Source organism: Liolophura sinensis, chromosome 6 (genome assembly GCF_032854445.1).
Source record: "Liolophura sinensis isolate JHLJ2023 chromosome 6, CUHK_Ljap_v2, whole genome shotgun sequence".
NCBI lineage: Eukaryota > Metazoa > Mollusca > Polyplacophora > Chitonida > Chitonidae > Liolophura > Liolophura sinensis.
Window position 1 is genome coordinate 61,414,891 of NC_088300.1, and position 116,939 is coordinate 61,531,829.

Sequence of the window (116,939 nt, forward strand, 5' to 3'; positions counted from 1 at the left end):
CTTGGCCCATGAAACAACATGAAGTAGAGGAGACCGGGACATCATTAGCAAATCCAGAGTATGCGTCATGTGGCCAAGTGATGCAATATGCCTGGGTCTCTCTATGTGAAATGGAAGTACAAGTTGCCTAGTTTATTTTTTATATGTGAAGCCAAACTTTGCTGACTGTCAACTCTCCAATATGATGAAATAAAAAAAAAAGCATCTTTCACATCACAATATCACATTTTATTGCTCTTTTAAGGCATATACTGAAAGGATTATGTAAAATGCTTTCACGTATGTTATCCCTAAAACTCAAAAAAAAAAAAAAAAAAAAAAAAAATGATTAAAGATAAACAAAACATGCACTATCAAGATATTTTCATGTAGCACCTTTCTGATACAAGCAAATGCTTGTATTATATACAGCAAAGTTTTCATTGTACATCTACAGGATTCATAAATTTATGGGCACTTAGGGAGTAAAACAGGTTGGATGAAAAACAAGGGGATTTCAGAAGGTTTCCCTTGTTTTTTCTTATATATATTTACTAGCAGCCAATGAAATCAACATTTGTTAATGAAGAGCAACTTTCAGTGCAATTTATACACTTTTTCATTTGATTTTGTTGACAAAACCACATTGGTTGGGTTGGCCATTTTCAGGGCTTCACAAGAACTACAATTCTATCAGTCAACACATGCCTTCAAAATATGCTTGAATAAACACCTTGCAAACAGGTTAAAGAATCACACTATTACAGTTTGCTCCTATTTGTGGCGACGACGCAAAATGAATGTACAAACCTACATCCATTTTTGGAATTGTCATTTAAAACTAAATTATTTACACACTTTATAACATGCATAAATGAAGGCACACCTTCAAAAGAATTTGGAGTCTTCAGACAAATCTATTGTCATGAAAACCATCATATATCATGGAAGACAAAAAATGTAGCAAAAATACTTCATCCTATGACGTTTGAGAAACAGTGAGTTATGGCCATGACAAACAACCAAATAAGCATGCTGACAGATCCATGGATGAGTTATTTCCCTGTTAAGTAATTGTTCACATGTACATTAGCCTTATGGCTTATTGTGTAAACTGCTTCTGTTTGGTGATTTGCACTAGTGCAGAATTAACTTTCCTTTGTAAAGTTCCTTTGGATGCGCAGGTCTCCAGCTAATTTATGTGGATGTTTTGCTAAGCCCCGTCGACGTTAAGAATTCTTTATGGTTTGCGTTTTAATTCTGTAGTCCCTTTGCTTAGCTGTACTCTGTAGAGTCCATACGACTACTGCACCGCCAATTGCAATCCTAACTTACGAACTTGGGCAGGCCAACTGGGACAGCAACACAGTTGCCTCCTGTTACAGTGCCAAGCCATCAAGAGTGTTCATGTGTAAACAAATGAGGCTTGGTCAACACGTTTACAAAATGTTTTACTTTGCTTTTCCTTTGCCCTTGGCAGTGCTGGACTTTCCTAGCGGCCGTTTCTTTTTTGCAGGGGGTTCTGGCTCTGCTTCTGGAACCGGATCTTGGTTTTCCTCGTCACTAGCTTCATCCTGCTGGGGTTGTGTTGTAACCTGTGATAAAAGACAAGCAATTAGCCTTTCAGACAAACTCAATGCTTGCAGTATTCCTGTACTATCAAGGCACTAACGAACAGTACCAATGTACGTGTCCATACAAATGAAACAAAAAACAGATATCAGCCAGCCTACTCGCCTTGTGCAGAGGACAGTAGCCATCAGTCTACTCAACCCCAGCTGAAAAGCCTGCACATCTCGCATACGGTGACTCAAACGACTCTACTATCTCCTGGTGCGAAGTCTTGAACAGTAAATGACAGCTGACATGTGCAGACACCTCTATAATGCTCTATATACGACAATCATGCGATTCGATGGCCATGCCAAAGCAATAGCAAGATTATGTGGATTTCAAGGTTTACTGTAGACTTTGATTAGCACAGCTAGTATCCACAGTGAATAATGGTGTTGTGACAGCCCAAAGGCGTGATTTGACGGCGGAAAGTAAGACTTCTAAGGAGCTCCTGGACGCTTTCCACTTCGTCTTCCCGACATTGTTGTGGTAAAAGGAGAGGGCTATGTTTACATGCCATGTTCCAAGAGATTAAATAAATGAGAAAACGCTATACGGAAAGAGGAAATCTGCAAACAAGAGAGGGGAAATATTTGCTAGGATATTAAAGAGCAATGGGAAAGGAACTTGAATGGCTGTCAGAAGTCCATCTCCCCGCATTAAGAAGAGATTTAGAGCCATCGCTCCCACGGCGGAGAAAGAAAATGTTTCAATCACTTCTGCTCCAGTACTACAACCTGTTATTGTAAGTTACAGGAAGTTTTATCTGACACACAAGGGCTAGGCTTCTCTGCTCACTTCCTCACACTCGTGTTCTTCGGACAACGTCTTACTTTTGCCAGTTCTTGCTTGATGATGAATATTAATGAAGACACACCCTCACTTCAACCAATGAAAATTTGTAATCTTCTACAAAGGCTTCTTTCTTGTACAGAGCGTTCATTGACTAACACTGATTACATCACTGTCCACTTGCATACGAATGTGATAGGTATTTTGACAGTGAATACCGGTAGGTTAGGACAGTCTGGTTTAGAGAGACTACAGCCAGCCATAAATAGAAATGCACGTGAAGCATATGATGTACTTTCCCTATCCACAGAAGAGAATTTTGTACATCAAAATTAGTTAAAATTGCTTCTGCTAGCTGATCCCCATCTGCAAAACGATTAGTTATGGCCATTTTGGTCAAAGATTAGATACTTTGAAAATTCTGATCCCTCTTAAAATTAGCTGATAACTGAAATTTCTCATCCTTGTCTACCTCCTAACATCACTAGGTGCCACCGACTCAACCTGACTTAAATGATTTCATCTAACAAATACAGGCTTGATTTTCTTTAGCTCAGGTTTATGGTGAAGAATATACAGCACTACATGTACAAACATCAGAGTTACCTCCTCTTCCTCACTCTCTTCCTCATCACTAGAGGGCTCTAATGCCTGGTCCAGAGCAGCAACATTCAACCTGAAGTCTCGGGCTGTACTACGCTTGATGTGTTCCATCAGGTTCATCTAGATCAGACAAAGCAAAACATACAGCATATGTGTAGTGAAGTTACCCTAAGAATTCATCCCCAAAACAGCAATTTTTGAGGCAAAGAAAAGGCATAAAATATTATTTTTGGTGCTAAAACTTATAAAGATATAAATAACCCTTTCTGAGATCAATAAAACTCAGAATCAGGCAAAATGAATAAAAAAAAATTTAAAAAAAATCTGGGGAAATCTTAGTAGTCAAATTTAGTAGGGAAATTTTAGTAGGTCTTTCTTCAACCTTATTTACTTCCCAGTTTTATTGGTATCAAATGTCAGCTTTGATGTGAAAGCCTAAAAAAAGTATCACATTACTATTTCTGCTCTCTCTGACACCCGGACTTCTTTGCTTTGAAAATGATTGAATGACAAACTTTTTTTTTTGGACGCCAGGGTGCACACTGAATAGTCAGTTGTTTCCTATTTCTCATCACAACAGCATGAAGCTAGCATGAAGTAAAACTGTATAAGAGTATCTCAACTAACAGATCAGCCTATTATACACAAAGATTTCTGTAACACAGTTTAAATGTCTTATACATGTTTAATCACCAGGATGTTATGTCACAAGACAAGTGATTAAATTGTTACTCAATACAACCACAAGGATACTACATGTGATCCATTTCATCTCAGCTGTTCTGAAGTCTCCCAGCATCTTATTTCATAGTGTGTCTGCTTCATAAAAAAAGGCTTCACACCACTCAATCCACATTTATCCGTGCACAATGTTGTTTATGAACACAACGCACTGCTTGGGCCCCTCAAGAAGTTTTAATAGCCATTCTCTGATTACTTTCCATAAAGCAGTCTGAATTTCGTTATTCGCAGTAACTGCAGAATTCAAGAGCAATATGCAGCTAGATGCATGTCACATTATTATCTGAGCTCCAAATACATGTTCACAAAACGTAGAGCAAAGTGAAGCTATATGTCAGAAATGTTAGAACTAAAATTAGCTGATGTAATTCTGTCCGCTGAAAGTTCAGTCATCTCATATTCCCAAAAAACTGAATTGGTTATTTTAAACAACACTAATAACTGTTTTGCCTTATACCTACCTTGGATTTCTTGGTGAGCAGTATAAGGTAGTGCTCATATCGCTCAATGGCAAATATCAAGTTTGGCACATATCTGGCCTCCTTTTGAGCCTTAGACTGCAAAGAAAATTAATCTATTAATTTAATTTGAGGATACATGTACCATTAATTTAATCTGAGGTTAACATGTAACTAGTATACTTTATAAGTTACATGATTACTTAGAGAAATGTAAGGTGTCAGTAACCCTGACAATGGGCGAGGCATCAGTCATGTATAAAGAAATTTATCCCGCTAAAGACACATTAAATTCAGCTCAGAAGGCTAATGTACAGGTGAAATGCACCAGCCACCGCACTCTTTTCACACCCAAAAGAAGGGAGATAACCTAGTCAACAAACACATATGGCACTGGTTGCAATATACAAGAATATACATGTCCCCCACATGACGGTTGCTGTCCAGTGGAAATGGGAGAAATATGTGTGATGTGAGGCAATGATAAAACAACTCTGACATCTTGATCCATTGTACTGATATAACTTGTGAAACCATTACCAGCAATTCCACTGATGAGTTTGATATGATGAAACAAACGCCTCATTTTGGGTCATTACTTCATTATCTCACTCACCAGCTAGATTTGACTCATTATTTCATTTTACATTTTATCTCAATGGTAATAATAACACCAAAAATCTAGATTGACTTCGGTATGTGAGTGAATCCTACTGAGTATGATAAGCCAAGGAAAATGTCATTAAATACTTGGTGGCGTGGTAAATGTTCATAATGGATTCTGTTTTTTTTCTTATTTCAGAACATCTCTAAATGAAATATTTACAAGGCGTCCAGAGAATCCCATCAGCCCGTCTGCATTCAACTAAACAATGAATATCAGAATAAAGACAAAAGTGGTTAAGGGTTGTGTTGGTGAAGACGTCATTGTAGGGAATTTTGCGCACAAGATTGAGGCAGTGGTCTTCGATATATTGATATATACGTACATCAACCATGTGTCATAGGCTCCTAGTACTAATACAGACGTGGAAAGCTTTCTACATATTCTGTGTATACCAGATAAATTGGTATACACCAAGGTAAATTCTTACACTCTACAAATCTGGTTAAGTAGCTAGAGAGACAATCTGGATAAGTGATTGCATAAGAAACTGTAGCCCTACAAGAAAGGCTTGTAGAAATTTGTGTTTACAGGAAAACATAATGAAGTCAATCTAAATGTCAATCACAAAACAGGAAAATGGTGACAAATCTGGTAAAATTGCCAGAGGAACCCAATACTCTTCTTGTTCTTCGACATGTAGGTAGGCATGTGCATAAAAATTGTAGCCCTGCATGAAACTTTTCTTGATTACAAAAATGCTAATTCTGGCTAAGTCCATAAATCTCAAATAATAAAAGTCACAGAAACCCTGTATAGAAGAAATTGTTGCCCTGCATGGAAGTTTAATTTCTAGAGATCCTGTTCACTACAGAAAACAAACTGAAGTTTATATAACTGGTAAATTTTTGAACTGAAAGTCTATCATTCTATCATTAAGAAGAGATTTAAATCATTAAAAAACATTCACAATGCCTATACAACTAAACCAATAAAACAGTTCAACCTTCCATCAGAAGTCCCTCTGTAGATGTATACAGGGGAAAAGAAATATAAAAAAAAAACAAACAAAACATAACTTTCTTTTACTGTATGTTGGAGATCCACGTATGACTGCCATTATACAGGAGCTGAAAAAAGAAACTTAACCTACCATTTGAGAATGTGCACTTACACACTATACTTTAAACTAGGGAGCAATAAAAAAAATCCTACTCTTCAGCCCATGTATAATAGTCCAATATACAAGAGCTGAAAAAAAAGCTTAATCTTCAACCAATGAACAAGAGACCACTATACATTGTACAGGAGCTAAAAGAAAAAGCTTAACCTTCAATCTATGCACAAGGGCCCATTATACAATAGTAAAAAGCTTAACATTCAATCTATACATGTGGGCCCATTATACAATAGTAAAAAGCTTAACATTCAATCTATACATGTGGGCCCATTATACGAGAGTAAAAAGCTTAACAGGACACCAACACTGCACTTTTCTCCTCTTTCAGAATACCTTACCTTACTTCGTACATGCGAGCCAAAAATGACAATACATCTCTTTTAAAATTAAGACATTAAACTTGTAAACCTGTTGCACCATGCTATTTGGGTGCTGAGTACATCAGGTAAATGAAATAGGACAAGTTCAGTTGATAGGGACACCTTGTCTGGACAAAATCAGGGTGCAGAAAATATACACTACATTCACCACAACATTTGGGAAAAATAAAAAAGCACCGTAGATAATTTTTGGCCGGCTCCTCGGGACAACACCCACCTTGCTGGAGAGAGATGCTGCTGTTGACTTCCTCTTGTCCTTCCTCCCCTTGTCTGCTTTCTCTTGCTGATGTTCAATGGTTTTAGTCTGAGGACAGAAAACATATTAAATCATATTTCATCTACTTTTATGTCGTGTATATGCTCTTCACAGGCTCTGAGAGTATCATTCTCTGGTGATAAAATGTGGGTATAGCCAGATTTGAAATTTCAGTTTTCAGCCAAATGATTTGACTGCTTTCTTGTGCTTTGACATGTTTTATTCCATTATCTATACACTCTATATGTTATGCTGCTTTTTGGAAATGTCCTGCTAAATTGTCACGCATGAGACCAAAACAAATTGTACAGTGATTGCTGTTTGTGTATAAAGTCATCTTTAAGACAGTTGACATCAGTTACAGAGTATCTCACCCACTCACCTGTGCATGTGTTATATAAGCTCTCACCTATATGTGTGTTATATAAGCACTCACCTGTATGTGAGTTATATAAGCACTCATCTGTATGTGTGTTATACAAGGTCTCACCCATATGTGTTATATAAGCACTCACCTGTAGGTGTATTACATAAGCACCCTGTAGGTTTGCAATATAAACCCACCTGAATGTGTGCTATTCAAGCCTTCACCTGCATGTGTGTTATAAAAGCACGCACCTGCATGTGTATTATATAAACATACACCTGTACGTGTTATATAAGCATACACCTGTAGGTGTGTTATATTAGCTCTCATCTGTATGTGTGTTATATAAGCAACTCACATGTATGTTATACAAGCACTTAATTGTATGTGTGTTATACAAGCACTCACCTATATGTATGTCATATAAGCTCTCACCTGCATGTGTTATATAAGCACTCACCTTTGTGTGTTATATAAGCACTCTCTTGTGTGTGTGTTATATAGGCACTCACCTGTATGTGTGTTATATAAGCATACACCTGCTGTGTCAGATGGGTCCCTGATAACTTCACCAATTTCTCAAACTTTCCCGTCATGTGACCAGCTTTCCTGGTGTACAGCATGGCATACTGCATAAAAACAACACGCAGACAAAGATATATCAGAAATATCTCTAAGGAGCAGATTTTTCTTTTCTTTAAATCTTGAACATTAAAAAAAACAACAAATTAGGACAGGATATGCTCCTGCCACAAATGAAAGACACCAGAATCGCCCCTGTTTTACTGCCAGAGTAGTGACACTTGGTGTATCCTCCTATGCTGAACAACAAACAAGGCAGAACAGAGACTGTCAAGCAGATTGGACCTGACTTGGACTCTCTTCTTGTGCACTTGTGGTCTGCTTTAACAGTGCATTCAGATTCACCATGTTTTTTATATGGCTTTTTAGCAAATAATGAATATCATATCACATGCCATAAAGACTTCTCATTAAAGTCTTCAAAGCATCTCATTAAACTTTATTTCCTATAAAACACAATTTCTCAAAATGTCTGAAGACTCAATAACCAGTAAACCAGTGAGAATGTAAGGTGAGTCAGTATGAAGCTGACTTACAAACTTGGTGAAGGCTGACATGGCATTGTACAGCCTGGTGACCTGCTTGAGGGTGTTATCCACACAGAGCCCCATGGGGATGGCTGACTGGATGAGCTCATGGAACACTGTCAACAGGCTCCCGAGCCTGGTACAAACAGACTTCTCGTGGTGTTCTGTCTGGGTTGGGCCTGGCAACTCATCTCCTGAAATACAAAAGTATGTATGTCTAACATTGTACTTGCTGGTGTGGCTATAAAACTTGTTGTCATCTCTAAGGCAGACTATGTTTTCGATGACTGTATGGAGTTGTCTCCTGGTGTGGCTATAAAACTTGTTATCTCTTTTTGTTTTTGACGACTGTATGGAATTGTCTGCTGGTGTTGCTGACTTGTGGTCATCTCTAAGGCAGGCTATGTTTTTAATGACTGTATGGAATTGTCTGCAGTTGTGGCTGACTTGTGGTCATCTCTAAGGCAGACTATGTTTTTGACGACTGTATAGAATTGTCTGCTGGTGTGGCTGACTTTTGGTCATCTCTAAGGCAGACTATGTTTTTGATAACTGTATGGAATTCTCTACGGTTGTGGCTGACTTGTGATCATCTCTTAGGCAGACTATGTTTCTGACGACTGTACGGAATTGTCAGCTAGTGTGGCTGACTTGTGGTCATCTCCAGGACAGACAATGTTTTTGATGACTGCTGGTGTGGCTGACTTGTCATCTTTAACGTGGACTACGTTACTGATGAATGAGAAAGAGTTATCTGAAGTCAGCCGTGATGTAAATTGTTACTGATGACTTCAGATTTACCTGATGGAGAGAACCTGTAGTCATCCCTTAGGTGAACTTTTACTGATAACTACAGAATTGCCTACTGGAGAGGACCTGTAGTCTGCCCCGATATACACTGATACTGATGTCTACAGACATACCTGATGGGGAGGACCTGTAGTCAGTCAGTCCTGGTGTGAAGTGTCACTGATGACTACAATATTATCTCCTGGGGAGGACCTGTAGTTTGCCCTGATATAAACTGTTAGTGATGTCTACTGACATACCTGATTGGGAAGACCTGTAGTCAGCCCTGGTGTGAAATGTTACTGATGACTACAGAAGTACCTGCTGGAGAAGACCTCTACTCAGGCCTGACGGTAACTGTAACTAATGACTACATGCTTACCTGAGGGGGAGGACCTGTAGTCAGTCCTGACGGTAACTGTAACTGATGACTATATGCTTACCTGATGGGGAAGACCTGTAGTCCGTCCTGATGGGAACTGAAACTGATGACTACACGCTTACCTGATAGGGAGGACCTGTAGCCAGCCCTGATGTGAAGTGTTACTGATGACTACAGAATTACCTACTGGAGAGGACCTCCACTCAGCCTTGATGTGAACTGTAACTGATGACTACATGCTTACCTGATGGGGAGGACCTGTGCTCAGTCCTGATGGGGAGTGTTACTGATGACTACAGAATTACTTGCTGGATACAGCCTGTGGTACTAAACTAGGACTGATGACGACAGCATTACCTGCTGGAGTGGACCTGTAGTCCGCCCTGAAGTAAACTGTAACTGATGATTACAGACTTACCTGCTGTAGTAGACCTGTAGTCTGCCCTGACGTAAACTGTAACTGATGATTATAGACTTACCTGCTGGAGAGGACCTGTAGTCCGCTCTGATGCGTCCTATCACCCACTCTGTGTGGTCCAGCTCCTCCTCCACCTGCTGTAGCAGTAAGAGGACAAGGGTGGGTGCAGCAGATCGTGGAGTGACCAGGGAGAAGTGTGTCCGATCCTCTACATCCACCTCCTGTTAAACCACAAAACCATGCATTCCTTCCATTGGCTTTTCATCCCTTCCTCTAGATTATCTCAGTCCAATGATGACAGCCAGCTAGTATTTATTTATCTACTTATTTGATTGCTGGTTAACACCATACTCATTTTTTCACTCATACAATGGCCGCCATGGGTGGAGGAATCCAAGGCAATTCATCACTCATTGGCAAGTTACGGATGAACTTTCCTACATGTGACATACATGTATACACACACAACAGTGAGAGCAAGGGAGTATATACATTCCCTGTCCAAGGCCGGGTTTGAACCTGCACTTGTGTGTTCTAGCGATTGAAAGGCAAGCCCCTTAAACGTGGCTCGCAAGCTAGCCATTCATTAATTAAGTACAGGACTTCAAGCAGGCCCAGCAATGTTATGTACAAGCATGCAGTTCAAAGTTGTGCCAGACATGCCATCAGATATGGACTAGTGACTGATTCTACAGACCAGAATTTCTTTAATACCATGGTAAACCTACCGGGTCAATATCTCCTAAATGTGTGTGAATATCTTGAGCCAGATCCCTCATCAGGGGCAGACAGCTCTTGACCTGTTTACTCAAGGCTAGAAGGTGAGTAAACAGCAGCTTACACGCAGACAAGTTATCTAAAACAGAACCAAAAAAGTAAATTAGATAGGGTTGATAATTCCTCCAATAAAACAGCCCTTAAAGCTAAAGCATATGAATATCCCTGAAAAAATATGTACTTGCATATTCATCAATGAGGAAAAATATTCAAATGTGTTCAGGTGCCAAGTGTCAGGACTCACCTATCTCCTGATCCACGCACAGCCTGTGAACCCAGTCATACACCTGCTTGTACTGGTCTCCACCAGGGGGCAGCATCTTATACAGACAGCCAATGACAGACAAGAGGGAGGACACATCTTTGAGGAGACTATCACCTGTACTTGAGGTGAGAAAGGTCATCACAACTCCCTGAAAAAACAAAATGCACAAGTCTTTTGTCACAAATCTATTGTCCTGAAAAGCAGCAATTTCATTTGTTTTCAATTCATCCACATTTCCACTGAAACAATTTGTTCACTGATGTTTAATGTTTGAATTACAACTGCTGATTTTCTGATGTTTTAAGATATGCCCTAATTCCTAAATCTATTTGCATAATAAAGAGCAACTTTCAATGCAATTTATGCACATTTTAAATTTGATTGAATTCGGATACAAAATTACACTGGTTAGATTGGCCAAATTCAGAGATTCACAAAAAATATAATTTTAATAGTCTACAATGTGTTCAGAATATGATTGAATAACCACCTTGTAAACATCAGAAAAGAATTACAGTAACTACTGATTCACTGAATGTTTGAGCTGTAACTACTGATTCACCAAGGTGTTGAATTGCATTAATCAATGTTTTGAACTGTAACTTTTCATTCAAGCAGCTGTGTGTGCTGAATCACCAGTGTTTGAGCTGTACTAACGCACATTTTTTCTCTGCTATAACTATCACTTCATGGCCATGCTGTGACGTACAGATTTAGAGATGTTTTATGGTAAATGTTTTTGATCCACTGAAGCTTTGTACTATACAATATTGAATCCCTGATGATATATTATGTTACATATGACTTGCTAATGTCCTGGGAGTTTAACCGTTGCCTCATTTATTTGCTTTTCATAAAATTTACTGGCTTACTCATAAACAAAAAGCTTCATGATCTTTTTTTGTGGGCAATAGTGTGTTACTTCTCTTTTCTATTTCAATTTAAGACTTTTCTTTTGCATTTGTGTATCAACCACCTAACCTAGGTAACTTCTAATGGTCCTCCATATCAATATGTTAAACTCACAGAACAGAAATGAGTTGACAGCGCTCAATGTCTCTCCCCTTGTTACCTTGACAACAATCTCACCTGCAAACATTTAATCAGACTGGACACCTGATCTTCTAACTCTTTGTTTAGTGTATCTGATGTGGAGGAGTCTACAAACACAAAAGACATAGTTCATAAATCGTGTGACAGATGCTTTACATGTCACACTCCAGTGTGACATGTAACATTTCTAATCATTGATGTACAGTCAGTCAGGATTATGGGCTAAGGAAACTATTGTGTGTGCAGAGCATGGAGAAAACCAACACATCTTGCGACGCAGGAACTTGGCAAACACAGGGCCCAAGCAGAATTGACAATGGATGAATCTGAACTCACGACTTCCATGGCCATGGGCTACAGCTGTAATTCAAACACACAGCACCATCTGAAATGTTACAATCTCATATCACACTCAGATATGCTTCCAGATCTGTAAGCTTCAGAACAGTTTCTACAAATAGACCCCTGAACTGCACAGATGTGTCTACTTGATAAATTCCTGTATCACTTGTCTCATTTATAATCATGAACATTTAAAACAAAAGTTTTAAAAATTTTACCTTTTTGCTGAATTCTAGGTACCAAAATACAATGTAAACTACATGTACGGTACATATAAAAAATAGTATTTATTTAGGTTTTGCTCAACTTCATGAAACCATTTCCATGTAATAAGTGGTATGAAATGAGCCTTGTATTTGTCCATGAAAACCTACCAATGATCTGAAGAGCCTGGCTGAGTTTACTGCTGTACTGAGTACTGATGATCTGTAACACAAGCCCTATGCCCTCTAGACTGGCCGCAACCATTCCTGTACCACGTTCCTTCTTCTTGGCTTTGTGGTGCTCTAGATAATATTTGAGCAAATCTCTGAAATGGATGAAAGTCTGTTAAATAACCAGAAGATATGTATTATGCAGTGTTAAAAAATTATGATATTTTCATTTTTAAGGGTAAAGAAAAATGGAATGCTTGGTGTAACTGACCAACCTCTGGTGAACTTAAATGGATGTGTGACTCACATGTTTGCTTGTCGTATTGTTGGAACAATAGTTGTGATCTCACAAGTTATGAGCCTCACGATTGACAATTGCACACTTTATCATCAAGTTATTCCCACGCCATGGACAACAACATCACTCTCACACTAATTAATTTGATCAATCCCCTCTGGTTGAAAATACCAGTCTGCTTAGACTGCATTTTTACCAGCAATTTTGCTGAAGAATCATAAATGTAAACATCCACACAATAAGCATTATATACTTGATCTTAATCATAATTCTAAATTACTTGCAGAGAAAACCTTTCTGAAACAGAAACAACTTACACTTGCTTATGCATTCATGTTGTATTTATTTAATTTATTCATTTGATTAGTGTTTTAAACCATACTCAAGCATATTTCACTTATCTGACATAATGCAGCCAGCATTATGGTGGGAGGAAACCTGGCATAAGCCTATATGATACCCATTATTATCCGCAGGTTTGCTGGCAGTTAGAGTATATACAGCATATAATGGGGGTTATTACCTGCCAATATGACAAACAGAGGTAAACTGTTTGTTCTTATCTGTGTCCTCCAATCCCTTGGTAGAGCCTGTGTGTTGTATCTGCTGCAACATGTGGAGAATGGAGGTCATCACATACTGACAGAAATCTGTATGCTCTTGGAGAACCCGAACCCCAGCCTGGTGATCTGGTATCTGGTCACTGGAGGTCAGAGGTCAGCACAAACAGGTGTGAATGTCAGAATTATAAACAGGTCCGGGATTTGCTACTATTCAGCCTGGCCTAAGACCAAGGCGAGAGAAAGTCTTTTCCTTCATGCATAAAAAGTTTTTTTAAAGCAATGTCATAACAGCAAAATATACAAAAACTGAAGTCAGAAAAACTGAGAAAAGCATTAAGATCAACCTACATGTACATGTGCCAAGGGTTGAAGCATAGCATATACATATAAACATTTATTTATTTATTTGAAACCGGAAACCAGGCAGAGCGCAGAAGAAACCCATTACAATCCGTAGATTGCTGGCAGGCCGTCCCACGTACTGCCGGAGCGGAAGCAAGCATGAACTGTATCAAGGATTGAAGCATAGCACATACATATAAATAGGTATTATTGGTAAATGTGTAACTCAAGATTACAAAAATTAATGAATTTAAATGACATTTTACCTGTACAAAGACTTCAGCAGAGTCTGTAAGCAGTTTAGAGTAATGAGGTTCTGTGGGGGTTTATTTGCTCCGCCCCCACCCCCTTTCTTACTCCCTGCTGCCGAGGCCTTCTCCTTTAAGATGATATTCAGCTTATCGTAGTTTTCAAACAAACTCAGAACCGTCTCACAGCTCTCACGGCTGAAACAGTATTGGAATAGTTATTTTTGTACTGACAACTTGTTGACTTGGCATAATGAGCCAAGTGTTAAGAAAAACAAAAAACTGTTATTATTAACAACAATAAAAAAACAAATAATTCTAACAAAATGTATTCATCAAATTATGACTGTTAGGAAATGCAACCCTCCTCACCAAAAAAAAAAAAAATGAACAAAAACATTTTAATATTTTAACCATTAATATCTATACTTGAGGCCATTTCTAGTTTTGTTCCTATTTTGTCACCAGTACAAAGTAGTATGAATTTGGTTATATATTTGTTGTGGGTTTGTTGGTGAGAATTGCCAGAGGCCCATTATAGAGGCATGAAAAAATGTGAAGAAATTGCCAGAAGTAATTTTACCCGGAAGTATGACGTGTCGGTGTGCTTAACAAAATAGACTGTGTATTATGGTAAAATATTAGCTTCCCTTCGTGATGTTTTCTTCATTGTTTTGTTCCGATTTATATGTTACGATTATGCATTGAATAAAAGAATGTTTGAAGTCGTGCTTTCATTTATTATTCGTTTAGTTTTGTGTCACGAAAGTTTATCGAATGCGCTTGTACTATTTTGAGGATCGTGACGGTAAATGTCACATACCAGTCGGTACCTTGATTGCCTGTGTATGATAGCGTATGTATCAAAAAGATTTACACCATGTAAGGTAGCCTACGTTCATGTATTTAACAGCTCCTAATAATATTTAGTCCTACCTTATGGCATCGAGCGCTTTGTTAGTCACCAAAATGGTGAAAATAAAGAATGTGGAAGTTATCAGACAGGTATGCCATTTGACCTTGACCCTAGTGTTACAGATATGGGGCATGCAGGTGTAGATGGGCTACAAAATTACATGATATGCTTCCAAAATTAAAACAGAGCATACTGAATATGCATGACAATTTATGTCTGCACTTAAATTCCTGAAAGCTATAGTGTACATGAGAGATTTAAAGCAAACAGTCCTGTCAAAATGGAGAGTAGTTTACGTGTGTGATGCTCTCCACGACGTGTTAGCTTTCAGAAACTGAAGGTTACAGCAAAGGCTCATGTACCACTATCTGCAATCGAGGAGAATGGCTAATGTGAAATCTGTATTTGTGACATTCTCTATTGTTTGCCGTGAAGAAGACGTAGCAAGAGCTAAAAAAAAATGGTCATTTGGGTTACTGTACAGCAAGTTCTGCTACTGTACTACATTAATTCATCCTAATATCGCTCCCAATGTAGTTATAATTCTACACTGATCGTGAGTTATTTTTGCTATGTTTATAGTGTCATAGAGAGTCCAGCTTCCAGCGTGTAATGTATTGATGATTTCTGAGGAGAGAATCTAATGCTTTATAGTGTCATAGAGAGTCCAGCTTCCAGCGTGTACATGTATCGATGATTTCTGAGGAGAGAAGCTAATGCTTTATAGTGTCATAGAGAGTCCAGCTTCCAGCGTGTACATGTATCGATGATTTCTGAGGAGAGAAGCTAATGCTTTATTGTGTCATAGAGAGTCCAGCTTCCAGCGTGTACATGTATCGATGATTTCTGAGGAGAGAAGCTAATGCTTTATAGTGTCACAGAGAGTCCAGCTTCCAGCGTGTACATGTATCGATGATTTCTGAGGAGAGAAGCTAATGCTTTATAGTGTCATAGAGAGTCCAGCTTCCAGCGTGTACATGTATCGATGATTTCTGAGGACAGAAGCTAATGCAATGAAATACAACGATCATGAGAGCAGCTAGCGTTCAGAAACGCTTTAGATTTATACTATATACTGCCAATATATAAAGCACAAATAATAAATTTTTATCGTCTAATGTAGGCCTACATTTGGATTTAGCATAACAAGCGTATCATGTTTTGAACCCAAAACGGCGGTTGTTCCTGTAGGCCTATACAGAAATGTTTCGACACGTAAAAAAAAAAAATTACAAGCCGCATTAGGCAAGTTACCATAGAATGAAATAACACACTACAATTATTGCTATCAAAACAAAATGAAAAGGTAAATTTGTCAGTGAGTTACTGGAATAAACACCAGTGGGCCTACAGGATGTGATGTAATGAATTAATGTAGGCCTATGAGTGTCATTCAGATTCATTCCTTGTGAGGAAGAGCTGAAATAATTAATTTATTCTAGAATGTTATGGCAAGTTGTAATTCGATTTTCTCAACCCCCTTCACTCAATCCACTTCACACTTTCCACATGTATTGCTTGGGACTTAAAAAAGGGAAGTGTTGAGTATTTTCCAAAAATGTGTACTGCGGTAGGCTTACCCAGTAATCCCTCTCTTGGAAAAGTTACTGCTACTGCTGATCTTCCTAATTGCATGAATGCCAACAAACTTATTATACAAAGTTTTTCATGGTTCACTGAAGTTAAATTAAACTTAATTTTACAGTTAAACAAGTTATTTGTTTAATTGTGGAATGAGCGGTTAATTATGTTTGCTAAATGTGATGAACATTTGGATAGAATCCTAAAAAAATTGAAAAAAAAGGTTGACAGATTGTACATGTATTTTCTGTGTCCTTGTCATATTCGTACTGTTGAAATACAACTATATGGTGTAAGGACCAAAAAATGTATTGTATTACTAAGTTGCCTTGATTTGTTGCCACATACGGCAGTGGTACAAATAATGAAAATTTTCAAGCTCAAACTAACCGAACAAATAGAATGGTACTGACTTAGTTGTAAAAAACATTTCAGGAAAATGTCTACAATCTTACAGCATACCATAATATGATGTGCTGCTGCAATGCATTCTCTTTAAAGTCATGCTATAATGAGGTGGGGACGGGTCCTCGAATTACAGACAGAATAACTGATAGCTAGCCTTTGTGGGTGGAGAAGACCAATGAATTGTACTAGAAAGCAACTGGTCATTAGCTACAAGAAAAATAAACACAGAAGAAGAGCAACAGACCCATTTCACAGCCCTTGATCTTTTAACAAAACAATTACTGAGTCACATATACATACATGTACATGTAGGGCTACAAAATTAGTCATTTATAAATGCTCTTAGTAGTCAAAGATTCTTGTACAAAGTATTGAGAGAGTGAGGAGCACGCAAATATGGACTGACATGTACATATATATAACAGTGTACTGGCTCACCTATATCGTCCCTTCATGAAGTTATACTCCATTAAAGTCTCATAGATACCCATGACCAGAACGGCAAACATGCTGTTCTTCTTCCCAATGCTGTTTGACACACTAAAGTCAGCTGATTTGTCCTGTAAACATAACTACTTGTGTTGACAAAAGCATCACTGCTGAGATCGAAGGCAATGAAATTGAACCACAAGCTGTCACAGCAAACTGATACCATTTCAATCACAACAGTCCTCATGGGCTTTTTTTTTTTTTTATATACATGTATCCCCATAATTAAGCACAACCAGACCTGGAATTGAACCCCCACCCACTTACAATGGACCATGTTATATGTAATATTTATGTTTTATGACACAATCAAAATTGTTCAGAACATAAAAACTATTGCAATCTTCTAAATCCAGAAATATATCTCAATGGGAACCTAACAAATGCCCAGCAGCAGAACCTTGCCGTCATTTTATTGACGTCAAATATTCCTTTCCCAGCTCATCATAATGACGTCACAATCGAAATTGAAAGGCTGTAACATTGCAGACATTGTGCTACAGCCCGTTTTTGATGTACGGTACCAATGGTTCAAGGTCCTGCTTCACATTAGCTCTATCCCATGGGATTAAAAATTATACTGCCTCCCCATTACACACGGTATCTCTAGTCAACCCATGTTATGTAAAGATACAGGGAAACTGAATTTACAGCTGTAAAGGGTTTAGAGGTCATTATATTTAAGTGAAACCGACTGAATGAAACAAATGTAAAACGGTACAAACCAGCTCAAAATCATCCAGTTCACTCTTAATCATCCTGTCAGTGAGTGAAGTCATGATGTTTTCTAACTCCTCCTGGCTCTGACTGGATGCATCATCATCATGGTCACCCGAGGCATCTGGACCAATCGTTGAACATTTTAGTAAGCACAGGGAAACACAGCCAATCAGATGAGCCTGTAACAAAGCATAAGCATAAATTACACTAAAGGAACTGCATTCATTATTTATGGCCATTAATTAATATCGTACTCTGTATCGTCTATTAAACAGTGATGTTACAGACACTTTGCCTCTACGTCATCCATGATTTCCTCGACTGCCCTTTGCTGATCTTGTCAGAGCTGGCCATGTCCACAAGAGTAAATATTTATTATTTTATTTGATTGGAGTTTTACGCCATACTCACAAGTAAAAAATCACATTGGGGGTGGGGGGTGGTTAAATAATATAAGCTAAATTACTGCACAGATTGACGACATTTTTATTTCTGATGCTGCATTCCATGGCACATAATTGTGACGCCATGCACCATACCAGTGCTGACTGCAGTTGATATAGCTTGCATGATTTTTCTTAGGTCAGCTTTACATATACTTGAGAATGGCTTTCTGTTTGATAAATATTGTAGGGACAAAATCGTTAGGGACTAACATGGGGTCCAGACAGGTGCATCTGATCAGACAGCACAGTTTATACCAGGACAAACACAGGGTTCAGGCAGGTACACCTGATCAGACAGCACACTTTATACCAAGACAAACATGGGGTCCAGACAGCTACACCTGATCAGACAGCACACTTTATACCATGACAAACACGGGGTCCAGACAGCTACACCTGATCAGACAGCACAGTTTATACCATGACAAACATGGGGTCCAGACAGCTACACCTGATCAGACAGCACAGTTTATACCAAGACACACGGGGTCCAGATAGGTACATTGGATCAGATTGCAGATTATTTATACCAGGGCAAACACTTGGTCCAGACAGGTGCATCTAATCAGACAGCACAGTTTATACCAGGACAAACACTGGGTTCAGACAGGTACACCTGATTAGACAGCACAGTTTATACCAAGGTATACATACCATTTATACCAGGACTTACATTGGCTTCAGACAGTTACACCTGATCAGTTTATACCAGAACTTACACACAGTTAAGACAGGTGCACCTGATCAGACAGCACAGCTTATACAGGGACTTACAAGAGGTTTAGACAGCTACACCTGATCAGACAGTTACACATGATCTGACAGCACAGTTTATACAGGGACTTACGAGAGGTTCAGACAGGTATACCTGATCAAACAGTTACACATGATCTGACAGCACTGTTTATACAGGGACTCACAAGAGGTTCAGATAGGTACACATGATCAGACAGTTACACATGATCTAACAACACAGTTTATACAGGGACTTACAAGAGGTTCAGACAGCTACACCTGATCAGACAGTTACACATGATCTGACAGCACAGTTTATACAGGGATTTACAAGAGGTTCAGACAGCTACACCTGATCAGACAGTTACACGTGATCTGACAGCACAGTTTATACAGGGACTTACAAGAGGTTCAGACAGGTATACCTGATCAAACAGTTACACATGATCTGACAGCACTGTTTATACAGGGACTCACAAGAGGTTCAGATAGGTACACATGATCAGACAGTTACACATGATCTAACAAAACAGTTTATACAGGGACTTACAAGAGGTTCAGACAGCTACACCTGATCAGACAGTTACACATGATCTGACAGCACAGTTTATACAGGGATTTACAAGAGGTTCAGACAGCTACACCTGATCAGACAGTTACACATGATCTGACAGCACAGTTTATACAGGGACTTACAAGAGGTTCAGACAGCTACACCTGATCAGACAGTTACACATGATCTGACAGCACAGTTTATACAGGGACTTACAAGAGGTTCAGACAGCTACACCTGATCAGACAGTTACACATGATCTGACAGCACAGTTTATACAGGGACTTACAAGAGGTTCAGACAGCTACACCTGATCAAACAGTTACACATGATCTGACAGCACAGTTTATACAGGGACTTACAAGAGGTTCAGACAGCTACACCTGATCACACAGTTACACATGATCTGACAAAACAGTTTATGCAGGGACTTACAAGAGGTTCAGACAGCTACACCTGATCAGACAGTTACACATGATCTGACAGCACAGTTTATACAGGGACTTACAAGAGGTTCAGACAGCTACACCTGATCAGACAGTTACACATGATCTGACAGCACTGTTTATACAGGGACTTACAAGAGGTTCAGACAGGTACACCTGATCAGACAGTTACACATGATCTGACAGCACAGTTTATACAGGGACTTACAAGAGGTTCAGACAGGTACACCTGATCAGACAGTTACACATGATCTGACAGCACAGTTTATACAGGGACTTACAAGAGGTTCAGACAGCTACACCTGATCAGACAGTTAAACACGATCTGACAGCACAGTTTATACAGGGACTTACAAGAGGTTCAGACAGGTACACCTGGTCAGGCTGGGCAGCTACACAGGGTGCAAGTTTAACAGGAGGTAGGATCTCGGAATCCTCATCGTAGTATTTCATCAACTGGGAATAGAGGAAACAGAGCAGATCTTATTAGCCTGGCACTGTTTCTTATGAAAAACAACACCAATTGAAAATGAAAACAGGGCTATCATCAGAATTCATTATGGAGGCCTTACTTGGATTTTGCAAAATATTAGAATAAATAATTATGCTACATTGCCCTACTGATTTCAAGCAAGAAAAAAATATACAATTTATGAGTGAATGTGTTCTTAAAGAGGACATCATAGGAAACGAAAAATGGAAAGTTCATTTCAGTTCCATCACTATTATTTAAACCCTAATTTCCATTACGTAAGAGAAAATCACAAATGTCAAAAATCGTAGATGAAATACATAAATAAATATTCAGCAAAGAGAGTTGTGAGATTGGTCCACTGGGTATTTAATTAAGCTGTGCTCACCTGTCCCAACAACATGTCCAGTATTGTCTCATGCAATTGTGTATTCCTGCATAACACTCCATAAAGGCCCTGTCAAAAGACAAAGACAACACATAAAAGATGCACACAAAGTTCAGCACTTTGGAACTCAGCTCATATCCATGATACTTGTAATGATTGGGCAGTACACCACTTTTCAATATGCATAAATTGAATTTGGCCTATGATCACAGTCCTAAACCAAGGCAACATAGTTGTTTACAGTCTGTAAAAGTCAATTGTAGGGCTGTTTATGATAGAATTTAACTTTAATCCCTTGTGCCCACATGACTTGCAGGCTTGTACATATGAATTTATTCTAGCTGTTAATCTTAAATTTCCAGTGAGGGAAAGTTTGTCAGTACCTTTCCAAAGTTAGTGGTTTATGCCAAGGACTCTGGTTTCTTTAACTCTCAAAACTGACCACCATCATACTGGTCAAAATTCTGGAGTTTGAAGTTAAGAAAAAAAATGAACAGCTAAATACATTTTTTTCTTTTTCTTTTTTAAACAATATTTTATTCAAACAAATGACCTGGACTGAAAAAACAGGTGGAGCCTATGTAAATGTCTCTCCACAACTAATTTGACTGTGAAGTCCTGATCACTGTCAACGATTAGATATTTGTTAATCTCTGACTGCTATTAATCTTTAACTAATACATCATTACTTGTCTTATTGTCAACTGTCTGCCAACTAACCTGATAGAGTAAGGGTCTGACGTCCGCTTGCTGTGTAAAACACCGCCTGAGATTGCCCAGAATCTCCAGGCACAAGGCCTCATTCCCGGCTGAACTGCGGTGTGAGTGAACATCAACCATCACCTGTGCCCAACAACAAATATAAAACCTAATACCCTTTGTGCCGTGCTATATTTGTTGTAAAGCACATTAGAGTTTCTTGCCTATCCTGTAAAATGTCGGGTAATCCGATAAAAATATGTAACTTCTGGAATTTAATATACTTTTGCCTGTAACTTTCGGCATCATTGAGATATAATCCCAAAAAGTCGAAGTAAATTTTCTTTTTTAATACCAGCCTGTCAAAATGTAATGTATTCTATCATGCCAAAACAGCTGAACACTGCATCTCTTTCAAAGCATTTTCTTGAAATCAGTATTTGAATTTTCTTTTTTTGGGGGTGGCATTCGTTAGATTCAATGCTATGAACTCGTTATCTGCCAAAACTCTAACAAAATATTTCCTACTTCATGTTACCAGTAACAGAACTACCTTTGATAGCTTCAGTAAACTTTGTTACCTGCCTAGAGAAAGTCTTGGCTCTGGAGAGCTGACTGGAGGGAAGACCTCCGAAGACATGGAAATATTTTAATAGCATCAGGTATATACCAGGCTAGTGGAAGACTCAGAGTCTTGACTGCTAGAGAGCTGACTAGAGGGAGAACCTCTCAACACACGGAAATGTTTAATAGCATCAGGTATATACCAGGCTAGTGGAAGGCCCAGTCTTGGCTGCTGGAGACCTGACAGGAGGGAAGATCTCCCAACACACGGAAATGTTTTATTAGCATCAGGTACATACCTGACTAAAGGAAGACCCAGTCTTGGCTGCTGGAGACCTGACTGGAGGGAAGATCTCCCAACACACGGAAATGTTTTATTAGCATCAGGTACATACCTGACTAAAGGAAGACCCAGTCTTGGCTGCTGGAGACCTGACTGGAGGGAAGATCTCCCAACACACAGAAATGTTTTATTAGCATCAGGTACATACCTGACTAAAGGAAGACCCAATCTTGGCTGCTGGAGAGCTGACTGGAGGGAAGACCTCTTAACACACAGACATGTTTATAACAGCATCAAGTACATACCTGACTAAAGGAGGACACAGTCTTGGCTGCTAGAGAGCTGATTGGAGGGAAGATCTCCCAACACACGGAAATGTTTTATTAGCATCAGGTACATACCTGACTAAAGGAAGACCCAGTCTTGGCTGCTGGAGACCTGACTGGAGGGAAGATCTCCCAACACACAGACATGTTTTATTAGCATCAGGTACATACCTGACTAAAGGAAGACCCAATCTTGGCTGCTGGAGAGATGACTGGAGGGAAGACCTCTTAACACACAGACATGTTTGTAATAGCATCAAGTACATACCTGACTAAAGGAAGACCCAGTCTTGGCTGCTAGAGAGCTGATTGGAGGGAAGATCTCCCAACACACAGAAATGTTTTATTAGCATCAGGTACATACCTGACTAAAGGAAGACCCAGTCTTGACTGCTAGAGAGCTGACTGAAGGGAAGACCTCTCAACACACGGAAATGTTTTATTAGCATCAGGTACATACCTGACTAAAGGAAGACCCAGTCTTGGCTGCTGGAGAGATGACTGGAGGGAAGATCTCCCAACACACGGAAATGTTTTATTAGCATCAGGTACATACCTGACTAAAGGAAGACCCAGTCTTGGCTGCTGGAGAGATGATTGGAGGGAAGATCTCCCAACACACAGAAATGTTTTATTAGCATCAGGTACATACCTGACTAAAGGAAGACCCAGTCTTGACTGCTAGAGAGCTGACTGGAGGGAAGACCTCTCAACACACGGAAATGTTTTATTAGCATCAGGTACATACCTGACTAAAGGAAGACCCAGTCTTGGCTGCTGGAGAGATGACTGGAGGGAAGATCTCCCAACACACAGGAAAGTTTTATTAGCATCAGGTACATACCTGACTAAAGGAAGACCCAGTCTTGGCTGCTGGAGACCTGACAGGAGGGAAGATCTCCCAACACACAGAAATGTTTTATTAGCATCAAGTACATACCTGACTAAAGGAAGACCCAATCTTGACTGCTAGAGAGCTGACTAGGAGGGAAGACCTCTCAACACACGGAAATGTTTTATTAGCATCAGGTACATACCTGACTAAAGGAAGACCCAGTCTTGGCTGCCGGAGACCTGACTGGAGGGAAGATCTCCCAACACACAGAAATGTTTTACTAGCATCAGGTACATACCTGACTAAAGGAAGACCCAACCTTGGCTGCTGGAGAGCTGACTGGAGGGAAGACCTCTTAACACACAGAAATGTTTATAATAGCATCAAGTACATACCTGACTAAAGGAAGACCCAGTCTTGGCTGCTAGAGAGCTGATTGGAGGGAAGATCTTCCAACACACAGAAATGTTTTATTAGCATCAGGTACATACCTGACTAAAGGAAGACCCAGTCTTGGCTGCTGGAGAGCTGACAGGAGGGAAGATCTCCCAACACACAGAAATGTTTTATTAGCATCAGGTACATACCTGACTAAAGGAAGACCCAGTCTTGGCTGCTGGAGAGATGACTGGAGGGAAGACCTCTCAACACACGGAAACGTTTTATTAGCATCAGGTACATACCTGACTAAAGGAAGACCCAGTCTTGGCTGCTGGAGACCTGACTGGAGGGAAGACCTCTTAACACACAGACATGTTTATAATAGCATCAAGTACATACCTGACTAAAGGAAGACCCAGTCTTGGCTGCTGGAGACCTGACTGGAGGGAAGATCTCCCAACACACGGAAATGTTTTATTAGCATCAAGTACATACCTGACTAAAGGAAGACCCAGTCTTGGCTGCTGGAGAGATGACTGGAGAGAAGACCTCTTAACACACAGACATGTTTATAATAGCATCAAGTACATACCTGACTAAAGGAAGACCCAGTCTTGGCTGCTGGAGAGATGACTGGAGGGAAGACCTCTCAACACACAGAAATGTTTTATTAGCATCAGGTACATACCTGACTAAAGGAAGACCCAGTCTTGGCTGCTGGAGAGATGACTGGAGGGAAGACCTCTCAACACACAGAAATGTTTTATTAGCATCAGGTACATACCTGACTAAAGGAAGACCCAGTTTTGGCTGCTGGAGAGCTGACTGGAGGGAAGATCTCCCAACACACAGAAATGTTTTATTAGCATCAGGTACATACCTGACTAAAGGAAGACCCAGTCTTGGCTGCTGGAGAGATGACTGGAGGGAAGACCTCTTAACACACGGAAATGTTTTATTAGCATCAGGTACATACCTGACTAAAGGAAGACCCAGTCTTGGCTGCTGGAGAGATGACTGGAGGGAAGACCTCTCAACACAGGAAAATGTTTTAATAGCATCAGGTACATACCTGACTAGAGGAAGACCCAGTGTCCTGGCTGCTGGACAGTTGACTCAAGGGAAGACCTCCCAACACACGGAAATGTTTTAATAGCATCAGGAAACCTGTCACACCAATTTTCCTGGCATTCAACTCCCTGCACAACAAAAATCAGACAGGCTTTGAAAAGTCAAAATGCACTGGAGTATACATACTATATATACATCCATGTACTATGTACAGTGAGCTAAAAAAATGACGCTTTCTCAGGCTTAACATTTAACAATATCTTTGCACTCATGTTTTGTAAGAATGTTGCTAAAGCTGGACATGAACTCACATTACCTTGAAAACATGGCCTTTCTCAGCACTAGAATCAGAGCATCCTTCAACGTCATGCTCAGCTTTAAGAGAGGTTGGAGAGCCTGAAGCAAGCCCTCAGCTGAGCAGCAGGGGAGGTAAGTCAGGTAGTCTAGTGTCTCACGAACCTTGGGAACACAGTCCATCAGTATCTGGGGTGCAGGCTGAATTATCTTACTTAACAAATCTGAAAGGGATGTTTTACCAATGATTTGACTGAATACCAAAAATACATAACAGTCTAAATTTGCTCAGTAAATATGAAGAATAATACCTTCAAAATATGCTTGAATAAACACATTATAAACATGCAAAAAGGTTGAAGAATTACAGTGTATGAATAACATGACTTTTCTTCAATCAAATATCATGTAATATGAGGTTTTTGAGGTAAATTAACATTTAATTAAAACAAAACAATGACATCCAAATATGCCTTCACTTTGCTGTTTAATAGAAGGGTTCTCTTAAAACCTATCTTAGAGATTGTTAGACTATATGCTCACTAAAAAAGCTGATGCCAAAAATTATATATATAAATTATGTGACGCACAACACCAGTGACGAACATTACCTGTATTAGAAATCACTACCAGGTTTTTCCAATACTTTTTCATTTGATATGTAAAGAAAATTTCACTTTACCCAGGTAGTGTGTGACTGGTGATTTAGCCTTTGTGATTATCTGGTTAAAAATCCGATCCAAAATTTCACTCCTCACCAGTCCGTGGACCTAAAGAGCATTAAGGAAAGATTTTTCCATAAAAGTAAGATCATGGTTTTCAAAATATACTCTCATATTCTTAACTTTTTGACAGAATTTATGAAGAAAAGAAAAAAAAATTCCTGTTAAAAGAAGTATTTAAAAATTTCTTGCATCACCAGATGATTGAACTTTCGCACAAATCTAAGACGGTGCTTTTGTACAGAACATTTTCTAAGTAAGTCAGATACAGGTTGTCGTGAACAAAATATACACTCACCCTAAAGGTATTTTGCAATACCTTCGCCCCCAGCTGACAGGCGGAGTGGGCAGGCCCTGTGGCAGGCAGGGCGGAGCTCTCAACACGACCGAATGCTGCCTTAGGCCCAAAAGAGTCCATGAGGAGAAAACCTAGCTGGACCAGGCCCTGTGTCACATAGTCCCAACCATACTTACTGCAAGACACAGAAGACATAATCTTAAACTGACCAAGTCTCAAATTTTATAGTCCATTTTGTTTCATTTGAAGGCAACTGTCACACTTATACATTAGGACATGAAGAGAGAGCACATCAGCTGATGTTATCACAATATACAGGTCAAACTATAACACATTTCAATGAAAATCTCTGGCCCCAGGACCATAGTGCTATCTTTGATTAATGTCAGACCTAGTTTTAACTTGCGGTATTATTCCTTTATTTAGATGTGAATTTACATATTACCTCTTAGTATAAAAAAAATTCCTACAAAGGTAAGTCACAGTTTTAGTACAGTTGAGCGTTTTGAAGGTAGGGATATACGTGACAAGACTTAGGCAACTTCATGATCCCAAGGCCTGGGGTCGATTCCACACAGACAGTTCTGACTTACATGTATGTCAAAATTTAAAATAACATAACAATGATGAGGCAGTCAAAAGTTTTAATTTACAAAGCCCGTAAATTAACTCTAAAATTGCATGTCTAGTTTTTCACTTCAGTCAAAGCTGGCTTTGTGGATTAGCTAAACATGTGGGTGTAATGGTCATTTTGTGTCAGGTTAAATACCTGTTCTGAACAGTCTCTATCACCAGGTCCTGGACATCACAGCTTTCTGTCACCACATCTCGCACCCACTTGGACTGCTTCTGTCTCTCCACATTTTTGAAACTTTTTAATATTGTAGCTTTGAGAAAATCAAATACCTGCATGTATTGAAAAGAAAAAATAGCACAACTTTAACAATGGTAGATGTCACTCAATAATCAACAGCTGTTAAAATGGATTTGATTCATTAACAACAACAAAATCGTAATGGTCACTTTATTCATGAATAAGGATGTGATACATCAACATGGTAATGAATAAATTTTATGGATGATAAAATAAGCAATTTATACTGTGGATCCTGTAAAAACCATAATGACAAAAAATTTCTCTAATCAAAACTATTCCCCATTTCACACCATTCTCTGAGTGACACACTAAACTTTCACACAAGATAGTGTTAAAAAAATTTATGAAATGGTACTGGTATATAATGGAAAGTTATGCAAAAAAATCACCCTTGACGGTACTTGAAAGCTATTTTTACACACCAAGAAGAAGCGGAGAAACTTTTTGTACTTTTACATGTATATGTCAATACACATTCTAAACTGAATTTTTTAGAAATAAAAACCAAAAGTTCCATGTATTTTTTAACCACTCAAAATGCTTTCACCCAATTTACCTGATCTTCAAATATGTGTATTGTAGCCACTGATAAAGCTAAGGCCAGGATAAATGGTGCCAGGACTTTGGTTGGACAACTTTGTTGACAACTCTGAAGAAGAATTTATACACCATTTAAGAAACAAAAAAAACATAAAATTGAAAAATAATTTCAATTTTTATCGGCGGCAGTTCACAAAAAAATTCATCTGTTGCAGCGACAGGTAGACTCAATAAGTTTACAATCATGTAGAAGTCAATACCCATGCATGTCTGTGTTTGTGAAGTCTGCAGATTTACTTGGCGTCCTCATAATCAAATGCTGTTGCAAAACTTCGTCATGTTCAGCCCAAACAAGTGAAAACTGTTAGGCGGTCATCTAGTGGACAAGGCCTTCGTCAATGAACCTATCGTATTTACGCTTTCAATTCCGAGACCAAACATACCTTCAACGTTGAAGAACACACAAAAATGATGAGCAAAAATGCTTTCCCTAACACTTTTTTGCAAGGGTCCACATCTATGACAAAATAAACAACACCAGTCAGCCTGAAGTAGAGAACAGGCAATGCAGAGCAGTGAATCAATCAAAAACTGAGGTGTCATGCATGGTCTCTGACCACTGCATTTGTAGCTGGTCATATAAATGAAATCTTCTTGAGTACAGCGTGAAACACCGGCCAAATAAATAAATAAATAAATAATAAAATGTGAAGATAATATTTATTGTCCTGGCATCTTCCTACTGCCTAAAAGTGTACATTTTTTCTTGCTCCTGGTGTATAAAGGGGAGCAGCTCAAGACACGCATATAAATCTAAACGCATACAGATTTACTGATTTCCCTCGGTTGTTTCCCTTGACTGGGAAGCATATGCCTACACAAGTACAGACCGAACTCCCGCAAGTAAGTTTTGTTTAGATGACCTACGGTGCAGAAGTCATGCTCACAACAGAATATTAAAAAAAGAGGGAAATGCTACTGAAACCAAACACTTTGTAACATGGTCCACAGATATTGCTTCGCCAAGGTGGCGATGTTGATGGAAAATAATTTCGCCAAACTGAAATTATGTGCTTGGAAAATGTGACAACGCATGGCGATCAGTAGCGCTAGCACAGATTACAGACTTTCTAAAAGTCTGACTGATGGGGACAGGTAGATACCACTAGATGACGGATAAAAAAAAAAAAAATCTACCTCTCTCTGTGACAGGCAGTTCAAAAAAAAACATTTCTACCCCTGTGTTCCAGTTTTGTGAATGTAGCAATTCAGGGTTGTTAATCTGGAAGCTGATATGTGAGCATGGTCAACCGATCTCAAGAGCTATATGCCACTGCAATATTGTATGGATTGAATACAATCAGGATCAGTCCACTACCATTCTATAGGCAAACAACATGCTTGCTAATGGCCTGCTGCTGGAATGCCTGTGGAGAACTAGTGGACATGCTGGATCCCACAAATAATTCTAATATATTTAGGTATGACTGAAGGATGACATTTACAATACCAAACAATCGGTATTACAAGTGAAGTGAGCCAAGACTAATTCTAGGGGTTGGAAAATTAATAGAGTAAGCTTTCTTCAAATGGATTCATCACCAATGACCTCTCTAATGCCTCTCTAACTCTTGAGGTAAATCAAATGGGTAGGGCAACTAACGCATTTTGAAAAGCGGAGATAGTGGACTTGAGTTGAATGGGGCGATACAAATAACCAAAAAGAAGACATCAAGTGGATGTATTAAACAATATATAGGTGAAATCTTTCAGTTGTTTTGTTCTTCACAAGTTAATTTTAAGTTCACAGTTGTTGTTTCTGTAACAAAGGCCCCAGCAGTATTTATTAATTTCAATCGAGTTTTACGCCACATTCAAGAATATTGCTCTTATATGACAGCGGCCAGCTTCATGGTTGGAGGAAACCAGGCAAAACTTTGTGGCAACACAACTATCCGCATGTTGCTGGACGACCTTCCCATATACGATCAGAGAGGCAGCCAGCATAACCTGGACTAGAACTCTCCACTCCCCTTTGTCACCGTGGCGCCTCTGCACGCTAACCCCAGCAGTATTCAAATTCAGCAGTGTGTGTGTCTCCTCACTTTTAGGTACTTGACAAACTCTCTTCCCAAGTCCTGATCCTGTTTAATGGCATACATGATGTGAATGATAATGGTGCCCTCAGTGTGGCGTAGTGTATCAGGACTGAAGTTAGTCTCCATCAGGTCATCTTCACTGGAAAGCAGAGGGAAGAAGAGTTTATTAATGTTTTTTTGTTCAAGTTTCATTGCAGTTAGCTGAGTAATTTTGGAAATATAGTCAGTGGTTTAACTTAACTTTTTAGGGTGCTTGCTCTAAGGCAAGCTGACGATGAAAACTGCTTGCTCGCACTCATTTTCACTTGCCAAGCCATGATGCAACCATATGTTTTACAATTTATTGCAAACATTAATATGAAAATTGAATTAAAAACAACACCTGTTACAATCCACGTTCATGCATTTTATTCTATATGTTACTGCAGTGAAGTGATTAAAATAAAAATAACGTGACCATGTTGTGTTGTGTTGTGCCATTCATGCCTGTAACTTTTTGATGTATTGAATTATTAACATTACACTGTAGTCGCGTTCAAAGTGCGGGATTCCAACAAATGTACATTTTTTAAAACGTGTACTGGTACCAAACATATTTACTGAAAGAAGATTAAAAACAATTTGTCAGATGTAATTATTTTCTTTAATTATCACCCAGAATCAGCTTAAGTTCACACGTCCATGGATATTCTTCTTTCCAAGCCTCAACCAAACTGTCTCGACCGTTTAGCACTATAATACAGTTCATTTCTATTTCATGATTACAAAGATGTAGAAGGGCTACTGGGATTTGTTTTTGACCGGTAGTTAGTCAAAAAATGCTCCAATGAATCTTCTCCGTTGCCACGATGGCAAGGTAACCAACATGGTGACCAGCCTTCAATGAGCCTTCTTGGTGATGTGCGGAGAATGCTAGGCTTAAACACACTGCTGATTTTATAGCATGAAAACATCCATGTATGGGAGAGTATACGCTGTGAACTAGGCAAAAGCATCATTCTGATTTCATCCACCAGTCTAAAAGCTGTGCATGGCTGAAGTGATATTTGCAATTTTACATAAATATTTTACCAGTGCAGTTGAAAGATTCAAGTAAGCGAAGGATTGTCAACATGGGCAATTCAGAACATAGATTGCTTTTTTGATCACACACGTCATTTGCACTGGCGGGCAACCAAAAAAACATGATTTATGAACCACATGCCGATTTCACTTGCATTTGCCACACGAGCAAGTGTTAAGTTACACCACTGATAGTCTTGAATGTCAACAGTCAAATGTTAATTTAACTTCATTTATACATGTAGACCAAATCACGAAATCAAAATATACCACGTTACAAACTTGGAAATGTGGGCAGAACAAGGACAATGTCCTGTATCAAATAATATGTTTATGGCCAACTGATTGGTACAGGGCAGCCTGTACTGCCATGTAAGTAATATTGTCAGTTTTTTTAAGAATGTGAATAAGCTAAACCAGCATTTCGGAAGTCTCCACAGTTTAAGTGGAGACACAAAGGGGGCTCTCACAAACTAATGTGGCTAAAGAACGTGATTTTACAGTAACTGGTAATGGCACCTTTGAACAGACAAACCCAACTATGTATACTCAGTGTAGTAACTATCGTAAAATCACTGCTTTTACCTACGTTAGATTGCGAAAGTGCCCGACCTTGTGTCATCTCCAAATGCATGAACTTGTGAGTCTCCTGAAATACCAGTTGGGATTACTGCTGGAAAATTTGCCATAATGTCCTGTGCCAACTTCAGAATCATTACACAGACATTTGAAAAAAAAAACATAATGTTGACTAACCTATTAGCTTGGTCTTGAGACTGAATGGCCTTGTCCTGATCAACAAAGAAACCTGTGACACCTTCCAGTACCAGACTCTTGTGACCCTGACAGGGGAGACAACTCAAAATATATTTCACCCACTACTCAAGAATATTTTACGTATACCATGGCCGCCTGCACTATCTGCTTCAGGTGATGATCATTACCGCAGAGATTACGAAGAAAAATCCACATAAAGATTCGGAGTTTCAATTACCCAAGTTGACTGTGGTTGGTTTCCTCCAGCCATAACCCTGAACATGTACGTGATATATTATTCAGCACAGAAAAACACAAATCAAACAAATACTGATCCTAAATCATACCAAACTATATCTATATGTGTTCAGCTGAATTTTCCCCCTTGTTTAACAATAGTGATTACATCACATTTTCAGCTGCAGACTGATGGAACATATTTCGGGAGTGACATTAATTGTAATAAACATTAATAATTACTGTATTTCACCTGAAGTTTAGCATTTTTCAAGTTACACATTCTGCTTGATTCACTCATCTTAAAAAGAGGATTTTTTTTGGACGTTTCATTAATTTCTCATAAAAAAACTTACGTGTTCACATCAAGTGTGCCATTTAAAGGCCTTCATGTGCTTCTGAAAGTTTGTTTTTATATACTGAACATAATGAAGGGAAATACATCAGTTCAAGAACCAACCTTGTTGGCCAAAAGAAGCAGTTGGTAGACAAGGGCAGGTAAATCTTGGATATCAAGGTCTGTGAAAGCTCTCATTATTTTTTCGATGACAAATTTGAGTTCATCGGATGTTAAAGGCACATCTTTAAACATTGCAGCCAAGTGTACCACACTTTCACTACTCCATCTACAAAAAATCACAAAACATGATTGATCAGAATTAGAAATGTCAAAATGCTCAGACAACTTCACCATGGTATAAAATGAAAAGTTTTTCATGGTAAACTTGTAGAGGAGTTACAACAAGTGGGTATTTACATTCAATGCACTGGTTCATTTTGAAAAGTTCTGGAAAAAAGGTAAAGCTAAGTACTTTTTGCTTTTCAAAATCTCGAAAAATTAAGACACTAAGTAGACAGAAAAAGCCTAATTGTGTACACAGGGAAGATATTACAGTAAAGATGGCGTTGGTTACATACTTTCCCCCGCAGAGACTGTTGATGATGTGACTTTTGTACTCCTCTCCTTTCATTGTTGCATTTCCATACCTTACTCGTTCCTGGGAAGAGAGAGCTGCCAGGATCTTGGGGAATAACTCTAGAGCTCTGAACTCAAGAGTAAAAAACATGTACTAAATCATGTGCAAAAACATGTGATGTCTGGAGACAGGTACCAGCACACATAATGTTACGGTTACACTTTCATTAGATAGAAAGATATTGTTAGTCTCACAATGGTGTACAGTTGTACGTTCATTTTATAGTAAAGATAACTTTTAGGATAAGTAACAAAGACATACGCAAAAAAATTAAAACAATATTCAAGAGTGAGATTATAAAATTCTATACATCCTTATCCAGATATTTTAAAAGAAGGAAAAGAATTAAATTCAAAGGAAAGCCAACAAATGAAATAGCTACACACAAGTTGGAAACAGATTTAAATGGCCACAATCACTGATTTCTAATGTGCTAGGTAACTTTATACATCAACTTTTAATCTGGAATCCTTTTCTGGCCATGGCATATACACCAGATTAGGGTAACTGAAAACATGAATCACTCGCACCCTACCTCTCGTTTAGTTGTTTGAAACAGAGTGATGGCATGGCAGTGCTTTTGATTTCCTCTATGTGCAATTACTTTAAACTGTTGTATATCAGTTACATATCATCAATAAAATAAAAAGGTATACTTTTTAAATTCTGGGTCGGATATTCTATTGATACATACATGTATATACATTTGGCCTAGTGTCTTTTGTTTTAAAGATGAAGTTAATAATAAAGTGACAATAGAGACATAAATAAACGCGATCAGCCCCCAGCTGTGCAGTAATCCACAGTGAAGATCTGGCTGCTGGCCCTTGCCACATGGGGTAAACTTCCCAGGCATGGACTGAGAGAAGGGTGATTATACACTGACTCATTAAAACGTTGTTTGTTGTGTATAACAAGCCATTGTTCTCAAGGTTGGGTTGGTTGGTTGTCAAAAAAAATTTTTTTTTTTAACTTGTGAAATATGATCTAAAATTTCCCCCATTGGTTACTTCTGCACAGCCTGAATTTGAGAAGGCATGACACAGGAGACACCCCACTCACCATTACACTTTATGAAGGTTTAAGTTGTTAATCTGCACCAGGTTAACTGTGGGGTCAACTACAGTGCTTGTTGGTGAGGCTTACAGATTTCACAACCAGTCACACCATTGTGTTTACTCACAAATTAAAGTGTATAAAGTATCAAGTAACCTTTGTAACAAACCTGTACATTCCACAAATGTTCGTGATAAACATGCTACCTGACGTATTACTTCTCAGGTCAAAGGGCTAAATTTGCGGATTAGGACTACACTTGCTGGCGTCAATTATATGGGCGAATGCTTAATTGTTCAGGTTACGTGGAGGTCGCACGATGAAAGCTTTATCTGGGGAACGGTGTTGTCCCTTCACAGCCCCGAAAACAAATTTAACAACGTATTTCAGCAATATAGGTCTTATCATTCGTAAAATAGCAATTGAGTTTGCCACGTCTCACGCACGTACTATTTCATTACAATCGAAACTCGCCTCCCATTTCAGAAGAATTCCATTTTCCTGCCTTGTCACATCGGGTACCTTCAGCTCAACACAGAAAACCCATTTCAATAAAGGTTCAGAAACTAGATATACCGTGAGTTCTAACCTCGCTCTCGCATTGATGTGACAGCTGATTGCCATGCACTGGACTGAGAACTTTGAGTCAGGTGCGTGTAAATGTCTACAGGTAACTCACAGCTTACTGATTTCAACACTGGCCAATTAGATGCACTTATTTTCATTAACCCTCCCCTTTGAACATGAAATCTCCCGCCGAATCTAGACTAGCTGACGGAGGTCCATTAATTTACATACAGTCACGTGCCCAGTGAAATGCATGTACTGTAATTTTCATGAGACTGCTCTTGACTTTGATACTAAACCATTTAAGTCATGTATTTCATTGGTTTACACAACACACGTAACCCATTGACAGTGAGTAAAATTAAAAACAATTGCCAAAAAATCAGGTGGTCAGATCTGCTCTCTGCTGTCATTACAGGTCTCTCGAACAATGTTGAAACTTGTTGAAAGACTATACCTAGAGCTGTATGAAAGGAGAGGATTAGCTATGACATCAATACAACTCAGCCATTTATATCTGAATACTCAATAGGTTGTACATGTAGCTTGGCACCTGCTTCCCGCCAAATTTCCACGTAATGACATTGTTAGCTGGAAATGTGTGATCACAAGTTCTGATGAAAGTAAATTGCCTTAAAAGGGCACACCTGTAAAGCTGAACCTAACTAAGGTAAGTCGGAGCAGTGAAGTATTGTATTTATATTTGTAAATTAGTGTTTAAAACGCATGTGGGCACTTATATACTTCAGACAAGACACACATTCATCACTCGGCACACCATACGTGATATGTGCATTCTGACAGTAGCTGTGTAGTGATTCTACTAGACCTAACGGTTCCATGTACCGTGAAGCGTCAGAATGTTTACTGGTCTTTTCACAGGTAAGTACAATCTTGTGAACAAACTCTTCAGACCCCCACTGCCCCCCGGCTGTGTCCAATTACCAATAATCACACCTAGACCCAAGGAATCACCAGATACACTTTTTAAAATAATCGGCTAAACTCTATGTGATATACGGTAATATTCAGTTGAAACTGAGCAACATACTTGCCACCTTTCATAGTTCCATTTTTCACAGAATCCACAAACTTTGAAGCCAGCTGAGCCAAGCTAAATGCAGTAAAACTATCAGTCTAGAAATGCAAAAAAGAAATTATACATAATAAAGTCAGTACAGTCGGAAATGCCTTGAAAAAAATAATAATGATTAACTGATCAGAAAAAGTTATCAGGAATACTGTACAGCAAAGCCTTGTTAAATTATCTGGAGAAGGCCTGTTTGGCAGTGCAAGAAGCTTTCCTATCATGTATAAATATGGGGGCTCAACAAAAGCCTTCAAACATTCTGATTTAAATCTATTTCAAAAAAGTCCCATAATCTTGCCAAGTAAACACTTTAAACTTGGTATAGCAGAAAACAATATCAAATTTTCTTTTCACCACATATTGGATGTCACAAAACTCTAATCAGCTTCTTTCCAGACACATGCATAGGCAAAAAAGCTTGTTAATGCAGTAAGATGTGACGACTGGAATAATGTACGTACCTCCAGCATCAACAGCCCAACCAGCCTGGAGGCAGTTTTAGTGTCTAGGTCATTCTTCTGCAAGATGTCAATACAGTGGAAAAAAATGTGAAGCCTGCGATCCAGCGAGGCACGGTCGCCACCAGGTGAGCCTGTCAGGGTTTAAGAGGTAGATAGCTGAGTAATCATTGGCAAACTAATAACATTCAAAGAGAATTAATCAATTCTACAAAGTGGTCATAGGCTAAGTTGATTGTTAACTACCATGTCTACGCATGTAAAATTCATACGTTGTCACCATGGTAGTTACAATCAACTCAGCTTACAACTTCTTTCTGGAATGTACCCTAATGAATTAGACATTCATGCGTGATAATGATACCACGTCTAACAAACGTTCTTTCTCAGAACGCTCCTATCTGCACTTAGAACCTCTGTAGTGTTTAATACCGGACATTTTCTCCATCAGCAGTCTCAAGTTGTGGGGATTACAGTTTTGATGGTCCAAAATCTGCTTCTTTTCTGCTGAAATCTGTCATTTTGGAAGAAAACATAGCAAACATAGCTGCCTGTTCAAAATTTTGCCGGGTTTTCGATTTAAAATGACACATAATTTAAAAATGTCAGGTAGAAAACGCTATCGAAATGTGGATATAAAAATATCCAATTCTCTGTTAGATGCCGTATTGCTCATAGCATACAGTGTCTAATTCATTAGGCTATGTGGAATGTTGACGCCTGAGACAATAGTAGATACACCTAATTGTAGTACTAAATATAAAAGATTGAATCATAAAATTGATTTGCTTCTCACCGTTAAAAATAGCCCTCAGCAATGCTAAAGGGTCATCTCTGCCTCTTAAAAGCCGTTCATCTATCAACTCATCAAACTGCCAACAGAAGAGGAAAAAATTCTAGCTTAAGCCATGGGCGTGTTAATGAACATCTTTGACGTTCCCTTTACCAGAACCGTGTATGAATATTCTTAAGACTAAGTACAATTTACAAGGAGCCTCTCACCAATTCAATCGCTGTGAGTTCAAGTCCAGCTCATGCTGGCTTCCCCTCCAGTCATACGTGGGAAGGTCTTGCAGCAACTTGATCGTGGGATTCCCCTTGGCTCTGTTCTGCTTGCTCCCACCATAATGCTGATTGCCATAGTATACATGTAAGTGAAATGTTCTTGAGTACGGCATAAAATATCAATCACATAGTATTTTAATACATCTAGCTAACAAGAGTTTTATAAATACCAAGACAGACATAAAAACAAAGGCTCACACTAATCACACTACAAAAAAAAATTTTTTTCAGACAGGCTTGAAAAAAGTTGAAATCAGTCACCACAACAGATATATTGATTTTATGACGATAAGCACTGATAGATGACGGAACGCAAAATGTACCATAGCTGCAGAATGTTTCAGAACTAATTAAGATTGCATCATGGTGTTCAACACAGACCAACAAACTAAATGATAGACAAGCCAATATGAAGGAGGAAACAGAAAGAGCACATACTATCAATTAAAACGATCAAAGCATTTTACATATGTACCACCTCAAATAACACCATATATATCCATTCCTGCACTTAGGCAGTTCCTGACACCATGGATAAAGATTATGAGTGACACGGGCTCTGCAGGTTAAGGGAAAAATATTTGCCAAAGTATTATTATTACTTCCTGATTACAATAAAATTAGACACCCTTTTTAATAACCCATCAAAATCCATGACAGCTGGAGTTGCTAAATCTGTAAGGTTGTCTCTAAAACAATATGATAACCTTACAAACCTTGAGTGTACAAAAGTATTTGTCTAAGTGTGCATCACTACATACAATAAACATATAGTGGAACATTTGTTAACATAAATCTGGTTTATGAAAACAGTGCTAACTTGTTTTGGATAAAGCCATTTTCAATTGCCCAGCAAATTACCCATGTATCTTGTATCTTTCCTTTTATCCATCATACCAGTAATGCTGACTAGGGCAAAATAAAGAGCTACATGTAACCTACATGTAATTCTTCAACATTTCCACTCTTTGCAGGGTCTTTATTCAAGCATATTCTGAAGGCATTATTCTGTATAGAGTGATAAAAATTACATTTTTTGTGAAGCCTTGAACTGAAGTTGGCTAATCCAACCGATGTAGTTTTGTCTCCAAACTAAAATAAAAAATATGCATGAATTGACCTGAAGGTTGCTCTTTTATATGCGAAAAGGTTGAGAAATTGGGGTATCGCTGTTGTGTACTATACCTCACTGTTCTCTATGCTGTCTAATTTCTCTTTAAGGTTTTCCCATTGCTCTGTCTGAGCTAACTTCAAAATGGTGGTGTCCATCTTGTATGCAATTCATTCAATCTCACAATGCTCCTGACCTAAACAAGAAAAGATGAAGAACATTCATAAGTATAGATAAATAACTTTTCAACAAAATTTTTTAAAGTAACATGCAAAAACACTTCTAGGTTTGTAATGTCAACATGTACATGTATTTTTCATGACAAACATCTATCTAAACTGAAGCAATTTTACATATAGGAATAAGGTTGGAAACATCAAATAGAAAAAAAAAACTGTTTTCGGCAAATCTTCTTATTATTTATAAATTCTTCACATATAACTTAAATATTATTCATAGAATTATTTCGGTCACTTCAAAACAATGTCTCACTGAAACAACAGAAAGTCACCGTGTCCGACGGCCAGCACAGTTTTATGTAACACTGGTCACAAACAGTGAGTTACTTGGTATATCTGTTCCCTTTATGCTAAGCATCAATCTAGACAGTGTCCAGCCAGCCAAAGGGCTTGATACGACTCTGCTAGAGAAATGAGACTTATCCCAGATCTCCTGCCGATGCAAAACTGATAGTTTATTAGCCACTGCATACACGACTAGAAAAGCTGTAATGAGACTCTAGATTAAAAGTCCAAAAGTACTATTACAGAGAATGAATAATATTACACCATTATACAGTAGTATAGTTTGGCAATACAATAAAGCATGACCTACCTAACAGGGTTATTTTGTGCCTAGTGAAAACATTTTCCAAGTTTTGTCTGCTTGTGAAAGAAATGAAGACTTTTTATTGCTGAGATTTACTACTCGGTAACAGTGATTTATGACAAAAACTGCTGTGACCTGAATTTCCACACAAAACTAAAAGCTGGTAAAGAAAATATCTGGGTCGGGTCAACAGAACCTGTCCTATCAGTGAACATAGTCACTGGAGCTCCTCGTTAAGACTGGCTGTCCCTTACATCAACCCTAAAGTCTTTATAATGTTGTTCTTGGTCAACAAATTTTTGTGTGCAAGTGTAAACAATCATTAAATAAATCTTCTTTAGTATCTCTGAATACACTTATATGTAGAGTAGCTACCCAGTAGTCCAGTAACAGGACAGTTCCTGTGTCTCTCATATTATGTAATATATTTGTTCACAATCATGCATGGAGAAGACTGGGGTGCCTGAGGTAAACTACTGGCAACTTTCTCAGCTGTGATGTACAGATTTTGCACACCACACTGGTTGAAGACAAGTGGCCTTCAACAAGCGTTAGACTGTGTAAATGGTCTCACCAGCTTCACTGACGACACCCCAGGCAGTGAGAGTAGGAGAATTTAAAAATTTCCCATCCAAGGTCGGAGTTGTACATTTATATTATTAAAACGTTAGCCACAATTTACATAAATCATTGCTTATTTACTTATTTATTTATTTGATAGGTGTTTTACGCCGTACTCAAGAATATTTCACTTATACGACGGCGGCCAGCATTACGATGGGTGGAAACCGGGCAGAGCCCGGGGGAAACCCACGACCATCCGCAGGTTGCTGTCAGACTTTCCCACGTATGGCCGGAGAGAAAGCCAGCTTGAGCTGGACCATAAATCATTGCCAAAAACATTTTATCCCTGCCAGAAAAATTTAAAATTCAAGGACCTTTTTATTTATTTAATACGGGTTTTATCTGAAAGAGTTCTCGTGAGAAAAAGTTGGTGGAGTTACCATGAAGATATGAGCCCAAACCAAAATACCTGTACTGGTATCAAATTCGATCACACATCGGAAAAACAGGGCACAAACTGCATTAGAGAAATAGCAAACTACCCCTGGAATGCCATCCTTATTTTGGTTTTCAAGGGCATTCACAGAATATTCAAGATTTTACAGTTTTCAAAACTCAAGAGCACTTCAGGTTTTCAAGAGTTCAGAACAATGGCTGGATTTCTGTTAAAGGATAGCTTTATACTGATGCTGGTTTTGACATACATGTATCTAGGGTACTTCGTATTTAGGTACATTTGGTAACACTGAAACTGGCACTACGTCAGTAGTGTCCCAGCTACCTTTGGGATACCCCCACTGGAACAAATGATCCAGACTGAGTAATGAGTTGCTAAATTTTGATAATCACAATTAGTTAAAACATGCAGGCTATTTGTGTATGCATGTAAATTTTACCCATGGCTTTTTACGTATCAAGAAATGAACACAGTATGTTCAGTTAGTCATATACAACATGACTGTGAGTCAGAGAGTGAGTGCTGGGGTTTAACATCATACCTGACAATTTTTCGTCAAAATTGTCTTGTGACGATGAAGGAATCCTTAGAGTGCATGTAATGTGCCTGCTTGTTGCACGATGGATTTCCATCGCTCTTTTATCTAGTGCTGCTTTAATGAGATACCTTACTGGAGGCAAGTAAGCCGCCCCGCCGGAGCCATTATATTAATATGGGTCAACCAGAAGTTGTACTATCCCCTTCATCCTGAACAAGTTACAATTCCTCTTTTAAGGTCTTAAGTGTGACTCGACCCCGGGTTGACACTGGATCTACCAAAGTCGACAATCAACCAACTGTGCTATTGAAGCCAGTCAAAATGAAGGTGTTTCATAGTTCTGGCTTGACAATGAGTAATATCACTATGATATGTTATACCTGTTTAAAAAACACAGGCTATGGAGAGTAAATCATAAATGTTGCATAAGAGTTAATTATATATACGTCTGCCACCAAAACAATTAACAGATAATGCAGAGCTATACCCCTTCGTAAAAATTTAGTCAGTAGGGCGTAATTAGGAAGTAGTGAACACTTATGTTTTCTTGTGTCGATCAGCGCCGGGTGGTTTGGCGATTATTTACTGAAGGTCCCTAGTCGAGCTAGGGGTTGTAAAGTAAGACTACATGTAGTTGCATCCTCTTGTTAGTCAATGAACGCCTTCCCAGATATTCATTGTGAAAGCTCGTTTCTCAATGAATTGTCGTCGCTCTTCCACGTGACAGCAATCTCAGCTTTAACTTCTCACCGTCTGTGCAGTGGTAACGATGGGTGATCGAATCATGCAACAACATGTTGATATCCCTTACTGGCCGAGTAAATGGAGTGTAATTAAACATAATTTGCAGATATATTAACAGTTATTAACGATTTTGGCATATTGTATCTTTTCCTTTACCCTTGGCAAGACGGAAAGTGCTTCTTCAAACTTAAACAGCCCGTCAAATCGTAGTTCCATAAATCACCTGTTTCCCTAAAAATATCTTGTATCAAGCGCTAAACCTAAATTGACCTGCGGACATCATAGCGCCCCGGAGTCAACCAATCAGAGATACCGTTACAGTTTATCCTTTCTGTCATACGGATTTCCGGTTGTTCCACGAGATTCTGTTTTCAGACAGTGTTACGTTGGTAGGAGTCGGGGGAGGTTGTAATATCACATAGCGATGTGTAAATTCCTGAAATAATCGTCAGCTGATGTGTATATATTGTTAATTATTTATTTAAATTATTTACTATGAATTCACAGTCTACAAAGCGGAAAATGGATCAGTCATCGGCATCAGAAAATAAGCTAAAAAGACCAAAAGAGTTGAAAGAGACTTCAGGCTCCACATCAAAATCTGTAAAAGTAGTTGATAAACACAACCCATTAGCCTTTATGAAAGATATCCATGTTTACATTTTACCAGCCAGTATTGAAAAAGCGCGAATGGCAATTTTCAAAACACAACTTGGAAAGTATGGAGCAACTGTGTGTGAGGAGCTAAACAAAACTTGCACGCATTTAGTTGTGGACGATAAGATGGATGTAGATAGAATGATTCGAATATTGAAATTAGAAGCTCCCCCTACTGGTGTGTTTATTGTTAAATCGTCTTGGTTAAGCACATGTTTTAGGGGAAAGATAGTTGCTGAAGAGAGTGACCATGAATTAAACTTTACAGAATACCTCTCTGATAAGGTGAAGAAAGATGAAACAAGTGGCCAGGCTAGTGTTTCTGCGGAAAAAGCATCTAGTGCAAACATAGAGGTAGCGTCATCTGCAAGTATTGTTAGAACGAGTAATGTAGCAGTCACAAACAATTCCGAGGGTGCAAGTCCGTCAAAGAAAGACTTTATGAAAGTTGGTGTGATGTCTGGAGCATACAAACACGCTCACAGAGAACCTACTGAGGATGAAGAAGATTACGACAGTGATTATGTCCACAGTGATGGAGAAATCAGCGTAGGAAAGACAGAGGGCTATGACAGCTGCAGCAGTGAGGATGACTTTCTCACTGATACCACTGACAATACATCATCCAGCAGCTCTCCTAATGTGTCACCCAACAAACTACTACCAGTAAGTCAGAATTGATTGATACCTTTATACCCTGTAATCCTGAACTTATATCAGAATCAGAATAACATGAATTTTTAGCAAGATGTACTTATATATTGGCCCAGTCATCAATTATAATTGACCAGCTTCTGTCTATAGCCATAAGCTACAGCTCCTTCCCTTGTTTTTTTATTGGCTCAACAATAACTTGTATACAAATACGGGTACATATAAAATCTTCTTGAAAGCCATAGAAACAGGTTTAGTTACAGCTGTTCTGTTTTTCACCCTAATAATTGTTGACCCACGGATCATCAAACTGTCGGCTGGGGAGAGGGGAGTGGTGTCTTTTTTTCTATGTTCAGCAGATACCATTTTGATATGTATATACACATTGTAGTAGAATATCAATTTACTATTTCAAATGCAAAGCAGAGTAATTAACCTCATAGTTAAAAAAAGCTTCATCACTAAATATTGCTTATGCTTGTGTCTTTTAAACTTCAGTCAAAGAAAAGATCACATGGTTGATCTCACTAATGTTAGAATGGTACATATATATATTTTTTTTATTGTGAAAAACATACTAAATAATCTTATGAATGAAATTTGTGTGTTTAATGCTGTTGTATAAATAAACAAAGAGATGTATTTTACTGCTGTGATTCAATGATAGTCAGTGTGACATCATAACATGTTTACATAAATACATTGTTTTTTACAATACATTTTTCTTGACAGAGAGGACATTGGGTTTGTGCACAGTCATCCAAAACCATGAGACCAAACTACAACAAACATATAACTGACAAACTGGAGGTAAGATTTATAGGACTAATTGCAATTGTTGTTCTTTGCTGTTAAGAAACATACAGTCAGTAACATACAGTACATAGAATCTCAGATAATGTTTGAATCATGTTTGAGTGCAAACATGGACATGTAACTGTTTTCTACCCTTAAGTGTTTCGCATTATCATTATTAATTACTTAATTACATTATTACTTCTTATATTTTATCTTCTGCTTTGAGTAGAGTTATAAAATTTGTTCATTATTTTGTCTTCGCTACCAGATCAAAATCTCTGAAAATGAGTGACATCATTTTAAATACAGAGTAATGCCCCTTTTTGTTAAATGATGATTTTGTAATCTCAACACTGTATTTGCAGAGCTCCATCATTTAAGAGTTTGACACAAAATTGCCCTTTGTATTTTGATCATCAACATGAAGCCTTTGTGTGCTATTCACTCTGGGGGCCTACATGGCCTGGTGGTTAGCGTGCAAGTGTGGCACAATGACCCAGGAGCCTCTCACTAATTCGATCGCTGTGAGTTTCAAGTGCAGTTCACGTTGGCTCCCTCTCCGGTCATCTGCCAGGAGAGGCTTTTGCTTCCGGTGGGCTCTGCCTGGTTTCCTCCCACCACAATGCTGGCCACAGTTGTATAAATGAAATATTTTTGAGAATGGCATAAAACGCCAATCGAATAAATAAATAAAAAAATTATTCACTAATTATGCCATGAGGGGTGAACATGTATCTCAAGGTTCCCATACTTTTGTTTCTATGTAAATGTTAGCATTTTACTTCTGTATTGACATTGAATCAATATTTTATACAGATTTCCCAAAACTTACAGATTTTTAATAATGCATATAAGAATTATGTATTTCATTTTATTCAGGAAATGGTGAAAACATATCAAAGTACCAATGACAGGTGGAGGGCACTGGGTTATCAGAAAGCAATCCAAGCCATCAGGAAGCACCCAAAGCAGATATCTTCCTGGGAGGTACTTATGAATATGACTTTTTCACAAGTATGTCTGAATAGAGGATCCATGTCATGAGATCTACACCACGTACTATACAGATAGTGTACGTTGTGAGATAGGATATTTCCAATTTTCAGCTTGTTAAATGTTAACTTGAATGAGTGCTCTGCACAAGTTGAACATCACTGGTTGCTACCTGCTATATAAAGACACCAGCCTTGTATGGTGGAAATAAAATTGAAAGAGAAGTAAAAAAAAATTAAAGCAAAAAATGAAATGAAAAATTACTGATGTCACAATACCATCTACTTGTTGATGTGCAGCACAGACTTCCTACTGCCTGTTGTGATGCATTTTTAAGTTTTGTTTTTGTCTTATCTTTTATAACAGGAAGCCAAAGCTTTGCCAGGGGTTGGCTCTAGACTAGCTGATAAAGTGTGGGAAATAGCCGAAAGTGGAGAGCTGAGAAAACTGAATGAATTCCGGTCGAGTGAGGAGTTGCAAGTTATCTCCCTTTTCACAGATGTGTGGGGTGCTGGAGCACACACAGCCCGTACCTGGTATCAACAGGTCGATAGCCTCCTCTTAAATACTTAAAAAAAAAAAAAGACAAGACTGGACCAGATATCTATATGTGTCATACATAAGTTTAATAAGCACATTTTTTTATTTTTGTGATGTTGCATGACTGAGATATTGCGTGACAAAATAATCAGAATCTTGCACATGGAGAAAATCCAAAGCACAAGGATGTTATCCCATGTTTGGTATGTAAATACACTTTCAGAAGCACATAACAGCCCTAAACTTTAACTCATTTCACCAAAAATCTAAAAAAAAAAATCAGTGAAAAGATATTTATGTATAGTTTTAAGTGGCCTATTTAGTAATGCCTACTTCGAGTTTTAGAGGTCTTTACCTTTAAAACTTTACCAAACACGTTCTAATAAAATCGGAGGTCTTTTAGGTCTGTTTCCATCCACTCTCCCAAAATAACTAAGGTTACTGCAGAGCATATTGTATAACATACTGTATTACATTTTAGAGGTGACATGTATTGATGGATTCTGATTGATTCATTTGCCTTTGCCATTTTTTGTGTAATTAATTAGATTATAATTGTGTTGGCATTAATCATCATTTTAGGGCTGTTATGTGCTTCTGATTTACATACCAAACTTTGTGTGAAATACAGTATGTTGTTTCTTGTTTTACCTGTTATTAAGTGAGATTAGCCAGCAATGCTCATTTATACGTTCCTTTCTCTAGTGCTTACATGTACATAAACTTTCGGTCAGATATGTTTGATATATATATATATATATATATATATATATATAGGTACACTGGTTTCCTCCACATTTGTGTTCTCCACAGTGGTTTCCTCGCAAGTGGTTTCCTCACATTTGCTTCCTTTGAATTGGTTTTCTTTAGACTTTTCCTCTATCCATAAGTTGACAACGTTGACCACTCTCTAATAAGTGAAGTATCCCTCAATGTGGGATACAAAGACAGACGAAATGAATCAAATTTTTTTTTTTTTGCACCATTAGTTTCAGTGTTGGGGTTATCTATTAACTATGTATGAAAATTGTTTGTTGCTATGCTAATAATAATTGTTATATTTTTGTTTTGTTTCTTGTCTGCTGATTGAAAAAGCAGAAATTGATTTTCTCTCAGCATTGTTTTTTTTTATAACAAGCCTTTGTCAATTCAAATTCCCCAGGGTTTCAGAACATTGGACGACCTTAGAACAAAAGCTAACCTGACCAAACAGCAGAAGATTGGACTTTCACATTATGCAGATTTTCTTGATCGTATGCCACGTTCAGAAGTAGAGGAGATTCAGAAAACAGTGAGTACATGTTACTTTCCATTCCAAACCATAATACAGCAAAGTTATTGTATACTTGTAGCCCAGAAATCAGCTGCAAACTTTCAAAATTAGCCTGGGTATTGTAATATAAGGAATATAAATGGATGCCAAAATCTACTTGACATTTATAAAAAATCAGGTGAATAATATATAAAAAGCTGACCAAGTTAGTGTTATTCTCTTCAATGGCATATAACTTAGGGTAATTCAGAGATATCTCAGTTTTGTGCCAGAATGTTTTACATTCACATGTGTAAATAAATAAATGAATTGTTGTCTTGGGGTTTGCTAATGGTAGCACATGTACTGTGTGGATTGTTAGGGACATTCATGGTCAGTATTTGTGTGCATATCTGTCATTATTTTCCTTCCTTTTCAAGGCATTTGAAATCTATACTGCATCTATGTTCCACTGATATCAAGATGATGCTTGTCCTTCTCTCAATGTGTGCATTTTCTGTATAGTGTATACTTGTTAATTATGTACTTAGATATATAATTATAATATTTGGTAAATAGGCAACATCATTTTATTTTGTGTTTTACAGTGAAAAAAGTCAAAAATTAAATAAAAATGCATTTGAAAATCCTTCTCTTTTTCTTTTTTTTTGTCTGATCTTCATTTTAATTTTCCAGTTTAGCAATTCCAATCGTGCAAAAATGTCTCTAACAGGAACAGTTGCTGAGCCAAGCCACATTTCATCCAAATTAGTTGATTTTTCCTTTTTTTTTTTCCTCTTTTTTTTTTTTGCCTTCCTCTGACATTGAGAAAAGATTAATTCAGTTTGTAAAACAAAACTGTTACTTGGTGTGGCTTTCAGATATTATTTGTATGTGTTATGATATTATGGAGATGCCAGTCATTGTCTGTGTTGTTATTAGTTGTAACTCTTACCCACCTAGGTGCGAGATATAGCTGAGAATCTCGTCCCAGGCACCAGGTGTGAAGTATGTGGGTCTTACCGTCGGGGCAAGTCCACCTGTGGTGACATAGACATACTGATCACACATCCAGATGGCAAATCGCACCGTGGAATATTTGGTGTAATATTGAGCAGACTACGACAGGAGGGTGAGTTTATTTATAGCTCTTCATTAAAGGGACATACCACCAAAAGAAATTCAGAATTTTTGAGTTCGTTTAGCTAAATAACAAAAATGAGTTGGATTTGACTCATAACTAAACCTCCAGCATGGGCCAATATTTTCTGAGAAAATTCACTTAAAAGTCACAATAGGAAATCCTTCGCCAATCTAAAGTGTATGTCTGATCAGATAACAAGCAATGAGGCATGGCAAAGATTCACACAATACAACATTCACTCATGAATCATACATGTAAACAATATGACAGATTGAAAGCAAATTATAAGTCTAGTAAACTAAATATGATCTTTTGATTGATAAAGTATTCATAATTCCCAACAATCTATATGGCAGAACTGGAGATACATGGTATGTTTGTGAATGTTTGTCAAGTACATGTACCTGGAGATTTGTAGTGGTTTCAGCGGGGGGACTGCCAATTTCTTCCTCGACTATGGTGTAAAACACAGTAAACAAAACTTACTTAGTGTAACAAAAAAGCTTTACCCTAAATGACCATAATTTTCGCCCATGACTAACTTGCCCATTTTTCACGATTCTGAAAGTTTTATTGAATTTGGAAAGGTGTTTTGAGGTTTGCTTGAAACATAGGATGGGATTCTGTTGGAAAATTGTTTCAGCACCAAAAATAATATTGTGACATTTTTTTACTTCTAAAAATAGACTTTTTTGGGGTTAAACTTTAGGTCTTTTAGGGTGGGTGTCTCATAACAATCCTGAGCATTTTTTCAGCCATAAATTATTGAATTCATTCAGACTGTATTTTCTCTCAAATCAGTTGGCACCATGTAACCTGATAATAAAGAATGAAGAAGCGCTTTATATTTGTTTTTGATGTCTTAAAAAAGGTGAATTAACACGATGATGCGTTTATTTCATCACTATAGATACAACCTTAGTTATGTGGAGATGAGATTGCACTGTTTCCTGAATAAGTGCTTTTGAGTATTTTCATTGATGTGAATATTGTCTGACGTATACATTTTTGAATCAGACGTGAAATAATATTTGTCAGTGAAACTTTCTCTTTAATTGTCTCAGAAAAACCTACATAGGTAGGACAACTTGCAAACAAACAAACAAACAGTTGTAGGTAGAAGATAATAAATTCAGGGCAGACTGTCTAGGGTGACATCATTGTTGGCCAACCCAAGTCTAGCTGGCCTGAATAACCTGGGAATATATGTATCAAAACAATGTCATTTCAAGATCCATTCCTGGTACGCAGAAGCAAATATACTGCCGTATTTATTCACTATTCTGTCTCTCAGTCCACACCACAGTAACTATCATTCGATTTCCTGACATATTCTAAATTCATACCCATATGTGATGACACCTACCAGTACATCATATCGTTGGCATTATGAATAGTTTATGCCTATAGGGCCCTATAGTCGTGTACAATATAAATACATGTACAGTGTGGACCTCGGCATCAGCGTACAGAGATTTACTATTTGTGGAAATTCTGTTGTATCCTCTCGTAGTTTTCAGCTGTAAACTGACAAGAGCATACACAACTGTTTTTGGGTGTCGAAGCTCAGACAGCTTGTATTTGTGTGATGTAATTCAGCAGCGTGTTGGCGGAAAAAATGCATAAAACCAGCCTCATCATCTAGTCATTTTAAGTGTCATATTACACAGATTAATGTACTCTTTTTCAGTGTTTTTTACACTGAATTTAGCAGTGTATACATGGGTAGCTGATTGTGAACAAATAGTAAATTTGGACACTAATCCTTCAACCAGGTTTTTGTGCAGTATTTAGATAAACGTTTGGGTAATTTTGACAAAAGTAATTTAGAAAGGAAACTGTACATCGGTATTTAGGAAAGATGATCAACTTTTATGTGAAACAAAACAAACATTTTATTTCAGAATTTACTCAGAACCATTGCCATTTAATAACATAGAGATCATAAAAGTTTTGTTGCTTTAAAAGCAAAACAAAAAAAAAAAACAACAATTATTGAAACCTTTATTGTTATGTCAGAAGAGGTGGTAACAGATCGGCCTTAATATCCACAGCCACCAAAGATAAATGGTACTTGCTGTTGCCTCGCTTGGCGATCAGCACTGAGCAGTTAGGGCAAGAAAACATGACTGGTTTTCTGGCCCGGTGTAAGTATAATGTGACTGGGTGTGCTGTATTCTGCATGATACTGTAGTGCCGGCAGCACTTTGGCCACATGGCCTTGCCCGGCCACAGGAAGATAACATATATGTGCACATACCTAATGACTCCTTGCCTTCATATATCTGAAAAATTGTTAAGTACGACGTTAAGTCTCAAGTATATACACAGCCATGTTTGCTGATCAGCTTGGTAAATCCAGTTTAACTTTGGAGGCCATGGAAAGCACCATGTTAGAGGAGCCAGAACCACGATGTTGTGTCACTCGTACCCTATGGACATTTGGTTGAGAAGAAAAAAAACATGCGAGTTGACGTCAGCAGAACAGCTGTATTGTTGCGGTTTGAAAATAATTTGTGCTTAATTAGTTAAAACTGATCATTATTTGTAATGTGCACGTTTTAATATATTTTAAACTTTATATGCATATATACATTTGGTCTGATATTGTTTTTCTTTTAATTAACAGCTAATAACATATCCAAGAAAAGTGTTGTTGCAACAGATGTGAACACCTGCAGATAATAAAAAAAATTTATTTTAGCAAGAAAAATTGAATGAAAACAAATATATTGCTGCCTAGTTTATGACTCATCAAACTGTTGATGAGTAGAAACTTCTGCAGTGATTAGAAAGACATAAAAAGTAGCATAAAACCTTGTGTGCATCTGTGTGTGTCTGATTTCATCTTGAACTGGATCTTGAAACTGTTGGTGACATCGTGCAAAAAAAAAAACAAAAAATTTTCTAGAAAGTTTTCTTCGTGTTTATGGCCTCTAGGTTTTACTCTCTGAGAGCAGTTAATTTTTCCGTGAAATTGAAGCATACAACTGTTATGAAAAGCGATGCTAAAATTGATTTCTCTTTGTCACTAAAGATGCAAGCTTCATAAAGTTGTGCGAAAAAATCTCCCTGATAGTTGTCTCTGAATCTTTCAAAATATTGAAAAGGTTGAAGAATTAGGGTATATCAGTATGTGTGGGTTACCATATATCATACCATCATAGATTTATTGAAAATGTTTGAGTTAGATCAACAACTGGTAACAGGATATTAACAATATAACAAAAGGATTAAAGGCACTGATTAAAGGATTTAGCCCTGACGTGGCTTGCAATGCAGGAGTTGTAGTGGTGTGACGTCATCATGGTTAGGTTCTTTTGTGACGTGATGCCATGGCTTTATGACAGGAGAGGGCAAATCTCAAAATTTTTACACGAGTGGGTATTTACAGTAATGAAAATTATCCAACAAATAGCATGATAATGATCTTATTTGCCTTACAGATCCTCTAAAATATATATATGTGAGGTTATAAACTTCATTGATTATGAATAATATATAATTATTGTATATAGCGGCTCAGGTCAAAATGCATTGATTTCCCTCTCTATGCCATATGGTGTAAATGTTGCATCTCTGTATTGTCTAATATAAAAAATATATATTTATTTTTTTTATGTGATTGGTGTTTTATTCTGTACTCAAGAAATATTTCACTTATACAACTGGGGCCAGCTTTATGGTGGGAGAAACCCACGACCATCCACAGGTTGATGGGGAACCTGCCCATGTACGAGTCCATGTCGGCGTCACTGAACTATCATGCCAAAGAATGCAGAAATGAAAACTCACCCGGTCACATCACATGAACCCGGGGTCAACCAGTCACGTTTCCTTGCTCCAACTTCTATCCTTTCAGTGCTGAGCACCAGTGCTTCAGCTTGACTTTGTCATTAGCTGATCATGAAAATACAACAGACAGCTTGGATAGATGAGTTTGAGCATGATCTGCTTGAGCTGAAATCAAAACAACAACTTTATTGTATTAACTATAGGTTTTCCGGCATTCCGGCATTAACTGATGCAAGTTTTAGCTCAACTGTTTAAACTACCGGCAGAGAGAGCTAATATAAGAGGTCAGAAAGAAGCCCCACAGACAAAAACCACACTAGACAGAAGTCCCACCGGACAAAAGCCCTGCGATCAGTATTACTGTCATGTGATTTTAGGTGGATAAAGCCTTTGCTTGATTGAGAAAAATAAATATAATAAACTATGAATAGCAAAGACGTTCATTGTAATTTGTAGGTGAAACGATTTGATTAACATATGTATTTTCGACAGAATTCTTGTCGGCCTTCTTATGCATGTAGCAAGGTTCATGCGAATATTAGATTATGAGTGTATCACTGGTGACAGACCAGTTTGTATTTCTGCTTGTAAAATGCATTGTACAAACTCCATTGTACAAACTTCTGCTTGTAAAATGTATTGTACACTTTTCTTGACCATGTGACATACATGTATTGTTGTTTATATGTATATAAAAACAACACTCCTTACTTACATTAACACGATTTAGGCTGATTTGTCCCCCATCAGCAGTGTTGTGATGGGGAAGAGGTCTATGCTGATTTAAGTTTTGTAAATGTTGTGATTTTTTGTAATGGTACTATTGATTTAATTAGTTATTATGAAATTTTTATTGGCTTTTTTATTAATAAAATTTTTATTAATGCATACAAGGATTTTGATTTCAGTTGTTAAGTTAATATATGCCTTTGTAGAGTTTGCAGACTTATGCCGTTTAATAAAAAATAATATATTTGGGTATAGGCGAGTGCTCTTACATTTCGCGTACATGTAGCAGTGTGAACATTATAGGGACCTTCATGGATGAAGAAAGACATATTTGCTCAACATCATGTGGTAATGTCTCATTTTTGCTGGTGGTAAGACAAATGCACAGGTCCACATATGCTACCTGGCAATTTGCATACTGCTCGCACTTGGGCTTTAATTATGAGTGGAGGTCATCTTTACCTGGAGCTTATTTGCATACCTGTACATAATTAATGTCCCTGGAAAACTCAGCTTTTAATACATGTCTTAATATGTTATTCATCAGCATTAGTCGCACACAGATTGGGTACTGCCTGAAAGCTGTATGTTTGAGTGGAGTATGTGGACAAATAAAGAAATGTTCACCTGTGATCGAAATGTGTCTATATATATATATGTATATATATATATATATATATATATATATATACACACACATCAAATAATGCTAGGCTACCTTTCAGGGAATTCTGGTGTAGTTAACTACCATAAATTACCGTAAATTTCGTCCATGACTAACTTGCCCATTGTCCCTGATTGTGAGTTCTATTGATTTTGGGAAAGTGTTTTGAGAATACGTTGAACCTGGGATGATGTTCTACTGGAAAATTGTAGGTTTCGAAAATAATATTTGTGACATTTATTTTTCTCTGAAAATGTACTTTTGTGGGCCAAACTTTAAGTCATTTAGGGTTATTCAAGACAGTATAATTTCAACAACTGGTAACAACTCAAATGGTGAATTACGGGTATTGTTTTTTTTTTGGAAAATTTGCCAGCAAAATCCTGAGTGTAAGTTGTTAATTGTTCAGTTATATGGGAAGATATTTATGCATAATGATTATCCAGTGTATTTTAGTTGCCTGGCTTTTTCTTGGGCCGTACATGAAAAGGTCTGCCAGCAACCTGCGGAAATCCCTGAAAAGAAACACTTTTATATGATAGTTTCTCAGAGTAATCCTCGCCCCTTGACCACTTGCTCAAGCCATGTATGTACTTCCATGCTCAAGCCAACACTGACCTTTAGATGTGTTACAGGTTAGCACATGCTAATTTTCCCTTTTCAGTAATATGTTATTCATACACTGAGCCAGCTGTGTTTATAAATGCGCTAGTCCCAAGTGTGTAGGACTATTGTGGTGTTAATTATCAAAGTTCGTGATAACAGACTTATCACACTTCACCTGTTGATACATGTATCTGTGATGGCCTTGAGGGTTAAGATCAGTTCATACCCATGGCCACCATTTGGGAGTGAACTCAAGAAGAACTACTGGTTGAGTTGATTATAAGCAATACTGTTCTTATCCAATGGGCAACATGCATTTTACCGTAAACTAAGTATAAATAGGAAATTTGAATGCACTCATTGATAAATAATTGACTGTATGAAATCAATGTCATCTGCCTGACCTGTGTAATATGAACGCTTTTTATGGGGCTAAAAGTAACTTTCGCATTTCAGAATGCCACCAATTTTTGAACAGAGCGGGATATCGCATTACACCTGAGCTGCATGCTAATTTTCACTCAACAGCCTATGTTTTAACCTAGCGGCAGCCTATTTAAATCATTCTTAAATAGGCAGGTACCCACTGCCTCCGTTGTCTCGGTACCGTAGGATCACGTAGAAAGGCGCATGACCTCGAATGACATTAAATATATGTTTTATTGAAATTTTGTATCCCAATTCGTGTCCCCATTCGCCGGAAAAAAATTGCCTAAAGTAGTTGGGAGCGGCCTAAAAGACGACCGGCCTGATGACCTAATGACGGCCTGTCAATTTAGGCTATAAGAACGGGAAAAATCGATATAAAATCGTTTTCTGCGTGCGTAGATTGACTTAACCTGTCTATACACATCTTATGTGTTTAAATGGGATGATTATTTGCCGATAAATCGCCAAATTTCCAAATACGGCCGCCATGGGCGGCTCGCGGCCGGCGATTTATAGTAAAAGTAGGAACGGATCGTTCATGGAAACGGACTTAAACGGCCTCTACATATTAAGCACAACTAAAATGGTAATTACATACCTGATTTCAGGTATAATATTAAATGTTAGGTATGTATAGCGTGCAATACCCATCAAATAGTAAATTACGGTTATTGAATTAATTTATTATGAACGCTTCTTTAATTTCGCAATCAAAGTTTACTCATGTATATACCCATCAATAGTAATTACTGGCACGCTATTTCTGATCAGTCACATAAGTATGAAGATATTGAAAGACAAAAACAAAGACCAGGGATAGAGTTATTAAATAAATTTATTATGAGCGTTTCTTTATTTTCACGATCAGCTTTTTACTCTTTAATGTACCAAAATTAACATCAGGCGTTATCATTTGGCACATAAATATACTAAGCTGTCACTTTATGTTTTGAAAGTTTGTGAAATAAAATATGTAGGAAAATAGTTTTTGGACTGATTAGATGAATCATCTATGGGTCAGATCCTTGCTTATTCATTCAGACTAACTTCCAAACAGAAAATAAAAACATATTCAAGGAAAATCAGTTTCATTTAATTGAAATGGAAATTCCAAAAGTCTAAGCCCTTTAGTATATTATTTCATTGACAGGGAAGTAAAAATAATTTTTTTTGAGAGTTATGTTAAATCAGATTTGTGCTTAATGCTCATGGTACAGAAATAAACAAAACTTTGCGGAAAATAAATTAATCGGAAATTCCAAGTGTCATGTGTGCATATAAACACTACATCATTTACAGGTCTAGATAAAAGAGCGGTGGAAATCCGTCCTGCCACAAGGAGGCACACAACATACACCCTAAGGATTCCTTCTTCGTCATATGACTGAAAAATTGTTGAGTTCGAGGTTAAACCCCAAGCAGTCGCTCACTCACTCACTCATTTACAGGTCACTGAAATTGTGTGTAATAATTATGTTCATGGGTTTTCCCTGGGGGGAAGTTGACTGAATCATGTGTGGAATAATTGTTATAATAATGTAGGTAATTATATAATTGTTCTACGTAATACGTGATAGGTGTAATACCTGTAATGGCCAGTCATTGTGATATGAATTTGCTGAGTTTATTTATGAACACATAACAGTTTCATGGCTGAAAGTCCTGGGTCATGTAAACCTCCGGTAGTGGTAGTTGTATCTTGTCGTGTAGATATTTGGGCAGCCTGACATCAGCCATGACATCAGCTATCAACCTATGCCAGGGAGGACAGCTATACTACTCGTATTTGTATATGTTATCTTTTCTTCCTGGAAATCATAATTGTTACATTTTCTAGTCATGGTGAAACATGTACGAACAGTAAAATTCCACAGTAAGACAGTTATAGGAAATCACCGTAATATACAGACGTGTAAAACACTGTTGTATACTTTCTTAGCTGTAGGCCTACTTCTGAGCTCAGTCGACTTAGGCCACAGCTTTTTTGTTTTGTCTTTTAGGGGCGAGCCGACACAAAAAATCCGAAAATGGAATGAAAATAAATCTGAAATTTCTCCGTTTTATTTTGTCTGATCTTGATGTTGTTATGATTTTCCAGTTTTTCATGGGTTTCTGATGATGTAAATGTGTCTTTAACAGGAAAAATTGCTGGTATAATCCACATTTTCCACAGATTAGGCCCAAATGATTTTCTAGTTGGATTTTTATACCCTCTTCCGACACTGAGAAGATTTAGTCTGCCAGCTAAACTATAATTTAAATTGGCGCGGCCTTAGCTCAATTCTGAAGATATTTTCATTTTAGAACCATCCATGCATGCATGAGTCTCTGCATATTTTTATATCATATTTATAAACTGATAAATGTTTTATAAGCTTTCTGTCGTGACGTCAATAAACAGCGCTTTTGTTGTCTGCATCTCTTCCGTATGTGGGCTAACATGCTTTCTCGGTGTATATAACATAACCAAAAACTAGGCCAACCCAAATGGAGTAAAAAACCTGATACATTAGATCCTCACGTATAAGTGATTGTCAGCACAAAACAACTGTATGCCGAGACGTTCACGCTGTACACGCAGTCAGCGATGTAATAAATACATGTGAAAAAGTATTTGAAAATTGAATATCCCCCTCCCCCCCAATGGAATCCTGGGATGAAATGCGATATTAAACCTTGTGATTGTCTGTTTACGATATGTGACATACAACAGCACCCGGGTCGTCTCATTTGGTGGTTTATTTCGTGCATGGCTTAGAAAGTCTGAGAAGTCTTCCATTTGACTGCTCAAGACTGTGGTGTTAATTTGTCGATGTATTTTCCTCTAAATTACGATCTTATGGTGCTCATTTGGCTGCATCGATTCGTAGAATGGAGCAGGTCAAATGCCAGTTTTACATGCATGATTTTTTACCTTTCGATTGAACTAGAATTGCAAGGCCCCACTTTTCTATTTTGTTGAATTCTGAAGGTCAGTATATTACAGATGAATAATATCGAAGACTATATTTCTTACGACTTTAGACTATATATGCGTTTAGTTAGCTGAATTCTAACTGGGCTTAAAGCCGTGTTCACACGTTTCAATATGTCGAATTGACTTGTCCAATTCGAGTATATAGACAAACGAACATGGGACAAAAGTCTGTTTCTTAAACAACACCCATATGGTGCGAAATTCTACAAATTATGTGAATAGTGTTTGTCATTTTTTCGTATGTCAGATGTTTGCATGACGAATATGGCAAACTGAAGCATGTGAACGCGACTTAATTCAATGAATATGATAGCATAAGATGAGTTTTGTGAGTTTTGATGCACGTTTTGCATATTTCCAGTCAGCTTCTGTAATTGTCTTGGTTCCATGCTTTTTCTTTCTACATACGAGATAATCGATAAAATGGACGTCCCGAAGTCCTTTTCTCTGTATTATGCCAACCGCACCCTTGCTTCCCCATTAAATTTTATAGCATGTATATAGGCTATGCCTTTGAACGTTCTGATTGAACATACGTCGAATTCCCTTCAGAACTAATTTTAAATCATCGTTTGATATGCATTGAGCTCGTTTGAGATGTGTTGCCCAGCTAGCATTGCTGCGTCAACGTCTTTGGAATTTCAATTTTTGTACGCCACGTCTATTAAGATTCGGACCCTGGGTGGAACGAAGTGAACACGGAGGTATTCGAGAACAATTAACATTCGTAATAATTTGTCGCTCCAGTCAACTATACACACCTATAGTTTTGCTGAAGTAAATGCGAAAGTTGTAAATTGTGCATATACAGTTGTAATTTATTGATGCCGAAAGTTGAAATCTGGACTGGGCACAGGAAAAAGGTGATCAGAGATAGGAAGAATAAGGTAAAAGTATCTGTTGCCAATGTATAATGTGGACCACGCCTCCACCAGAGGAGTATACACAAGTGTCTTCAAAAATTGCCCTCGTTAAAACTAGAACTGTGAAAGGTATAAAACAGCTTACAGAGCCTTCCGTGACCGGTCCAATGCTAGAACCCACGTCACAGCCTATAATTAACCTGTGATTGCTCTAGTGATGTGTCCGATGATGGTGGAATAAAACATACTACTGATTCATGGCGTTATACTTTTTCAATTCTCACGCTAAAGACGCATTTCTCTTGACTGAATTCACAACGGTTGATCGTTTCGCCAAGACATGCGCATAGCGAGCCTTAATTGAGTACACTTTTATATGATGCTTGTAATGATGCCAAGATGTTTGTATTATAGGACGGGAAGGGGTAATCTAGCTCGTTTCAACATATAATTAAAACTAGGGAAATGAATGGCCTTCAAATTGAAGGTATAATGTGCATTTGTGTTCTTCTCTGTCTTTGGGACATTTTTGAAGTACATACTCAAACAACTTTTCTCTACTTCGTAGCATACGGAAATTGAAAATCCTTAACTCTGTTGAAAGTTGCGTCAATAATAGTCATGATTATGTTTTATGTTTGTAAATATGTTTTGAGAGCATTTTTGCGTTGAATAATACTTCAGCAGGTGACATTAAGAATATCAGTGTTTTCGCGTGTATGATGCTCATAACATTTCACTCCCATGGGATACAAGGTTAAAGTTCATGGACTCCGCTGTATGAATCTGTGTGGGCCCGTATTTATCAAGCATTTTAAGACTTAAGTCATAAATTACAAATCCTTAAACAGCCAAACTCAGAATGGGAAAGAGCTGAAATTGTGGTTATATTCTATTTCTTTCAGAGAGTCACCTATATTCAGCTGTCTGTAAAATCAGTCACACTCGCTACCAAAACGCGCATTTATAGCAGTCACACTCGCTACCAAAACGCGCATTTATAGCAAAGCAATTACAGTTAGAACACTTTTACTAATTCATAATATATTCAGCAGTCTTCTAATTCATAACCCGATAGCACAGTTGGTATAGGGCGTTCGCTTTGGGAGTGGTAGATCCAGGGTCAATCCTGGGTCGAGTCGTTTGGCGTTCAGCATGAAGGGGATAGTGCAACCCATAACCCCTTACTTGCCTTCGGTAAGGCGCTCTCGGTGAAGCAGCACTAGACAGAAGAGCAGTTGAAATCCGTCCTGCAACAAGGAGGCACATTACATGCACTCCAAGGATTCCTTCGTCGTCATATGACTGAAAAATTGCAAAGTACGACGTTAAAACCGAAGCACTCACTCACTCTGCTTCATAATGTTAACGTCCAAACATTCTGTTTCGACGACAGGAACCAATTGCATCGGGTGACGTCATAAAATTATTCAAAAACCAGTGGAATGCTGAATATTGGGCAGAGATCAACATGTTTTGAAGGAAGGTAACACCAGTTACCTGAACTGCTGTTGACTTTACTGTAAACCGGTGTTTTTGACATTGCCATTTTTGAAACTGTTTACTCGTTTTAGTATAATATAACCTTACCATACATGAATGTGAAAAAGTGAAATATTCTTGAGTACGGCGTGAAACACCAATCAAATAAATAAATAAACACATCCTTTCATCCACAAATGAAGGGGGCAACACAATCGCCCAGCAGTATAGTCAGCTCATTATTGGATTCCAAAAATGCATAAATCCCAACGTTAAGCTCACTTTTTTTGCGGCGTAAAGAAGCTGCACCATCAAACCTACTCTCTTAACAAAGACATTGCAAGAAGGAGAGTGATTTTGGAAAAAGGTTTGCTGTGCAATTGCAAAAATTCCAGACGTCAACTCGATGTGGATTCTTAAAAACTCCAGACGTCTCACTGGAGAAATAGACGCTTAAATACACGTACGGTATAAGGACATCACTACTTGTGATTTCTCTGTATATTTCTATTCGTCTTAAAAATTTCATTGGTAGAATGTTATAAGTGTATGTATCAGTGTTTAATAAAATTGGACATCGCTACATTAACGTCAAAGGTAACAAAGCTTTCTTCAGTTCCACTATACATTCAAAGGTTACCATTCATGGGATGTTTCGGTGTTCATCGAGTTGCTTGAATTTCTCATTAATAACATTTATCTGAAATTCGGGGAAACGATGTATCAACAGTGTATAGGTATTGTGCCCCGCTTTTGGCTGGGCAATAACTGTTCTTGTATGAATACGCCTATATGCAGAAAGTATTAAGGAATAATTCTCACCGGACTCTTTCTCATTCACTAAACGGTATATTGATGATTTGCTACACGCAGCTTTAAACAAACCATATGTAGCAAAGGCTGTGAAAGATCTATATCCACCTTCGTTGGATTTAAAGGAAACCGCAGACTCTACAGAGGGTACATCTTCTCAACTTATATTTGTACAAAGACCAAAAAGAGTTCCTCTCTCGCAGACATTACGACGCGAGGGATGGTTTTATCAACCAGCGATAGGCCCAAGGACACCTTGACATAGTAAAATACATGAATGTTCTATTATTCCTGTGTAAAATATCTTGATTTATCAGTGCTGGAAGTTATATCTACACTATCGATGAGGTTTTAGTGTTATTATATGGTTATTTCACGTAGTATGTTATTATATGGAGTCTGTTACCTTGAACTGTCCGGTCAAGCAACATACAAATTACTTTCAAGCACAGCCTATCACTTGCATGCCACAAATTAAAAGGGTTACCCCATTTCCCATGCAACTATAAACGCGTGTAGAATTACGTCTGGTTACTGGTAATGGAGCTGACTAAGGTTTAGCATGTAAAGACTTTGTCTGAACATAAGCACAAGTCGCTGTGCTTGTTTTATATGTATACATGCGGGGGTTTTACGTCGTACTTAACAATTTTTCAGTCATGTGACTCCGAGGTGTCATTATGTGTTCGATGTATACTGTGTCTTCTTATGGTAGGGCGAGTCCATGCCGCCAAAGCGCTGCCGCCACTGAAGTATTATGCCGTTAACCCCACCCAGTCACAGTATACAAGCAATGGGCCAAACAGTCCCTGTTTCCTTGCTTTAACCTCAGTGCTGAGTGCCCAGCGATGCAGCAACAAGTACCATTTTTAGCTCGCCTGTGCGGAGTAAGGAGATGTATTGTAAGAGAGGGGGAAAGTGATGATGTCGGTGTTGGTGTCCGATTAAGCTTTTATATAATGGGCTCTCATACATGGATTGAACGTTAACCTTTTGTTTTTTATTTCACTGGTTAATCATGTCTATGGTATGGTATGTAAATGTATATTCTAAGAAGGAAGGCTAAGCTTTATTTTTTACCCCCTGCACATTGGGCTCTTATACATTGATATCTTCTTTTAATACTTTTTTGGTTCATGTTTAAGGGATCATGGATAGTGTGTACATCTACATATGGCCTATTAATGGGAAGTTGAACATTTTTATTGGTTTAATGTTACTGTTTTTTTTTACTATATTTTTGCCATTTTGATTGATAGACTTTCAGTGTAAAAAATTTTCCTAAATATAATATTATATAAATTTCATTTTGTTTTCTGTTGTCAACACGTCTTCTAGAAAGCCTCCAACGGAAAAACTCTTGCATAACATAAATCTATGCGTCGAATCGGGCATTCATATACCAGCCTTCAACCAAGATGGACCTTCTAGGTCAATAATCGCAAGGACTATAGACCACAAGTTAATACTTTTGAAATGAGCTTTGCGATTCTGCCGTAAGTGGGAAGGTCTGTCAGCAACCTCCGGAGTTTTGCCTGGTTCCCTCCAGCCATAATGCCGTCTTCAAGTGAAATATTCTTGAGAACGGCGTAAAACACCAATCAAATAGATAAATAAATCAAATTTTATGATTCCGGTATTTGACGTCAAAACCATGCATGTTGGTATAACGTCAATGGAGTGATAAGCAGATATGGCATTATACCGTGTATTTATTAATTTATTTAAATGGTGTTTTACGCCGAACTCAAGAATATTTTGCTTATACTACCACGGCCAGAATAATGGTAGAAATCCAGGGCAGAGTCCGGGGTAAACACATGATTTTTGAACCGTGTAAACTAGTGGTTTTGGACCAAATATTTATTGAAGTATAATATTGTTTGTAAGTGCCTTGTGCGGTACTGAGTAAGGTAGTTAGCACTATGGCATGAAGAACTAAATACATGTACGTAGTAACAAACATAGAAAACGTCAGTTGCTTTCTTACAATATTTATGTTATAAATACGGACAAGGACAGCATCGTATAGAACGACAACAATATCTACATGTAGAGCTGGTCTGTAAAACCGCTTAGATTTTGGAAATTCAACATTCAGACAGCCTGTGGATGTTGGAATTGATGGAGGCAAACTATACATTTGACTGGCCAGTTTTGCATGGATTCTAGTTATTAAAAGAATGTATGTTTTATTACGAAAGCTGTTAATGTTATTGTATGTTAAATTGGTAGCTGTACGCCATTTTGAGTAATTATAGACGAGTTTTTACCTAATTCTGATTAAGCTAGGGGGCGTGTAAGTTGATACTATTGATTCATTTACATGAACAGTTAGAATTAAACATGAGGCGGCATTTCACCTGTTACGTGTGTCCATTTATCAGCTATTACACTGTCGTCGCTGCTATATTTTTTTTTACTCTCTATGTATTTAATTTTATGTATTTGTTGAGCTATATATATATATATATATATTGTGGACAGCGTACTCCCGACATTTGCGAAAGAAACTTTTCTATAAGAATTTTGAGATGTCACTAATATAATTTTGAGATTTCACTAATATAAGAAACGAGTTACCAGTTTAAATCGTAATATGCATAGTCGATAAAGTATTAAAATCATGAACGATTGTTTAATTATTTGTAAGGGTGAGTTGTACGTTTTAGGACAAAATGATGCCTATGGATTTAAAATTTGACAGCGTTGTTGAGCTATTGCTCCAGTGACGTTCAATTTTCGTGAGGAGAGTAAGGGATGATAAATGATAAATGTCGTAAACTTCGGTTCTTTTCTTGTAGCTTGCAATAGATTTATAGCTTATATAGACATACTCAGATTTGATGTGTGACCTAGTTATGCGCTATTTATAAAATCAGTGCTTATGACCAGGAGTCGTTGACTATGATTGGCCCAACTGTGTGTACACATTAGTGTGACACGGATACAGAGAATCCATTAAACGACACTGAACGAAGAGGGCAATCTTTTTTTCTCTTTTTTTTTGTTGCGATATCTGTTCTACTGAGCGTTGGCAGTTAACCAACCAACAGTGTTCGTTTCATTTGTTAAAAATCTCTGGCTTGATTCAGATTGGATGATTTGTAAGATAGCACGATTCCGTGGCTTCCGTGTTTAGAGCAGTCGTAGTAAAAAGTTGTAAAACCTGTTTTTTTGTTGACATTGTTCGTAGCACTCGTAGGAGAAAGTTTGTTTTCTTTGTGTTACAAGCACAGGGTCTAAAAATGTTTTACTTGCATATTCATGACATATTCATGTAGTTAACGCTGAAAGAATTCATTGGATACATTTTATTGCTCTGATACTGTTTTACATTACAGTGAAAATGTAATGACATATGCTGCTACTGTGAGCTCAAAGACCCATTCTCGGAGTACGAGTTGTTTTTAGTTATTAACTGATGCATTTATTCTTATTGTGCTGCGTGTTAACAGTCTTCACACTATTTCATCCGGACGGTAACAGGAGTATTTTGACACGCAACACCAGTTCATTTCTCTAGTCATGATTTTGTGATCATAATTTATCAATTTGCCAGAAGTAATGGTGATTATTGGACGTAAAGATGCTTTAACAGGGAATCAACTGCTCTACAGTCGATTTGATTGGGCTTTCAACAATATTTTGGCCATATATCACGATGATGTCCCCTTATGGCAGGTCTTACCCAATGCCATTGCACTTATAGTGGTGCTTTCATGCCAAAGACACCAGATGTGACGGCCCCTCACCCATTATCCTAACATCGGTGTGTTTAGGTTTATAACATTGAACCCCGGGGTCACAAAGTAGATAATTCCGACTACTAACAACATTCTCATCCTGCCAGTGTGCTGCATGGTTATGTATATATAAACCATGGAAACCACTTGGTTTCTACATGTTTTACCGCGGCTATCAAGATAATTGAACGGGATGTGTTCCCATTTATGGTTAAAGTCCTCGATCCGTCGTCCAGTAGACGTGATCTACTTTGGTGTCACCGATTTGTTTACACGAGTACTTGTAAGATATAAACGTGTAAGTATATATCACTGTATGAATTTACCGAAGGAAGTTATACTGAATAAAGAGCTGTTGTTAGGAACAATGCCATGAATCAGAATTTTGTAGTATTTGTATACTGAAATGCCAATGTTTTTGTCCACATTGGCTCTCACTGTCGATTGCTTGATATACTCCTTGTAAGAATCGTGAGTAATGTTGTCAGTATAGAACTTGGCCCCGTTTCATGAAAGTTTCAGTAAATTAAAACTATAAAAAGTGGGTATAGTTTTTGCCCAAGTCCAACACCAAGTGGAGCATTTCTCGAAAAAAATTTCAGTCAATAACTACATGAATTGCTTCAGCGTATTAAATATGTTACCTGAACAAAACACTTCTGCTGAAGCCAAAGAAATGTGCATTTATTATCTGAATTTATTCCTCGACGTGGGGAATTTTCGTATGGGAACTATATTGGGAGAGTTAAGACCTATATAAAGAATCGTAAAACGGTTATGCTTTGTTGCCATTGGCCGTTCTCTTCTTATATAAAGTGTTGTGTGCTTTACTGCAACTTCCCAAGGGTTAGCCTTGGTGGAGGACCACCCATTGGCTTGGCGCGTCTTCTATACGTCACTAGATATTGGTTGAGTGGTCGTTGACATATCTTGGTTAAGCCTTTGTTGACCCGAGTTATCCAGACGCCGTTAGTTATGAGATAAAGGTGTGCAGAAGGTCAAGTGAACAGCATTGCCTGCATGTGTAGCATAGTTTCAGCTCCAGGTTCGGCAAAAACCACATCCTTGATATGTGATAGCTGCATTGCTTTTATATGAATGGTGAATCTCAGGTATTTATTGCATTTTGTATACAACCATTCCATGGCATGTTATTTGGAAAGGTGTAATACAATCGCACTTCAAAGACAACTATTTATCTTTCATTTCATGCTGACACAAGTATTTACTCCAAATCATTTTGTTTCTTCTTTTTTTTCGGAGGTATAATATCTGGGGTATTGTAATAGTCCATGAAGGGCATTCAAGGTTAATGCTCGCAAGGCACATTCGTACAACGTTTGTAAACAACGATGAAATGGAACTTGCATAAATAAGTACATCAACAGAGGATGCTGTGTGAGTAGCCCTGGATTAGGCACTATGTATGCAAAGGCACGATAGCTGGCGAACTCTTGTCATATAACCTTGTTATGCAACCAGCCAGTTACTTGTTTGTTCACGTTGTGCAGACAATTTCGTGAGACCAGTGGTTCCAAGGTATACAAGGTTCCTATATGCTGGGTTGATAATCACCAGGTTGCTGCCTTACTAGTCCCTAATTAACAGGTCTCTTCCAACGCACCTGGCAGTATAAACTTAACACCACTTATTCGCCTGCTTCTTTTGTATATATTTGTTATCGTAATATATAATTGTAACCAGACTTCAACTTCCTAACCCTCGATGTTAGGAAGGGATTTCGTGTCTCCGTGACCTGTCCACCGTTAGCTCTGAAGTCGCTAGGCCATGTTCGCCGCTTATAGCTTCCACATTAACCGCTCTGAACCGTTACATTCACTAACCTGGAATTCGATCCTGTCATCTGTGCTGTCTACAAAGTACCAACGCTGTACGCCACAAAAAGAGGTGTCGCGTGATCTTAAAGTAATTCTGAATTCATATCACATACGCGGAAGGATCAAGTTCTAGTCTAGTAAATGGAAGAGTACAGATCTGTATTTTCTGAAAGCTAAGCTGGGAAGAATGAAACAGATCTCAGTTTTAGTCCACCCGTTTGCTTTTAAACATTTACCCCGCCGTTTGGATGGAATCCGTGTAAGTAGATATAAGCGATTTAGTGCTATTAAGCTGTTTTGCTTTTTTTACTCTTTGATTCAAACATACATTGGGAAAAAAGTCTGCGTATAAAAAAAACATATAATGCATATTTTTGGAGTAACCATTGTTAAGGGAAATGATCACAACTGCTGCTCGTTTATCTTTAATTCTGAACAGAGATCAGTTCAGGGCAGGTAGTGACCAAGTAAAGCTGTTGAGGGTGACAGCGAAGGTTCATGGCAGTTTACTATCTGATTTAAACGGCGTGTCACCTTGAGTAGTCTTAAACGTAGTAAAACGCGCTACTCCATGCTTTTGTGTTGCTGTCCTGTCGTACGTTACCCTGTGAACGCTCGCTATGCATGCTGTGTAAGCTAAATCGAGTCACCTGGGTCCATCCAGCCAGTTTGTTCACCCAGCCAGAGTGACGTCATCATACAGGTTCTTGACACGAATGAAACACTCGCTTGGACGTGACCTATTTTCAAAGCTTGTGTTTTTTTCTTCTTCATTACGTTTTTGATGTTGTGATATAAGTTATCAATAAATCATAATACCAATTCCCGTAATCGTTGGAAGTCGAATTACCGGTACATGAACCGAGATTCGTCCACTGATTCTCTAAGCTCCACGCGTCAGCAAATCAAAATTTCTGATCGAAAATCGGTAAATGTATTGGCTCAAAAACCAAGACATACTCGTGGCATTTATCTCAAGGGCTACTAAGGTTCGGATCATCTTGTTTTATATGATACCAGTGCAGTGTTGCACATTATATGTTTTTTTTGCTGAAATTTCACGAGTACGTTTGTTTTTGTTTATTGAATTATTGCTTTGTGTTTAACGATCAAGGGTGGGGCAATCTGGATGGCACATATGTAAACTGCCTACCTTAGGCAAGTATATGACAGCATATTTTGCCATATGTGGCAGTGAACGTGTCAGAGGTTGGCATTGAACCGTCATCTCCTGTTTGTGACCATTCAGAGACCAGCTGTATTTGGGAAAGTTTGTCAGTAACATGACAAACGTTGATGGTTTCCTCTAGGGGTAACGCAGTTTTTTCTATGAGTGAAAATGGCGTAAGGAACAATGGTTTCATGTACATATATTTATATGATTATTCCTTACGCCATAGTCAAGAATTACTTTCGCAACCACTGTCCTACCATGTCCTCCCCCAGGCTCGTCTCAAGCCGACCAAATTTACCTGGAATATATATATCCCAAGTAAATTTGGTCGAAACCTAGAATCTTAAAGGCCCCAAATCATAAACACACTGACCTATAACTTAAAAGTTGTTCCCCCGTTTGTCAGAACGAGAGTACATATAGAGTGATATTGACAGACATATTATAAACGAGAGGGCTGATTGGCTGATATATACACACATATATATGCCGTTACTGAAGTGTCGTGCCAAAGATACCAGACATGACACCCTACACAGTCACATACACTGACACCGGGCCAAGCACTCGTTTCTTTGCGCTAACCTCTCAATGCTGAGCGCCAAGAAAGGCAGCATTAAGCACCATTTTTTATAATCTTTGGTATGACCCGTCTTGAGAAATTTAGCTGGAGTGTGAAGAGAATAACGCGAGTAAATGAATAACAATGACGTCACATTAGTTTGCCATCATTCCAGCCACGAGAGAAATATATGTTTACCATATACCAGATTGTTGGATTTTAAGGAAATTAAATACGGGAGTGCGCCAAATGGTATTTTTTGTGTCTTTTGCACGAAAATCACAATGGAGCCCTTAGACGCGAGGGACATCATTCTTTCTCACATCGTCAATGGCCCATGTGTGGAGACTAGAATAGATATGATGTTTGCTTGCCTTAAGCTTATGTTACCATGTAGGCTTCTGTATATGTAGACAAGATCAACACGCAGGATTTTGGCTCAACTAAAGTTCCGATTATTAAAAATACGATTCCTCACTTGGAAAGGTTTCACTACAATCTCAGGATAAATATGGCAGCACAAACAAGTCAATAAATTTTCATACTGGTTATATTCAGTATATTAGTGGAACGCTAGACTTATTTACGTCGGCTTTTTATAGAATTGTCGTTTTATGCGTAGGTTGTTCTGCTTCCATCGCGCATGAACACCGTTCATTAGTTCGCCTGTACAAAGTAAGGAAAGGCATTGTGAGAGAGGGATCAGATCCTGTCAGTGGCGGTGTAGGTGTCCAGTTTGGTTGAAGTGTTTGGCTAATCATAGGGTTGCAGTGGCCACCCATAGTACACAGATAGGCAATCGTCGATAGCGATTAGCATATAAAAGAAGTTGTTTTGCAACGCGTTTTTACCATAGTACATGGACTGCCAAAAGCAGTTCGCGATTTGCTATCAAAGAACTCTGCGGTAAATTTGTCCACGGACTCCTCAGTTTGTCACAACAATAATTTACAACTCAATAACATAAGAAGTTATCGCTCTGCAATCCATACGCACACGATGAACAGTCGTAGTTATGACAGTATAATAACGTTGGCCTTTCTTGTTGATTTAATGGCAAGGTCTTAGCACTAACTAATAGAGAATAATATCTGTGTTGCAGTGTCAGTCATTCTATTTTATTTTGGTTTCGAGGTCCGTGTTTGAACGTATCACATGACTTAAACGTTTTAAAAACTCAATCAGGCGAGCTACCGGTATTCTCTGAATGCGTTGTTTTTAATGTTGCTGTGATTGGCGCATACGTTCCAAAATGCATACAAGAAATGGGTTTTTGGCGGGTGTAGCAGTTTTATTGATTTAGCGGTTGTCAGAGCAGCAACCAAAACTCGAGTGAGTGATTGATTATGGCTTTTTGCCGCGTCAGCAGTATTTCAGCCTCATCGTGTGAGAACGTGTTTCAGCCAGGAAATTTTATTTTCGACGTGAACCGAAACAAAAAATTGTGGTTAAACGACACAGGGTCATATGAAACGTCCTAGTTTTGGGCAGAATATTTGCCTACACTCTCCTGAACTTATGAATCCGAATACGCTCCTCTGGCGGCAGTTATTACCTATACAGTTCTTCCAGGTTAATCTGGAAGAATTTTATAAGTAATAATCGCTGCGAGGGGAGCGTAGAATCTGAATGGAAATATTAATATATTTGGAATGAAATTACATAGCCTGGATTAGCACTCTAGTGGTGTTGAGAAATTTCATCCAATGTTACTCATCTAAGGCCTTACGCATTTTTCTAAGTTTCACACTAGTTTACCACTGAATCATCATGGTGCAATTCTGTTTTCTAGCTTGTCAAGATTCTACATTGTTGTTATCCAACCAGTTCAGTCTTTCGTTCTCTCCAGGAATGCCTTTTCTACACCGCTGTATTCCGACGGCCGTTTGGACTTTCGTGCTCATGAGAGATAAATTATAGGGAAAATTTGGATATGAAGCTGAAATACAACCATATAGAAATTTTTTTTGACTCCGAAAACTACTCATCAGGAAATTCAACTTTTTACATATTTAATGTGGCATGCATCATAATTTGGCTTAAACCAGGCTTGGAGGTCAAAACATCACGGTTATTGCAGTTTAACTGAACTTCTACATTAATTTGTGTTATGTTTGGTTTTTATTACGAACATGCGAAACCATGTTCAGAAAGGCTGTCAAAAAGGATATATCATTTTAACACAATACATTATCGCCACGGTTTAGAAAGCGATAATGCGCGAACACACACACTGACACACATTGAAAACGCATAACATAGGAACTGATGATTTTTTTAATGTAATCCATGCAGAAGAGATATAGAAACAGACTTAACATTTGAAGGTGGTAAGGACGTATTCGGGCAATATTCTTCTTTGGTTTGTCGATTGATAAGCCTTTCAAGTCCACTGGTTATTTGTCAAGTATGCGTTATCAAAGTGTTTCATTGTGCTGTACAAAACTGCATCGTTTTATTATTCTCAAAATTTGGTGCTATAGCACATACGTGTTAAATGTACAAGCTGTGTATCCGTCTTGTGTATCGATCTGTGTGCATGCGATGGCCAACGTTTTTATATCCCAAATGTTACGATTGTTCTCTGTAGGCCATCATTCGAGAGGTCGTTGCCCAGTTAAGCACATGTGTTGTATTGTTGATCCGCCGAGAGATATAAGCTCTTTTAAAGTGTTTATGTACTGAACCTTTAGCTGACATATTTGCTTAAATCGTCTTAGATATATGATCTGAAGGTGGGTTTACCGTTTATCTCATTGCTTCACATATTTCATATTGTTCTCGGTGTCATGGACAGATGGCAAATTATGAAGAAGACGGTGACTTGTGGTGTCTCAGTTATCCTCTTTTAATCTTTCGTTAGCAGTGTATCAGTCGGATACAGATCTGGGATCAGGGCCTAAGATTTACTGATGCCACTTTTGTTTCTTTGTTTGCATTTATTGCTTATTCGTGCTTGCTTGTTTGCGTGTATTCGTTTGTTCGACCGTCCGTCCGTCCGTCCGTTTATTCGTTGGCTTCAAGGACCGAAGAAAAAGAGCATAAATTGTGCAAAGGTTGTAGATACATTTTTATAAATTAGACTGAAAATGAGCATTCCACTTGCTTAAAAATGCTCAAATATATTGCCTATTAACACCTCAGTAAAGGATTATCTCGGTTTTCATGAGTGTGAAGAGCAATGGTTTTAGCTCATGTCTAGTTCAGATCATTTTCGCAAAACTTTCGCACAAATTTTTTGTAACTTTTTTCGTAATTGCTGTCGCCATATGGCACTACAACCAATATAATGTCTTTTACGAAAAAAAATTACGAGAAATTTACTTTTTGAGGTTTGATACGGCCAGGCAGTGCTTGATAGTATGTATTCAAATTGACATCAGAAAGATCAGTGTCAGATATTACTTACATCTGTCATCTGACAGTTGCATGGGCTCACTCGTGGGGTATACTTGATATGATTATACTAAATGAAGAATTTTCATTGTGCACGAATTATTTTGATCCTCACCAAAAACCTGCCAAGCTGAGAAGTTCGCTATAGCTGTAAATTCTGATCATTAATTTTCTGCTTTGACAAGCCGTTTGTGAATCTGCATTATAAATAAATATTTATATTGCAGCATAAATGTCAGTGTCATGGAAGGTTTTATACTCAAGGGACCAATAACAACATTTCAAGTATAGGTACAATTTGTGCGTGACGTCACGCTCGATGTTTTCTTTCTGTCGGCCACATTAAAAGGCACTTGGTTACATTTTAACACCTGCTTAACTTGGCTGTAAACATGGCTAAGTCATGTCGAATTAATCAGGGTCATAATATTTTGATTGGTGTTTTACGCCGTACTCAAAAACAGTGTCATAATAAAACCAGCACGCTAAAGGAGAGACCCTTATTCGGGTTTCCGGGGCCGAGGTGGTTCGCTTGGGCGTCGCAATGATCCAGGAGTCTCTCAGCAATGCCGCCGCTGGGAGTTGAAATCCAGCTTATGCTGACTTCTTCTCCGGCAGCACGTCGAAAGATCTGCCAGCAACCTGCTTATGGTTGTGGGATTCCATCGGGCTCTGCCCGGTTTCCACCCACCATAATGCTGGCCGCCGTCAATTGGGAGAAATATTCTTGAGTATGGCGTAAAACACCAATCAAATAAATAAATTATTCAGGTTTCCTGATACAATATCATAAGATCACCATACCGATAAAATAGTTATCACCAAGGTAGCAACAAGGTTGTCAAAGAACGCATAACGCGATGATGTCAGAACCACGTCAGAGTTCGTTTGCGCAGCGGTCATTTGTAACTTTCTGAAACAATTATTTTAAAAATTTCCAGATAAAGATTCGTTAAAGAGGATATGCTGGAGATTTTTGACGAGAAATCAGTTTTTGCTAATCAAATCACTGTATTACCGTAGTTACCAAGAATGGCTCAAATTGTTGTCGTTTAGTATATATCAGACTCTTACCCGTATTACGTATGGCGTTAAAATGGTCCCAGGGTTGAAAAAGCTTTAATACGACCTACTTTATGAATTTTAGAATTTTCGGTACCAAGTTTGATCGGGTACACCTGCACAGAAGAGGCTGATATTTTGTGAAAAGCTATTGTTTGGGCTATTCACAAAATAATGGCAAAATTTCGATTGGTTTTGCGCTGATGACAATTTTTTTTATGAGTTCTTTGGTCAGTGAAGAAGATATCTTTATGCTTTTCTGTCATAAACGTTAGAAAGTATAACTTGATCGCGTCGCGCATTTGAGCTGGAAAAAAGTAAAACTTAAAAAGTTTTTGGAATACCAACTTCCAAATGACACGTCCGTTTATAAAAAAATTTTTTTAATTATTTTTGGGTAGTTTTAGGATGCTTATCTAGTAAATCTGTCATGCTTCTTCTTCAAGAAGGAATCCATCTTGATTTGTATGGGAAGTACATGTCTAAACCATCATGTAAAGGTAACTTTCTTACTTTAGCTAGCACATCCTCAAAATACTTCGGAAACGCTTAAATAGTAACAATTCCATATTCCCAGCTGTTATTACTCATGTTATTTGCCATGCAAATGACCTTACAACATGGCTGCCGCATAGATCTTGACCACACAGAATGCAAAGCGGTACATTTCTTGCAGGTCACCTGCAATATATATGACACGAATATTTTTCAGAATTGAAGTAACCTGTATATACTCATGTATATATCGCATTTGTTGCATTGAATTTGCTAATCATGCTACATATATTGCGGGCTGTCTTCGCTCAGAGAACGTGGGGCATAACTCAATTTTCTTTGTCGTGTGTTGAATTGAAATGATTTGTTAAAGTTCCAGCACTTGTGCTAAGCTCTGTTAAAGCCTGCTGACATCAGCGTTAAATTAAACCATAACCTACGGGTAAAAGATTGTGCAGTTCTCATGGCGTCAAACTCATTCGCCAGGGGATGTGTATAGCCCATTACGTTGGGTCGCCGATGTTTACATTGGGTCGGGAAATGGTAGCCCGTGTAAGTTGCTGTTTTCAAGAGATCCAAGCGGATAAAGTATCTCCGTAATTAGCTTCCATTGTTGTTTATGTTTTTCTGGATCTGATTGATATGTCAGTTTTACTAACTCTAATGTTTGTTGTCGAGGTAGTGCGTTCATTGATGTTTGTGTTTTTCAGACTGTACCTGATGTGTCATTTTCCTATCTGTCACGTTTGGTATCGAGGGGATGTTGACAAAAGATTAAGCTAGAATACGTACCCATGGAACAACACGACGTAATGACTATATCAATACAGGTCATAACGTTGTTTTGTTTTTGTTCTTAATTATTTCCGACTCGAAATAGGTAGAATTGTTCTGGGTTAATCGTACTTTATGTTAAATATGAACAAAACTTTCATTCTGTTCCTGTGGGATCGGGATAGTTTGGCAAGAATAGCGACGTGATATAAATTGTGATGAATATCTACCTTGATTGATTTCCCAATTAATCAGTCATCAAAAATACACATCACATATAACAACAATTCATCTGCGAAACAAGGTTTTGAAGTTGTTGACCATGTTGCATATAGTCTGGCTAAACATTCTATTGTTTTTACATACAACACACCAGAAAGTTCATCAGTATCTTAAAGTTTCCAGGGATTATTGTATTGTATTTATTCACCATAAGTATAATTGGAAAACATGTTTACCGAAAATAAAGCATGGCGTCAATAAAGTCACAAAGGGCTTGATCTATCCAGGGGAAGTACAAGTATGAGAATTTTACCGGTAAAATATTCAGAGATCTGAAGTTAGGGTCTATGTGCTCAAGTCCATTAGATAGGGTTACTGAACGCACTGCGCGTTTTTGTAACAGATTCAAAGGTCTGAGATGAGAGGGATAAGTGTTACAGCATAAAACACAAGCATAGTTCAGAAAAGATTGAAATTAAGGAGTTGTAAAGTATTAATAGAGTTGGTTTGTTTTTTTGTTTTTTTTTTTTGATTGGTGTTTTACGCCGTACTCAAGAATATTTCACTTATACGACGGCGGCCAGCATTATGGTGGGTGGAAACCGGGCAGAGCCCGGGGGAAACCCACGACCATCCGCAGGTTGCTGGCAGACCTTCTCACGTACGGCCGCCAGCATGAGCTGGACTTGAACTCACAGCGACCGCATTGGTGAGAGACTCCTGGGTCATTACGCTGCGCTAGCGCTTTAACCGACTGAGCCACGGAGGCCCCCGGTTTTAAAACGTTTAATATAGTTAATTATGGCAATGTTGCGAGATACCTTTTTGCAAATGTAACTGATATGGGATGTCCACGAAAGTTTGCTGTTAAACATTATACCCAAAAATTTAAATTTGGAAACATAATTTATAACTGACCTTGCATAGAAAGCCGAGGAGTGCCCTTGGGAGAAGAGGATACTGGTCCGATGGTCATACATTTTTGTTAATGTTTAAGGATAGCCTGTTTGAAGTCATCCAGTCACGACTCTTTCCGAGTTCAACAGACACCGTAGTGACTGCTTCGTTTATATTTCTGGTTGAGATACACACACTTGTGTCGTCGGCGGACAATACATATTTTAGTACAGTGTTGACATTAGTTATGTCGTTGATATAGCAAAGAAATGAGATGGGCACTAGGATGGATCCGTGTGGGACTCCACAGTCAACTTGGGCAAAAGAGGAAACTATGAATTCATATTGGACACTCTGAATTTGTCCAGCTGAATAACTTGACAGCCATAGGAGTGGTTTGGCATGAAAGCCGTAATGTTAAAGTTTAGTCAGGAGTATCTTGTGATTCATGGTATCAAATGCTTCACATAAATCTATTTATTTGATTGATTTTTTTGATTGGTGTTTTACGCCGTACTCAAGAATTGGTTTGGCATGAAAGCCGTAATATTTAAGTTTAGTCAGGAGTACCTTGTGATTCACGGTATCAAATGCTTTAGTTAAATTTATTTATTTTATTGGTGTTTTACGCCGTACTCAAGAATATTTCACTTATACGACGGCGGCCAGCATTATGGTGGGTGAAAACCGGGGGAAACCCACGACCATCTTCAGGTTGCTGACAGGCCTTTCCTCGTACGGCCGGAGAGGAAGCCAGCATGAGCTGGACTTGAACTCACAGCGACCGCTTTGGTGAGAGACTCCTGGGTCATTACGCTGCGCTAGAGCGCTAAACAACTGAGCCACGGAGGCAGCCTAGATAAATCTTAAAAAAAGTAACACGACAGTTTCGTTCTTTTCTCTAGCAGATACAGGAAAATCGTGTGAAGAGCCTGCTGCATGCATGTTGGAATGATTGGCACGAAAACCATATTTATCAGGCGATATGATATTATTTCCTTCGAGATAATTTGTAATATTGATTGCTGCAGAATTTTCAGATATTTTACTTATGGCTGGGAGGACATATATCGGTCGATAATTTTCGAGTAGGTTGAGTTCTCCTGACTTATGAGTGGGTGTAATTTCGGCAATCTTTAATGAGTCCGGAACGTGAACACTTTCGAAAGATAAGTTAATGATGTACCTAACGAAGTAAAAATATTCTCGGAAATTAGTTTGAGGTCGGACATATTGATACCGGCAGTTCCAGGTGTATTTGAAATTGGGTGGCCAAGGTATTGAGAAAAGTCGCATGTAGCATGCGATATTTTTGATTCAAGGTTAAATGCTATGGCAGAAAAATATTTTTAGAAACTGTCGGCTATATCTTCTTTGTTAGACAAATCAAGACTATAGTAAAAGTTTTTGGAAGCGAGTGCGATTTACCTCTGCCAAGTATTTTATTGAGAACTTTCCAAGTGGCCATTATGTCATTATTGCACTGTACAAATTTATTTTCGAAATATATTTTGCGAGAGGATTTAATCATAGTATTTAGATTATTTCTGTATTTCCTATATTTATTTCGAGCCTTTGGGGAGGGAAACTTAAGTTGCTCGCGGTACAGTTTGTTTTTTTCGTTAATTGACGTAATCCATGGTTTGTGTATTCTTTGACAGGGAGCGGCGACAGTCCGCTCAGGGAAAACTTCATCATAAACTTTTTTAAACTTTTCTACAAAAATTTCAAGAGCCTCATGAAACGGTTGTTTTTGTTATGACTTCATCCTAGTTAAGGTTTTTAATCCTTTCCTTGAACTGACATAACTGAACAGGTAATTTAGGTAGGTAAAACTTTGAGGCTGTTGTACAGAAATATGTTTTAAAAATATTGAACACAGGTAAATGATATATCAGTCAAGAGGATACCTGGAGTGTTGTCAGAATCGTGAAATTTTAGGAAAATATTGTCGATCAAGGTTGCTGACCGGGTTGTCACTCTAGTCGGTTTAGTTATTAGAGGGAAAAATATTATAGTACATTTTTTGGTGGGCGGAATGTTTCTGAGCGTTAAACTAAGACGCTCGTTAAATGTCCCTGTGTTTTTTTCTGTCATTTTTAGTCACTTAAAGGATACTTGAAAAGGAACTAAAACGAAAATTGCATGTGGGTTTAAAGGATTGTGGTTTAAACGGAAAGTTGCGCCAGAACATGGTATATATATATTTTTATTAAGAGGCATATTTTAAATTAACATTTAAACGCGAATTATATCAATATCAGTAAATATTTACAGATATTGATAAATATTTATAATGACTATTTATCGATAATTTAGTTTGCGATATCTCATACGTGCAAGCTACCTGCTGATCGTTGTGCGTTTCCGCCGGGCTCTGCCCAGTTTCCTCCCACCTTAATGCTGGCGGTGGCATAGCTGAAATACTCTTGACTAGGGCGTAAAACTCCAATGAAATACATGAATAAAATAAATTAAGCGATATCAATAAATGACTTGCAGATATCGGTATTTGATACAAGATGTAAAGTTTAAACCCTGAATGGACACATCATAAACTGCATGTTGTAGGAAATAAAAAAACGTTTGAGTTTCATGTATCCTTTAATTGTACGAAAATGTTTGAGGTGTAGAAAAAAATAGATGTATAGAAATATATACTTGCACACCCACACATATAAGTACGTATGTTCTCCTGAACATTTTCACAAAGCCCACAGGAAGCTCGAGTTATGAACACATAGAGTGCTGTTGACGTTGATATTTAGTCATCTTTACAATGATTTTGCTCGGTTTCTTCGTTCCGGTCTTCGCTAAGACTACGTATGGTCCGTGGGGCAGCTCCTGTAAATTGTATCTATCCGGGTGTATGTCACGTGTCAGGCTGTATATCCGGCGAATGTGTCATCTGTAACAGAGGTTTTACCTGTAGTGTACATGAGTGCATGCCAGGGCAACGTGGAAGTATATGTGTATGTGAGGGTTGTTACATGTAGATACGTATACGGCCTTTATCACGACAGCTTTGATCCAGTCATTGTGAAGACTCTGCCGGCTGTAGCGCGTCATCCGTTCTCACATCCGGGTCGCTACCACTTATAAGATTATTTATCCGACAGTCGAAGTTCTCATCTCTGAACAGAATGATTACTATATGATATTTGACACATAACCACTATCAGGGTATAGCGTATGCGTAAACCATGTTACAATGTTAGTGTATTATCACGTCTTTAACTATAGTTGAACAGAACATCTTAGGGTATTTCGCCGAAGACCTTTCAAAGTTTCAGAATTGAAACTTTTATATAAAGTCTGGAACCTGTGGATGGTCGTGGGTTTCCCCCGGACTCTGCCCGGTTTCCTCCCACCATAATGCTGGCCGCCGTCGTATAAGTGAAATATTCTTGAGTACGGCGTAAAACACCAATCAAATAAATACAATGTGCAAAAGGAGCAAAGGGATATTGTTCACGAAGTACTAATCTGCGTTTTGTAGAACTTGTAACTATTCTGGGAATAACAAGAAAACAATTATCTAATTTCCGGCAGGCTGTGGGCCTGAAATCCGGCTTTCATGATGGAATCAATCAACTTTTCCCGTAATCCTTCCATCATTTCTATTACTATTCTGTTAAAGCAGTTAACACTGGTTTTGAATACTTATGTATACTTGGGAACTTCTGTGAAAGCTTACACTGGAGTATAAAGTATTTTGTGTGTGCCAGGGCCAGGTATCAGGAAGCAAGTTTTTTTTTTTACTTAAGCAAAAGTGTTTTTGTTAAACATCTTTACTTTATTTGCAAGTGTTTATGAAGTGTTTGACTTTGTTTGATGTCATGTTGCATGAACTTGGGCAAAAAATTGTCTCTTTAAGTAATTTTATGAACTTTGAGATTTTATGAAACCGTTACAAATCAGTATATACTTTCCCTGTATACGATTAGGCCTAATTGTCATAACCCCATCAAATCCGGTATGGCGTAAGACTCGTATGTATACAAATAGGATATACACGAACATGTGTTGTATACATACACTCATAAAGAGAAACCCGGATTTTCCAAGATGTAAGCTCCATATCTGTGTTGTCCGAGAATTGTGAAATGTAAACCCTATACATGTCACGTAGCTATCATGAGAATACCGTATAGATATTTTGGCCTACATGTGGGCTGGATATAGGTCATCTGTAAGTTCATACACCATGTGATTTTCTGGAGTAATGACGCCACGGAACAAACTACAAGCTATAGTCTTTCTTTTAGAAAGTCGCCTATATTCAGCTGTCTGTAAAATCAGTCATACTCGCTACCAAAATTGCCTTAGTTTTGCCTTTACACATGAATATGTTAGAAGCCCATATTCTTGCAAAGAAAATCAAATAAGAACACTTTTTCTAATTCATAATGTTAAACTGCGTAAGACCACTTTCGACGCCAAGAACGCATTACCTCGGGTGACGTAATAATTATTCAAAAACAACTGGCATGCAGGGGAATGGGCGTGGAGAGTAATTTGTTTTACAATAAAGGCGCACCATCATGCGGTTAGAACAAATTCCACACAGTAACACAGTCTACACTACACTCTTAGCGAGTAGACTACCGTGTTTTTTTATAACAAAATTTCCTAACATCCAGCTTTAAAGCCATGCTACCGTGAGATCACATGCTACAACAGAGAAAATTAAATCCATTTGTTAATGTTATAGTATACTGATATGTGGAAACAATTTCAAATCTGGCCGTGTCAGAAAAACAGTAAAATCAGTAGCAGTTTAACTGGTGTCCTCCTCCGTCAAAACATGTTGAACTCGGCCCAATATCCAGCATGTCACTGGTTTTTGAATAATTACCACGTCATCCCAGGCAATGGGTTCTTGCTACCGAAATCGAGCTTATGAACTTTATGAATTAGAAAAAGTGTTCTCACTTTATTTTCCTTGTAGTAATGTGATCTGCAAACATATCAGTGTGTAGAGCATATGTTGTTACGTGTCACTGACTAAAGGCAATTTTGGAAGCGAGTGTGACTGACTTTACAGACAGCTCAATATAGGCGAACCTTTAAAAGAAATAGGTTATAGAGAGAAATCCTAGTTTCTGATTAATATATTGTCAAAATAGAACGTCAGGAGTCCGTTTCGAGAAATTGAGGCCTGATTGTGTTTATTTAGTGGCCCTTGTTATTTCACACATGCACCTCTGATTTGGGGATCGCATAAATTGTCGCTAGGGTGACAACAAAATACAAATAACGTTTCCGCCGGCAAGAAAATAAACTGGGCCAGGTTAGGTTTCATTGACAATTTGGGTGGAGGGAACATTATATGCGTAGCAACACTTTCTGTATAATATACAAGCAAAAGTTTGTGAATATGTCAAGAATAAATATAACCGTTTGAGGACTGAAATTTTGGGGATCGGCTTTGCGGGTGCTTTGCAAATTTTGTTGTAAATAGTAAAAATCAGAATGTAAAAAAGGAGAAACACGTGATATGAATGAAAGGGAATAGCCCTTGAAACTGAATCTTAACGGGTTTTCGGTGCCTCCGTGGCCGAGGTGTTTAGCATGCCAGCGCGGCACATTGACCCAGGAGCCTCTCACCAATGCCGTCGCTTTGAGTTCAAGTCCAGATCATGCTGGCTTCCTCTTCCACTGTACTTGGGAAGGTCTTCCAGCAATCCGCGAATGGTCGTAGGTTCCCGAGGGCTTTGCCAGGTTTCCTCCCACGATAGTGCTGACCGCTGTCGTTTTAGTGAAATATGTAACGTGTTCCAGGTAACCCAATTTTTGCAATGCAGCACCTCAAACCATAGGCAAACAGCACCGAACTGAGCAATTTTCGTGATTTACTCTGCAGCCGCATCAGAAAATTGTGGTTACTAATTGTGTCAAAAACAGTATTGGGTATCGGATTATTCACTATTCACACACACACACACACACACACACACACACACACACAAATATATATATATATATATATATATATATATATATATATATATATATGTATAAACATCCTAGAAACCTCATTGCGTGTAAACTGATTTACGGAGATGTCTTGCATAACACACCTGTTTCCTTGGAACTACAATTGCTAAAACCCGCTAATAATCAATATCTTAGGCTATGCGAGTTGAAGTGGAGCTCTTCATTAGAACATGCTTTACCAAACACTAAATTCGTTTAGATTGATTACCATCTGTTAGTTTTGCAAACACAGGGTTTGTTTTATCCATTCATTTGATTAAACACGTGCATGGTTCGTTTAGAATCAATTAATTTTATTACTCGCGTGATTCGTTTAGATTCATTAGAATCAATTGTGACTAGATTAATACGAACCAAGTAGTAAGTTTGATTAAACATGTGATTTATTTAGATGAGCAGATTCAAATCCTTTTATTGAACACATGCGTCGATTTTCCATGAAGGGAAAAGATAAGTGAGATTAAAAACAAGTTGATTATTGCTTTAACTAGTGAAACCTGACATATAGCTTTGCTTCATACTGTATACCAGATAAGATACTTTGCAATAATTTATTAATTCCACTTCACATTTTATGTCTAAATAAAATGAAAAACAAAATCAGTACACCCATGATGCATTTGCCTGTGTGTACTGATTTAGTATTGAGAAGTGGAGTTCAGTTCAGTTCAGTTCAGTACTGTACCTGCCCATTGTTATAGACCACTCCTGTCACCTGTGGAAATTTGCATATATAACGTTTATGGTAATTATTGCTTTGTATAACTTGATTATTGAGAGCTTTATCTTGTCGCTGGTCTGAAAATTTGTAATTCTGCCATGAGATTATTCCGTTGTCGCGTGTCATTGAAATTATTCAGGAAATGTGTACTACGTTTTGTGTCCATTTGGCGATCTCTACGGGCATACATAATCGACTAGGTAATTATAAGTGTTGAGCATCAGTGCAAGGGACCTCAGCATATTAAGAGAGACGGTTTTTATGATTGGCAGCATATAAACCATTTATCTGTAACTAGTACACATGGTGATTTAATCTCAGTAGAATCAGCAGTCAAGCAGATACTCGTGTCTCTTACATTAATTGATGCAGCATGTAATATTCATAAATATTTCAAACGACTGACAGACTGGAGGTGTGCGGGCGCTTATATACGACTGTATAGTATTTCGTTCTTGTAAGTATATATCAAAGTACGGCGTTAATTGTATGTACCTATAGGTATATGAGGAATGTACAGTGCGGTATTATACATATAACAGTAATGTCACAACATACGCAGTATACTACAAGCGTATGGTTTTGTTGTGAAGAGGAAATAATGAATTGCGCCTTGAGGACGTAGGCCCGTCGTACACAGCTGTGTTATTGGCATGTTCAATCATAAAGCTCCGTTTGAAAAGGGGTGTTTAGCCCTGTGGCAAAAATGACGTTGTTTGTTCTGAGGTATGTGTACAGTGGCCTAGTTAGCCTGAAATCTCGTTTCACAGTAGCTTTGGCTGATCGGAACAGTCACTGTGTTGTAAGTGATGGGGCGCTGTGTCAGATTAGCCTAGCTGGGGCTTCCCCACCTGATGACAGCTAACCACGGCTTTATTGGTTCGCAAGCCGCACGAACCCGCTATTCGCGGTACCGCCTCTACTCTTGACGTCACTGTATTCATTAGGGTCGTTTGTGCGTGACGCATCCATGCAGGCATTAAGCTCAGTGTTATTACCTGACAACGTATATAAACTGACGATCAAACCAGGAAGCTTCAGATCCTCCCGCGAGAAGCCAACGCTAAAGAGCATCATTCAGCTTGTTAAGCTTTAGTCAGCTGTGTTACCTGTTGCACTGATAACTGTACATTCACGCTAAATTCATAGCGAGGTGTCCCTCTTCACTCTCCTTGGAAAAGATGTCTTACGGATCGAACGTCGTGCCTGTCGACTGTCGTGTCGCCCCTACCTGCCCTCGTCCTCGCCGACGAAGAAACGCCATGGCTAACATCTTCAGCACCATCGATGCTGCCACACTCCAGAGAAACCAGTGGGGAGTTTACAGTCAGAGTGCCGAAGTTTCTGAGTGTGAAAAGCTGGAGTTTTCGGAAAGCGAGACTTGCATAGTGCCAGAAAGTTATTTACCTACCACGCGGCCATCTGAATCTGAGTCACGTGTATTGGAGGACGGAGGTCTTCTGGAGACCAGGTCCGACGAAGTTCCCAGCTCCGATGAAGTTCCCAGCTCCGATACCACAGAGTCGAGTTCACCGATACAAACTTACGACATACTTAAATATGGACTAGATAACATACTGAGAGATTTGTCTGAGGTGCAAAATGGTCGAAACAACAGAAAGTCTCTCAGGAAACGATGGTCTCGGGCTATTTCCCTGGACGAAGTCTGTGCTGTGTTTATGTCAGTAGACAACAGAAAACGCCGCAACGGCTCGCCTTACATCCTCGCCTCTATCACGCACAGCGAACTTCAAGCCTTGTCAGACATCTTCACCTCCACGGTTTGTGACCGATCGAGTCAGGTGTTTCCCTTCTCAGCCCACGTCCAAGTCCCGTAATGAAGAATTATAAGATTTAGGGGTTCCCATGCAGCCCCAGGGATCCAACTCATCGGAGTGGTGATGGAAGCTGATTCAGTCATACACGTGGTAAACGGGACAACACCGAACCTTTATGTCGAAGTCGCCCCATAGAGGTGAAGGTCGGGTCTTCCGCCGGACAAGCGCGAAGCTGAGCCCCGAACGAGCCTTGTGTCATGGCAACATCGTTTGTTCGAGAAAGGTAGGGTCAACTCGAAGCCCTCTTGCTTGCTATGCCTTATATACTGTGAAGTGAATGCCCTGAGTGGCAAGACTTTGTATGCAGGTGAATGCTCTGTTGCCCATACACGTCGTGGTCGGCTTAGATAAGGACATTCATCCTGTCACCAAGACAGCATGAGGTAAATGTCGGATGGGATAGGGTGTAAACGTGGCTGGTGAACAACCTCAAAAGACATTGACAGACACCCTATTTACCGCCTTGCCCAAACTTTACAGAACTCTGTTGCCAGAAGTTGCCAGTGAACAAGCTAAAAAAAAAAACATTGACGGACACGGCCTTGTCGCCTGCCTAATACCTTACATAAGTACTTTTTGTGTGTTCGTGCAGTGTGCTATACCCGATCTCAAAAAATAACCAACAAAAAAAAAACAATATCGTCCAGTTTAAAAACTGATTTGTGGTTAACTTATTACTTGGTTGTATTTGTTAAAAGCGGTTGAACTGTATGACAGTGGTTATATATTTTCATTCATAAATTATTTTTCGGTATTACATGAACAATATAAACTGTCTAAAAACTTGAAATACATGTTTTCATTTATTTTTATAATGTTTTCTGCTGCGTCTTTAAAAACTTTAATATATATATATATATATATATATATATATATATATATATATATATATATATATATATATATATATATATTTGATTGGTGTATTACGCCGTACTGAAGAATAATTCACTTACCCCATGGGGTCAGCATCGTGGTAGTACACTCTTCAATTCTGTATTTGACCCTCTTCAAACGTATGTATTTCCCGAGGAGACAATAGGGTGCCTACGCTAAACTGTGGAGATGTGTGCCTGGCCGAATTGTCCAACGTGATTAGGAAATATGGTGTATTTGTCTATCTTAACAGTATTTGCCCGTTGTGGACGTGTACATTTGCCTATTGGGCGCAGAGAAAGATCTGCACTTACTGGTACTTGAGTTACGGATTTTTATTTTACGGTGTTATCAAGATTATTTCACTTACTTACCAGGGTGAGACGTGTCGCTAACCATTTGAGTTCTGGCGACTTAGATGGCCAGAAGTTATTTGTGATCTGTAGCCCTTTCGGCTCACCTAGTTATAGAACTTCCAACATGGCTTACCGTAGGGGCAAATCACTCCTTTATGGTTTTTTGAACGTTTCCATGTACTGTGATTGGGCTTAAACACCATTTACGAGAATATGTTACATAGACGAAAGCGAACCTCGTTTTGGACGGTGAATTTGTAGAATATACCGCTTTCACTTTTCGTAGGTTCTGTATGTGTCAATAAACCGTATAACGCTCGTTGAAGACCGCGTGTCGTCCGTGGGAAAAATTCTTCGGTATAATTGCCAGTGGGCGTAGGTTTACTCCGGGTACTCCTGTTTCCTCCAACCATAAAACTGACCACTGTGCTGCGTACAAATGAAAAATAGTATTGCATTAAACAACAATGATAGTGAATACATAAATGTCCGAAAGTGACCAGTTTTATGGATGGAGGAAACTGGAGAGAGACCGGAGAACACCACCGCCCTTCGTAAGGTACATGTTAAACCTCCTGACTAAAAGTGGCCTAATCAGCGCTGGCTTGAATGGAGCATGTTTGAGCCAGAGAGCGATGGTAGTGCCAGGGACCTCCGCGTGCTTTTTTTTTTCAGTGTGAAATGGAAGTAGGAGTGTTTAAGTTAATAAGATGTAGTCGTAAACTTCGCTGTCCGTCCCTAAGTAGTAATAGCTCATCGTCTTATTTGACCTTTGCTACACAACCTATACATTGATAGAACAATGTCCTCATAGCAATGTTATCTTGCTCGACTTTGTCGGCAAGTATTGAAATATAGTATAGTGTCTGTCGTCAAGAGTTTTTGTGGCCCCTGTGTGATTTGGCCACTGTACTGACGAGGTTTGAAGACACGACTTCATCTAGTTGCATTTGAAAACAGCATGGATATATCAATTGATTTGAAACTCTGGGTGAACGGTTTTCTGAGAGTTGTGGGCAGGTAACATAGTGTACAATGGGCCTTTGATTCGATCTGACGTTGTCAATTGGATGTAACAGTATTGTAGGTTGTGCTCATTTCAGACATTTTTTGATGTTACAATTGATCGACCATCCTCATATGACGCTCGTATGGTGTGGTCTTACTTCGAATTCGTTGGAAGATGATTGGCTAGCCATGCGTGCAAATACGTATCCACTGTCATTTCTGTTGACACTGGAACACAGGTTGGAATTAGAAAAAGACTCTATAAGAAACAGTCAAGGCTGATGGGATAGCCATGCATGCGAATATGTATCCAACGTATATACAACAAGACAGAATAGATACTGTATTAATACATCGGTCGTTTACGTTCGGTTAATTAGTGGTTATATGTAGGCCCACTTGTTTCTACACACACTCGCAAGTTATGGAGATGAATGTTAATATTAAATAACGCTGACATGTACTTGGTCTTTGTCATACAGTGAGCATTAAAAGCTGTTTACAGTGATGTTGTGCATCGAAGTTTTTGTACTGCACATATCACAAAAGGTCGAGTTTGATATACATTTTTTGGGGAAAATGAACAAAATAGCCACAAATATGCAAACGAGTATTGCCGAGATTCAAGATCTTTTTTGTATTTTAGGGCATTTTAGCACCTTTGGCGGGGTCAGTCTGCTGTTAAAGGTAAATTTTAGTCAGTTTATATTAAAGCTGATTGTAAGTAATTATCAGTAAATCTTTCTTGATTTTCTCTCATTTGTGCAGGCAAACGGGATAGGATTCTGTATAAAACTCGAAGCAACAGACCAACGCATGACGAACCATTTGCACATATGTTCTGCTCTCCTCTAAATCGCAAATGAGCAGAAACTCAAAATGAATTCAAACTCAAAATCAGTTGAAATCAAAACTTTGTTATGAAATTCAATGCTCCGTCAGGTATTTAGAGCATATATCTGCAGCATATATCATTTAATGTGCCGTGTGATATTTAGTAAATGTTTTTGTCGCGCCTCGCTTTTCAGTTCATATCTGCCTACTTTACCTTCGGAAATACAAAGTAGTGTACCTTAACTCAGGTGAACAAATATAGTTATTGGATAATAAGTCCCACTTGTCCGCGACCTGCCTCCGGGCCGTGGTTCAGCAATTCTGCATGTGATATTATTAACACACACTTAGTCTTATGCCGTGACAGCACGTGGATGGAAAACCGCGTGACGAAGGCATCCTACACACATCTAAGCGTTTTCTTTCTGGGTGACCAAACAAACCTGTGGCGTGTAAGCTAAGAACTGTACTGAAACGAAGTTATATATTTGTACACGGGTATGTTTGAAAATAGAGATTGTTTTAATAGAAAGAGAAAACGCTTTAAGGGACGATGGTACATATAACATTGATGGGTGTCTGCCTGTTAGCCCGCCCGTCCGTCCATGGCGCAGCTCTTCAGTGGCTTTATACCACTACAGTTAACAACAGAAAGTTGAGAAACTGAAGAATTGTGAACATGTGCATAGCCTTTAGTTTTTTTAATATATTATTTTTTTTAGCTTATTTTACAGGCTTTGTAGTGTTTTTCGAAGGATTGTTATGGGGATAATCTTCAGAAGTCTATTATAGAAGCATCAGAAATGTGTTGAACTTTCTGAAAGCAGTTTCGTCCAATTATTCAGTGGAACTGTGCGTGAAGATGTAGATCTTGAGTTAATGGCAACAATTTGTTTTCTTGTTTGATGGGCTCAACTTTAATTTTGCTCAGTAATCATATCTATAGAAAATCTGTTCAAAATTTTGGAGATCGTCTATTTGATGTTGTTGAAATACCTCGTGAAGTTTTGATGATGTAGAAGGACAATGTTACTTACCGGTACCTAATAGGACGCTAAAGTTTTTTATAGACATATTAATGAAATTTAGTTGTCTTTTATATACCTAATCTCCCATATAGTGAATGCCTAATAAACATCTCCCATATACTGAATACCTAATAAACATCTCCCATATACTGAATACCTAATAAACATCTCCCATATACTGAATACCTAATAAACATCTCCCATATACTGAATATCTAATAAACATCTCCAGTATACTGAATACCTAATAAACATCTCCCATATACTGAATACCTAATAAACATCTCCCATATACTGAATGCCTAATAAACATCTCTCATATACTGAATACCTAATAAACATCTGTCGTATACTGAATACCTAATAAACATCTCCAGTATACTGAATACATCTCCCGTATACTGAATGCCTAATAAACATCTCCCATATACTGAATGCCTAATAAACATATCCCATATACTGAATGCCTAATAAACATCTCCCATATATTGAATACCTAATAAACATCTCCCATATACTGAATGCCTAATAAACATCTCCCATATACTGAATACCTAATAAACATCTCCCGTATACTGAATACCTAATAACATCTCCCATATACTAAATGCCTAATAAACATCTTCCATATACTGAATGCCTAATAAACATCTCCGATATACTGAATACCTAATAAGCATCTCCCATATGCTGAATACCTAATAAACATCTCCCATATACTGAATACCTAATAAACATCTCCCATATACTGAAAGCCTAGTAAACATCTCCCATATACTGAATACCTAATAAACATCTCCAGTATACTGAATACCTAATAAACATCTATATACCGACTAAACAACTACCAAACTCCTCCCAAATCGAATAGACGTCTGCGAAACAAGCAGCATCTTTCAAACCCAAGAACAGCGCTTGAACAACAACGACAAATATGTTACAGGATGAAGCAAACAAGGACGAGGGCCTGTTTTCTCTTGTCGAAGGTGTAGACAAGGATAACAGGATTTTACTAAACCTAACAGTGACAAATGAAGGGTATTCGCCACTCCTGTGATGCTCTGCGAAACTAACGTCAGTGAATTCGTCACTTCTGGGATAAACATTCCCACAACAACAGCAAAACGGATTGCGAAACACGGGTTGCCTTTCAGGACAGCAACATTCCATTAAGTAAATAAATAGTGGGAAATAGGCCTGGATAGGCGGACTTGGCTCATTATACTGGTTACTGTGCACTTGAAGAAAAAGGGTCCATATGTACACAAATTTTCACAAAGTTTATTTCCTCTGGCCAGTATTAATTATGCTTGCTGTACATATAGGGAGCATAAAGTTTGATGGCACAGTTTAATAGGGAGAGTGTTCTACTGCATCATTAAATAAGTATAGATTTGTCAGGTACCTGGCGAATGGCGGCGATTACTCGGGATACTTCGGTTTTGTCCAACCATACCAGTAAATGTGGACAGAGCGTCCAGAATTTCTGGCGCTCTGTTTCAGGATTGTGTCTAATTCCGTTTAACCCCGGGGCAGGGGACAGTTTATTCATTGTGTTGAATTAGATGGCCACGTTGCATACTATTATTTGAACAGTTGCAATCAAAGCGCAAATGATATAATATTTTGTTATAGAAAACTAATATTCTTGCATCAGTATTCACGATTTGAATACTAATTTCACTCAGTCGCATAGAGCATACCTTGCCTCTTTCCATCATCACTGAAAACTGTTGACTTCTTATCATTGCATGATTCCGTTCTATTTTCGTGCTTAATATATTTTCTTAGTTCTTTGGTGGGTTGTGGCGTCGTTTTGGGAGTTGGCCTTGCGATTATTGACCTGGACCGTCCTTATGGGTTGAAGGCTGGTATACGAATGTCTGTTTTGACGCATAGATTCAAACACTAATCAACTAAATAAGTAGCAGAGACAAGTTGAACCTGACACTGGCAGCAATAAATAGGGCTGGTTTGCGGCTCAGAGGTTGAACATGGTATTGGTGCAATCCCATGCACCCTCGGACAGGGGGTCCCAGCCTTTTCGACCGTTCTCAAGGCTTCAGAGAAATTAAGCCTCTAGCGGTAGATAGCGATCGCCTGTCTCATCAAGTCATTTTGAGATCACTTGCCTTTTATCACGAGAGCATATACACTCACCTCGCTATGCGTGGAAAATCTTTGCTTAGCTTTTGGCCGAAAGCTCTTCAAGTTATGTACTTGTCAAGGACTGGTAGTTTTATACTTCGCGTACTCCGGTTTCTTCTATGTATTATAATTTAAATATTCTCGAATGCGGTGCTTCACTCCGTCCAGTAAGTAAGTAAGTAACGTATGAAAACAGCGTCAGTCACTTTGATTATAACTATGGCTTATATTGTATAAGGGGGCCTTCGTGGCCTCCGTGTAAATATAAAGACCGCTTCGGTGGCCTAATAGTGAGCACGTCTTACTCGAAGTCAATATAATGTGACTGGATCAGGTGTCATGTCTGGTGTCTTAGGTATGATATTTCAATGGCGGTAGCACTTTGGTGCCATTTATTCGCCCTGCCTGAAGAAGACATGATATATGTACATACACCTCCTCATCGTCATATTGACTGAAAAATTGTCAAGTACTTCAGACCTCAAGCATACATACGTATATATTTATTATATAAGTGAATGGTTGAATTTTCTTTCTAGACTTAAGGTTGAAATATGGGTTGGTTGTGACATTACTTGCGCAATCAGAAAGACAAGTTATTGTTTTGTAAATAGTTTTGTGCCGAGAATGAGCTGTGAAAGTGATAATTGAGTGTGGGCATTTCTGTCACGTACAGCTGTCATAAGTTGCAGTCAGCTTTATCATGTGTGCTTGTTGCCTCTTCAAAACAAACAAACAAAAACATTTTCCCCCCTAAATCACTTGTGTGACATCCTTTTATCACAGAAATATTAATATCGGTTTACATCAAATTGTTTATGCTTATATTTCCTTATTCCGCACGACCCGTAGGCAACATTACGGCTTTGTTCATTCATTTTGCCTATATACCCTTTCGTTTTATATGTAATTATATATCGTATTACATTATTCAGAATTGTATTTTCAAATTAAATCCGGCTTCTCACACCGTGTACATGACTGGGAGCATCAATCTGTGTGGGTGCTTATGAATCTGGAATGATTAACAAGGGATTGGGGTTTTATCGGAGGCGGTAATTTCGAGACTCGGATTTTCGTAGATGGCCCGGCAGCTTATACTAGCTTTCACACCATGTGCATACCTAAAAATGGGGAGGTGGGGGCAGGAAGGGGGAAGGGGGTGTCGTCGTTAAAATTCTCATCTTATAGTTGTTACAACGCCAAAGATGATGTTGGTATTCCAGTCTGTTGCAAAGAAGTTTGAAGATTCCTATGCCACGATTCGGGACCTCATTGAACGTAGGGCTGTTTTGGCCCGAAGGATCATGAAGCTATCTTAGTCTTATGTCAGACTAAGTTTTAACTTCAAACCAGTTTACATCTCTAAAATTGTTACTTACACAAAAAACTTTTATTTTAATGCTTTATGAGTTATAAACTTTCATGGCAAAAATGAAAATTAGCGCTTTTCAGAAGTAAGTTCAGGAAAACTTAAGATTAAGTCGAACTGAAGTCTTTGACAACTGCGTGACCCTGGGGCCAAGTGGTCTAACACTAAAGTTCGTTGGAGATCTCAAGGCTCGTATTTATTAAGGTACTTAACACATAAAATGCAAGTGTTTGAAAAGACAAGCTAAGAACAGGAACAAGCTGAAATTGTGGTTAGTAGTTTATTAGGGGCACAGCTGTGACACTTAGTGCCATTTTATTGGTTAAACTTCAAACATTCATGGGTAAGGGATTAATTATTACTCAGAGAAATCGATTTGAATTTGTTTATTTCAAAACGTTGGGAACTGAATTTGAGCTCTTCTGTAAACGTAACCAACGTTAATAAATTGCTATTGTTCATAAGAAACCTGAAGTTGTTCGGGCAGATATCTAAATGTGATGCATCGGGTGATATCTCGTTACAGGCTATTTGACAGACGACTTGGTAACGGGCGAGGAAAACGGAAATCAAAAAAAGTATATGGGTGTGTTTAAACTCCATGGAGACAACAGGAAGGTCAGTTTCTCATATCGTGGAAGGCTGTATATTGCCAAACCATTCTGTTGTAAATCAGACATGTATTTAGTTATTTTCAATCCAACTGTAAATGAAGTGAGAGATGTTGAAATAATGAATACGTCTTAAAGCTTAGTCAGGTGAATATATCGTGTTCGGTTCGATTCGGTGAAGCCGTACCTATCTTTAATCTAACCATAAAGGAAGGAATCTCTGCATGTTTGTCCTTGGATTTTTTCCATAACCGTTCCTCTCTGATCGACTTCCCACTTGACGGTTGTATTGCTGAGAACCCATGGAAGTGCAGTGTCGGGTATTCCCGAAATCGCGTATTCCTTATGCATATGAAGCAATGATGTCGTCACAAGTCCTTTTCGTGCAAGCTTTTATTCCTGAGATGTGGAATGTATATTATCCGAATTCAATGCCTGTCATTTAAGCTGTATGACAGATTTCGATTGTTTTCAAAGTACATTGCACACTAGTAAGGTACAGCTGTGTGGCATCGAAGTCACTCACAATCATTTTAAACTAATTGGTCTTAATGATGAAGATTTCAATAATACTTACACACCTGTGGAAAAGTCATTAACAGAACATGGTTTCGTGCGAGTATGACTTTAACCATTAACCAGGTGCCTGTCATCAATGCGGTCTCTGTTAGCTCAAATCCCAAGTGCGTGGGAAGGTCTGTATGTTCTTGTGTTTCCCCCGCTTTCCTGCCACCATAATGCTGGCAGTCGTCGTATAAGGGAAATATTCTGTGGTATGACTCAAATAACCAATCTATTAAAAAAGGAAGTAAATAAATAAATAATTTTACAGTCACACTTGGGCTAAGAAATAAAAGATCTCTGGAATCTGGTCATCTTATTAGATGCATCAAAGCGTGAGTGTATCTCATTTAAGCCGTGGTTATGTCGACACGTCAAGATATGACGTCAAGATGCAGGTCTTAATGTAACAGGCAAATAGGTGAATAACGAGAAGGGCGGCTGCTGTAATGATACGTAAGCACAGGTGAGGAGCGAAGGGATAATGGTTAAGGCTTCGTCAAGTCGCAGAAATGGAGGTGCTAAACATGGTTTTTTGTAACAAAACCTTTGTTAACGTTTACTTGATCTTTGATTAGAAGTGGACTGCTGTTGATCACGGGCAGTCATATTCTTGAGTTGTTTTGGGTTAAGTTAGTCGTGAATTCACAAGATTTTAATCAGCCGAACATGAAACCGGCCTATGAAAAAAAGGCATCTGTCTTCGTCAGATATCGACAGTAATCCCCCTTTCTTTCCAAACTATCATTGTTTTCTACCAACGAGGATATTCATCTTTGTGACAGTGAGCACCCACATCTGTGTATAAATGTACCTTGTATATAAATGTAGCCCCAGTATATGTATCCTGTGTATAAATGTACCACCTATAAAAATATAACCCGTATATAAATAAACCATCATGATTTTGTGGCACGCGTCTGTACAATGAAATAAATAGTTAAATGTGCGACCGTAGTGACCAGAGTAAATTGTAGTGGCCAGAGTAAACCGTAGTGACCAGAGTAAATCACCGACTATGGCTATGCATGCGTGCATAAGTCCATGACCTAGAAACCTTGAAACACCTTGAAACCGAAACTCCGTATTTACAAACTACGAGTTTGCTAATCATTGGTGCTAGGCCGGTAAGAACTCACTGACTATTTTTACATTTCTAGGCAACTCTAAAACAATTACTACCAAAGACATTGATTTTCTTTTACAGAATTCTCCGTTGTCGTAATTTTTTAAAATCTGTTTCAACACAGTAGCGTTTGGAATATTTTTCCCACCATGCATCAGCCGTTTCTCAAACTTTTGCTGGGCAGAAGAGAGAAAAATATACATAGCTGCACAGATACGTCACATAATGTGTTAGAGATGGAAGAAAAGTGTACAGTGTCGTGGTGACAAGGTATAGGAAAGTTGCATACCTCTGGGTAATGAACTTGCATACTTCTAGGTAATGGACTTTTGATGCATGTTTGAAAAACCTCTCTTAATCCATGAGGGCGGGATTCGAGCTTACGGTTTGGTTGCTCAGAGTACAATCAACATTGGCGAGACCAACGTTTATAAGTGAATGAGGGAGCGAAGACTCTATATTCATGTTGTAACAAGCGGAAAGCGGCATGTAGGAAAATAAAATGCAGAATTTGTATTGGAAGGTGACTTTGAGGTGAAAAATAAACATTGTCATCAACAGATCTATGTGGAACTATATTGCAGTAATAATTATCGCTGGATTTAATCATTCATTTCATTGTTGTTTAACGCCATATTCAATAATTTTATTGATTTCACATGCGACCTGTACGACAAAAACAGGTGTGAGCATTATTGCCATCGGCATTTTCTGTATGGTCAGAGCGGTCATGGGGTTGTTGAATTGCTTCTCGTGGACCAGTGAGATTGTCGAAGACAATTCATGATGGTTTTCACACAGATTTGTCTTCACCCATAAAGCTGACCACGACCAAAAGGAAAAGATTCTGGCCCCGGGGTCACAAACCGATCTTGGACTTAAATCACAACTTCCGATCACTTTAAAATTGTCATTTCTTATGTGAAAATGTCAAAATTTTTCTTGGCAACGTAAATTCTGGAAAAGCTATTTTAAAACAAATTTTAGCTAAGATAACGGAAAGGAAAATACCAAGTTTAATCACTGAAAGTTTGACTTCATTGTAAGAGCCCTTCGTGATCCTGAAGAACAGCGTAAACACGTGCAATTGAGATAAATGAATTTCTAACATAGGTGGCTATTGTTTGTTTCAATTTTGCAATTATTGAAGACAGTTGTTGTTGAGTAAAATGATCAGAAACATAACATTGAGAACGGAACCAAATAAATTGCTAAGTAATGGCAAGGACGGATGTTTATTAGTTTTTCTTTCATTAAAGCTGTTTGTTTAAACACTTTGTGGTTGTAATACTTTAGCAGATCCTTGCCCCGGGTTAATCAGTTATAGATGTAGATAAAAGTGAGAGGACGTCAGAAAATATGGAGAGTCCTTCAGGGAAATGCAACAACAGTTTAATCAAACTGTCAGCGTCTTAAACACTTCGTATATGATTGCTGTGATTTGGATCCGATGTATACTAAACGACGTCTACCGTAGATCATATATACTAGGTCAAATACCTTATCCTACATAAGCCGTGTTTGTGAGAGACCGTTTAAGTTGCTACAATCTAAACATTTACATGAAAAGTTTGAATGTAACCCTAACTTTGGTAAATTGACAACTAGCCGGATTTCACTGATTTGGTGTGACAGTTTGCCAACCGTCAGACTGCTGTCGCTGCCCTGATTTTACTCTCTGTGGTGTAGCCTTTTATTTTGATAATGGCTGCGCGTATATGGCAACCATATTACTTCTGACGGACTGCTGTCAGTGGTTGTCATAGAGTTATCATTCATCCTCAGAGGTGTGATGATATTTTATTGTAGATATACATGGTATGATACTCTGGGCTATGCAATTATGCATGTATTTATATTCATATACAGATCAAAGCCACGGCCTCAAGTTACACATGGAACTTTCTTTGATTCTAGACTCGTGCACTCCCAAAAGTAAACACGCACTCTTTTTTACACATATGTTTGTGTAGCTCGCGATGTAAACAGTTAAGATACGGGTACCAGTGGTACACAGTTTAGTGCAAATTTTGTCACAGGTATAAAATGTGTTTGCAAGGTACACATGAATATGTCAGTGCACCAATTCTGTATTTGTTGTGTGCACATTTGTTATGTGCACTTTGTTTTGTGCACATTAGTTTTGTGCGCATTTGTTATAGAGACAAGGGCCGACAAACTGCTGCTTTTGAATACTACATACGATGATGAGTCCCCACGTTGATTTCGCTCTATACTTTCTGTTTTGCTGCAGCATCGCCGGATTGACATCATCGTAACGCCAGTAGAGGAGTACGCATGCTCCCTGGTGCACTTTACGGGCTCAGCTCACTTCAACCGTTCCATACGTCATCTGGCCAAGAAGATGGGCATGTCACTGTCAGAGCATGCGCTTAGAACAGGGGTGATTCGCAAAGTACGTCAGTCTTAATGTTTGCCGTAATGTGAACTGCACCGGCCAGGTAATCGATTTAGTCGGAGCTCCAAGAAAGAGAAAAAAAAAAAAACTTATGCTGCCGTGGCGTCCCTACATTTGTGATAATACCCCGGGTTTATATATCCGGTGATAGCATGACCTACAAAGCTTTCCAGAATCACGATGCAGGCGTGAGGAAGGCAAGGGCCATCTATAAAATCTATATATGTGCTTGCATTCGGAAAAATAATTTGTTAATTTTAACAAAAAGTCTCATGTCTGAGTTATGCTAGAATGTATTGTGACACAATATTCTGTAATATTCAACATAATATACTGTTCGTATAATTGATTATTTATGTTGAATTAATAGAATGTGTGTGTTACATTTAACAGAACGACCGCCCAGACAACAGACTTTCTTTTAAAATTAACATTAAGTTTTTGAGTGGTGGAATCGAGAATTATAAATTGCATGTGTGCGGAAAAATTTTTTGTTGTAATGTTTTGACAAAAATGGGTTGGGAATGAGATTTCACGTTTGGACACGCCGGGCTTATGTTTTCGTAATTAACACACATTATGTAAGACCTTTTATAAACAGACAAACAAAACTACTTTCCATATATGTACAGTCAGTAAACAGGAAGGTTCTTTGGCTATTTTCGCCAAACGATCGATCTTGAGAGATGTCTAGTAGCTGTTCGTGTACTGTATTACGGGTTTTAATGATAGCGCGATCAGGGAGATGTGTTATGTCACAGACAACGTCAAGCTTTCGCTAAAGACCCAATCCCCCCACCTACATCCCCCCCCCCCTTTTTCCTCAAGATCTCATGGAGACATTTTAATATCCCACACACTTCATCCAGATTTCTATATTTAGGCTAACGGCCACACCACCGTCCATATATAAAAAGAACACGAGGTATGGTGTCAAACACAATTCGGAGTTGACGCGTTGTTCCACCTACAGTGTCATGCCTACGGTTACTTCCACACTGGGAATGTATGTCAGTATTTTTGTTATTTATTCATTTGTTGCCTAATGCCATACTCAAGTAATGCTTGTTGATACGATGGAGATCAGTTTATGTTGGTGGAGAAAACCGGTGTTCCCGGTGTAAACCGGCAAGTTATTGACGAAATTTCCAACATGTGTCGGTACAGATATGTAGGTTAGAAATACAGAATGTTGAAAAATTGGCGTTGAAAAACCGTTCAAATGCGAAGGTTTACTGTATCTCATATGACACTCAATTTCAGTTTGTATATACATGTATAAAGAGGAACGCCGCGCATGGGATTTGGTCTGAACCTTCCCAGGGACAAAGACATTTGTCGTGTGCGTGCGCTGTGGGGTGGTTAGTTAGGAGAAACGTTGAGAGTGTGTCGATTTGTTGTATGAACCTGTGAAAATGTCTTCTTCACCTGCGAATTTTTCAGGCCATCAATAAAGCCCCAATATAATTCAATAAATCCCCCGTCATCAAACCAGGCGCAAATAGGCCAGTGTGCAAGCCAACAAGCCAGTGCTCCTTATACGCACAATCACGTATAAGCTTTTATAACCAATTTAGATTTTGGAAAATTCTGGAATACGTGGTTAAATAACAGTCAAAGAAAAGATCAAAGTCAAGCTGTCCGCACTGACGGGGTCCGCGCTATTACTGTATGACCCTTGTTGGCATCCATCCATTTCATGCAGTTTATGCTATGGTATTGCACGTTTGATTTCCTCATGTTAGTTTAGTAACCCACAGAAAGAATACATGGCTGCAAATTTGTTTTATGTTCACCTGCTCCACTGTAGTAAGTATCCCATGTGTTATATGATTGGGAGAGGACAGTATTTCAATTCTGGGTAAGACTTCTATCGTACAAGTGAAATGTTCATGAGTGCGGCGTAGAACATCAAATAAGTATATAAATCTATCCTACAAGTCAGAGTTTCCAGCATTCGAAAAACCGTAGAAAACAGAAATTACCGGAGCTCAAATCTGTTAGCATAACTATGATAGGCCAGATCACGGGTTACAGTTTGGTGCAGGTCCTATTATTCTGGCGTTTATAGTTTGCGTTCTACAGTGCAAAATCTGATTGCTTCAGAATGGCGGTTATCCGGAAATAAATTGGAAACTGTTTTTACAAACTAGGGAATTGCACCGTTGAAGCTGACATGGCGAATTACATATATTCTGTGTGAACATTTCTTCAGATTTCATTGGTTTTCGCGATTCCGGTAAAATATTGAAACTTCCGGGAAAAAGTATTTTGATTCAGCACAAAAAAAGCTGGAAAAAGTGAAAAATGAGTCACAGAAGCCAAATTTGCAAACGGAAATCAAAACTTCTCTGCGATTTAGGTAGGCCTACTCATGTAGTTCATGCATATTAAAATGCAGGCCGATGGGCTCATTTGTTTCTAATTCTACATGTAGATGAGCAATCAAAACTTACGGTTCAGTAAGGTTTTTCAGTGTATTGTTACTGCTAAGTTTGCTTCCGCTAGTATTATAGAAGATATAGAAACCATAAATGCAAAGACAGTGCAAAGAAAGTGAAAACTTATAACAATTTCGATAATGTCCCTCAAGAACGGCGTGGACACTTAATTAAGACATTCCATCCACATTAAATCAGTTAAGCATACATCGTATAGCTTTTGTTGCAAGCGCAGAAATTGAAGAGAGTGAAGATCGTATTCGTTGAGCCAGTCATAAGGTGTCTCCGGCAGATATGTATGGCTTTAAGTTTATACTTTCTGTTGCAACATTTTTCTAGATTAAAATGAAGGACTGTAAAGTGTATGTGTTTAAAGAAGTAATCGCTGTAGCAAAATGAAATGAATATCTGCTCTTTATTAGTACAGTGAACGTACGTGCGATATATGTGTTCATAAGAATCTGTGGCCATAATAATTTGATGGACCAACAATACCATGGCCGTTCAGCGACAATGTTAGTGGAATGGTGATCTATACTAATCTGTTAATTCCTGTCATTCTGCGTGCCGAGTGATGGTCAGTAGAAAACCTGAGCTAAGTGTTGCCTTCATTTATTAACATACACTCTATAATGACTTGCCTCTCTCACTGCTTGTGGGGTTCCTGATGACAATAAGCAGTAGACCACACTTATGTGGCCGTTTGCGCAAACGTTCTTTAAGATCTGTTGTCTCCCACCAGTATGGTGTGCATACGTACCTTCAGGTCACATGGGGGAGAGTTTGTCAATAGCTTGCCCAATGTCGGTGGTTTACGCTAAGCACTCCTATTTTCTCATAAAACCTCTTAAAGCAACACTCTGATGAACAAGAACTTGCTGTAGTTCCACGGCTTCCAAACTGTACCAAAACCAATGTCGTTCAGTTTGTGTTTCAGTATACACAAAACATACTTGTGTTGTATGAAGAAATATTTGTGTTCTTTCCAACAAAAGTATTGTGCCATATTTGAATGACTCTGCCTTGTGTTAATTTAACACAAGGTTTGTGTTTTATTTTTTTTGTAAAACAAACGTGTACTTCACATTTATTTTACACATGTTTGTGTTGGGCTAACACATGTTTGTGTTGGGGTAACACATTTCTGTGTTGGGGGTAACACACTTCCGTGTTGAATTAAACAACACAAGTAGTTGTGTTAGATTTCAACACAAGTGTTTTTGTGTGTACAGAAAAGTTTGCGACATGACAATGTTTGTAGCATGACAGTGTTTGCAACATGACAATGTTTGCAACGCGACAATGTTTGTAATATGACAATGTTTGCAACATGACAGTGCTTGTAGCGGTCGTCCAGTGACACAGCGGTGTTTATTAAGACACACCATCCGCTTTGAAAAGTCATGGGCAGTTAACTATGCAGTTCAAGAGCATACAACAGTCCACCCTCTATGACTAGGTTAAAATAGATGGATTGGGGGCCTCCGTGGCCGAGGGGGATTAGCACGCCAGCACGGAGCGATGACCCAGGTGCCTCTCTTTAATGCGGTTGCTATGAGTTCAAATCCACTGTAATGTTGGTCGCCGTAAGTGAAATATTCTTCAGCACGGCCTAAAACGCCAAATAGATAAATAAATTTGTATTTCTGAAAGAGAGTGATGCTAGTCATGCTTCTCGCGCGAAAACCAGTAATCGTAGGTCATTTATGTTCAGATAACACCGAAAGCGCATACAATGAGCTATAATTCGGTGCAAATTAAATTTTAGCTGTCATAGTTTTTGACTTACAGACTATTGAAAATTTGCCGCAATAGCAGAATTCATTCTAGCATCACTCAAACAAGACTTTCTGTTACAGTTAACAGATTAATTTTTCAGTGTAGCACTTAATGCAAAGATGCCATGGCCCTGGAATGTTACTGGTGCAGAGCTTTTGAAGTGGAAGAAGCGCCATAAGACTGCGAGAGAGCCGTGCTTGAGTCAAGTGTAACGATTTTTAATCTTGGCTACGGCTTTAGGTCAGGAGATGTGTCAAGCTGCTTGGCGATGCGGTCCTCATCCATAAGCCTGACCGCCATGCTAGAGAGTATAAAGCACAAGTCAAATAAATAAATAAATTTTCAAAAAAATCGTTGATTAAGTGTTTGATGTTTTTGTTTTTGTTCGCTAGGGAGGGGAGAAAATATTTGAAGGCACTGCGCTGCCTACACCGACTGAGGAATCCATATTCCGTCACATGGGGATTCCATATCGACCACCTGATGAACGGGACCATTAGTCTACTGAACTCATGTATATTAAATTAAATTTCATATATATATATATATAGATATGAATTTAATTTTTGAAATAACCTGTATTGTGATTATTTTCAACATGATTTCCTCTTCATTCTGCTGACGTACAGGTGTTGCACTTTAGTGTTGTCAAAAATCTAGTTGTTAGATGTATCTTTGAAGGTGCATGTTTCGGAAAATTCTTACATTTTGGTTGTTCATGAATTGGTTTTTACCCGTCTTCTACTACATCAGCACTCAGTAGTTGAAAATAACACAACTGTTCGTTTGAACTTTGCAAATTGAAGGCGTTTTTGGATCATTAAAGTTAGAAAAGATTAATTAAGGATTTTGTGACAGGTTGGTAAATACAATATCTCTTTACCGTACTTTAAAAATAACAAATACGCCCATACAAATACAAGAACCCTATTATTTTCCATTGACCTTGATCCTTTTTTCCAAGGTCGTTGGGTCTATGCCTCCATTACGTCGGAAACAGGCTATCCCTTACAACTGTACCTATGGGCAAGAAACATTTAGTACATTGTACAGTATTTTGTATTTTCACTTCATTCCAGCTCACATGGCAACCTTGACATATAAAATTTTATGTCAAGAACTGGACGTAAAGTTTTGGTGTAGAAAGATTTCATTAGGGTTGTTTATACCTTGGGTGTATTAATAAATATCAGTGGACATAACCCGATAACTTCATGAAACAGTCGCAAGTAAGCTCATGTCTTTTTGTTTCAGTTGGAACATGCTAGCATGTGTACTTGGTGGCAATATTAACCGAAGTTTAAGGCGTATATTTAATTACTTTTATGTAGGTTTTTATTTACCTTTATCTAGATTTTTATTTACCTGATTTTATGTGATATCTTATCTTATACAAAGTTAATATAATGAAATGTACATACTCCTCGAAATGAATATTTAACCCCTTATAATTGGAATATAGTATTGCTAAATGTGTCCCGAATTTTGCAAAAGTATTTAATAGAATTTAATTATCGCCAAACGGGTTTAGTAAATATGAATGTAGCACATACACGCATGATGTAAATTTTGAGTGCATAAAATTTATAGTTTTATACCAAAGATTAATTCTCTAATGTATTTAACATTCATGAATTAATGTACTTAAATGGTCACCGGCCATTGGACATTTTCAATAATTTATTAAGATTTTGTTTGATAGCTGTCTTAATGCCAATGTCTTAGTCACGATTTATGCAAAATAAATTCATTTTCTTTATAGACACGCGTCTCCTGCAGTCGCTGTTTGCGGTTTCTTTGACCGTGTATACGGACATGTTTAAAGCTTTGTCGATATTATCCACACCTACAAAATGTGGGCTTAATCCTCTGCCTTTATTCCACATACACGTGGTCGGATAAGCACGGGTATACTTAACGGCTACTTGACGTATCCACTAAATACAAACTGCGACAGCTTGAGAGAAATTTAGAGCAACACGACTTGTGCTTGGCAACAAAGAAATCTCATTGACATCATATATATCGTAGGTTTACACAGTATTGTAGAGATCAACAACGAAGTTTTTCACAAATCGATTTGGTCAATAGTTTCATGTATACTATAGACGTTTCATTTGTGAAATGCTCATTTTGCTACATACGTCGCGCAAACGTCTTTGCGGGACAAGTCTTAATTTAAAGGTGGAGAAAACATGAAAATTGCATAAAGCTCAGATGAAACAATGCGAAAAGTTAGTGGTAAATATGGTCTTAAATATTTGTTTAAATTTTTCTTTCAAGAGAAAAGGTTACTTGAAAATATTTTAGTATGGTAGGACTACATCTTATTATATACTGTCTTTGGGTAATAATGTTGTAAATGCAACACGGTAAATAAATGTATTTGCACTAGAATTTTGTCTTTTTCATCTAACATCTTTCGTCTTTTTGCGCTGTTTCATCTAAAGACTATATTTGGAAATACGTTTCCACGCTGTATCATCTCATTTTCACATCCTTGGTATGTTTTCTTCTCTTTGTAGGATATGCGTATTACGAGGTTACATGCATGTATTCTCAGTTACATTTATGGTACTTTTGTCTGAACCATTAATAGTTTGTCCTTCTATTAATTTACCTCGATATACGCAAGACTTTTAGTAGTGTAAAACATTGATCTGGCGCGCCGAGAATCATACTGTCACCAATACCGAAAGTTTTAATTAGGCAGCGTTGGTGTTTCCCCGACGAGACGCTGCGTATTATAACGATGTCAAATACTGGGCAGCAGGGTGTCAGTGTACCGTACTAAGATATCGGTAAATATATCTATACTGGGGACAAGTCATTCCAAGCGATGTAATCTTTTGTTTTTTCCCTCTGTAATACGTCAGTGATTTGTGTATAGTTGTGCTAAGAAAGCGGAGGTGGTTCTTGTAACGCTGCAGTGTATCACCAGACTAACGTGTTATTTACACAAGCTTGGAACTGACGTCTGTAGGCGAGAAGTGTTGAGCCAAGGTGCCTTTTAATGACGAAGGCGACCTCAATCACCATGTGCGAAAAACTTTGTCCTATAGAAGACATAAATCAATGAAGCTAACAAACCAACATCAAGGAAGCAGTCAGTCAATTAAAAATGTTATATATCGGTACCATTTCTCGCGCAGGAGCAGTCAGGGTCCAAGCAGGATTGACTATTATTCTTGTGTAATGCATGAGCACTACGTTAGTAGTTTGTTCATAAATCCTGAGCGCCAAAGCACGAATGCATAATATATACTACATTGCTTTGTTCCCAATTACATGAGGCGGAAAAGTGCCTCATTAGCTAGAAGCAGGTGTGTTCAGTTTATCTCAATCGATTAACTGACCTTTCCGTATAGATGTTTACGTGTGTCTGTTATTGTGTATTATATCGAAATGTTTTAGTTCTGTGCCTCTTGTTTCACACAATGCGAGCCCAAAGCGTCATGTGGCAGTATCTATTCCTGTAGACTACCTTAAGCCATTTATAGAATGGAGAATAAAGCCAGTTGTCTCAGCCAATCGTCCTTTGGCAAACCCCGGATGTATCTTTACTTGGAAGTCCGGGCCTGTTTTGGATGCCAAATTTACATAAACCCTCTCTCACCCACTTGCTCCTCAGATGTAGGCATTGGTTTCAGCGGTAAAGTGTCACACTGAATTGACCTGTATGAAAGCCTTTGTGGAAATGTACATGTCATATGTTGAGTTGACCCGCGAGACTCAAAACAAAGTTAAATAGGATTATTAATAATGCATGTATGCCAGCAGAATTTACCTAACGTGTAGCAGAAAATAGAAACTTTGGTATAACGAAGTCCCGGAATCACAGGCTCTAAGGTTTCTTGCTGCTCATGCTGTTATCTTTAACGTATAGATCACATTGTCTCTTACAATCTTCCCTGAACTGGTTCAGCGATTGAGCAATACCAGTACACACACATTTCAAACAACACGATAACAACAAGTGAAATTCGCCAAATTGCAGGCGGCGCCTTCGGATTCACACCTGCATACATGTATATGTAGCTGACTGCAAACTGAAATTTTTAGACACGCCTCACCTTGTTTGTGCTGTAAAAACAATAAATGAGGGTGCCGTTCCCATTATTAGCCAATGCTATTTGTTTTGAGAATTTCTGCTTAGTTATATACATCATCCCATAAAATGTATCCACGTGGTGGTTAGCGTTCTCGCACAGCACAATGACCCAAGAGACTCTCATCAATGCGATGGCTGCCAGTTTAAGTCCAGCTGGCTTCCGTTGGGAGATTTTGCAGCAACCTGCGGTTCCTGATTTTTCGTGCCATACCGAAACGGGAAGGAACTACAGGTTTACTGTCCCGTCTATAGGTTCAGTCTGTTACTTCGTCACAAATCACATGGGCTTGACTATCATGACTACGACGATGTGTCTATTCTCTGCAAAATATGGCCGTTTTTTGCCCTGTTTTGAACCTTGACAGTTTCCCAGATATGTTTGTTGGTAAAACAGCTCAATTTATTGAACTTAAAGGAGAAGAAAAATTTAAATATCAAACAAATACCATTTGAAAAGAGTGCGCATTTCTTCGCAGGTGCATGCCATAAAAATTCTAATATGTACCTCAAGTTGATAAATTGTAAATCAAGTCAGCGCCAAAATCCGCTGTGGGGGACTCCATTTTGCCTAAGAACTGTTAGGAGGAGAATTTCCGTCGGAAATCGCCGAACTGCAGCTCGTACATTTCCGGTAGAACTCTTCTTCCCAGTAGGTAGCCAACAGTACAGTTCGTTTTCCGCTTGACGATCGGGAAACCGGAATGTTGGACGTAGGTTCCGAATTTACACGAACAAGCCGGCAGTTTTAACGGCTCTCATTATTTAGCTGAGAGGCAACACACACCCAGCATGTATTACATGGTGTTAAAGATGGAGGATGCGATGGACTCAGCGATTTATACCAGCTTGCCGTTTTCAGGCTGTACATGTATGGCGAGGAAAAAGCGCAAAATTATGCAGCAGGCACCACTAGATAGAAATAAATGTACTCTTTTTAGCCTATAGTGTCATTTTTAAAATTTTGTTCCTCTTTAATCTTGTTACACATTTTGTCCATGACAAGTTTCAGACAAAGGTTAAGTTTCGGGCCGGTTTAGTCCATTCCCGACAAAATTATGGATGTTTTTACCCAGTTTTTGGTACTGGTTTCCAGACATTCTGAAACCGGTTCATCCTACTGAATAGGAATTTTGAAGTATTGAATTAAGTTCAAATTTCAGGCATTGGTTATTCTGAATTGAAACCTGTCTTTACCAAGACAAGTGAAAGGCCAGTTTCGCGTCTTTGGCCCTTTGATCGATTGTCTACCAAAATTATTCCTATTTTTTGTTCTGATGTGGTACATTAAAAACAAATAATTTGTTAATTTTAACCCAAAGTCGGTTGTCTTAATGATGTTAGATTGTATTCTGTTATTGCAGCATATTGTTTTGTTAAATATAACACACATATTCTATTAATTCACCGTAGAGATTCTATTAGACAAACCGAATATTATGTTCATAATGTCAGAGTATTATATTATAATAACAGAATACATTCTAGTATCATTCAGACAATTAACTTATTTTTTTGATTGTCCTAGTTATTATTCTGAAGCTTCAGCCTATAAGAGAATTTATTATTTATTTATTTGATTGGTGTTTTACGCCGTACTCAAGAATATTTCACTTATACGACGGCGGCCAGTGGGAAATCCACGACCATCCGCAGGTTGCTGCAAACCTTCAAACATACGGCCGGAGAGGAAGCCAGCATGAGGTGGACTTGAACTCACAGCGACCGCATTGGTGAGAGACTCCCGGGTCATTACGCTGCGCTAGCGCGCTAACCAAATGAGCCACGGAGGCCCCTATAAGAGAAATGTAGTGCTTTTGCAATACTTCCAGGATTTCTGTTTTTCGCATATTGTCAACTGTTAATTTTAAAAATTGTGATTTCAAATTATGTGTTGATTTGATTCAATTTGCTAAATTATATTGAGATTCGTGTCACATTTACTTTTCTATTTGCTGACAAATTTCTTATTCTTAATCACTGTCACTCTTGTTAATATCCCGACCCCCTCTCGTTGTTCCGACGTGAATGATTCACTAGTAAGGCTGATATATGATTGTGAGTATCTGAAAAGTATTAATCCAAACACATTTATGGGTAGTATTTTTTGATCGTTTCTGTTAGAACTCGGACAAGGAGTCAGTTAAGTGGGCAACACAACGGAGAGCAGTTTGAATTTTATTGTCCTTCAGAACATGAAAAAGGTGATAAAAAAGAAGCATTTCGTCCTGAAACATACTGTCATCCAACTGGCTTACTGTTATATTACATGGCTTTTGTCATAACACATATTGCGTACTAATTGTGTTATTGTGTAACTTTATTTATTTCATTGGTTTCGTGTTTTTTCCCCAAGCTTCATGATTTACAGGTATATGGAAACCCCTACAGCAGATTGCAAAGTTCCTTGCAAACATGCTGATATCAACAATAGATTTAGTAGTCTGTCTTGCGCATGACAAAGTGCCACTAGAGGCAAGGATTTGAGAGGCTGTTTTTATTATTTTATCCCCTTCGGCTTGCTGTGGAATTTAATATTTTGATGTAACTACATATCGATCGTCTGTAAATGATGTAAAACGATAAACAATAAATTCGGTGAAAACATTTACGTAAACGCCTATTTCTAAGACATGGGATCTTCAATGGGATTTTAATGTACGCTCATTTAATGAGGCGGTACATGAACTGGTCATAATTCCCGTATTTTCCCGTGTTCCCATATTTTACGATTAAGTTTCTTTTTTCATCAGTAGTACATATGTGGAAAGCTTTTGCACAAAATCAATTTTTTGTGAGGGTGGAGAGGGGGTATAGGTACAAACTATTTCCACATATGTACAAAAGAATTACACATTTGAAAAAAAAACCTGTTTATTTTATATATGTGCAAGGATTATTGAGAACCTTTCCCGCCAAAAGTAATTCGGGCCTAAGCTGTGAATTGCTCATTCCTGCCCTTGTGATGATGTTTTATGGGGAAACTGGTACGGTAACGTATCACTCATGCACTGCAAAAGAAAAACAGTGGTCATTTTAGTTTGGACCCGAATCGCCATTGCACTGGACATATAAACAGGAACAATAAAGAAATACCAAAACGGCTTGCCGTGCATGTAACGACCAGCAGATGTAATTCATGACGATGAGCTTGGATCTGACAGTAGGTAGGTTGTTTAGAGTGATCTCCCTTGATCTGCTAGTTGAACTAACCTTGTTGGAAAACAAGCGGACTATGGATGATTCCAAGGATGTCGGGTTTGCCTAGTGAATACTATAATATAAATCATAAACAATTGCCTTCACATAATACAGAAAATACATAGCTGTCTCTGGAAGGATCACCATGCACAAGAGCATGATGATCCTTCACTGGCACCCTACCGGTAGAAGGAGAGCGGGTCCTGATAAAATGATTCGAATATAATTAAAGACTTACTGCACAGGGTGTAAAACAAGATACAAGATCAGCGACGAGAGTGTGATAGCTGGCAAATGGTCCTACGTAACCAATGCAATCTGGCCTGTTGTCAGTTTACCTCAGTTATTTGGTTTATTCTAACTGTTCGTCTAAATTTTATAATAGTAGCCAATAGTATAATAGTATAATAAAACCAAAACAATACAAAACAAGAAACACCATATTATTTGAGGACTTGTCGCAAATTTTGTTGGAACCTCAACGGTTTTGTGCTTTCTGAGTTTCGAGCTTTGTATGCCCGTCTTATTTTAATAGTGATGTCGGCTGACATTCTGAAGCCCACGCTAGCCGAGATATGATACCTATTTATGTATCACACGTACTGTGACGTACTAACAGGCTCACAAAATTGAAGAAATGAATTCACCAAAGAAAGTTTGGAGAGAAAAGAAAACGACACTGCGAAATTCGTCGACCAGTTCTTGTCTCAAAGACCGCACAAGGTACGATATGGCAGAAACGCCGCCTAGGGTGGCTTTAAAACCCAATCACTCATTTCTTCGAAGTCGGCACAAATGGTGAGAGCGAGTGGATCCGCTATTGTCACAGTTCAGCTCGAACATTTTTTATCGCTAAAAGTGGGCAGTTATGTGTTATCTTGTAACCTGTAAATATGATGGTAGCAGTAAGATTCAGGCCTGGAGAAAGGGTTGGAATCTTACCACTACTAAACAATGATACAGTAGGACTGTTTTTACATTATTGACGAAAGAGTTCGGACTCAAAACTCTCCTTTTCCGTGTCCAGTGCCCGGTTTCATCCCGTGCCTCGTATGTCCTTGAGATAGATCAACTGGCTACTTGTGTACAATCTGTAGCTCTTCACTTTTGACTGACTTTGAAAAAATTAATTGCATTTGACGATTTCGGCCTTCCTCCTCAAGCACATCAGGTGGGTAGCAGCTGGGGGGATTCTACCATCTTAGTTTAACATGTTAGTCTAATTGCGGGCTGACTTGAAGCCGAAACATAGTGAATACTGTTTATGTGTTCACTGTCGTCAGCAAACCATCACCTCACCTCGGTTTATTTTAAAGAGAGAGGCAGAAAAGACGTGCTAGCGACGGAAGCATTCTTTTAACCTGTTACTACGTGTTTTCCCGTGTTAAATAACTATATTGTTTGATTCATTTTATGCCAAAATACACCATTACAGGTCAGGCACTGGCCGTTAAAAGCAGATGCATTCGTCAGCATTTTAAAAGTTAAACCACTGTTTCCATTATGTTTTTGTTGCAACAAAGTGGTTGGTCTCTGCTGTAATATAAAGACAGACACAAATTTATAACAGTGGTTATTTGTTTCAAAGTGACGTACGGTGATCATTTGGTTTAGATCAGAGTACTTTAAACAAAAATCAATAATAGGACCATGCTTCCCAAATGCATCCAATATTGCTTAGAAACACTAAATGATTTAAAAAATGTGTTTCTCGCTTACGTTAATTTCTTTTTTTTTTAATTGTAAAGCCAATACCTTGCTCTCGAGAATGTTTCAGTGCAATATTCCCGACAGCGGGGGCCTCCGTGGCCGAGGTAGTTAACGCCCCTGCGTGGCTCAATGACCCAGTAGCCATTCACCAATGCAGTCGCTGTGAGTTCAAGTCCAACTCATGCTGGCTTCCTTTCGGCTGTAGGTGGGAAGGTAGGTGGGAAGGCAGCAAATTGCGGATAGTCATGGGTTTGCCACGGGCTCTGTCCTCCGCCATAATGCTGGCCGCCGTCGTATAAGCGAAATATTCTTGAGTATGGCGTAAAACACCAATGAAATAAATAAATATGAGTGAATGGTGGGTTCATGTATGGTGTCCTGGAATAAAGAACGCTTACCGCCGAAATGGATCGGGTCCAAGCTCTACCGTCTTTTGTTCACTCCTGCCTTTTCGATGACGTTTTGTAGGCAAAGTGGTAACATATTTTTCGTCAGTTCCGAAGAAATGAAAGAAAATGTACTTGTGTCAACCTAAAAAAAGCTGATTTTACAACACGCTAGTTCAAAAATGTCAGCTTCAGGTGTGTTTTCTTTCGTGAGGAACTTTATCCGTGAAATGAATTACAAGCTCTTGCAAGACCGTCAGTAATCAGTACCAGGGATACGCACGTAGTCTCTTTAATAAGTGTTTTCTCCCTTGCTATGGAGTTCGTAGGAGTGGAACGTTGTCTGTAACTTGCCAAAGGTCGGTGTTTTACCTCGGGCACAACGGTTTCCTGAACGCAAAACTGACCCATCGCCAAATAAGTGAAAAATTTATTGAGTATGACGTTAATAAAAAACAATCAAACAATCAATCAATCAACCAATCAATGTGACGTTGATGATATCCTGACCCAGAACAGCGCTGCGTGTTATCAGCGTGATATTGTTAGCCTAGGTTGGCATGTTTGCGGCGGCTGACTAAATCAGATGTCATTGACCTCTGTCTGGCCGTGAAAAGATGGGACTGAACCTTCATCTGTTAAACCCGATTCTGGAACAAAGGATGTAGGTTAACGCAATACAAAGCCCATTTAGGCCTTGCAGAATGTGCCTTTTCCCACTTAAGTCATGCTATTTGTCTCCTTTATCGCTGGGTAAATTCATTAATATTGGTTGGTTATCCACGACCCCGTGTTTAACCTTACTCAAAGCCGGTTGAGTGTTTCAGGAGCTCAACAGGTGGCTTAATACAATCTTCAAAGTGGGATCCAAAAGGTTATGTTTTTTCTTATTCATCAGATAAAATAGGTTCTGTTACACGTATAATATTGTTCAGCTGGCAATGCGACTAATTTCTTACTTTCCCCATAATGTGGTGGAAGGGATAATTTTTTTTGGCTAGAAGTATTTGTCTAAATGCTGATGCCATTTGATTTATTTTAATGTTGTCAGTCATGATTTGTCTGTTTGATTTCGGTTTATCGTCTTTTTCGACATTATTTCGGCCATATTATTCCGACGGTGTTTCCTTGTGACACACCAGCCCCAATCCCACAGACACCAGACGTGAAGGTCTGTTCAGCCACATTGTACTGATATAGTAGGGGAGTTTCGTTTCGAGTTCGACCTCATTTATCGTTGAAGGTAGAAAAAGTCCAACTGTGTCATGTGACCTGTCAAAAATGTTAGGCAACTATTTTTGATCACATTCATTATAACGGGGTTGGGGGGGGGTCTGAAAAAAGTGCCATAAAAATTTAGAGTGAATGAATGATAGAGAAGATTGAGAATCTGAATGTTTGTGAACTCGAGAAGTTCCTAAAGGAAAGAGGTGTCATTTGTGCCTCTGGAAAAGGGTGAGACAGGCGATCATTAAAAGGTGTTGATGTCAACAAAGGTTGCCTGACATTTTTCACCATTCACATGACACAGTAGCACTGTTTTTACCTTTGATGATAAGAGAGCTCCAACTCGAAACTCCCCTATAAAAAAAGTACAGCATATAGTAAATTCGATCTTGAGATAGCTGGCAAATGGTTACACGTACCAGTATTTGGTACAATCAAGATTACCGATGCTAAAGTCTTAGGTATGACTAGGATCGGGATTGAACCCCGGATCTACGAACCAGATGATCTACCATCTACGGCTATCATTAGTGTTTAGAGTCGGATTGTGCATGTTCAAGTAGTGAATCCGTCGTCACAAATCTTTCGAGGATGATCAGTGGTTTAAGTCAACTTATACTAAAGGGGACATCGATGGCTCATTTATAACTATAAAGGAAGGAATCGGTACTGTGTATATGTCTGGCATGTTTGTCCATCGATTTAACCACAACCACTCATCCGATTGATTTGTACTGCAGTGAAACTCAGTGTCGACTATTTGCATGTTGTGTATGGAAATAAGGCAGTGATGAAATCTTTTGATTTCACATGAATATTATTCGAAGTAGGGGCCTGCCATTTACGCCGTATTCTCGATGTCAAGTATTTTCAACGGGCACTCTAGTAGTTGAACTGAAGTGTTGTGCTCGCTGCAACACATCCAACCTTGACGAATAAAGTCGCAGGCTGCCACCTAGATCTCGTTGGTTCAAATGCATGAAGTACATTGAAGTAAAAAACCTATCAAGACACTAGGCTATACTGGGGGTTTTTGGAGTCAACAAATTATTCGAGGACTAATAAAACCAGTGTTTCAAATAAAATGGGCGAAATGGTTGCCCTTCATAAACCTCTGCCTTCTGTAAAAGTCTCTGTATGAATGTGTTTTTTTTTCCCCGTAACTGTAACCTTTTCTGATCATTTGAATCCATCGCGTTCAAACTAAAAGCTTAAATAGTCGCCCAGCGTGTGAGTAACTGACTGGTGTACATCTCTGAAATAATTGTCCATCGCCAGTTTCCGCCATTTTTCAAACAAGTAAAAGAACGCACAAATTTTCAGATAATTTCTTTGTATACTGTTCGAACTGGCCATGGTAGACCATCAATACCCCTATCTATGCTAATTAATCAGTGCTAATGAAGTGAGCCATCGATACAAATTACGCTCAGAAATTGTTTTTACTTCTCATGCAGGGCATCCTCCTCCCACCCTTGCATGTGGCTAACAAGCACGCTCGTATACAACAGGGTACAACCATGTGAGCTGAACATGTGGTTATAGATGCCTCCGTTATGGCATGAATAAATCTAAGAGTTTCTTACCAGATCGGATTCTTTATCAAGGACACGATTCTTTGATCATGGTCATTTGACTAGACTAGGTCGGCCGTCCTAAAGGCACGCGCTGATCCTCTTTGAACATCTCCAGTTTATGGTCTACATTGATTGGTATCGATTATGCCAACAGATACTAAGAGCTGTGACTACGGCCAGTGCCACTGGGCTTGGACGACCAAGAAACCTGTTATGATATCTTAAAATGCATGCACTGTGTCGTGATAAATGTCCGGTCAATAATTCTAACGTAGACATATCATGTCCAACTGCTAAAGAAAATGCAGCAAATATTCATACAAAATTCATTTTTTGTCACTCAAGAAAGTTTACTGTACATTTTTTTAAGGACATCCTAAATTTAAGACATGTAATTTTCCAGCTTAAGAGGCAATAATGTTGTGTGCATCTACTCCTGCCATTGAATGAATGAATGATTATGGCTTAACGCCACATCGGCGATATTTCAGCCATACCGTGGCGAGCTCCTGCCATTGAAAGAAACCTTTCTCTCAACCTGCATGCAAATATTATCAGTATATAGCTCCATGAAAATCGGCGCTAAATCAGTTCTAAACCCGAAGTCTCCAGCGATGATCACAATTAATAACTCCCGCCAGCCAGAGAGTCTGGCCATGGCGGGATCTCAACGTCTACGGCTGCGCAACAGCTGTGTCGTTAATATTACATCCCTGATACTCTCCCTAGCGAGGCTCAGCCAAACGGTCACTTCCATTACTATTTCAAGATGAACTTCCAATTTCTGACCCTCACATCGAAACCTATAAATCAGCATCGATACAAAACATTCAGCCCATTGATCGTAACATGGCAGTTTACATTGCACAGGAGTAAAAGTCTTTCATATTTCTTCAAAGTTATCAAGATGGTGTGTTTCCCGAGGCCCCCGTATCTCCATTCCAAATAGACTCAGTATTTGCAAAGGAATACCTCCCCCCAAAACCTTCACACCTCCCCTCCCTCACTCCCTGCATGTCAACCACTTCAGCTCGTCGATACACGTCTCCCAAGTACAGGGCCGATTCTTTGCTTCATTTACCCCATCTGTCTCATCTGTCTTAAACGATTGCCGTCTGTTTGTGAAAGTTGTCACTTAATGGTGACAACTGGCTCTTCCTATGCCAATCATTCTCGTGCGTTTTTCTGGAACCACCGAGATGCATTGCCTGTTTTTTGTAACACGTGGATATACAATGTCCCAAGTTAGCGCTGTTGTGTAAGGTACACTTTTTTAGTTAACGTAGGCCAACTTCCTAATCTGTCAATCAATATTTTTATCTGCCACACAATATTTGCCAGGATCTGGCAAAGATTTGTCTTGGCATGAAAATGTTAAACTTGTTTTCTTTTGAACTGTGTTACTTGTGTATTGTCCAAGTAACTACCGTCAGTAATCCTCCCATGAAACCAAGTGCCCTCGTATAATGTGAATACAATTTGTGTACAGTGCTAGGTAAAAATGAAATTAAATGAACAATTCACAGCAATCACACTTCCTCACAGAAGCATGTGACAGGGAGGATCTGTATGTTCATGCTCCAGTTTCCATATCATTATATTTGTCAATATGCCAGCAAAATTATTTCATAATATACATACACAGGTATTTTCAGATCTGCCCAATCCACATATTTGCATATTCGGAACAGGGTACTTAATTCGGTTGACAAACACTAAGATATTCGACAAATCTACATATAAAATGACGGCCAAAAGAAACTTTAGGACTCCATGAGTTAAATTTAACCAGCCTTTTCAGCAAATTAATACCAAATTATTGTAGGAAAACATTGTAAGAAGCATATTCCCATGTGCGACAAAACGTCATATATGCCCACACGAATTTGTTTTGAGACAACGAAAAATCACGTGACCCATGGTTGGCCGCAACTGCACATGTAATAAGTGTATAAAAACGTTACACACAGTGTCCTGGACTTGCACATTGTTTAAAAAGCACCAAAGTAATGCCTCGATTGACTCCACAACAACGCGAGAGGGCCCTGGGTATGGTATCCATGGGAGCCACTCATGTCCACATTGCAAGGACCTTCGCCTTCTCTCGTGTAACTGTGTCAAACTTGATGTAACGTTACAGACAGGGCAGACATCGGACAGGCAAAGAACAGGCAGGTCTAGGGTAACTACGCCCAGAGAAGACGGTTACCTGCGCACCTTACACTTGAGGAACCGCTTCCAGACAGTGACGTCATCGTCAATCAGTGCGTTAGGTCACCGGGTCAGTCGGCAGACTGTCCAGAGACTCATGGCTCACGGAATTAGAGCCTATCGACCATTCAGAGGGCAGTTGTTGACAGGCGAACATGGTCGCCAGAGGTTGCGATGGGCTCGAACTGTACGCCGTTGACAGCGACGTGATTGGCAACGTTTTGTTTTCACGGATGAAAGCCGCTTCTGCATGTTCCGAGCCGATGGCAAACAGCGAGTTTACCGTCGAAGAGGCGATCGAACGGCTGCATTATGCGTCCAGGAGGTGCTACCGTTTGGTTGCGGCAGCGTGATGGTGTGGGGTGAGATTTGTGGAGAGGAACGAACACCACTGGTCATCGTCCACGGGAACCTAACAGCTCAACGTTAGGTGGATGAAATTCTACGTCCTGTTGTCCTGCAATTCCTTCAACAGCAGCCACGTGGTCTTCTGTACCAGCATGACAACGCCAGACCCCATACAGCTCGAGTTGCGCAGAACTTCCTGGACGCCAACGACGTCAACGTCTTGCCGTGACCTGAATGTTCCACAGATATGTCCCCCATAGAACACCTTTGGGATATCATGGGTCGTCGAGTAAGACAACGGCCATACCTTGCAGTCAACCGACAAGAACTGGCGTTCGCTCTCCAAGATGAATGGCAATGAATCTCAAGTCATCTCATCATACGACTGAATTTTTCTATGCGTCTGAGTTTTTGCATGCATTGAAGCATGGTGTGGCAACACACGATATTGATTGGTTTCGATATTGACTGATTTTAAAAATAATCAGCTTTTTGTATACTCTGCCCATTGTTAACCAAGATGGAATGGCTGTTTTTCTACCTCTGCTCTGTTTGTTCACTTGTAAAATGATTTGAGCGCTGCTTTGTTGAGGGCTTTCTTACTCAAGACTTTCAATATCTGAAGTCACTGGTCTTTTCCATATATTAAACTTCAGTCATCCTGTTTTTTGCTTTGGCAAAATAAATTGATTTGAACTATTTGTAAAGTGTCTTTTGGCCGTCAGCTTAATATCATTTGCACTGAAGTTAATGTTACAACTTGGCATCACCATCGGACAATCAGGGAATGTCTTATTGTGCTCTATAACTTGTACATTTCTCGTTATGCCTAGAAATCTGTATACTCCTCCGCTAAACGACCATATCGGACAGTATGTCTCTCAGTGAAAGTCCCCATCAGTGAATGGTCCCAAACTACCAATCACTAAACGTCCCAATTGACCTATCAGAGAATGTCTTAATTTACCAATCGGAGAATGTCCCAATTTACCCATCAGTGAATGCCGCAATCTACCAAACAGTGCATATCCCAATCTACCTATCAGTGAATGTCCAAATCTAGCAATCAGTAAATGTAGATTGCACATTTACTTAATCTACCAATCAGTAAAAGTAACAATATACCAATCGGAGAATGTCCCACTTTACCCATCAGAGAATGTCCCAATCTACCCATCAGTGAATATCCTAATCTACCAAACAGTGAACGTCCCAGTCTACCAATCAGAAAATGTATCAATTTACCTCTCAGTGAATATCTCAATCTACCAAATAGTAAACGTCCCAATCTACCATCAGTGAATGTCTCAATATACCAATCAGTGAATGTCTCAATCTACCAAACAGTAAACGTTCCAGTCTACCAATCAGAGAATGTCTCAATTTACCCCTCAGTGAATGTCCCATTCTACCTTCAGTGAACGTATCAATCTACCCATCATTGAATTTCTCAATCTTCCAAACAGTAAACATCCCAATCCCAATCTACCAATCAGAGAATGTCCCATTCTACCAATCAGGGAATGTCCCATTCTACCAATCAGGGAATGTCCCAATCTACCTTCAGTGAATGTATCAATCTACCCATCATTGAATTTCTCAATCTACCCATCACTGAATTTCTCAATCTACCCGTCAGTGAATATCTCAATCTACCAAACAGTAAACATCCCAATCTATCAATCAGAGAATGTCACATTCTATCAATCGGGGAATGTCCCAATGTACCCTCAGTTAATGTATCAACTTAGCCATAAGTGAATGTCCGAATCTACCAATCAGAGGATGTCCCAATCTAGCAATCGGAGAATGTCCTGATATATCAATCAGTAAATATTACAATCTACTCTTCAGCGAATGTCCCAATCTACCAAAAAGTAAACGTTCCAATCTACCAATCAGAGAATGTCCCAACTATCCATCAGTGAATGTCAAGCATCAGGGAATGTCCCAATGTAGCCATCAGCGAATGTCTCAATACGCCAATCAGTAAATTTTCCAATTTACCAATAACCATATGTCCCAATCTGCCAATCAGTGAATGTTTCCATCGGTGAATGTCGCAATTTACTAATCAGTAAACATCCCAATCTACTCATCAGTGAATGTCCCAATCCACACATTAGTGAATGTCCCAATCCACACAGTAGTGAATGTCCCAATCTACTAAACAGTACCCGTCCCAATCTACCTATAAGTGAATGTCCCAATCTACCTATAAGTGAATGTCCCAATCTCCCTGTCAGTGAATGTCCCAATCTACAATCCACCCATCAGTAAATGCCCAAATCTGCCAAACAGTCCTTGCCTCAATCTACCAATTAGTGAATGTCCCAATTTCCCTATCAGTGAATGCCCAAATCTACCAAACAGTAAACATCACAATCTACCCATCAGTGAATGCTGCAACCTACCAATCAGTAAATGTCCAAATATACCCATCAGCGAATGTCCCAAACCACAAAACAGTGCACTTACTTATGTGTTTGGTGTTTTACAAATACGACTGCGGCCAGCATTATGATCGGAAGAAACCGGGCAAAGCCATCGGCAGGTTGCTGGTAGACCTTTCAACGAACGGCCAGAGAGGAAGCCAGCATGAGCTGGACACAGCTAAAGAGTAACAGTGAATGACATAATCTATCCATTTAAATTTGGTTCTCTTAATATATTGTTATTATTTTCAACTCTTATCCCCTTTAAACGCTCTTTTGAGCATAAATATTAAGGAAAAAAATTGTAAGCTATTTTTTTGTAAACAGTGTCTTGGTGTATCTCGACTCTCTTAAAAAATCTTAAAAAACTAAAAAGCAGCAGTTTTATGCAACTTTGCATTCCTGAACCGTTATGTTTGTAGTGTTCCTTGCTAATTTATTTTCAGAAGTAACGTTTTGGTGCACTAGA

General features: G+C 38.5%; 2 protein-coding genes across 5 annotated transcripts; one reads left to right on the forward strand and one right to left on the reverse strand.

Annotated features, from left to right (window-relative positions):
• Positions 1–1,219: 1,219 nt before the first annotated feature.
• Positions 1,220–41,872, reverse strand: LOC135468005 (Fanconi anemia group I protein-like). Its single transcript, XM_064746000.1, has 33 exons — positions 41,744–41,872; positions 38,531–38,652; positions 37,077–37,152; positions 36,284–36,414; positions 35,784–35,869; positions 33,051–33,176; positions 32,593–32,758; positions 31,896–31,981; positions 30,084–30,216; positions 27,995–28,087; positions 27,331–27,467; positions 26,562–26,736; positions 26,224–26,311; positions 25,564–25,765; positions 25,249–25,375; positions 21,809–21,931; positions 21,089–21,157; positions 20,583–20,684; positions 18,054–18,227; positions 17,278–17,399; positions 13,953–14,132; positions 13,305–13,484; positions 12,484–12,638; positions 11,804–11,874; positions 10,694–10,862; positions 10,401–10,528; positions 9,734–9,893; positions 8,093–8,277; positions 7,487–7,603; positions 6,569–6,655; positions 4,191–4,286; positions 2,992–3,108; positions 1,220–1,574 (listed from the first exon to the last, which is right to left on the reverse strand). The coding sequence occupies exons 2-33, from the start codon at positions 38,612–38,614 to the stop codon at positions 1,431–1,433; spliced, it is 4,089 nt and encodes a 1,362-aa protein (XP_064602070.1). The 5' UTR covers positions 38,615–38,652; positions 41,744–41,872; the 3' UTR covers positions 1,220–1,430.
• Positions 41,873–41,945: 73 nt separating this feature from the next.
• Positions 41,946–101,030, forward strand: LOC135466758 (DNA polymerase lambda-like). 4 transcript variants are annotated; one of them, XM_064744424.1, is made up of 10 exons: positions 41,946–42,046; positions 42,513–42,910; positions 43,631–43,708; positions 44,576–44,683; positions 45,056–45,235; positions 46,392–46,520; positions 47,445–47,613; positions 90,857–90,948; positions 94,883–95,044; positions 99,660–101,030. In XM_064744424.1, the coding sequence occupies exons 2-10, from the start codon at positions 42,686–42,688 to the stop codon at positions 99,765–99,767; spliced, it is 1,251 nt and encodes a 416-aa protein (XP_064600494.1). In that variant the 5' UTR covers positions 41,946–42,046; positions 42,513–42,685; the 3' UTR covers positions 99,768–101,030. The 4 variants fall into 4 exon arrangements, 3 of the variants coding, with proteins under 3 accessions (XP_064600494.1, XP_064600492.1, XP_064600493.1); XR_010444153.1 differs by adding an exon at positions 95,931–96,057 and having other exon boundaries at positions 41,952–42,910; positions 99,660–99,741; XM_064744422.1 differs by having other exon boundaries at positions 41,952–42,910.
• The last annotated feature ends 15,909 nt before the right edge of the window (positions 101,031–116,939 follow it).

Coding starts and splice junctions, on each gene's coding strand:
- LOC135468005 (XM_064746000.1), bottom strand. CDS start 38,614: ATGGACACCACCATTTTGAAGTTAGCTCAGACAGAGCAATGGGAAAAC. Junction 28,088..30,083: donor AGTTTGTCAAGTACCTAAAA/GTGAGGAGACAC, acceptor ATTCTTCTTCAG/AGTTGTCAACAAAGTTGTCC. Junction 13,485..13,952: donor CTGCTGAAGTCTTTGTACAG/GTAAAATGTCAT, acceptor TCTGACCTCCAG/TGACCAGATACCAGATCACC.
- LOC135466758 (XM_064744422.1), top strand. CDS start 42,083: ATGAATTCACAGTCTACAAAGCGGAAAATGGATCAGTCATCGGCATCA. Junction 42,911..43,630: donor CACCCAACAAACTACTACCA/GTAAGTCAGAAT, acceptor TTTTCTTGACAG/AGAGGACATTGGGTTTGTGC. Junction 90,949..94,882: donor TCCATGGAGACAACAGGAAG/GTCAGTTTCTCA, acceptor GTTTTGCTGCAG/CATCGCCGGATTGACATCAT.